General features: G+C 39.6%; 2 protein-coding genes across 6 annotated transcripts; one reads left to right on the forward strand and one right to left on the reverse strand.

The window, feature by feature from the left end:
* The first annotated feature begins 239 nt into the window (after nucleotides 1-239).
* On the forward strand, nucleotides 240-83008 carry AKAP7 (A-kinase anchoring protein 7). Of its 4 annotated transcripts, none has more exons than XM_077175333.1 (9): nucleotides 241-515; nucleotides 5937-6086; nucleotides 7136-7281; nucleotides 11929-12065; nucleotides 16231-16391; nucleotides 22966-23078; nucleotides 33306-33450; nucleotides 80764-80962; nucleotides 81727-81878. In XM_077175333.1, exons 1-9 carry the CDS (start codon nucleotides 365-367, stop codon nucleotides 81737-81739), a joined length of 1215 nt encoding a protein of 404 aa, XP_077031448.1. In that variant the 5' UTR covers nucleotides 241-364; the 3' UTR covers nucleotides 81740-81878. The 4 variants fall into 4 exon arrangements, 3 of the variants coding, with proteins under 3 accessions (XP_054486355.2, XP_077031448.1, XP_077031449.1); XR_013181364.1 differs by having other exon boundaries at nucleotides 243-515; nucleotides 80764-81484; nucleotides 81727-81865; XM_054630380.2 differs by lacking the exon at nucleotides 80764-80962 and having other exon boundaries at nucleotides 240-515; nucleotides 81727-83008.
* MSH5 (mutS homolog 5) lies at nucleotides 27305-30077 on the reverse strand. 2 transcript variants are annotated; one of them, XM_077176344.1, is made up of 2 exons: nucleotides 27701-30077; nucleotides 27305-27634 (listed from the first exon to the last, which is right to left on the reverse strand). In XM_077176344.1, the coding sequence occupies exons 1-2, from the start codon at nucleotides 29872-29874 to the stop codon at nucleotides 27439-27441; spliced, it is 2370 nt and encodes a 789-aa protein (XP_077032459.1). In that variant the 5' UTR covers nucleotides 29875-30077; the 3' UTR covers nucleotides 27305-27438. The 2 variants fall into 2 exon arrangements, with proteins under 2 accessions (XP_077032459.1, XP_054486354.2); XM_054630379.2 differs by having other exon boundaries at nucleotides 27305-30077.
* Nucleotides 83009-144179: the final 61171 nt, after the last annotated feature.

Consider the following 144179-nt stretch of genomic DNA (forward strand, 5'->3'; position numbering starts at 1 on the left):
ATCGCTTTGCCGCCCTAAACTACAGCCGCTTATTTTGAGGGACGCCATACCCCGCTGGCTGCAGCCCCCCGCGGGGGGCGAGCCCTGGAGCAGCCATTCCTCGTTAAGGTACCGAGTGAAAGCTGCGCTCGAACCGAGGCACTCCGGTTGCAGGCCCCGCCGCACGCCGCCACCGCGGAGCGCACGCCGGGGCAGATGAGGGGCAGGGCCGCCCCATCGCCGCCGCGGAGCGTGCTGGGAGCTGTAGTCCCACGGCCGCACGGCCCCGCTCTCCCGCTGCTTCCCCGAGGGGCGCGGCGGCTTCGCCAGACCCGTTCCGGCCCCGCAGCTTCCCGGCGGGCAGCGCTGCTCGCCCCGGCCGGGTATGCGGCCGCTGCTGCCGCGGCTTCTCCCCGCGCTGTGCTCGGCGGCGGCCCGAGTCCTGCTCGCCCGGCGGGCCGTGCCCATGGCCCTGCGGCCGGCGGAGGGAGCGGCGCGGGCCGGGGGCGATGCCCGGAGCGCGGCCCCGGAGCACGGTGAGAGGCGGCGGGGTGGGGACGGAGGGCAAGCGCTGGCGAGACCCGCGCCCGCCTCCCCCGGGGCTGCGGGCGGGCGCTGGGGCGTGCGGGGCGCGCTGGGGCGTGGGGGAAAACTTTTCAACTTCATTATTAAGTTGTTAATGATGAAGCAGGGCTCTTGTTGGTAGGGCTCTGGCGCTTCCCTCCCTGCCCCGCTCAGTCCCTAGGCTTGCCGACAGTGTATGCATCCAGCCTGACTGAACACTAAATCTGCCTTTCTTTCCCCTAAGTTTACTACTACTCCTTTTCTTTTTAGTTCCCTGTGTATGTGACCTGGCTGAATATTAACCCTACAATTTTTTTCCCCACAATAAATTATTATTATTATTAGTAGTAGTAGTAGTATTTCCTTAGCTATGGTAACTGTAGTGCCAGCACTGGAGGTTGAAAATGTGTTGACATTAAGACTGTCTATTTCTACAGCAGCTCTCAGTTAAACTGTCTCTAAAGGATTCATTTGTTATTAAAAATATGAATAGAAAGTAGTGGGTGGAAGCTCAGCAAGAGTCAAGGAGCCCCAGTCCTCTTGCCATCAGGCAGATGGGGGGGAATGGAAGAAGGGCCCAGCTCAGAGGGGTGGAAGAATCCACTCCTGGCATCCTTTGCCTCCCCAGGTGCCCTTACAAAATAGGTAGGAGGCCCTGGATCTTGAGAGTCAGGCAGACAACAGTGGAGAAGGCTTATCTGGAGGGTGTTCTGGACTAATGAAGTCAACCAGGTGGATCTCAAATACATGTATTAAGAAAAAAACAATGGTAGTCATAGTGGGTGACTTGCCTCTGAGGGAAATTGAGGGCCCTGTATGCTGGTTGGACTCATTCCACAGGAAAGTCTGATGGCTTCCTGTGGCCCAGGTAAGGGATATTACCAAGAGACTCCCTGAGCTAATTCTGCCCACTGGTTACTACCCACTGCTGACTGTCCAGGTTGTCAGGGACAAGGTTGATGAGAAAAGTACCAGGGTAATCAAATAGGACTTTGAGGCACTTAACCACTTAGTTGCTCACAAGTGTATGGATCTGGATGAGATCCATCCTAGGGTGATGAGGAACTGGCAGAAGAGCTCATTACACTGCTGTCCATTATCCATCTATCATCAGTCATGGCTAACCAGGGAGGTCCCAGGAGACTGGAGTGTCGCAGACATCTTTTAATGAAAATCCTTAGGATTTTTTCCTCCTGAGAAGCTGAGAGGCCTCAGAAACAAATTGTAAACAATGGTTATCTGCTGCTGTGGAATGCAACAGGTGGATCTTTGGCCCATCTTGGATGTTTATAATTAATGGCCAATCACAGCCTAGGTGGCTCATACTCTCAGCCTGAGCCACAAACCTTTGTTAGATATTCCATTCTATTCTTAGATTAGCTAGCCTTCTGAGATGAAACCTTTTCTTTTATTCTTTTAGTATAGTTTTAATGTAATATATATAATAAAATAATAAATCAAGCCTTCTGAGAAATGGAGTCAGATCCTTGTCTCTTCCCTCATCCTGGGACCCCTGTGAACACTGTCACACTGGAGGCTGGCCAGTGTGATGCCCATCTACAAGAAATGCTGGAAGGAGGATCTAGGGAACTACAGGTCTGGCAGCCTGACCACAGTGCCTAGCAAAGTGACAGAGGAGATCATCTTAAGTGTGATCATACAGCACAGGCAGGACAACCAAGGGATCAGACTGGGCCAGTGCAAGTTTAGGAAAGGCAGATACTTCCTGACCAACCTGATCTTCTTTTATGACCAGGTGATGCACCTGGTGGATGAGAATAAGGCTGTGGATGTTGTCTACATGGACTTCAGCAAAGTCTTCAACACCATCTCTTATAGCACACTCCTGATAAACCTCTCAGCCCATGGCTTAGGCAGGTGCACTCTTCTCTCACCTAGAGAGAGGTGGTGAATGGTGCCACATCCAGCTGGCAGCTGGTCAGTAGTGGTGTCCCCAGGGATCAGTGTTTGGTCCAGTCCTGTACAAGATCTTTATTGATAATCTGGATGAGGGAATTAAGTATTCCAATAGCAAATTCACAGACAAGATCAAGTTGGGTTGGAGTGTTGATCTGCAAGAGGGTAGGAAGGCTCTGGACAGGCTGGATCAATGGGCTGATTTCAATGATATGAGGTTCAGCAAGACCAAGTCTGGGTCCTGCACTTTGGCCACAACAATCCCCTGCAGCACTACAGGCTGGGCACAGAGTGGCTGGAAAGTGGCCCAGTGGAAAAGGACTGGTGGTACTGGTTTTGACAGTCGAGGAAACATGAGCCAGCAGTTTGCCCGGGTGGCCAAGAAGGCAAATGGCATCCTGGCCTGGATCTGTGATAGTGTGGCCAGCAGGACCAGGGCAGTGATTGTCCCAGTGTTTCTGGCACTGATGAGGCATGCCTCAATTCCTGTGTCCAGTGCAGGGCCCCTCATTTCAGGAAGGACATTGAGTTGCTGGAGCATGTCCAGAGAACGGCAGTGGTGCTGGTGAAGGGTCTGGAGCACAAGTCTGATGAGGAGCAGCTGAGGGAGCTGGGAGTGTTTAGCCAGGAGTAAGAGGCTCAGGGGGATCTTATCTGTCTCTACAGCTACCTGGAAAGAGACTGTAGCCTCCACAGGTGGGGATTGGCCTCTTCTCCAGGCAACCAGCAACAGGACAAGAGGACACAGACTTAAGCTGCACATGGGGAGGTTTCTGTTGGACATTCGGAAGAAATTCTTCATAGAAAGAGTGGTTAGATAGTGGAACGGGCTGTCCAGGGAGGTGTTGGATTCATGTCTCTGGTTCTATTTAAGGAAAGACTAAGGCCATTAGTGCCATGGCCTTGTTGACAATATGGTGTTCAGTCATCAGTTGGACTCAATGATCTCAGAGGTCTTTTCCAACCTAATTGATGCTGTTATAAACCCATTAAACACATTAACATAGTGAACAGGGAATAGTGCCAGAAGATCAGGTCTCACTGTGATCTGTGATACTTATATGTCAAATAATAGAAGATTGTTCTGTCTGAAACAATAATCTGAATATGTAGAGAAGGCAGCTGAGGTCAGGGCACAATCAAATGTGTTTTATTGCTCCTTATTTTTGTGGTCTCTCCTTTATGAGGTATGTGGATCATGATTTTTTTTTTTCTGCTAGAACAGATGACAAATGCTGGTGAAGATCAGCAGTCACTTAAATACAAATAAAGGAATAATGGATGCACCTACTCATAAATGAAATTCAGGCAAATATAATTAAGCATGCAATTAAGAAAAAAGAATGTATCCTATAACAACTTGATGGTCAAGGAGTTCCTATGGGAAGCTGGTTTTGTACTCTAGGTTTCAGATTATCAACATTATGTCAAAAAGTTTGAAAAATCTTGTTTTCGAGTTGTATTAGTCACTAGAATGTAACTCTTAAATTTTGTGGCTGATTTCTTTAATTAGTATTTTCAAAAAAGCAAGGGAGTTTTTTTTGATAGAAGCACAACCTGTAGAATTTAGACACAGTGCCTGCTCAGTTCAGTTTACTGAAGGTACATTGTTAATTACTTTAGCTGTGCCTTTACTATTGTGAACAGGCTGCATTTTGCCAAGTGGCACAAGTGTGTTGCTTTTTGAGCAAACAGAGCAAAGGAAACCTGTAATCTGCAATATACACTCCTCAGGTTTATGTGAGTCCTTGTTCTGTAGCTGATGCTACCTTAACAAACCCCTTTTGCTCTCAGCTGATGATTCTGCACTGCTGAATTTTGAGGTTTTCTGCCTCAGTCTGACCCACTTGTTTGTCAGTTTCATGGACCTCTGTCTTGTCCTTCACTTTGAGATCTCTTTGGATCCAGGGTTGTTTTCTGTATGCTCATGGATACCAGAAGCAATTTGTTTTGTGTGAGTTTTAATTTAAATGTTAAGTAATAATTTTATTATTGCTTTAGCATCTGTTTGTTTTGCATAGTTCTTTAGTGTCTGCGAGGGAACAAGTAACAAATCTAAATACTTTGTTTCCTTTGAATAGCCTGGGGGCATAAAGTAAGGTGTCAGACTACAACCACAGAGTGATTTATGCTTCCCTACTTTAGCCGGGAGTGAATTAGCATTTAATCAGGTTGTTCTTTTATTTATCTTCCCTAGAATAAAGTGATATGTGTCAGAAACATTCCAAAGGGTGATAATCACCCACACTGGGTCTGTAATATTGATTTTATACATGTGTAGCCTTGCATGCCTTAAGAACATAGTGTACACTTTTGCTGCTGAATTTTCCTCTTAGGCTAGATTTGGGCCATCCACACTGGGCCTGAGAGGAGCTTTGAAAGTGTGTTGTCTGTAGTAATGAGCTGACCTGGGATAAACTGCAATTCTAACACACAGCTCCTTCCACTACAGTAATCCCATTGTGGAGTTGTCCCAAAAGAATATTGCTGGCTGCCTGATTATATGCCCATTTTTTGCTGCTAGAGAAAATTTTGCTTCTTCTTCTTTATTTTTTAAGGTATGACTTAAGGTTTAAGGTTCTTTAAGGTTTTTTTTAAGGTATGACTTAATATGCCAATATTAGAGTTTACTGATGCAGAAGCGTGAAGTAGACATAACGAAATGACTCATGCTCAGTTAGTACTCTTGGGAAAAAGACTTTTTCAAAAACTTGTTCGTGGACATTATTCTGTCCTGTCTAACTTATAATATTCTGTGATTGTGATATTATTCTGAGGTAGAGCTTCATATATATATGAAAACATATCCTGCATGTACAAAGATATATGAAGATATATCTTTGTACATGCAGGATGTGTCTTCATTTACATTGACTTCCTTCCTTCCTTAAATACTAAAAGTCAGTTTTTAGAAGGAGAAATTCAGATCATTGCTGTCTAAAACATGCTATACTGAGTGGGAGATGCAGGAATAGAGTCATCATCTCACTCCTGAATGAAAGAGTCAGCTGAGAACTCTGTTATATGTGGAATGATAGGATTCCCTTCCTGATTTTTCATGCCTCATTTTTAGTGTGTTTACAGTGGAATTAATTTGCCAGTGTTTGTCTGCACTGAATTTCATATGCCATTACTGTTATCTAAAATGAACTTTATGTGATGTCTGAAGGGTATTCCTTTTTATGCTCAGTTCTAAGTATTTTTTGCAGTAATTTCATTTAGTTGGAACCAAACAAGACCCAAGGTTATTAAAATATAGAAAGCAGAACTCTATTTTTTGCTATTTCACATAAAATGTTACAGTATTTTTACTGATCTGTTGACAAAGAAGAACAGGATCCTTGTGGGGTTATGTGTCAATATTTATTTGCTGATAATTAATGAAATGTTTACTTGTTGTGCTGCTTATGTATAATGTCTCTTAGCTGTTTATATAAAAAACTAAGACCCAGTGTGTTATTTTGAATATATTACAGATGGGCTGGAAAATATACAGCAAAAGAAAATCTTTAAAGAGAGTAAGGAAGAAACACAACAGAGTGAAGTGCCATGTGCTGCTGATTCAGTAGATTCTCTAATGGCAGAAATGCCATTTGTGGACACAGATATTGAAGATGAACATGCTAGTAAGTACATTAAACAGAAGAAATGTGAAAGTATAGACACATCATGCACTCAGTTCTTGGTCCTGCCTGTTGGCAAGGACACATGGGCCAGGCACATGGAACAGTCTCCCTGAAAACAGGTTACAGTCCAGAGCTTCTCGTTTCGCTATTCACTCCTGCAGTACTTGAGCATATTAAGAGTTCACCCTTTTATTATCCTGTGGAGCAGTGAGTCACAGAATAAAGACATTTTGAATGTCAATTCACATTACTGTATCTGAGCTTCTCAGGTGATGGATTTTGTGAGCTGTCCTTCAATATGTGTATTCCCAGCATGATGCTGGAAGTACACTTTTAGTTGGACAGTGGATGTCTGCAGCCTGGTCAGCTTGTGGGCGTGTGTCAGGCCATGTGGTGGGAGAGGGTCTGTAAAGGCACAGGGAAATGAGCTGAGAGAAACACAATTATGTGTGAAGAAAGAACTGAGGGCACACACATTTCTTTCACTATATCAGAAAGTGTCTCTGTGAAAGGAGGAGGTAGAGAGCAGATCTAGCTGGGATGATGTTTTCTTCTGGGCTGGGTTTGGTTCCTATGCTATTGGTTCATTAGTCTTAGTCTACTACAACTTTTAGCTTTAATAATCCTATGTATTGCTGCATTTTATATTTCCAAATGCAGAATGCATGGGATTTCTGAAGTTGGCCCTTCTGCTCTACAGTCATGACCATGATCAAGTGTGGATAATTTGCAGTCCTGTTGTCCTGCTGCATACGTTGGCTTAGGGAGGCTCACTGGTTTGGAAGCCATGTGTCTTGTCTGTGTTAGCAGCTTATAAACATGGCTTAGAGGTGTAGGCTGTGAGTTCAGGTATGGTTACTTCAGTTGTATGGCTGCATTAATTCAGGTCAGAGTTGGATCCCAGTGAGACTGTTCAGAGCATGGGCAGAGCAGGTGAGTGGGAAGACATGCTCCAGTCAGTTGACTCAAGTCCAGCTCCTGTTGCTGTGATATTAAGAGAGTCTTTGTTTAAATGTCTGTGTGCTGAAAGTGACTTTTTTTTTTTTTAGTGCATGCAACTTCTGAACTAAGTATTAAGAAGAAAAGAAAGCGGACTACTGGAAGAGATATTGAAGAAGGCACTGAGAGAAAGAAGAAAAAGAACAAACAGTATCAGCCAAATTATTTCATTTCTCTTCCAATTACTAATCCAAAGGTGATATTCTTTATTATACTAATTTGGTATAACCAGAATTACTTCAACAGCTGCATGTGTTTATAAAAACAGTGTTTGATATTGTGCAAAAAAATTTTTTTTTCAGGTAGTTTTAAAGAAAGATTAGCAGTCTATTCAATGAGTAATGCTATGTTATGTAACAGTTTTTGTGAATAAAATTGCTTTTCTAAAAAAGACTGGAGGAAAAATACTTACATTTTTATTCAGTTTGTCAGTCTTATGGATTTCACTGAAGCTGGCTGAAATTTCCCTTCTGCAGTGTTCAGTATTGCCTATTTTGTTGTTCACATAGTATAAGGAAGAGAGACATTCCTATTTAATGAGAAAAATTCTAGCAATATTTTTAGATTTCTTTATAGATACAAATTTATATTTGGATCTGTTACTGTTTTAACTTGGCAGTTTGTAGTTTAGCATTTTACAGTAAAATGGTTCATCTTATTTAAAATTCAAGAAACTGTTGTTTTAGTGAGATGTTGTTAAGATAAATTCAGGAAATGCAAAGAGCTCTTTAAGAAAATGTATTTCCTTGCAGTTACATGAGTTGTCTCATTTAGGCAGTAAATGAAAATGATTTCTTACATCCTGCAGGTTGTCTCTGGTACACCTTTGATATCTTTTGTGTCTGAAACAAAGAAAGGAGGTGCCTTATGTTTAAAAAGTTGAACCCACCAGTTTAACAGCATTTGCAAATTTAGTTTGTGGGGTTTTTTAATATCAGAAGCTATCTCAGATGAATTTTAACTCATATTAAAAATCATTAACTCACTTTAACTTAAATACATCTCTATTATCAGTTCTCTGAAAAAGTAAAATAAGATTAAGAAAATATGAAATGAGACTAAAATAGGTTTGAAGGTGACACTGCAGTCTTTGAGTCTTCAAAACATATGTGAAGAAGAGATTTTAAAAGCTGGTTTTATAAGATCCAGGATAGCCTGTTACAAATGTTGTAGGATATCTTTTGTGACATCCTATTTTAAAATATCTTCCAGATCTGTTTAACAAGTTCCATGATTTAACAAGTGCAAGAATAATGTAGTGGTTATATAACCTGGTAATTGAGAATTCCTGCTGATGATTGTTACTATGCCCAAGGGTTGGTTAGGAAGATCTTAACTATGCTTGGTTTTTTATATGCCATTATTTAATCATATAGTTTTTTATATGTCATTATTTAGTCATATCATTTACAGAAGTAAAGAAACAACTCTTTAAATTTAATCTCAGAGCATTTGAGAACTCCAGGACTTTGCTAGAAAGTTTTGTTTATACTTGCCTTAGAGTTAGAGTTGTTCTGAAAGTAGAAAATACACTATTGGAATTTTTATAGGCAATATCAGCCAAAATTTAGACACCTGATTTCTTGATAGAGTGAATCTGGTAATTGCTGGTAGTATTTCAGTTGGTAATGAGAGACCTTTATTTTTTGAAGAGCTTATTTTATTCTAGTGGAGTATTTTAAGCATAAGTGTTGTTTATTTGTATTTTATGTATTAATTTAAGCTTTATACAGAGGAAATTTTATAATAAAGGATATTTCTGAAACATTTAATCAGCTGTTCCTCTTGGAAAATGAACAGTTTTCTTGTTTTCATTTTAATTGTTTTGACTCTTTAGAAATGAAAAGTGTTGTTTCATTAATTTTGAATTTATATTGAACTTTGCATTATTACTTGTGCAAAAATAGTTAAATAGATTATGATCATTGTATCTTTTTCTATTTATTCAGGGTTTTTTTTAAGTTATGACTTTCATGATATGCTATTACTTGGTATGTTAGCCTTTCAGGGTTCTCCAGTCTTGACTATAATTGCTATTCATCTGTTAGGTCTCTAAAGCTTTACATTTACTTACTAGTAGTATCTTTGTAATAAGCAGAACAGTGTTATTCTGTTGCTCCTCAGAATAATGTACTTCAAGTAATGGAGAGGAGATCTTGAAATGAGTAGTTGAGGCCTTTTTTTGAACTTGTTTTTAAAAAAAATTCAGAGGGAGGAATTGTTTTGTGTGATCTGCCTTAAAAAAGGTTTTGGACTAAGTTAGGACATGTCAAGTAAAAATAAATAGCATGATCGCAGTTGAAATGTAAGACAACACGTTTTAAGGTAATGTAAATAACAGGTTAAATAGTAATTCAAAATTTTTATTTACGCAGTGGGTCAATGCCTGTTACATAGCATTGAGAGAGTCCTAGTTTGCTTCATTAGAATAGTACACTCCAATGTTAATTGCACCTTAGATTTATTGGAGAAAACAGAACAAATCTGAAATTGTGATATGCATTGTGATGGCACACCTGTTTAACAGCTGTTGTGTTACGCTTTGATTGCATAACCTCAGGGAAAACATCTGAAAAACAAGTTTCTAAAATTCAGAAGAACTTAGTTGAAAAATTTTTTTTCCTTTCCAATTAATTTCGATTGTGTAGACCATTGTCATTTAGCCAGAGAGAGAGGATGTGCTCAGCCTTCTTTTTATTTTACCTGTATCCAAAGGGCAGGATTTTTCATACTTTCTTGATGGATTCAGCAATAACTTTTCTCTGGAACTGATAAGTGGCTGTCTTTGGACTTAATCTTGTTCCAAAGCCATATTATTTGTTAGGTTTTTTAGCTTGGTGTCCTAATAGAGTTTATACAGCTATGAGCCTGTCCATCGGGGTCTTTTGGGTTTTCAACCTGTTGTCCAGTTTTGGACAGAAAAATTGACATCTCAGAGGTATTAATTTCCTACAGTTTTTGTGTCATTGGTGTTTGCATAAAAGAGTGAGCCTTGAAAGAACATGCTTTTGTAGCAATACTACTGAAGGGAACTATAGGGGTATGGGGACATGGGATATTGGCTGCTAAACTAAATACTGAGTAATATTGATCCCTTTCAGAGCTAGGATGCTTTTACCTGCTGTGAAAACACAGTTCCACATCTGTCTTCTGTACTCTGAAGGGCTTGTACACTTAAATTTATATTTTTTCTTTTGCCAGGTCATGGGTGCAAATTAAATTTAGAAGCAATAGTTGAAAATTTAATAGAATTGCAATTAGTATGGCAATTAGTATAGTTATTTAATTTTTGAGTTTTGTTTCTTTTTTTTTTTTTTTTTGCTTTAGCTTATAAACTTAAATAATTATTCAGTCGATACATTGTAATTAGCAGGGATCACATTTACCAGTTCTTTGCTTAAATATGCATTAAATTCCTCCTGTATCTGAGACAATGAAACTGTTATTTATCCAGGATAAGATCAGTTCTGACATATGAAGGAAGATGATCTTATTGCAATCTTATGATTTATGATAAAATGTTGGTGGAATTTTCTTCATATGTCCTACACTACTTAAGACACTTGTGGTTTTGTAAATGCCATATCCCCTTTACTGGCTAGTAGCTCTTACCTTCCATCCTTCTCCCTACCCTTGCTACCATCAGTTCATTTGGGTTATGATTTAGTTATATTTATATGACACTACTAGATATCTATGGCTCATTAGGTAAAACTTCTGCATGGCAAAACTCATCTTTAGAAATTCAGTCAGAAAAATACTGAACACTCCCATTAGATTGTGGGGTTTTTTTTCCCCAGGAAATTTATATGTTCCTTATGATTAACAGAGCTACCAAAATATATCAATGTTTTTTTATACCTAAGAGCTACTTGTGCTTATTTTATAAAAGTCAAGTCTGTACAGTACACTTGTGAAGTGTTCACTACTGATTTTCAAATAAATAAATAACAAAAAAAGTGAGATTGGAGTTTTCAACATCCTTCTTTTAGATTTTATACACCAAAGATGATTTGTCTGTAATGTCTTTGTTCACTGTGCTTTAAGAAGTAATTCATTTTGTCAGATGGTCAGGTTTATTTGACTTGATCTAATTTTCACTAACATACTCAAGAATTATTGCAGGTTTTTGGTGTTTTGTTTTTTAAATTGCTACAATACAAGGAGCATAATATCAAGCACAGTAAACATTTTGTATACAATATATAGAGAATGTATAACCAAATAAATAATTTTAAATTTTAAAAAAGTAATTCCAGTGTTTTTAAAGAGAAGGACTGATGAAGTTAGAACTCTATACCTGTTGCAAGGAAATTTGTCTAAATACATTTGAAGGGAGTAGATACATTATATCTGTCTATTGGACAATATAATCAGAATTGCAAATTAGATATCTCTACAAATTAATTACTGAATATTCTGGTTTTGTATGTGCCCAGTCCTGCAAAGATCAGGTTTTCTTCAGTCACTTACCTGTGCATAGCAAGATAGACATTTAGCAGAGTGGGCAGAGCAATTCCTTGAAGAAGCTTTTTGTTGGTATTACTGGCAGTGTAAAACTGGATGATCTTAACCTGCTTCAGGAGGTTATGATACTTATGGAAGGAGGCTCCTATTAAGATGTGATGGGGCGTGTCCAGTGATTTATTAATCACTCTATTTGTACCCAGTTTGGGTTCGCTCGGGTCAATTAGCACAGCTTTGTCAGTGGGTAAAACTTTCTTCTGCTAGAATGGTTTTTACATGAATGTTTGTTTTTAGTTTGAGTGCTTTCTTGTTCACTTGCATGATGGGATACAGTAATTGTAGTGGCTAACTGTTGTTTCTGTGTCTTTCTTCCCAGATTACTGGCAGTATTCAGGCTGTCCAAGCTGCAATAGTACAAAAGGATCAAAGGCTTTCCAAAGCAATGGTTCGCTCTGGCTCATTGCATGTCACCATGTTAGTGATGCATTTATCCAGTGAAGAAGAAATTAGCATGTAGGTATTTAGTGTAAATTAAGTATATACTAGTATTTTTGCTTAATTGAGTATATACTAGTATTAAGTGTTCATAAAGAGACTAGCAGGGTTAACAGACACTTTTTAGTGCCATACACAGCCCTAATTTACTAGGGTTATTGAGCATTTAATTAATTTTGTTTTTAAAATGCTACTCTTAATATTAGCTATTTTCATAACTTATATGTCATAAACTCTGAACAAAGTATGTGTTTATCCACTGTGTTTTTCCTACTGTGTCCTGAACTTGCACCCACAGATTTCATGTTTGCTAAAATAATTCTTTAAAAATAATGTTTTGATATAGGGGATAGGGGAATTAAAAATCTGTTGAAGTGCAGATTGCTCATAAGAAAGAGAGAATCCAAGGTAGAATGTAGGAACCATTTGGTAGTCAAGGGCATGCTTCTAATAAGGAGAAGTATTTTGGCTGAAAGCATTTGACACACCTAAAAATAATGAATGATCAGTATATCTAAATCAGTTGCCTTGTTTTTACATGCTTGTTTTCTTTGAATGCTATATCCTTGAGATCTCTATACTCCTACCTGTCTTCACATCTCTGAAGATGCAAATTTGTCAGCATCAACAGTCTGATCTAAGGCAAGAGAAGCAGCCAGGAAGGAGAATTAAAAGGCAAGCAAAGGATACTAGATTTGGTCAATATCCTCCCCTCTCCATGTGCCTGGTTAATGAGTAAACTGTGATAGCATCTGAAAATTGGTGAGAACAACCACCAGCTGTTTATGTGAGATTTTTTTTTTTTTAAGGGTTTGAAGCAAACTTTTAATAAAAGGAGCATGGAATAGTACCTCAAACCACATGTGCCTCTTCATGAGTATTTTTTAAGAGTCCAAAACTGTATACCAAAACAAATGTTCTCCAATTCAGGATATTCTGCTACTCTGTGAGTCCCTTCTCAGCTTTCACTGTCTGAATGCCACTGAAGCACTGACTTACAGAGTTGTTCTCTGCCTCTCCCAGCAGAACTCTACAGTCCAGGTACTCAGAACTGTCCTCTAGTCAGCAGCAGCTTCCTCAGAGATTGACCCCTTCCCTGGCCAGATGCCTCCTATAGGTTTCTAGCTCAGCTATCCTCAGGTATTCTAGATTGCATGTTCTTTTAAATGAGATTTTTTAAAAAAAAATCATAACTGATGTTTTTTGTTTAATCTTCTGGGAGATCTGAAAGACTAAAATGCTGATTTTGCCCTCTTCTTGCTTCACCAATTTTTGATACCAGGTTAATGGAAAGAAAGCAAGATCCAGGCTGGCAAACAAACCTGTGTGTAATGTAGGGGAAAAGGGATCTCTCAAACAAAGTGCAGCTAGTCAACTGGGCATCTGAGAGTTCACAGATCCTTAGGTTTGGATCCATTGAGTTACTTAGATATCTACAGTTTTTCAACTGTGTTTGCACAATAGTGCCTCTGTCTATACAGAAATGAAATGTGTTGAATGCTATTTGAAGTCAAATGCGTGATAAGAATGTGCTAAACATAACATTCAATTCAGCACAAAGCCCTTTGTATGCTATTTTAGTACATACAGCTTTCACCCTGAAAATGGAACATCTGTATTCTAGGCTGCTCTTTCTAAGGGAATCCAGACCTGCAATTCCCATGTGAGTTTCCTAACTGACTGTGGTCTAGCCTTCATGAATACACTATACATCTCTTTTTGTAGGACTGTATGAAATCAAGAGTGTGAAATTTTGAAACTAGAAAGAAAGCAAGCAATCAAGACTCCTGACAGCACTCCCTTCAAGTCAGGAAGTTCTACTCTATGCTAACTGTGCATAGTCATGGGATCAGGTGCTAGAAATCAGGATGCCTGCCTTTGCAGTAAATGCCTAATTATGAGATTATAGGGTCAAGGTTTTCTTGCTCATTTCCTGTCAAAGACTCTGTGAATCTCACCTTTGCATTACAAGTAACAGGAATGGCAGAATTGAGTTCGGCTTTTTTTGCGAGATTGCTTTTTCGAACAAGTGATCAAAATTGAAACTCAGAAATTTCTAAAAAGAAACTTTGTGAATTTTAAGGACTACAATATTTATATTACAACAACACAGAAAGAAAACAGGCATTGCTTCTATAATTCTAGCTTGTGTTCACTTAGAATATGCTGGTTTAATTATTTTTTAATTTCCTTTTTGACTTTAGATCAAAGTGCTTGTAAACTTTTTGGGTATCTCTGTGGATTAGTTGCACTGAGTGTAATTACCAGTTGGCATTGTAAATACTATTTGGTATGGAATAACAAGAAAATACCACTGTTGTGTTTTTAGCTATTGACTCAGTGGAAATGTTTGTCCTTGGGCATTATTCTTACAAAGCCATTGTTAGATGTTATGAAGTGGTTGATAGAATACAAAGGCAAGATAGCTAGAGTGAGATGACAGCTATTTTTCTACATATTTTAGTGTTTGCAAGATTATAAATAAAAGAAAAAGTAGAACTAGATCTTCAGTGCCACAGTGCTAAACTGAAAGCACAGTGCACTGTGTGGGTTGACCTTACATGGAACTCATTGGGTGGACTTGGGCTGGTCAGTGAGTTCTGCAGCAGACCCTACAGTATGGAAATATAAATCTTTGTTCAGCTAAAGAACAGAGCTTTCCATGGACTTTCTTTGGACTAGTTCTCACATGTAAAAACTCCAGAGATGGATTTTAGATACATTCATGAATCAATACTTAAAAGCCCTCTGCAAGCTTCAAATTAATTTGACTCAGTGTATTTGAAATATCTGTACTTGTTTTGGACCAATTTTTAGGTTCATGTTGGTAAATAAATCTATGCCTGCTTACATATGAAGTAATCTGACAGGTAGAACCAGTATTAGATGGTGTTTTTGAAAGATCTTGAAGTACAGCACATAAGGAAGACACAGGAACAGGCTTGTTTAACAGTGATAGGAGGGTAGGTAAGTGACAGAGACTACACTTACAGTAAAATATCTTTTACAAGGAACAAGGAACGTTTGCGTTTAAAATGGTTATAAAGGAGCTAAAGTACTTCTAGCTTATAGATTAAAACCCTCTGAAAAGACTACAAGGGGACTCTATCAGTGAAGGAAATTCTGTCATGTAATCAACCTTCATGTGTTTCTTAACTTACCCTAGGTTCCAGTTTTGCACAGTTCACATCGAGTCCACCTTGTTAAACACAATGAAAATGTGTAGAGATTCTTGGAATTGTACAGGCTTCAATGAAATAATTTAACCTACCCTAGAAATCGGTGATTGCTTTCATCCAGCTAGGACGGAAAAAGTAAACATACCTCTTTTGAGCATTTTTAACCTATTACTGCCATCTAGCGTTTATAAAGTCTGCATCGATTTGGGGAAAAGATTACATTCAGGTTAATTGAATAGAATTAAAACGGTGAGATGTGAGAAATCTTTTAGAAAACACTAAAATGTTTATGTGGTTTTTGTTTAGAATTTAAATCACTTTTAGTGCAGGTCAAAACAATTATTTCATGTAATTGTACATGCACTTGATGTGGCTAATTAAGATGATTATTAAAGTGCATGTAATTGTACATGCACTTGATGTGGCTAATTAAGATGATTATACTTCTTTTAATAACAATTCTCCATGAGCTTAATTGTAATTTCCATATAATTTTATCATTATATATATAATGTCAGATATTATATATATAATATCTGTTTATAATTTAACTAACACTTTTGTAACTTTGAATGAAGAAGAATCTTAGTTCGATTGACATATCAGGACAGGAAAAAAATTAATTTAAGAATGGAAAACAAAATGCTTCTAAATAATCATCTTTTTTAAATGGGATTCACAAAGTAATAGGGACACTGTCATGTTAATATCTGGATACCTTGAGGACTGAGATAAACCCTTTTGAGGAATTGCACCCACTGCTAAGTCTGCCTTTATTATTTGTTTGGTTTTACAGCACAGTGTATGAACCACTTTACCTTTATAAAATGGTGGTAATAATAATAATAACAACAACTGTATTGATAGAAATTAGTGCAAAAGTACCGCAGTAGATAATAAATTGGTACTAAAAATATCTTTGCTACATTTATTGATATAATGATTAATAGCAATATTAACAGCAGAAATGTATTTGACATTGGTCTTTTATTTCCTCTCAACAGAGCAGTTGGTGCTCTTTCAGACAGCAAGGTTTTTGTAGATGATCTCCTGAAAGGAAAAAGAGTGGATTTGTCTTTTCAAGGAATTGATCACTTCAGAAATCAAGTTGGATTTGCAAATTTGGCAGAAAATGATCATACAGCACTACTTAAGGAAATAGCAGGTACAACTTGTCAATCTAGTTTAAGTGTTTTAAAGACTTCTCAACAACCTAAATGAGAATTTAGTCAATATTAATTTACCTTTAACAACTGTAAATGCTACATAATTAATTTCCTAGCCTACTTTGCATATTTCAAAATTATGTTAATGAATTGCAGACAGTACTGTTCTCTGATAGCTTTTTATTCAGTATATGTAAAAAACATAGTGCAAATTTGTAAATGGGATGTAAAGACTCCATGCTACCTTGTTTTGGTCCCATTTTTATCTGCCTATGAGTCTATACTTAAACTATGTTGTTTACAGATATTTAATAAAAATTCTCAAAGAACAGTACTGTCTGTAATTCATTGGTGTCCTTTAAAACTATCCCAGCAATTCCAACTATTCCTTGGAAAGATTCTTTAAAAGAGTTTTTCAGTATTGATGAATTATCTTTTGTGTTCTGAGGAATGTGAGGTCACACCATTTTTTAATAGAGCAATAACCCATTTTGCAGAGTAGCAAGGACTGCTGCTGTCACACTACCTCTTTGCAGTCCAGTACAGAGGGAAAAATTGAAAAAGTCTTTATTAATACAGTGTTTCTCTAGCAATTCATTAGTTTCATTTCTGAAGTGCAGCTGGTTTGACCTTTTACAAAGACCTCAGCTGAATTTATTAAGGAATCACTGTTTTGCTGCTTCCAAGATTATGTATGGCTTCTGCTATGTTCTAAGGTGAAGTTTGATTTAATGTTGTTACTTTGTGTTGTACATTAATGAAGGAGAAATGTTGAAAACATAGTCAATAGAAAATAGATGAAGTTAAATTAGCTTTCAAATGGTAGGAAACCATTTAGTTCCATAAATTATATAAGAGAAATTGTTTGATAATAACATCTGAACGTGGTCATTGCATGTCTGCTAATACCAGTGTAGACGTAGGTTTGCCAGAGATGGAAGTCCAGGAAAAACAGAGCTAATGTGAATCTTCTGTTCTAATTTCCTAGTTACTTCCCAAAAATCCATTAAAAGACATTAGCATCATTTAATTATCTACCAGGAATAATGCTAAACAGTTCTGACAGAGGTTTGAGGAGTATTTTAATAACTCTTTGTCCAAGTCTTTTTAGAAATTGTGTGCTTACAGTGACATATACAATTACAGGACATTTTGAAAAACTTTCTTTTTTCTGCTTTGCTGCACCACAGAATATTTGAACGACTGTTGAGGGTTAGTCCCAGCTGGCAGCTCAGTCTCTCACAGCCACTCGCTCACTCTTCCCCAGCCATTTTGGGGGAGAGAGTCAGAAGAGTAAAAGTGAGAAGACTTGTGGGTTGACATAAAGACAGTTTAATAGGGAAAGCGAACACCATGCACTCAATAGAGCAAAACAAGGAATTCATTCACCATTTCCCATGGGCAGGCACATATTCAGCCCTTCAGCGATTCAACATGGCTCCATCACTAAGAGTGATTTGGGAAGACAAATGCCATCCTCCTTCCTTCTTCTTTCCCCGGCACTATATATGCTAAGGGTGATACCATACAGAATAGAATATCTCTGTGGTCAGTTGGGCTCAGCTGTCCCAGCTGCGTCCCCTCCCAGCTCCTTGTGCACCTCCAGCCGCTTGCCGGAGAGGTGGGCTGAGAAACTGGAAAGGTCTTGGCTCTGTGCAAGTGCTGCTCAGTAGTAACCAAGACATCCCTGAACTAACAAACCTCTGTTCAGCATAAATCCAAAAAATAACCCTATACTAGGTACTATGAAGAAAAGTACCCAGCCAAAACCAGCACAAATACTAAGCGAATTTGGAAAGAGTAATGAAGTGCTTGGTTTTTATTTTGATAACTACATTGTAAATGCTGCTTGAAGCTGATGAAAGTGAATAAGTGAATCCTGGTTTTTTACCTACAGGATTTGCAGATGTTGATTTTATGGATTAATGATGCGTGTTATGGTCTGACCATGAGAGGGAGCTTGTATTTCACAAACTGAAAAATTACTCTTCTGTTTATACATACAAATATTTCATTTGCTTTTGGTCCTTTGTTTTTAAGAAATGTTGATTAGTTGTCTTAAGTATTTTAATTCAGTTAGGACTGCACTGTATTACAACAGTCAGTTAGGCTGACATGCAGTACAACTGACTCAGTAATTTTCTTTAACTTTAGTTGTGTATAAATGGCATTTAGGCTAATCTCTTTGAATTGATTTCCTAGCAGTCCGCACTAGAGAGTAAGAGAAATGGAAAGTGAGTCATACTGTCCATCTTCTTCTCTAAAAACATTACAGCTTTACTTGAGCATAAACTTACATTGCCACCATACGAAAGCAATCTTACCCCTTTGTGCAGCCACGTGGAGAATTTAGCTGTGGAAAAATTAACATTTTAACCTTTGCCAGCTAATTTTTAGCCTATTTAGCTTGCCCATGAAGTTTACTGAATAGCTACATAACTGTTGGCAGGAAAGATAGGAGCAATGGCAGGCATGGGGCTAGAGAGAAACAGTCTATTCTGACAAGGATGATAGTTTAAAGCTCATCAAGGATGAGCTTCTTTAAAAATTGTGAATCCACACATTTAGCATCCATTTGAGGGTGAATTGCATTGCCCTCCCTTCAGGCAGCCAAGGGAAATAGTTTAATTCAGTTAATTTAGTTCACTTTAGTTACAGATGGCTGAAGCTATGATAAATGAATTTTGCCTCTTGTCAGTTGTTCTTAGGTCATTTCACATGATGAAAAAATTGGGAACTCAGAGGTATTGTAATTTTCCATTAGAACAACTGATTTGTACAAAGTGAGGAAAAAGGTGACAGTCCAAATGCTGTTGTTTAGTTAGGTGGGACTGGAAGCATTCTCTGAAATGATGAAATTATTCTCTGAAATCATACTGAAAACGAGGACAGCAAATGCTTTTAGATTTTAATCTACATTCTTTTTCATATTGTGCTGCCTAACACTGAATTACAATAGCTCTGAGAAATAGCTCACTAAAATGAAGCAATATGCTTACTGTGATTTAAAAGAAGGTACCATCATTCCCCTCTTTTTGTGGTCATAACAAACTTATAGAAAGTATTAGAATGGCTTGAAGCCAGTATAAGCAGAAAGTTTTATTAGGAAGTTCTACTTATGTTTCTTTTTCAGTTCAGGACTTTACCTTCACATTGTCACTGTCTTGTAAGGCTTAGCTTATGTACTGACATTGCTAGGCCCAGCTGCTCCATGGATACTACTTTATGAATGAGCTTATCTTTCTTATGTATATGTGTGTGGTGATGGAGAGAAACAGAACAACCCATGCATACTCCTGATGAGTGCTTGAAGTAACAGTATAGCTTGCTGATACATGGCAGTGGTCTGGGACAGTGACAGCTCATTGCAGAAAAGTCAAACTAATACACAACCAAGGGGCAGTGGAGGAACTACTGGAAAACTCGCTTGACTCTGGCTTATCTTTTGGCCCATCTCTTAAAAAGCTCTAAGAATTTAATAATTTTAGCAGGGCTTAACATTATAGTTCTAATGGTAAGTTATCTATGGTCAGCTTTTCTTCATTTCCAAGTGTAAAGTCAAAAAAAATCAATAAAAAGACAGAATACTCTTTCTAAATTATAAACATTTTAGTTGAAGGAACATGGTTCTGAGACAAGCAGAAATTATTAGTCTGGAAGTAAACCTGCATCTGTAGCATGTTTCTGTATCTAATGAAGTCTTTGGAAAGAAGATGGCCATTTGTATTATAGAATATGGCTCAATAAGCAATTTTATTATGAATTGTTCTGTATTGATCTAGCTGTTGGATTTTTGAGCTTTTCCCATGTAAAGTGGCTCTGAGTAAGCTTCATATATCACATTTCCATTCTAATTATAGGGAAAGAGTTGTCTAATGGATTCAGCTGCATCCAGTGTAAGAGGCAGATGACATTCAGTAATTTTGACATTATAAAAATGAGGTACAAAATGATATTACAGAGTACTTCAAACTGTATGAAAGGCAGTCTAAAAGCTGTCCAAAAATTTGTTCCAGGAAGTCATTGAGCTTGTAAAAATAGCTTTAACATTTCTAGGGTATACTTTGAAGCTGCAAACATCAGTCAGCCTGAGGCTAATAAAGGAAAACATAGATTTTGTTTGATTTTTCAGTCTAAGTAGTAATGATAACGTCTGGAGGAAAGATGGAGAATACTCATTTGTCAAGATGCCTGGGCACTGTCTGTCTATTTTTCTCATCACTGGCCTCTAATTTCTTTTAGTTTAGGTAGTCTCCATCATTAAAGTAAAAACTTTAACTTTTGTGTATTTGCCAGTCAACAAATCCACTTTTATGCTGTCTCACAAGCCTAGAACTTTCTCTTGCCCACAGCATCCATGTGTCCTTTCCAGTTTCTTCTAAATCCCTTTTTGTAGCCACTTCTTCAAAGAGCTTCATGGATATTAATAGCATTACATTATCTTGTAACCTTCCTGTACTCTCAGGAAAACATTTCTCTTTATTTCTTTTTTTTTCCCCTCCACTTAGTCAGATTTCATTCTATTTTTCATTATTTTTGAAGAAGGAAACCTTGTGTTAATTATGTTCATAAGTTACCTTAACCAGTAAAATGTTGCAGTTCTTGTACATGTTAAATTCCACAAAACTGGGGCTATCTGTAGTCCCAGCAAGCCCAATGTCTTGAGCCTGTGATGTTTAATATGTCTGTGCCATGACAAACTGTGTGAGAAATATGATGCCCCTGAGAACATGTGTAGACACACACCTACACATAGATAAATCTGTTACGTTAAAACTGCAGACTTTCTCTCTTCTTGCCTTTCTCTTCTGACCAGGGTTTTCATTGTTTTTTCTTGATTGGAATTGCCAGGTATGAAAGAGGATTTTGGAGATACATTGAACAGCTACTGAACAAAGCTATTTTGCACAGAACAGAGACAGGCAGGCCGGTGGTTCTGTTTAGCAGGGTAAAGTGCAGGTGCCCAGCTGTCCCACCCAATTCCCACACAGTCACAGCACTGTGTGATTGGTCTGCCCTGCTGACATCCCTGGGTTCAGACCTGGATCAGAGGCACATTGGCAAACCTCTGCTCTGATACTAAGCTCTTCCCAGAGTTAGGAGGGGACATTTGGAGAGGTGCAAATCTTCATCAGCACAGATCCTCATTGCAGAGTGTCAGATAAGACTGCATGGCCTAAGATGTGATGGCAGAAAAAAAATGGAGTTTTCAGAGGAGGGAAAAAAAGACTGCTATGCACAAGACTGAGTCAGAACATCACATGGTAATGTAAACCTGGTTCTGATAAGATTTACCTTTGCTGGAACATCAAAGTCAGTGGGTCCCCAAATTGTGCTGTTCAGAGAATAGATACAGGAGCCAGAAAGCTCAGTGGGGATTTAGTGTAAATTTAGACATGTCTCCGACAGATAAAATTTAAAATAATACAAGTAGGTCAGCTGTACTTGTGTTGTTTGCTTCCCGATGTGATTCTGTTTCTTCCAGGTATCAGAAAAAGGACTGTTGAACTATCAGGCAAAAAAATAATATATTTAAATGAACATACATTGTTTTGTTAGGGGCTGATTAAATCTATGTGATAAGATTGATAGTTTTCCCCCTATTTTGATTTTAGTTTGATTGTATGAGTGAGCTAGACCGACACCTGGTGAAAAATTGGAAGTTGTACTTGCAAAGAAATAAAAAGCTTAAGATTTTGCAGTTTTTCTGTTTTTCAGCAATAGAAATACTCTATTTCCCAGTATTATTTTTACCATAGATTTTTTTCAATTTTATCTAAACCTTTTGTCAACCAGAAATTTTTCATGTTGAAAGTATTTAATCTAAATAAAACCATGGAACATAATTCAGAAGTTGCACTGAAATTTATTTCCAAGACATTAAACATTACATTGGGCAGATGAGTTGAAAAACAGTAAACTAGGTCAATATTGTTGAGTTGTTTTCGCCTAGACTTTAAACAGATAAAAGTAGGAAAAAGTACATTAAAAGAAGGAAATTAGCTCAGAAGGCAACAGTGAAACTTTAAAAACCAAGCAAAAATCATCAGCACACCTAGTATGTTCTCTAATGCTGGCATGTAAATCCGGTGCCGAAACTTAGAGCTTTTACTTCTGAATTTCCTTTGGTCTGAGTGGGAGATTACACAAATAGAGATAATAGAATTACCACAGAATACTGGTTTTGAGTTGAGAATTCTGTTACACACGCAGAGTTTTCCTTAAGTTTCCCACACTTCTAGTGAGAGTGACTCCTGAACAGTGCTAATGTTGAGTTTCTATTTTGATAGCAAAATCAGACAGCATGAACAGCTTTCTAATTGCCATTATTTAACTGATAGTAACTGCAGATATTTCACATGAAATATTATATCCATGTTCACATGAAATAATATAAAGCTCTGAAGAAATAACATGTACCTTTAAAATGAAGTAGAAGTCTTCCTGCCTTTTAGTACTCATCATCTTGTTTCTTTCACATAAAGGACCCGTGACTAAAATTACATTTGAAAGCACATTTTAAGCATTATATTATGTAATTTATGTATTTATGCAATTTTCTCCTCCTGTCAGAAACTATGAAAAAGATATTTCAAGAAAAGGGGATCATGACAGGAGAAGAAAGAGCTTTTAAACCACATCTGACCTTCATGAAGTTGTCAAAATCAACAGAGCTACGTAAGCAGGTGAGCTCACATTTCACGTAACTCAGCAGCAATCTAGAAAGTTTAATTTGGAGATGGACAGAGTTCTTAATGCTGTAGCATCATATTTGCTACTTTGTAACCAGCTGAAGAGGTAAGACTTTTATGCTTTATAGAAATAATTAATGTATCTACTGTAGAAGCAGTCCTGTACTTAATTTATTGCCCTTGATATTCTCGGTGCAGTAATATCATGGTCTGTTTTCTGTTGGGAAATTAGGCAAGACCAAAGGATAAAAGTACTTGTTCAGAGTTGCAGAACTCCCATTAGGTGGTAGATTGTATGCAGGCAGTGTGTTTGCTGAGTTTTGTTACTGTATAGGAGAAAATGAGCAAATAAGCAGTAGAATTTCTGTTTGGATATGCATAGTAGGCAGTTAGTTCTCCACTGAATATGCTTTAGTGAATTTCAGAGTAATGAGGAAAAACTGTATATCATGTAATTTAATATATCTTCTATATTCTCTCTTGCAGGCAGTTATTTCTTGCCTATTTATTATGGGGTTTTTTTACAAAATACACAAATACATGAAAATAGGATATGACTGTGATTAAAGTACATAGAAGCAGTACTAGTGTATCTTTTTTTTTTAATTTCATATTAATTTAACTGTAGTACTGTATTATTTAACAAAAGGTATATGTCCGTACATTTTTTTACTGACATTGTATAGAATGTTTTATGTGATTCTTTAACATTGACTAGGGAAATAATTTTCAGAAAAAGTATTTTAAATAAGAATTAAAGTACATAAAACTAATCTTTTAAGTTGATTTTTTGTTAATAGTGGGTTGAAGTTAATAATTAAACTTTAAAGTTTAATTAGAAGTATCTCTAAAAATGCTGAAGGTGCATGTTTTAATTAAGTAGTGTTTTGAAATAAGTAGAAAGAAGGTAGTGAGATTTGAGATACATCAAGAAAATTTGAGGGTATGTGTACTTGTTCTAAAATAGAAATAAAGACTTAGCCAAAGGATGCAGGTGGTATATGATAGATACTAAATTTTTAAACTCACAGAAGGCTTTTGCTTGAAATGACAGTTGGGTTTTTAAAATGCTAATTTTAAAAATCCACAGATCTTCTAGAATATCAGCTGTTCAGTGATTTAACTGGTTAAAAGATCTGAGACAATCAGGGTGGGATTTTTGCTATTCTGTGTTTTTTCTGTTTTTTGGCTGGTTGGTTGTTTCATTTACATTTATCTACCTTCCATGAAATATTAGCCAGGATACATCCTTTCTGTGTTCTGATATTCACTGCTGCTGACAGAACCAGGTCAATGTCATTCCAAATCATCTTCCTGAGCCTTCCATAATGCTGGATAATGCATATGATCTACTGCATAGAAGGATACTATGTATTAAAAATCTGTACATTTTTCTCTGTCAATTCAGTGTGAGGCATAAGCATCAGTCTTTACTATAATTTTTTCTTTCATTGTATTCCTGCACTTAGTTAGATAGTTTAATGCATTTACAGAAAACAGTAAATAAAAATATGTATCACAAAAGGAATAATTATTTGTCAGTGCATTTAAATACGATGTCTAATTGCATTTTCAGATCTTAGAACAATATGAAAAAGAAGAAAAGGGAAGTGGATGAAGGTTACATGAGCAAGCATATAAAAGAGCAAATAGTACTGAAGTGGTTGAGTATAGTTCTCAGCCGTAGCTTTATATAACTATATTAATTTATTTTTTAAATGTAAGCTTCCTTATTTGCAACAATATTTTGTTAAGTCACCCTCCTCTCAATGACATCCAAATTCCAACAAAGTTTTTTTTTGGGGGGAAAAATATCTGGTTTTTAAACCTTAATATAACTGTAGTAATTTTGAAATGTATATATTCTGTAGAGATTTTAACTTTTCCAGAGTTAAAAATTGTATTTACAAAGCAAAGAGTTTGAGAATTCAGAACTAGTAAAGATCTCAAGAAATCAGGTTTTCACTTTGAAGGCACATCATTAAGCTAACAATGGTAAATCTAAAACACTTGGAAACAGATATTAATAAAGGATGGAAGTGTGAAATAAAGTGGATTAGGAAAGAACTATGTGGTTTACTGTATCCCCTTCAGCTTCTCAAATTAAAGGACTTATTTACCTACTCAGAAGTGGGACCAACTTGTTATTCATGCATAGTTGGACATTTCTCAGATTAGATGTGCCACTGAACACTTCCCCAAAAAGAGGAGGTATAGTGTGCTCCTAGGTGTCCTTGTGGAAGGAGACAAAGGGATATAATTTACTTGCTCATGTTCAGCTATTTCCAGAATTATTTGAATGAGAAGAATCCTGGGTTAGTATCGTTATCTTCTATGCAAAGAACCTAATGAAGCACAATAAAAGAAGCAACTGGAGTTTTGTATTTGAAGATAATGTTTCTGTTCCTGCTTCCCTCACTCACCTCCTAAGTTGCCACCAGTCAGTCATAAGCCCTGTGTTTTCCATTTGTCCAGATTCCTATTTATTTCAGGGTGTGTTGTGAGGCACTTCATAAATGCTCTATGATGTTTGAAGGTCCTTTGATACCCAGTACTGCCAGAACCACAAATGCTGTGAAATGAATTTCATAGGTAGAAGATGACTGACAGCTAAATTGCTCTGATGGTATCTGCTTAATTAGTGCAGAGTATATCCCTAGCCTAGACAGTGGTTGACAGCAAAAAATGCTGAACTTATAAATCATGAATCTTTTGTATATTATATTCCTTTGTACAGTGTATCTTTACAATGCTGAATGTATAGTCAGTAAAAGAGAATATATTATTGAGAAAAATATTTGTATTTGCAACACTTCTGAGTATTGTTCAAGGCCTGATTCACTGTTGCCATTCACTTCAATGGTAACATCATAATGATACCAGATATTATGCAGACAGTATTATTATGATTGCACTGGAAATAGCATTAAATGCACAATTCAGTAATTTGTTTTTGTATTTTTTAATGTAAAGTATGTTAAACTTCTGTCACTTTCCAGTTTCATACAGAAATAGCATAAGGTACTTTATTTGGTAATAGTTTCCTTTATCATCAAGGAGGAAATTCCACACTGAAACAAACCCAAAGCAGTGTCTCAAATTTCAGATCTTTTGATGTACGCTGATATTCATCTTTTTGCTATCTTCAGCCAGATAACCAGATTACATGTTCAATACTTATAATTATGAAGTGATTTAATTTTTTTAAAATGTAAATTTTCTCTCAGTTTATGTGACATTAATATTTTTGGCTTCTTGTAATGACATATAGATGAGAGATGTAGTATGTCTTTTATTTGCCATAATGTAAGTGGTTAGAGCAAGTTTTGGCAGACAATAAGCTATCTAATGTCTCCTCTGTCTTATTTACATGAGGAATCTCAGGCACTTGCCTGGCTGCAGGAAAGGTTATTGCTTTGATAGTGTTTAGATATGGCTCTTGCATCATTAATTTTTAATGAATTTTTCTTGCATATGCATACATAAAATACTGTGTTCAGTAAAGATCCTTTACATGACAAGAGAAGTAAAAGGGAATCCTCCCTTTGTGGTATTAATCCTCAAATGTTAATAATTGAAAATAGAATAGAATATGTGAAGTTCTCTCTTCAATTCCTAGAATTGTAATTTTGCCTTTATACCCATGAGGCACAGACACATAATATGCATGATACAACTGTATCATACAGAACCTTAAAGAAGAGAACAGTTCTCAGTAAAACTAAGGTACTGCTATTTATCAGTCCCCACTGAATCTGACCACCAGCATTCTTTTTATAACTAACCCCTGGGATCTCTGCCATTTGGACAGAAAAGCTGGTATAAGAAAAGCCACAAAGCCATTAAATCCCTCTGCATTGCCACTTATGCCAGCCTCTGTATCAGTGGTTTGTATTGGGACTACTGTTAATTGTTGGCACAAGAGTCTGAGCCACATATTTATTTGGAATCTTTTATGGTGATACTAAAATGGCTGAAACCATCACTTTGGCCCAATATGAAACAATAAATACGTTCCTTTAATAGACCAGTAGAAATGTGTTGTGATTTTTCTGCAGCATATTTTTTAATCTGAGGTTCCAGTAACAGGGACAGAAAATGCAAACTGAGTGACCCAACAGCTATAAGAGGTTCTTAAAATTCTTCCTCTTCATACACTCATATGATGCACCATATTGCAGGGATATGTAAGTACTTGGTTTAAGCAAGAAGAAGGAGAAGGAAGGACGTAAGTACAGACAGTTTGTTACAAGCTAAATGTCCTGGGAGGTGTCATGTCATAGTGATCATTCTTTAAAGTCCCAGACTCTCCATGGTAGGTATGATGCAGTCTACGTATTTAGACATACCCTGGCTACAGGACTGAGGCTGCAGAAGGCAACACCTCTTTAGACATGAACTCTTCCAAGTCCACCTGGGGATCGTCAAGGTCTATGCAAAGAAACTTTTCCACAACAGACTTGCATTTTTCCATCCTATCACATTTTGAAGGATGATCAAGACGTTTGATAGGTTTTCCGTTGCGTATCAGTTCTGATACTTCCACTCCTCTTTCAATAATTTTGGCTGGCATTCCTGCTAATGCAGCAATATTGGCAGCATGACTAACGGTGGACATGCCCTGTTTGATCTGGTAGAAAAATATCAACTCCTCTCCATCCTGATGGGTCTCCATGGTCAGGTACTCCAGAAGAGGTGTGTCAGGCAGGAGTTCTAGCTGCATTAAACTATGAAAATTAGTGGAGACAAAGACCTGTGGACACTGTGTTCCTTGTCTGATCCAGTACCTCAGGACAGCAGCCAGAAGGGACAGGCCATCCAGTGTGTTGGTGCCTTTACCAAACTCATCAATAAGTACCAGGGACCTCTCTGTGGCATTGTTTACAGCCTTGGCAACCTGGTTAAGATCAATCATGAATGTGGAGAGCCCTACAGAAACTGATTCCCTACTGTGGATTCTTGTATAAATCCCATCAATTACTCCAATCTCTGCCTCTGCTGCAGGGACGTAACTGCCGATGAAAGCCATGTACACTATAAGACCTACCTGCTTTAAGTAAACACTCTTTCCAGAGGAGTTGGGCCCTGTGATGATCTTTATTCGTCTAGTAGCCTCACCGCTGTCCACAGGATTGGCCACAAAAGTCTTTGCACATAGTTCCATGAGTGGATGTCTCCCATCCTTGATGTGGAAGCCGTGGCGGTGAGTAAAGCGGGGTCGGCAATAGCCGTTCTCCCGGGCTGTCGCTGCCAAGGCTAGCAGCACATCCAGGTGTGCAGTGTACTCAATCACGCTGTAAAGTACTTCAGACTTCTCCAGGATCCTTGTCTGCAGCTGGTGCATGATGAGTGTTTCCTGGTCTCTGATCTCACAGTGCAAGTCACCCAGCAGGCTGTCTAGCTCCTTGGTCCGGGCACTTCTGTAGTGCAGTTTATCCTCTGACAAGAACATGAAGTCCAAGCCTTCAATTTCGAAGTCAGTCTTATCCATCATATTTGGGAGGCGTGGAATGGAGAGAAGGAACCCAATCAAAGGAATGTAGATGACAGCACAGGAGGGAATCTGATTGTCCAAAGTCTCCAGTTCTTTTCGTGCCACTTCTGTAAGGAAGTCTGACAGTCCTATCAGCTTTCGTTTCTTCTCATCAATCGTGGCATCTACATTGGGTCTAACAGTGAAGCGATTCTCAGAGAGGCTGCCTTCAAAGTCTACCACTTTGCTGATCAGGTTAGCAATGTAGTGCAGATCATCAGTGAAGACACGTGAAATAGTCTGAAAAAGTTCAATAGTGTTGGGCAGAGAACGACATGTGTCTCTAAGGCACACTGCATTGTAAGCTGTCTTATACAGTGCTTGCCAGTCACTAACTTTTGTGTTGGAAAGAGTCATTCTCTTTAAAATAAGAGGCACATTTTTAATATTCTTGAGGCAGTTTTGAAGAGTGAGGACTGTTTCATGGTTCTGAGCTAGCAGGAAGAAGTTGATAACATCCAGCCGTTTGTTCAGCTCTGTCAGGTTCCGGGTAGGTCGTGTGAGCCACAACCTCAGCAGTTTTTCTCCCCATTTGCATCTGCAACGGTTTAAAATTCCAAATAAGCTAAATCCTTCTTTTAGTCCACTGGATAGCTTGTACACAGAAGGATGGATATCACTTTTAAATATCTGAAGGACACAGTAAGTGTCTTGGTCCATATTCACAGTATCTGACAGCACAAATTTTTTAAAGGCCAAAATAGGAACTGCTATACTGCTGTCTTCGAGTTCAACTCCAACCCTTCTTCTGTCTAGAAACTTAAGGAGCCCCCCTAAGGCTCGTATCATGAGTGGACTCTCAAAAGGGATGATTGAGGACAAATAGAGAATTTTCTCTGTGGCAGTCATATGAGATGGAATAAATGGAAATTGCCTCGACAGGATCCGTTGCTTGCTGACTTCTAGACCAAAATCTATGTTGGGAAACAGGACAATTTCTGGTTTTCCTATGTCTTTATCACCAGCAGTAGCTGTTAGGTTGGCCAGGAATTTAGCAATATTCTGGTCCTGTTTTGCACTGGTCACTATGCATTGAGGGTTAAGTTCCCCAATCACTTTTTGCAGTAGCTTGAGGTCTTCATTATCAGGTATGTCAGGCATGAAGTAGACTGAGCAATCTTCTGTATCATAGTAAGTAATTGCCAGCTGCCCTGCATACCACAGAACAGACATATGTGTCTCTGAGCTCTCTTGCTCCTCTTGCTCAGGCCCAAGTGCTGGTGGCAAGACACAGCTCGTGGCTGACGTGGCACTCATCTTTTGGCAAGAGGTATTTTTTATTCATAACTCATCCAAAAGGTCCTGAGAAGTAACTTTAATTGACAACAGGAAGTTAACAGATAGTCACTCTTCCAACCCTGGAGAATCTAAGATGCTACTAGGAATTAACTATACATGTTCAAGTAACACAGCCAGTAACTACAGCCACTTCGAAGGCTTCCAAGGAAGGAGTAACAGAGCTAACTACCAGCAATAGTTTTACAGTTTAACTACAGCCACTTCGAAGGCTTCCAAGGAAGGAGTAACAGAGCTAACTACCAGCAATAGTTTTACAGTTTTTCTTTGTATCCTTTATTTTTTTTAAGTCTATGTGGACCCAAGTACCCATAAATACAGTAACATGGACAGGCACGTATATCCATGCACAAAATCATCCCCCCTCAGAGGTTCGTGACACACACCTGCGCTGACCGTGGCTTCTCTCAGCAGTGCAGCCCCACAGCCTGGCCATCATTTCAGGGTCGCAGCCCCATATTTATGCTGCAGCATCACGCAGCACCAGTTTCTATAGACGTACATAAGGGATGGGACATACCAATAATCCCTGTCAGCACCTCACTTTCAATCCTCTCCCACTTCTCAGCTCGCTTCTTACCCTCCTCACCACGGACGGGCAGCTCGTCTCAGCTGCTGCGCCTCCCTGCAGCCCAAAGCTTTTGTGCTGTTCCCTTTCCCTTCTTCTGCGGGCGGGAGCTCGGCGCTCCGTCGGGAGGGCCTGTCAGGGGCCCGGACCCGCCTCTGCAGCCGGGCCGCGCCCACAGCGGCCCTGTCCCGGCCCTGTCCCGGCCGCCGGGGCGGCCGCGCCGCAGGGAGCGACCCTCGGGCAGCCGGCGGGCCCCGCTTGGAGGAGCACCTGGTGCTGTGCTGGGTTGTGGGCTCTGGCACACGGAGCCCAGAGCTGCTTGCCTCTCTGCTACCTGCGCTGTCACCACTGGAGCCTTCCTGCCCCTGGTCCCAAGGCTGACTGTGGCAGTAGCTACCAGGGCTGCATGGGGTTCAACTGCTGGGATAGCTTGCTGTACCTTTCCAGCGACACGGGCAGGAAAACCAGACATTGTAGGGCTGCCAAAAGCATTCTCCTGGTGCTCTGGCGGTCCTGCAAGAGCTCCTCGTGCCCTGCCTCTCCAGGCCCGTGTTATTCGGCCGTGTCTTTTACAGGCATCATCCATTACAGTGCTTCCTCGAGAGGCAGATGTCTTCCTCCTCCCCTTCCAGCACCAAATGCTTCGAGTACTCTTGTTTCTCACCCTCCCCCATAACAGCTTATCTTATTATCAGCATCTGTATTATTCCCATGTGGTAACAACTTTTCACTTGCATCTCTACTGCTCCAGACCCTTTCAGTTAAGAAATGAGCCATGACCTTCCCATGCGCCTGCATTCCTTCATCCTTTCACATCTCACTGCAAGCTGCACTCCAGGAATTGTTCCAGTTACTAAAAATATCATAGTTTTCCCATGGCTGCTTTTCCAAATACCTTTCAGTAGTGCATCACGAGCACGACTCAATTCCTGAGCATTCAACATTTGATTCACACCTTAGCAACTTGTCTTGGACAAGCAACATCCCAATCTCTTGTAAATGTTATTTTTTTATTGGAGCATGAAGTTGTGATTTTTACCTTTTCTTCATTTCATTCCAGAAGAACTCAAGGCTTCACATTTTGACAAGTGTTCTCCTGGCTGAAAAGGTCTTTTTTATTACTAATTGATGTCTAACTGTATTTCCTAGAACTGTCAGCCAAAAAGCAAGGAATGATGATTTAATGTCAGAATAACCTTAGTACATAAGGACTAGTGTAGCCATAGAACAAAAATAGATTAAGTAATTACTGTGAGGATGGAATAAATGTAGACTCCCACAGAGATTTAGACTCTGAAATTTCCATTTCTTGAAATGAAAAGCATCCACCACTAGATGTCATCATTTCAGAGATTTAGGAAATGAAAAGACATTTGACCTTCTCTAAAGTAGATTTTACTTTTCACACTGATGAGCTGCCGAGAAACCACCGGCAAACTGGGACTTTGCAGCCATTGGGGATGTAAAGCCAAGGGTCCAGGATGTTGGCAGGTTGACTGTGCACATACATGGGGGGGTGCGCAGGGAGAGAGGTTGGGGAAGAACACAAACGAGGAGTGGATGGTGCAGGCTGCAAAATGGGCCAGTCCTGTTTTTAAAGTGAGGCTGGTGGGTGCACCTTTCCAACTGATTGCCAGGGGCAAATGTCTGTATCCTCCCCAAACTGTGTGTGGGAGTGCAGGTGCTCACTGCCAAACCTCAAGCTGGGCCAGCAGCAAGTGGGAGACCTGTGGGCTCAGTAAGAGGCTGGCAATCTGTGCAAGGGTGTTGGGGGACAGAGGGGCCATGACAGTGCTTCAGGAATGCACAGACATGAACATGGAGAGAAAGTCCTTCTGTCCCTGCGAGGAACGACCTGCACTTGTGTGTCCTGTGAGCCCCGTGTGCAGGTGCTGGTGAAGGCAATGGTATTCCATGTAGCCAGCTGTGTCCTTGTCCTTTGAGCATGGGTATGTGTCTCTAGGAGGTGAAAGCAGCAGGTACATCCATCAAAGACTGAGGCTTCCACACCCTGGACTCGTCTCCAGCAGCCAGGCAGTAGGGAACACACCAATAGGGGCTGTAACTGCTAGAGTTGGAACTGCTAATATTCCTTAGCATAGAATAATGATATTTAAATAGCAAACAGCATTATTGGGAGGTAGATTGAAGGAGAAAATACTGAATTTCTACAGAGATCATATATTTTTATTGATGATGCAATGGAATGAGGACCCCATAACTCTTAAAATAACTACTGAAATAATGTTTTCTGAAAATAGCCTAATAGAATATTTATTATGTTCCACTTCATATATGCAAAACTGCATAATGATTCCAATATTATAAATCCCAACAAGTTTTTAGATATACTGCGATAAAAAGTTCTAGTGCTAGTGAAATACAGCCATTTTTTCCTGTGGGCTGATTTTAATGACTCAGAAAACTGCCCTTGATGACCATTTGAGATTCTTCCTAGTAGCAGCATGCCTAGTAATAACAGCAAGAATAATTTCCAGTTACACATTCCATGAACACTGTTGCAAACCATTGGAAGTTAAAGCAGTTGTAGCCTTGTTATGCCTATTTGTTTCCTACAAGACTGAAAAGGAAGTGGTGAAAGGAGGACTAATGACACTTTTATTTTATTGTTATTTTCTGCAGTAGACATTGCTTCCATATAACAGAAGATTTGGCATATGATTATTTCTGTATTCCTTTTGCATCTTGAAGTACTTTTCCATACTAACTATACTAATGGTTAAAATGCAAACTATAGGAATTAAATATGAAAATTCAGTGTCTGAGTAGAATGCCTAACTGAATTTTATATTGCTTTTTAAAGGTGAAAAAAATTGACTCTAGTCTGTATGAAGATTTCAAAAACCATTATTTTGGAGATGAGATCTTGCACCGCTTTGATCTTTGCTCCATGTTGAAAAAAAAGCAGCCAAATGGTTACTACTACTGTGAGTCCTCCATTGTTTTTGGTAAGTACATCATCATTTTCTTCTGGTCAATTGCATCTCTGAGTTATATATGTGCAGAGAGCCATTTTTTCTGGAGTGTGTGTTAGGAAATTCTTGTAAGATCCATGGAGTCTGACAGAAATCTCTCCCTCAGCCTTGGCTCTGCAGGAATTCTGTGCTGTGGTTTTCACTGACAGCTAAAGTTTATGTTCAATTATCCATCTCCAGAATCCCGTTCCATTTCTCATCCTAAAATGAGTGTTTAAGATAAGTGAGATGTATCACTCCCCAGAGCTGCTCATCTCTCTGTTGACTTTAAAGACAGACTGTGTGACTAAGTCAGATTAGACACAGTACTTATAGATGATTAAAGCTAAGTGAAATGTCTCTGGTATTGCAGAGAGGTGACCTTACTTGGACTACATTCATGTAGTGAGAGAATTGCAGTGGTACCACAGATTTGAAAATAAGTCTTCAGAATACTGTTAGACTTTAAACATTTTACTGACACCTTGCTAGATTATTACAATGCTAGAAGTCAGAGTTGTGTCTTCCTGCTTTGTCTGAACAGAAATACCACTGTTAGAAGTTAGTGCTGGTTCAGGACTACATGTAGGGCTTTGGTGACGATTTGGTTTTTCCCTTGTGGAGACTTCTTTGTGCTGCAGCATTGTATTAAATACTTAAACATGCCAGGCACCTCACAAATTCTAGTTGTTGTTAATGTTTTGTTTGTGCTTAGGGTCACCTTTTTTAGTTTAGCTAAATTGTTGCCAAAAAAATCAAAAGCAGTTCAGAGGAAAAAAGTATAGGATGTGGCAAAACTATTGCAAAATCCAGATCAGTCAAAATCAAAATTAGATACATTTATACATATTTATTTATCTATAGATTTGTCTTATCATATTTATTACCTTGTGTAATGTATGTCTCATAGTTATGTTTATCTTTGTGTATGTAGCTATATATATAATGTCTTCTGTATGTGTTTGTGCATTTAAATATTATTTATATGCATCCAAATGATTGAGAAGGAGAAATTACGGGATCATTTAACATGGTATAAAATTTTTGATTTGGGTGAAATTGAGGCCCCACTATTTACAAATATTCTTCAGAGTATTCTGGAATATGCTGGAATTTGGTATATAACTCATTACAAAAAAAGAATCTGCTTAGTAGTATATTTGGTAGATATGTTTTTCCCAAACAATTGTTTAAATCTGTCTTCTTGAACTTGTCTTGTTACTGACATCTCAGATTGCTAAAATGAGACAGTCTTTCAGCGGCATTTTGAATGTGAGTCCCATTAAATGGTTTACAACAGCAGTCAATCAACCAGTACTCAAAGCAAGAATCAGATGCTTGTTTGGCTTTAACTCAATCCCAGTATGGCCATGCGTAAAGAATTTATGTGTCATTTTCACAGTCCAAACAGAACTCTGCTTTGAATTATTTTTACATGAGCACCACATCTGACTTTCTCTAGCAATAGAGAGAATGGATGTCCTTCACTAATATTAGATTAAGAAAGGGCACTGTTATTATCCCCATTTTTCCCAGTTCTATATGGATTTAGATGCATCTTGGTGAAATATGTGCATTTAGTTTCTTGGTTTTGTACATGTTAATATGTATTTATTTAAAACCAACAAATGAAGGAAAACACTATATTGGAATGGAGTTAAAATTACTTACTTTTTAATTTCAAAGAAGAAGAAATTTTATTTTAATGAATTTATAAAAATTCCTTTTGATGTGTTTTGAAATGTGATTTGGATGGGGTTTTTTGTAATTATAGGTAGCTAGAACATTAAAATAAGGGATGTAATGTAGTTCTATTAATACATCAAAAATAGTGAATTTTGAAAACTGCTTAATACAGACAAAACACTGTATCCAGGTCTAGTTCTTCCTACATGTACATGTACTCAAGCACTTATCTTTTCCTTGAAGTACACAGAAATTACAGAAACAGAATTTACTTATTACCTAGAGTTTGGTCATGGTTGAGTGTTTTGCATTTAATAAGATGAAAAGACCTGAAAGGGGATCAGAATTAATGTCAGAAATCCATTCACAATGGAGATTTGCTTACTACCACGTTCTGGCAGTCAGGATGGCCAAACGTGTCCTGTGGTGCATCAGGTTCAGCATGGCCAGCCAGGCAAGGGAGGGGATTGTCCCGCTCTGCTCTGCACTTGGACAGCCTCACCTCACGTGCTGGGGGCAGTTTTGTGTGCCACAATGTAAAAAAGACATTAAAGTATTAGGGAGTGTCCAAAGGAGGGCAACAAAGATGATGAAGGGCCTTGAGGGGCAGCCATCTGAGGAGCAGCTCAGGTCACTTGGTCAGTTCAGCCTGGAGAAGAGGAGACTGAGGGGAGACCCCACTGCAGTTACAACTTCCTTGAGAGGGGAAGCAGAGGGTCAGCAACTGATCTTTTCTCTCTAGTGACCAGGGACAGGACTTGGGGAAAAGGCAAAAAGCTGAGGTGAGGGAGGTTGAGTACCAGAAAAGGTTCGTCACCCAGAGAGTGGTTGGGCACTGGAACAGGCTCCCAAGGGAAGTGGTCACAGCCTGACAGAGTTCAAGAAGCATTTGGACAATGCTCTCAGGTGCATGGTGTGACTCTTGGGCTGTCCTGTACAGGGCCAGGAGTTGGACTGGATGATCTCGATGGGTCCCTTCCAGTTCAGCGTGTTCTATGGTTCTATGGCTAATAAGTGTCACAACACATCTCAGCTGCACATTTATTTTAAAGTGGGGGAACCAAAAGATATTGATATGAATAAAAGGCAGCAGTACAATACTTGCTGAACTGCAGCAGTATACACCGCAGGTAATCAGGCTTGGACAGGGTGTTACAGAGCAGCATCATCTAACTTTAGCAGAGCCTACATCTGCACCAGAAGCTTTCTCTGTCTGTGTGCTAGCCCCACAGGGTATGTGTTCAGGAGTTAAAAATTGATGTGATAGTGATGGTAATGTTGAAGCTTCATCTTCAAAGTAGAGTTCAGTTTGATGTTTAAGGCAAACAAAACAGCAAGGCAACAAAGTGTCCTTCTTTGGGCCACCCATCTCATGGCAGCTGTTATATGCCACCTCAAATCCCAAAGAAGGTCAGTGGCTTTCAATCCGACAAATGAATGCTGGAATGAGTTGAGCTTTTCAATATATACTCCTTCATCTCAACAATTGGTCAGTTTTTGATATTGTGGTAAAGATGTTCAATAGATCTTATTGTCAGGAGGAGCATTATCTAAATCTTATGTCAAATATACCTTTAGCATTAAGTATCTCACTTAAATATTTTCAGGATCCATTAATAAAGATTTTTGTAGACTCATTTCAAAGAAAATTGGTTTGTTGTATTGTAATGTAAAATGAGATAATACACATTAAAGAAAGTTATCACATGCCAACCTGTTTTTTGTGATGTTTCTTCTGAGTGGCTTGTAAGAAGTTTATACATCAGACTTCTCCTGTGCTATCTCTGAGGTGGAGGAACTTCAAGAAGTCTGTTGGTTATTGTTACTTTCTGCACAGCCAAAATTCATATTTCTGGAATGTGGACCAACCTGGCGGTTAAAGTACTCTTACAGTTCCCCCTTAATCCTTGCAATGTACCAGTAGCAATATGGAAAATAAAATATCAGACTACAAACATCTGGTTTATCTGCATAAAATCATAATCATATGGTAAAAGGTAATGCTTCTTTCTGCTGTTGTAATAACTCAAAGAGATGCCTTTTTAAGTAGCAGAACACCAGTGAGTCGATTTGCTTTTCAGTGGATCTATGTACAAGTTTGGTTTCCAGTCTGACCTTGTCAACAAGGTCATTCTGCAGTCTCTCTGAGATGGGAGACACCTGCAGGAATTTGCTCTTCCGATTCTAAATGGAGTGTCTAAGGCAGGATCTAAACAGGGTCTGTGATAGCCAAGCTGTGAGCATAAGATGCACTGCTTGAGCAGTTGTTAATATTTGTTAATTAGCTTCCTTGCTAATTCCATATATGTGTATATAAACAGATGCAAGTTTTCAACTAAATAGCAAAAAGTTGCATTATATTTGTAATCTTTAAGTTTCTGAGGGAGATCAAGAACATTGTGCACAGAACATCTTACAAAAAAAAACCAATTCTGCCAATTGCTGGTGTTAGGTAGGCTATTTAAACCATTTAAGTAACATTTTTGTTCCTTTAATAAACCTGACTAGGCTTTCATGGTGCAGTTTATGCTTCCACCTTACATTGTACAGTGCTAGCCAGGCAGTTGCTCAACACCCATGTCTCAAACAAAGATTAAGATACTTCTGATAATAAGTTTCATATGAGCCCTCCAGACTGAACACGAGTTTGTCAGCAATAGGTTTGGGAATACTCACATGGAAGAAAGAATTATGGAAGAAAGAACAGAAGAAAGACTCATCTGTACCTGAAACAGAAAATAGATATGATATTGTCACTCTATGAACTCTGAATAATACTGTGAAGAAACAGAAGACTGAAAATAAAGGAATTGGAAACCAATTGATAGTTGGATAGATTGTCAACATCCCTCAGTCTGCTCTTGATAAAAATGCACTTACAGTGTCAAGCAAAAAGTACAGTAGCATTTCACCTTCATCATCAAGGACAAAGATGTTTCAAATACAGTATGCAGTATGAAGTTTTGGCAGTTTGTCTGAAAGCTTTTTATAGTGGCACTATCTTAAATGAAAAAATATTTCCATTTGTCTCCTGTGGATGCTCTTCTGCTTCTCTGTTTACTGCTGGTTTGACCTCAATGTTGTTGATTTTATTTGTATGGTAATTGAGCATTTTCTCTCATTGGGAACAGCAATGGTAAGCAGGTAAATGCTGCTTTAATTGTCCAGATTCTACACCCAGCAAGACTACACATATTATGTGTTGGTTTCTTTTCACCTTCCTTCTTAATTGCATGACAGTGAATCCCTGTCTGTAAAATAATGATACATTCTTTAGTTGTACCTGTTACTTGCCCTTCTTTCCTCTTTGTAATTTCAAAATACCCTTAGGCTTTTTTCTTTCACTTCTTAATTTTCTTTTCTTGATAGTATATTTGTAGCCTAGCTTCTACTTTCTCCACCCTATTAGGTTTTGAGTAACTGTTGTTGAGATTCTTGCATATCTCTGGCACTTCTACCGAATTTTAATTAATTATATGGTAGTCATGGTGCTTCTGGATAAAAATGTCTTGGGTGGTTTCCCAGGGGCTGTTTCTTAACATTAGGAATTAGTAATTAAATCACTGTTTGTGTTGAGTTTATCCAGAACTGCTGCAATCTTGTGCATGCAGTGTGCTGAATAAGTATTTGCCTAAATAAAAAGCAACAGGTATTACATGCTAATCAGTAAAGTCTTTCCCTAAAGCACTGTTTCTCAGCTGAGTCATGTGGTGGAATATTGACTTATAAAAATGGTTCTTTTAAACATGGCAGAGAAAAATTCATATATTGGTTATTAACCTAGAAGCCAGGCTCTTTATGGACACTAACTAGAAAGTAGCAATCCAGGGGTTTCTTACACACATCAAATATTTTTTTTATTTACTAATGACAATAGAGTAGTGCCATATTGATTCCTTTTCACTACTTCTGCATTAGAACTTGATGGATGGGCTCTAGCAATGTATTTCATCTTGTATTGCTACACTGGGCAGTTGCTTCTGTATTTGTTAATTTTCTGCTATTGATCACTAGTATCACATTTTTCATAATGAGATAGTGTTTTTGTATTAGTTTTGTAATAGCAGGTATGACCTAAAAGCTGTACGGTTACTTACTGTGTTTGGATAAGGAGAAGAAGCTAATTAAGAGGGAGGTAACCAAAATGGTTTGAAAACTGAAGTTTTCATTTCAGAATAATATTTAATTGTTCTGAGGAAAATCCTAATATTTGAGCTTTAATGTTGGCAAGTATATGGCAAACTTTTCATGAGACTATGACAGGGAGCTTCAAAGGCAGGAACATGATGTTTAGAATTCAATCATTCATCTCCTAGTACTGAAAAGAGGCAAAAAACCTTCTCATCACTTTCTGTGATAATGAGATTTATTTTTTGTATTTGATTATGAGATTTACTTTATTGTACAGGATCATTTTTGCTACACTCTTTTTAAAATATCATAATGCAATTCTGTTCAAAAGACTATTTTCCTTTGTTTTTCAACAAAAGAGTATTTGAAGTAGTGATGTGTTTTTATGCCAGAGCTGTTATCTGTCGCAGACATCTTTTCACTAAAAATCCTTTCTTTAGGATTTTTCCTTCTGAGAAGCTGAGAGACCTCAGAGACAGAATGTAAACAATGGTTGTCTGCTGCTGTAGAATGCAACAGGTCTACCTGTGATTGGCCCATTTTAGATGTGTATAATTAATGGCCAATCAAAGACCGAGCTACCTCAGACAGAGTCCGGGAGAGTTGCCTTTGTTATCATTCTTTTCTTTTCTATTCTTAGCTTAGCCACCTTCTGAGGAAACCTTTCCCTTCCTTTTTTTTTAGTATAGTTGTAATATATAATATTATGTATAATATGTAATATATATATATCATAAAATAATAAATCAAGCCTTCTTATCATGAAGTCAACATTCTCGTCTCTTCCTTCACCTGAAAACCCCTGTGACCATAGTCACAGTTATCAGTAGTTGAAAATAAGTTAAAATAAGATTTTCCGAAATGGTTTTCAAAAATATGTTCAAACAATGGGATTAAACTGATAAAGTAAATCTAACAGGAGAGCACAAGGTCTTACTTGACCTCAGTAAGATTGTGATTCATAGCTGAAAATTTAGTTGAGTATATGAAAAAGGCAGAATTGACTTTTCACAACAGAACATAGTGTGCTATAAAAAAATAATTTAATAACATCCAGCAGGTTTTTAGTGTCTTAAGTATTAATGCTTTAAAGATATTTTCCTCAGCAGACTTTGGTGTTCAAACAACAAATTTATTTCTAAATTTAATATATTAAAAATTCTTTGAAAATGTGTAAAACATTGATTTCAATATTAATTGCAAAAAAGTAAACAGACCACTTAGGTGGTGTGGAGTAAACAAAATATGTAATATTCTTTATGGAACGGATCAGTAAATATATAAAATTCTTTCATTGAATGGATCAGTAGAAGATAATTAATTTATATTCTTAAAATTTTGCTAGCTAGAAAGGTGCTTTTGTTGATACAGATTACTTGTATAGTGTTGACATCAAATAAAAGGTATGTTTGTTTTACCATAATCAAATTACTCTCTTTCTGCAATTTCTGAGTCTTTTTCAGTAGTTTGAAGGTCCTTGAATGAAAGGACAACCAGTTTTCCACTGTTCAAATGTCACCATTTTTTAGTTGTTTCTGGTTAGTGTAGAACTCCAACCCAATGTGAGGCATGGTTCCACAGTCTGTAGGCTTCCTACCTAATCCTTATGAGGTATTCTAAAATAAGATATGGTTGCAGATCGGTAGAGGTCTGTAGCTCAGGGATTATGACAAATGCTGACATAAAAATGCAGGTGTTGGGGAAAAGGGCTTGTTTTGAGTTATACCACAAGTTGAATTTCTCTTTCATGACAGTCCTCAGCAATTTATCAAAACAGGTATTTCTAGGATAGAAACAATAGTTTTCTTATTCTGACTGTGCATTAAATATTTTTGAGGCCCCTAGTATTTCCAAACGTAGATTCTTTTAGTGAAAATAATTTCAAGATAAATTGTGACATATTTTAAAGATGCATTGTTAATGTGGCTTGTACTGTCATTTCATTTCCAGCAAGACCACAATGTGCTGTTTCTCATGGAAGCAGTAGAATCTAAGACAAAGATTACATCAACCACAAGCTAAAACATGACATCATTGTTTTAACAGTAGCCTTCCAAGTTACTTGGTTTTGATCTGTTCTTAAACACAACAGAGAGTGTTGTCAGAGTATCTGCTGAATACATAGTATGTGATCTTCTATTTTTCAATGAAGATAAGATATTTAAGGTCTACATTAATATTTGATGACAGCTAATAGACCTGAACCACCCATGGCATAAGTTTTGTGGCATTACTCCAGTGTTTGATCTACCTCGCTCACTTGTGCTGTGGAAGTGACAGTGAGAACTTGGGATCACGTGGAGATGACAATGCTAAATGCAGCTGTTCTTCCTGCTTCTCAAGTGTGGGTGCCACCACTAGGCTGATGCTATAATCTTTAGCTGTGTACTAATTTCTATACCAGCAGCAGCTCAGGAGGTTTACATGGCCAAAGCTGTGGTACCCAGGCGTAGATTGAACATACAAACATACTGATAATTACCAGGTATACTTATAAACATCTGAAGGTAGGGTTCCAATATTTTAACTTTCTAAACATGTGTACTGTTTATTTTCTGAGACAGTGTGGGTTCACGCTGCTTGCATTCTGGGCCAATATTCGGGGATATGTGGCTGCCAGAGTGCTGAGCTTGTCAGTTTCAGTTGGCAGCACAGATTTCTATTCACCTGAATTTGGATCAGCTATTGGTACAGCAAGGATGTCCTCCCTAGACTACATGGTTTTACTTTAGGTAAATAGTTTACTTTCTGAAGTCCAAAGACATTACAGTCGACCCATACTTTTAAAAACCTCTGCTGTTACTTCATGTTTTGCAAAGAGCAGGTTTGACTTACAGAATTCTGAGTAGCCATCCATAGCCTAGGGATTATACCAGAAAGTAATTGCTGACTGAAGACTGTTTGAAAAACCTTTTGCCTTTTAAATCATTTATTTAGAGAAGCAGTGAAAATGCCACAAATGAATTTTAATACCTAGGCTGTCATAGCTTTTTTTTTTTAATGTTTAAGATGTTTTGAACCAGAAACCTTAGATACTGAACTTTATTGTTTTAATCAGGAGAACAAACAAAAGCCTTTTTTACACATATAAATGCTCCTAATTAAATGCTTTTGGAAAGTGGGTCAAGCTGAACAGGAACAAAGCACTCTCTTATTCCAAAATAAGAGTGTTCACATATGGAATCATTCAGAAACAGCTCTTAGTACTTTAAAATTCCCAGGCAATGCTAATCTGTCTTATCTTTTAAATGCAGGCAAGCTCTATAGTTTTCCTTCCCCATTCCTATCATATTGCAGATTCAAAACATGTTGGATGTTAAAATTTTTCATCACTTGATTAGGTTGTTACACCATGTCTGGAAGAAGGGCAGATTTGTTAGTGTGTCTTTAATATTAGAAATGTTATTTTCACATGAAAGCAAGTAAAAGCAATCATTATTTTGCATGGGATGTACTCTTTCAGATGATTATGTTGAATTCTTTATCATCTTTTTTATTGGTGAATTCAGCTTTCTATACATGGTAATTTCCTTTCCCGATGTCTGCAATATCTCAAATAGCATATCATCCACAATCCAGATTATAGTTACACTATTTCCTTTTTCCAGTTGTCTTGCAGTTAACTAGTCAGAGTCTCTATTTTAATTTTTTTTTATTCCCAGAAATATGCAGAATATCTGGTTTAACTCTATTCATCTTTCATTACTTGGGCTGGTTTGAATGTACTTAATGGTTATCTCTAGTCTTGGGATAGCTTTTCTTAATTTCTGAGAACACAAAACACATGAAGGTATTCTATGTCTCCAAATGGAGTTTGAAATGTTGTAGTACAACTCTTTCTATATAGGCATAAAACTGTATGCATTTCAGAGCAGACCAAAATCTATGATTTGAAATACAGATGTGTAAACCCTAATGTCCTAGTTATTTGAGAACTATTGCAAATATTTCCCAGATAAAGAGTCATCTGTATTTTTACTTCTTCTCTGTATCATGGTGCCTTTTATTGGCTTATATGACCAACTTGAACAATGTTGTCGTGTTAATTCAGGTGCTTATGAGGAACAAGGACTAAGGTTTTCAAGATTTAGTAATTTCTTACTGCTCTTTCTGCATGTTCAGTTTTAAACTCTCCACTTACTTTCAATCCTTTTCTTCACTTCTTTATCTGTTTGGAACTTAAGTAGTACAGGGCCAGTGGTGGTGGGGTTCACCTAATGAGATTCTAAGGAAAAGAAAATTATCTTGGGAGAATATTGGTTTTTGTTAGTAGATTTGAAAGGTGAGAATTATTAAGTAGAATGCAATAGCTGAATACAAAATTTTTTTGATTGTTTGGATATATTTGAACTATTTAGCATCCCTTTGTTTAGAGGAAGGATCTTGTCTAAATAAGTTGTGCTGCACAAATATGTGGAATTAGTCAGCTGCATATACCTGATAAGTTTCTCTTCTGTACCAGTAGCTATTCTGATTGTTCAACTTTTATTTGAATATTTTTGTCTTTATGGTTTATTTATATAGAGGAAGAATCTGTAAGGGTTTGTGTTTTGTCACATACATACATTTTTTCAATGTCAATTTACATTTGTGCAAATCCAAGTGTGATGGTCTGGCAGTGCAGTTATATTAATAACATTGTACTCATAGGGCAAATACAATAAGAAATCTATAGATCTTCAGACTCTCTTTTAAGGGCTGTTTTCCCAAACAAATTTTGGTCTACAGTGCTGGCCCACAATCTCTTGCACTGTGAAGTACAACATGTACTGAATGTATGTTATCTACTAGCTAAAAAGTGCATTTTATAGGTGTATTATGTTGAAAAGTCCTTCTGTTTCTTATTAGAGGAGGGGATTGTTACATATCCTTGTGTATAAATAAAATTTAGAAGTCAAAAAAAGATTTTAGATTAATATCTTTTGTAGGAATTTGTCCCCAAAATGAGATGCCTCCATTTCCAGTTGTGTGGAGTCCAGTATCTCAGAGTAGAGTCAAGCAAGGCTGAACTGAATCCTGCATTAAACAAGGCAGGCATCAACACCTCTTTGTCTTACTTTGATTTCTGAGTTAGGCATCTCACCCAACTGGGATCCAAAACCTCTGCTTATGATACATTGGTACTTAAATCAGGTTTCACATTTTATTTTAAAGAAGAAATACATTTTACATACATAGTTTGCTTGCAAATGAAATTGGACATTTGGACATTTTCTTCTCTCATCTTGGGAAAATTCAAGCCCCCAAAGACTAGCAAAGCCACAAATGGTGGCTTAGTGTGGAAGCTTAATGATGCAGCAGTGTTCTTCAAGGAGCTTCACCAGAGCAGCAGAGAATTCAGACATCACAGAGTCAAAGAATGAGCCCCACCACTGCCCCAAATCAGACTCTGTAATCCTGTGATTATTTCCTGGAGTGTCTAGTCTTACAGAGGTCAGAAGCACAATGCTAAAATGCTCACTGAACTCTTAATCTTTTGACTGATTTAGAAAAGGGAGTGTCCAGTTTCTGGATCCTAAGCCCAGGCTGTTCAATCTGAGCCAGTTCTGAACATGACTATTTCTGCCACTGGACAGCAGGAGAATATGTGGGGTTTATTCAGTTTCTGGATGCAGATGCATCACTGCTGGCAAAATGCTCAGTTTGGTGCTTGTCTTTTTTTGGTTTTCATTAGAAACAAATTATCAATATATAGGATTCATACATACATGCATACATATTATATTTATGTCCCTGTGTGTGTGTTTGCATACTTGCATATAGTGCACATGCATGCATGTTTACAGTTAGGTGATGTAAAACACTGCTTTTAAGTAGCTCTTTTCTTGCTGAAATCCTTGCAATCAATTCTGCCACAGCAGTGGGTGATGTTTGTTTGCATGGAGGAAGTTAAAAAAAGCACAGCAGAAAAGCATTGAATAAATGTGGGTTTGGACAGCCTTTGCCTATGGGACTTGTATGATACCTTGACATATATCCAAGCTGCTTCCTTCCAGTTGCACAGTAGATGAAACATGTACTATTGTTAGTACATGTTTCATTGAAGTGTTCCTTTTCTTTGGAGACAGTTCAGAGAATCTTATACATGAATGTCCAGCATCTTTTCTGACTGTTGCATGTTGTTATCTTTTGTATGTGAGCTTATTTTTCAAGCTGTGCTAGCTGTTGAATTCTTATGTAAGAGGTTCCTTAGCACTTAAAAAATTAATGTTTAACATCGTAATCAAAATACATAGAAAAGTCCTGTTTTATCAATTAGTATAAAATAGCAATTTTGAAATCAGAACAGATACTGGCAATATTACCAGTGATTTCTCCTCTCTCCAAAAATATTTATCATTGCTAAGGATAAAAACAATGTCTTTTTCCCTTCTCAAGGAGTTGTACAGTACACAGAAATTTTATGGAAATAATCAGAATGAGAACAAACAAAAGAAACTGCTTTACTTCATCTGATGCCTGCTTACATGAGTAAATTTTGTAAAGAAATACTTTTCAATACCTTGAGGTAAAGAGAAAGATTTTGTTATTTCACTTATTTGATTTTGTATCCTCTTGTTCACAGAGCAAATGCAGAATCACATTCCCTTTTTTATGACCTTTATAAATACCACTGTGTCCTTGGAGTATAGAAATATGTGGGAATGCCTACTCAGTTAATTACATTTTACTCAGTTAATATAATAAGTATCTCAGTCTCCCAATTCTTAAATTCGTTTTTAAGAATGAAAATATTTTTCTGAAAATGGCACTGTTTTGTACAAATAGGTAATAGGTGTTCATATATGAAACTAAAATTCCAGAACACACTTCCGTCATATTTATAAATCTTAAATACTGAGATTGGAAGACAATAAACATATTTCTAGGTGAAGATACAAGAAGGTCTTTGAGCTGTAATCCTAACTCATTTATTTATGAGAACCTTCCAGTAAATTGCTTCTAGTGTTAGATCACTTTGGACTCCATAGTTTTCTAGGACTTTGAGATTATGCACTTTCAGAGTTCCATATCTTATATTACGTAGATATCACTTTTATATCTTTTTATAGAGATATGATGGAAAATCACAATGCATAATCTTTGCTTCACTTGTTCTTACTTTACGTTTTTCTTCTTCCAAGTATGCATAACATTCAGATTAACTGTTGCCAGTAATCTTACGTGATCTACAAAGAAACGTATCAATTTATTTAAAAATACATATCTTTTAAATCTGTAATCCTATTCTGTTAATGTCTGAGTCTCTTGGGTAAGTCCTGTAATTACATCTACATTATTTTAGTTAGCTCCAATATTTTATCTCATCTGTAATTAGAGGTCAGTGAAAAACTGGCAGAACTATTTGTTTAAATCAAAATTAGGAGGCAGTTGATCTGTAGCAGAAGAATGGCTGGGTTCTAGATTAAGTCTCTGTTAACTTTAGGACAGGACTTGATTCTCTTGTTACTTAGGGGGTTTAGAGAAGAATGTATGAAAGGAATAACAAGAATCTGTGTATGAGTAACCAAAGTGAGTTCACAGTCATCTGAGAAAGCAAAAGCTGGCTGGCATTCCCAGTTCTCCTTTTCTTTCCATTTAGAATGAGTTTTCTGCTTCGGCCTCAGGAAAATCTTGGAGCAGAATAGCGAAAGGAATGAGTCAGTGTTACTGCCTGTCCTGATCCTTTAGCAGAGTCTCTCTGGCACTTCTCTTTGTGATGATAAATCTGGTAGATTCACACATAGGCAGTCATGGCAGTGTAATGCCTTTTAGTTAAAATTACACCAGCAGTTACCCAGCTTTCAAACTGTTGGTGTGTTTGTGATGTGTTGATAGACCATATGCTAAGGGGTCAACTGGAAGTGATAAATGCAGATTATTCACTGCACTTACTGCAGAGATATATTAATAATGAATGCATTTTTTGTGCCTGTTTTTGAGATGAACATTTCAAATTCCATGGTCTTTCCCCCTTTCCTTTCATAGTGTAAATTTAAACAGTGATAAGAAAAAGGCAAAAGGAAAGAAGCAGCTTTTTAAAATTACAGTCAGTAAATGATTGCTGGACTAAATGTTCACAATATTCAAGAATATGTGAACTAGATCCTGAAATATTTTCCAATTTCCAATTTTTGTCTTTTTAGGAAGGAGTGAGAGCAAAATTTTCCTGAAATAAGTTTTATTTTAACTTGTATACTCAGAAGAGAGCATTAACAGTTTAGTGCATTTGTTGTTTGCAAAAGATTGTTCTTTGTTTATCAGTTTTAGCTGAACATAGATTTGAGCTTCACCTGGCATGTGCTGCTTTAAGTAGCATTGTGCATATCAGATGAAAGCCACGGTGCTGCACATTAATCAGATAAAACAATTCAAACAAGAGGGTAGCATGAAGGATTCATACTTGGTTTCTATTTGAAACTCAAGGTAGTGAGCTCTTTGCTGAGGTGAATGGGTTTAGATAGCCCAAAAAGATTATATTCCTGAGGAATCTCACAGATGTGTGGTGCAAGTGTGGGATGGGAATATTTTGCCTGCTGCCAGTGGCCAAAACATGAGCACTGGGGGAGAATTAACTGCTTGGCAGACTAAGCTGTTTTCTCATCTCATTGGCATGGAGGAAACTAGAATTCTCTGGGCATTGACTTTGGCCTGACTCCTTGCCGATTTTAGGAGGAGTCAATCTCTTAAAATTGAGGATTGATTAGGACTGAACATGATCACTGGTCAGAGCATCCTTCTTCCTCCTTGCTCCTTTTACAGACCTTCTTTCCACTGTGGCTGATCTTTTTGAAGGAATGTTGGCTGTGGAAGAAAAGGCTGTATTTAAGAATTTATTCAAACCTAGAAATTAATTTTCTGAAAGGTTTTGAGGTGAAATTTGTGATTTCAAAGGAAATCATTAATCCTTTTCTTTCAGAATATTTATTTTCTTTATAATCTGACCAAAGAGATTGGTTAAGCTGTGTTCCATGTACAGTTTACTAATGCAAACAGCCCTTGCCACTGCCACATCTTACTCTTGTTTACTTTTTATACAGCACATGAACAGATTTCAGTGAACTAATTAAGGTGCAGACTAGCTGATGACATCAAAACCTTCCTTATTAATTGTGGTTTTTAAATACAAGTTGTACATGGATTCCTTTACTGACTTTATGCTACTTTACCCCCGCCTCAATCATTAAAAGCCTTTGATACAGCCTCAAAAACATAGATGTAACACAGTAATCAGTATTGGTGCCTATATTTCTGTTCTTTAATTCTAAGCACTTGTTTGCACAGTACCAAATATACCAAATACCTCATTTTCACTGGCATTCAGGAATAATATGGCAAAAAGTTGAAGAATTACATAAAATACAGGGTATTTGTTCTCACTAGAAAGTCAGGGAAAAAAGCCCTTTTTCTACTAATTTCCAGAATTTCAAATAGCATCGGGCATCTGTCTATTCAATATTTAATTTTTCCTCAGACTGTAGAAATACATATTTAAGGAGCTTTCTGCGGTTGTACCATCAAGTACTTCTAAAATAAATGAAAACTTTTACAGAAAGGACCGCCTTAAATATTAATTTTTATTTTGACTTGCATTCTTTCCAGAAGTTTTAACAAGCAGGGGAAAAGGAACTTTGTAATTTCTCAGAAAATTAACAAATGGGCATCGGAGTACCAGATGTAGGAGATCAGGGAAAAGCTGCAATACTGAGGGGTTGTTGCAACAGGAGTGAGAAGGGGACTGCAATAAGGACCTCCCTGGGCAACCTTATGCCAGCTAAATTTTGGGCACATTCAGTGAGTTATTTATGTATTTAAGTATTCCAAACCCGAGAAGAATTTCAGTAAAGAATGGTAATGAAGAACAATACGTCAGCAATAAAATACTGACTAGGGTCAGTGGCGGTAGCAGATTGGATACACAGAACTGTGGTACAGTGTCAGTGCATTTCAGTGACTTTCATGACAGTCTTTGATGGGAAAAAATATTAGTAGTCACAATTAATTGTAATTTCTTTTTTTCCTTTTGGAAAAAAGTGTATTCAATTTGCTTGTTCTTGGTGGAGAACTCCTTTCAGGTTTTTTAACAAGAATTGTTCTTCTAGTCTATGCACAACAGCACTTCAGAAAGAAAATTTTAATGTAACGTGATCAAAAATATATGCTCATTACAAAAAATATCTTACTATGCTGTGTGCATAAATGTAAAAATTTGTCATGTTTGAATGAAGAACAAAGGAACGATGTACAAGAATAGATCTCTTAACTTCTTTTTCTTGGTAGCAGGGTTTCCCAGATCTTCAAAATAATAATTTAGAAACACTACATGTAATCAGGAAAATAAAATACTCAAAACAACATTTGGAGAAAAAACCGAAAGTCCTCTTAAAACAAGGCAAACTGTATAGTGATAATTTGTTGGAAATTAAGATCTAGCAATGTAGATGTCAGAACATAGTCATTAAACCCTTGCTACTGCCACATCGTACTCTTGTTTAATTTTTATACACATAGGAAAAACACCTATCATTATTTTGCTATAGTAAATAATCTGAAAGTTAAATGAATCTTTTATATTCTCCTTAAAATTTCTTTGGTGCTCTAACAGTCAGGTTGATTCTCAGTAAACCATCACTGGGCAATAATAGCTGGCTGTAACTACTGACCACTGCGTAGAATTGAGAGACAGCATGCTAGGAACAGAACTCTTGTCAAGCTTATTATCTCAGCTGCTCAGTTTCCTTATTTCAGAAGGAAAAATATGTAAGTACCAAAAATTTTCCCTTGACTTATGTTTCAGTTTTTTGCACACATGGCATTTAATAATTCATATTAAGATAAGAGAGTCAGGATTTTAAAGGGCGTTTCCCTCACAATAATGAAAGTGTCCTTCAGTTTCTGTTCCTCATATTTATTTATATCCTTAATCTTTCTTTTTCACAGAAACAGCAGGAACTACTTGAATATTGAATGAAATGAATTCTTAGGAGGTCTCAGAGGCTTAGGCTTGTAAACTGAGCCTTGGCAAGACCCTGAAGTATGAGGAGGACCTTGCCCTGGTTTTCCACATTGTCATTGTCATGGGACTTATCTACAAGTCTTTGTATGTCAAAGGGGATGCATTCTTGTACTGGCAGTCCAGTATGAAAGTCCCTCTCACACACATCCTCTCAGTGAGGCCAAATCACTTCAGGAATAGATGGGCTACCTTGGGAGGTATACACTATAGGTGGTCACTCTGCAAAGCAGGGGGCCATGACATGTTTGTGGTTTGCACCCAGAAGTGCTGTATGGCTTATTCTAAATGTGGTTCTGAATGCATTCCTGAGGGTAACAACTAGTACTGTTTGCAGATTTGGTCGTGAGCCTTGCCCTCAGGTTGCACTTAAAATAGAAGGCAGGCTCATTGGTGGCTGGCATCCCAGCCTTTCCTGAAAGGTACAGTGTGTTCCAGAAATGGAACTCACAGGAATAGTGATTTGCAGTGAGTAGGAGCAAGATTCTCTCTCTAGAAGGCAGTGTTGTAAAACACATATTAGTGGTGAGAGTTCCCTGGAGGATTTTAATGTGGTTTTAAAAAGCATAGCTCAAATATGCACTCCTGTTTTATAATGCAAATGCCAACTCATTATCTCCTTTTTTTTTCTTTTCTTTTTTTTTTTTTTTTTGTATAATGCATATTTCTAGGAATATTCTTAAGATATTGAAAGAAAATAAAATACATTAAATTTAATTTAGGCTCATCATTTAAGCTTTTTCTCCAGAAAAATAGAATTGGAACTGTTTTCAGAAAGACACAACTGAAAAATTGTTAAAATTATACAATGCATTACAAACCAAGTAAGAGTGGGAGCATAGTCTGCACTGTCAAACACAGTAGAAAAATGTTTGCATATTGGCAAGTCCAACAGATCATTTATTTATCCCTGTTTTATCTTCTAAATGGGGATTGTAATTCTGATTTGGTAGATGCTCCCAAAACAAAACTTACAGTGATATACTGCCTTCTGCACCTCTGTGTGTGTGTATGTGTGTTTTTATACATAAGCTTGGGAACAGCTTAGGTTCTGAGTGCAGAAATACTTTTAAATTGAAATGCAGATCAGCTTTTCCTCCTCACCCACTTTTTACATAATTTGCACCACAAGCATCATCTAAAAAAAGCTAGGTTCCTTCTGATCAGCTGAACAGTATTCAAGAGCATTAAGAAGGCTGAAATTGCCTCTGCTTAAAATGAATATGTTTTAGTTTCTCTTAGTCCTTATCTGCTGTAAGGAGAGAGACTTTCCAAGATTCAAAACCATAATTTCTGCTCAGGGAGGCTGATAATTCTGTTTGCTGGTGTTGTTTCCATCACTTTGTTTTGGGTAATCTGAACAGCCATCCTTGATAAAGGATGGTACCTTGCCATTCTTTACCTGGCAAAATTTTACTGCTCTGTTTCAATCCCAAGGTGTCCTTCAGTTTCTCTGCCTCCCAACAAAATATATACCAGTATCTTTTGGGGCCTATTCATTTTTAATTATGCTTTGGCTGTTTAGGCCTCATGTGGCTAAGTTATTATAATTCTATATCCAGTCACATGTGCCTGATACAGCTGAAAGCTTTGCTGCTCTGCTGTAACTTCTGTCAAAAATGTACTTTGTATATCTCACCAAATTTCAAGAGATGTCCAAACAGAACAAATGGCAGGCCTTGAGCTAGCAAAGCACTGAAAATGTGATCAGACCCACTTTTGTTACTGAATATCGTATTTGAAATATTTAAGATGGACCCTTTCCAGCTCTGGAGGTTTCAATGGACTTGATGGTCCCTACCCTCATTCCAGAAGTTAGAATGCATGTAGAATGATGGGGCCAGTGTTAAAAAGCCAGATCCCTCCTTGAATCCTCTGTTTCTTCCTTGTACCCACAGTAGTGCTTTTGTATTTTGTTAGTTTTGGCTTAGAAATGGTTTATAGATGGATGAAAGTGGTCTATCACTGATTGTGACTATTCCAGAATTGCTTAATAGATTATTGTCATCCTGACATCCATGGATTGCCAGGACTGCTTAGAAAGTGATCAGTAAGAACTGTGATTATTGCATGTTTTAACAGAAGGATTCTTGGGTTTAAGTACAAGAGTACTTTGTGCTTCTTGATACTGCTTGGTTAAACATACTTGTGGAAAGATGAGAGCACCAGGAGCTCTGTATTCATTTAGGTGCTATATAGATGTGATATGTGTATATAGAAGGAGATTATGCTTACAGAAAACTTAAAAATATATGTTAATGTTTGTTTTATTACTTGAACATTTTTGATTGCTTGGGTTTTTTCTCTTTTTTAAGTTTTTTTGGTTGAGAATATTTGGGGGGTTTGCCTAAACTGTTGTCTGTCTTGTTTTGATCCTGAACTGAATGGAAGATATTGCTCACTCTTAGAAATACTTTCCCTATACTTAGATAACTGTGTTCACTTATGCCCTCTAGTATTCATGTTTAATTCATTTATGTTGTAGAATATGGGTCATGTTCTTTTCTTTTTGCTCTGGGTTAGGCTGACAGCATCTCCTCAAGTGAGGCAACTACATAGCTCAAAGGAATTTCATTGAATACAGAATGTAAAAATTGTTATAGTTACTTAAAAAACTTGTATACTGTCCTGATTTTTTATTTCTGCTACTGGAAGATAAAATTCTTTAAACAGTAGATGATCTAATCATTGTTAATAACAGAGTAGTAATGGAAAAGAATAAAAATTACCACCTACCAGCCTTATACATTTAGTTTTTTAATATTATGTAGCTTAAAGGCAATTCTAATTTTATGAAAAAGCATGCTTTACTAGTATGCTAAATATATTACACTTGTTCTTCTGAGATAAGCTGATTTATCTCTGTAAAAATAAGAAATATTCATAGGATTTTCCTGTCTGAGATTCTTACTTTTGGGAAAACAAGATATAATTTCTTGAATCAAATAGTAGTCTGAATGTGAAGCAGTAGACATTTTTGTGAAGAACTTCTGCCACTGGTTAAATTATTTGCTTTATGGAAAGCATGTAATATGAACTAGAGCATTTAAAAAGAGCATTTAATGAACTAGAGCATTTAATGGTAGCAGAATTCATACCTTCACCTGTGTGGTAACTGGATTCTTTTCTCATGTAAGTATTAGTCTTTATAATGGAAACAAGAATATTAAAAAAGTGATCTGAGCCTTATGTTTTATTTCATCAATGTGATAAGGAAAAACTTGCATGCTTTAGCATCCTTCATATTAATATCAAATGTTAAGAACCACTGCTGTCACAGGCTGTCTGTAATGGTGCTCAAGTGTTAGTGACTGCACCAAAGGAGATATTAGATGCAAGATTAGGGCTTTAAATGGAAAGTAATTGTGGATTTGGTTTCTTCTGATTTATTTTTACTTTCTGAATGTAGAAAAAAATACTTTCAAAAGCAAATTGACTGGAGTCATGAAAGGCTGGTTTCTCAAGTGCACATGGATGATCTCTCAGTGAAACACCGTGGTTTTCCTGGATCTCCTGGACAGGAAATTCTGTTGTGGTTTAACCCCAGCCAGCAACTAAGTACCCACACAGCTACTCACTCACTGCCTGTCCACCCCCACCCATGGTGAGATGGGGAGAAGAAACAGAAAAAAAATTAAAAGCTGTGGGTTGAGATAGGAACAGTTCAATAACAGAAATAAAATCGTTGTTGATGATGATGATAATAATAAATAATAATAATACAAAAGGAGAATAATAAAACCCACTGACAAATGGGTTGTCAGCCTGTTCCCAAGCAGCTATTGGTGCCTCCCAGCCAACTCCCCCTGCTTCAGATACAGGGCACAACATTCTACAGTCTGCAGTATCTCTTTGGCCAGTTCAGGTCAGCTGTCCTGGCTGTGCTCCCTCCCAGCTTCTTGTGCACCTGCTCGCTGGTAAAGCATAGGAAACTGAAAAGTCCTTGACTTAGAGTGAACACTGCTCAGCAACAACTACAACATCAGTGTGTTACCAACATTGTTCTCATCCTAAATCCAAAACACAGCACTGTACCAGCTACAGGGAAGAAAATGGAATTCTATTCCACGACAGTGTGCAGACTTTCTACTCTGTAATCCCACAATTTCTATGTACACCTGCATTCCTTCATTATTAGCCAAGTTATAGAAGATCTGTGGGATCACGTTTTGCTTATGTGTATGTATGGGTGTTATCTGCCCATTACAACATTAACTTTAAAAGTTGTTGGCAAGTTTCTGGTAAACTAATCAGATGTAGAAATCTTGAAGTATTAAACATCTACATGTTGGCAGAAATACACATCCAGATAGAAGAGAGAGAAATTATATTAATTCCCACAATGAAGCAAAAATTGCAGTATGACCTTGAGTTTTAAGAGCCACAGGGCATCAGAGAATTTTGCCATTATGAATGGCTGACCATGGGTCAGGCTTCATACAAGTTTATTGGACACTAGAGAGCTACTTCTCAGCCATGTGTCATGTACATTCCCTGTTGTTTAACAGAACAGCTTGTGCTGACAGCTAATTGCAGCAAAATCTGGGATATTCACATAGACTTACCCTGCAAAGATGCTTTGATAGTCAATAGCATGATCACCCCAATAATGTTTGATTCCTTTAAATTAAAGGAACCACAGGACAAAATAAGTAGAAAGCTGGGTGGTTTTGGTTCTGGTGAGTGGAAGAATACTTAAACAAAATGTATGTCTTTTCATTTGTTTTTACTGACTGACATAGTTTGGCAGAAGAGACTCAGTTTGCCAAAGCTGTACAGGCTGTGCTCATTTACTGTCCTTTCTCACGGTGTATGCCAAACTTTCACTCTTAGGGGTTTTATCATTTATTTACTCTCAAGTTAATAATGACTGTGTTGAGTAATGTTAGGACTAATACTAATCCTTGTAGGACTGCCTTTGATTCTTTTTTATCTTTAATCACTAACTGATTGCATGTTGTTAGCTTTTTATTACCTTAGAAAATCCTAGGTTTAACACATCCACCAGGTGACCTTCATCACCCACGCTTGCAGTACACACCGTGTAGAGAAAGGAGGACTAGTAACTTGGAGTGAAGGTGCTCGGCTCTATTCCTTCTGAAGTCGGCGGCAAATCCCCACCACACCCAGAGCCATGATCCCCGTTTGTTTCTTAGCATCTCATGCTAGGGCTGCTGTGCCAGCTCCTCCAGCTGCTTGAGCAGCTTTCTTCCTTCCTTCCTTCCTTAATCTTGTAACTTCATTCTTCCTTATGGGGGGAAAGAAAGAGAGCCCATATATTAACCATAAATACTAATATATATAGACATAATATGTCCTTAACTATATTTTCTCCCGTTTCTCGGCACTCGGCTGTGGGGCGGAGGGGCGCAGTGGTGGCAGGGGCACTCAGCCCCGCCGGCCGGTGCCGTATTTAAGGCAGCCAGGCGGCTGCCTGTATTTTCTAGCGCCCATCCCTCCCGTAACGTCAGGACGGGAAATCTGTCTTTAAGCAAATTGGATGTCGGGGAGACAGGTGCAGGATGCCAGTGATCCCCTGGCATCCCCCGCGGGCTGGGGTGGGGCTGGGATTTGGGCTGGGGCTTAGATTTTGACTGGGGCTGGAGCTGGCGCTGGTGCTGGAATTTGGGCTGGGGCTTGGATTTGGGCTGGGGCTGGGGCTGGTGCTGGTGCTGGGCGGGGGCTGGCGGTGCCGTGCCGGGGGCGGGGCGGGGCGGGGCCGCCGCTCGGTCCCCGTCTCCCGCTCGCTTCCAGGGCGGAATAAGCAGTTTCTGCACGGACCGCCGCCCGACTTGCAGGCTTTGCTTAAGGTGCAAGCAGAGAGGACGAGGGAGAGGCTGAGGCGGCCGGTGCCATGGGCCAGCTCTGCTGCTTTCCCTTCTCCAGAGGGGAGGAGAAGATCAGTAAGTGCGCGGCGCTGGCTGCCGCCGCCGCGGGGAGGGAGCTGCGGGAGCATTCCTGCGGGGTTTTGCCTTCTGGAAAATTAACTGATTGCTTTTTAGAGAAGGGGTTGAGAAAAATGAAGCAGTATTTTCACCAAGTAGATGAAGATTTCTTTCTAACGGTGATAAGCGATCAGGTCTAATTTTGTCTATGAGCATTCTGTCAGTCCATTTCTGCAAGCAAATGTAGCCGAAGTGAGTGTTTTGATTTTCCTTTTTGGCAAGTGCAGTTTAGAGTGAGGGATGAGAAGGTTTTGATGTTGTAAGCATGTGCATGTTGATGGTAAAGCTCATTAGTGAAAGAATGGAGATTTTGTTGATATCAATGTTGACAGATGACAAAGGATTTCCATTTGGGTGTTGGTTGGATGTGTAGTTTTTAGATGACCAAGTGAAGGAACAGTCACACTTTATGTATGGATCTGGTAGTGTCTGGTTTTGCTTTCAGTTGAGTAAATGTAAGTTGAATCAGAGGGAGCAGTTCTGATCTCTTTATCCTTTGGTGTACTGAGTCAAGCTAGTTAATTTGACCGGAATGTTGTTTCTGTTAAATTCTGTGCTGAAAATGATGTTTGTCCTAAATTTGGTTACACAATAAAATATTTACTCTCGACTTCTTGCTCAGTGAAATACTTTCAACCTTTCTCCTAGAAGATGCAGCCAAATTTCTGTCACATTATGTCTGAAATCAGTTTTAAGTAAATTCACATAATTCATTAGCTGTAGGCTAGAAAATCCAGTTTTCTAATCTGGTTTATATTCCATTCTTGTTTCTCAGGAAGCTGTCTAGGCATAAATAAAGTGGGAGTTTGTACCATCAATTAAACAATAAATGTGTCTACCATTAGTGCAAGAATCTAGAAAACAGCCTCAAGAAGATGAGTTGGCAGTTATTTTAAAATGTTTTTCCTTCCCAGGTCATGGTATGAAGGTAAATGTTACAAATTTTGCACTGGGGAAATGACTAGGAACATTTTATATTTTGAAACTATTTTTTCATCTAGCCAGTACAGAATGTCTTTATATGAAGAGCAGTAAGTAGCAGATCTCACTTCTAATATAGATTTGGTGAGGACAGACAACAAATACAAATTGAGTTTTTTTAATTGTTCTGTTGACAGAAAACAAGAGAAAAACACTATATTCTGCATCCTGCTTCTCTCAGTCCCTTCACTTCACTGCTTTTTAACTTTTCTTTTGACATCACCTGTCATGCACCAGCTTTCTTTCTGTGTGCTCTTGTGAGTGACGAGAACATACACTCAATATAATGTTTAGCACAGCATGACCTCAAACTACGTGTAATCAAAAAAATCATTCAGGAGATGTTATAATGTATGTGCAAAGTCACGAAGGCTTTTGAAAGATGTCTGCTTTTGGCACGTAGCAACTGAAAGGTGTGGCATAGCCCCTTGAGAATGTGGAAAGGAAGAAATAGATAGTTATAGGATGAGGGGAATCTGAAGCAAGGAGATCTGGCTATGGGTGAGGTAAGAAGCTGGTGTCTGAAATAAGGAGAAAAAAGTAGATGTGGCACTAGTTCATGGGGGACTAACATTACTGAGAGATCTTAAAAAGGGAAAGAGAGAGGAAGTATAGGATGAGCATGGTGAATGTGACTGGTTTTTCCCTTCATTCAGTACTGACTGAAGAAAACAGAGAGAAGGGAAATTGCTTTTCTTTCATCTGGCCTCCCTCCCTCTCTTCTGCCACATCTGTTTCTCCCTCTGTGTGCTGGGAGGAAGCACTGCTGGGCATCTAGCATGGCCCCAGCCAGAGAGGTGGCTTGAAGCTGGCCACGAGGAACAGGCAGAAGGGAATGTGTCTCACATCCGTTTTTCCTCTTCTTATAATATTATCATGGTGACCTCTAAACTAATTGTGTTTAGAAATTAACCTAGGCTTTTTATTACTAAATTATCCTGGTTAGGAAACATGCAGGTGCAAATCACAATCATGTGGCTGTGGTACATGAGAAACAAAAAGTACTTTATAAAGGTGCAAGCATGTGCCATAAACAGCAGCTCAACTGTGCTACTTGACTCATTTCATTTGCAGTGAAAATGAAAATGTATGAACTTCATTATGGTTTTCCTATAAGTTTTGTTTTAGCTGAGGTGCCTCAAGTGAACTCAGACAGTTATTGAATTGCTGAAGGTTTGTTCCTTATGCAGTAAGGAAATTTTTTCATTTCATGTAAAGCATAATTTCAACAAGTGTTGTAATTGTATTGTCTGGTACTGTTGCATTGTACATCTTTGCGTTGAGTGAGGTGAAAGCTCAGTGCTTTCATGGTGTGCTTTTTAAAATTTGAGCTTAGATCTATTTCACAGCAAGTGTGAATTGAATTTAGCTTCAACTCAATCTACATTGTTAAAAAAAAATTAACCTGTTTTACCTTAGAAATTAATAGGTGCTTATGACTGAAACACACCAAAGTGCTGACAAGTGGAAGCTGAGTTGTATTATTAAGTTTTAGCAGCCACTTGCTTACATCTTGTATCCGCACATAGTTAGGTATTTCACAGCTCTTTCTATTCTATTCAAATTTAGGTATAGCCATGTAAAACATTTTTTGGTTATGGTAAAAACCATAACCAAACAAGTTTTATGGTTATGGTAAGATCATAAGAGTGGTTGTCTGGACCAGATTTAGGATCTGTCTTCCTAACACATGCCTAACATATGTTAAAGCCATTAAAAAAGGGCAGGTGTGTAAGAAGGTGTTCCTCAAAACTAAGTTCTAATACTGCTGCACTTCAAGATTTATGGACTTTGTGAAGTAGGGTGACATCCTTGATAATCATGAGTCTTTAATTATTTTTTTCCAGTCTCCTCTTGAATCCATAGAAAATTGTAATATCTGTACTATCTTCTGGCAAGAGGCTTTATGGCTTAAATACGTTTTTTGTAAAGAATCTTACTAGCCATGCCTACCAATACAATTTCATTTTCTGAATATTATCTTAGGAAAAAGTTTTTCTGCTACACTTGGTAGAAAATTCCCAGATCTGAGTAGATCTAAGGTATTCTGCAATGAAGGAAAGGAAAAAAAGTATAGTATCTCTTCTCACCACTGATTGTGGGATAGGCACAAGTAAAGCGTGAGTAGAAACTGTTAAAACTTAGACATGTAGGACCTTCACAACCTGTTCTTTCTGTTGTGTTAGTGAATGGTCATATAACCACTGTAAGGCTGAGAAAGCTTTCTACAAGGATAGATACACTCAATTTATCATGTTGAGTTCCAGTGAAGTTGGTTGGAGTTTCAAAACTTGGCTCGCTGTGTTCAAGGAGGAGCTTTTCAAATAAAGATTAGTGTTTGGTCTAACAGTTAATTCTTTATATTTCTGAGATCATGAAGGAATTGCCTGCATGATAAGCCTGTAGTTAGACCTTGTATTGATTTGCTTGTATCAATGCTCAATAAGTGCTTTTTCATTTTGGAAATGGTCTCAAATGATTTTTAACTGCTTTTTGCAATCATCTAATTGTAAGTTCATTTCTGGTCTAAAGTTGTTTGTTTTAACTTCACAGCATGACACTTTTTAATCTGACATAAAAGAAAGCACTTTACAAAATAAACTTTGTTATATGTCATTATAGCTATATACGTGGAAGCCCATTTGCTACTTGATGGGAAACCAAGGAACAGGTTGTACTGGCCAGAAATTGTTTAAAAAGGCTGTTAAATATTGAATGCCTACAAAATTCCCATATTATACAATTACTGATGTGAAATAAGGCTGGTCATAAAATCAAAATAGAATATGAGACTTATTTGCATTCTAAAAAATGTGATTCTCAACTTAAAAGGGCAGAGGATAACAGTGTGAGCAGTTTTGCATGTTTTAATTTAATGAGATTTAACAATTTGTTGTTTGATGCTATTATAAACAGAATGAGAGCAGCCCTGCTGAGAAGGGTATGCTTGGGTATGCTGGTGGGTGAGAGGCTGGACATGACCCAGCAATGTGCACTCAGCCCAGAAATCCAGTTGTATCCTGGGCTGCATCCAAAGCAGTGTGGGCAGCAGGGTGAGGGAGGGAATTCTGTCCCTCTGCTCTGGTGAGAGCCCACCTGCAGTGCTGCATCCAGCTCTGGGCTCCCAGCACAGGAAGGACATGGACCTGCTGGAATGAGTCCAGAGGAGGCCACCAAGATGATGAGAGGGATGGAACCTGTCCTGTGAGGAAAGGCTGAGAGAATGGGGGTTCAGCCTGGAGAAGAGATATCTTTGGTGTGAACTTATTGCAGCCTTCTGGTACCTGAAGGGCCCTGCAAGAAAGATAGAGAGAAATCTTTTACAAGGACATGTAGTGCCAGAACTAGAGGGAATGGCTTCATCTGAAAGAACATAGGTTTAGATCAGATATTAAGAAGAAATTCTTTATTGTGGCAGGGGTGGGGCATTGGTACACATTGCCCAGAGTAACTAGGGATGCTCATTCCCTGGAAATGTTCAAGGCCAGTTTGGATGGGGCTTTGAACAACCTAGTCTAATGAAAGGTGTCCCTGTCCATGGCAGGAACTAGATGATTTTTAAGGCCTCTTCCAACCCAAACCATTATATGATTTTATTATTATATGTTAATATTCATAGTGCATATTGAACATAGAGTGGGTAAATAGTTGTGGAAATGAGTAAATAAGCACAGGGCCTGGGGCTCTGTAGCCTGTACAGAGGAACCAAGCAAGCTGGCAAGTTCCAACATACAGCCAGGCCAGTAATATGCAGTCCAGATCTTTAAGGCCTGACCAAAAATTACTCAGCTGTATCAAATTAGAAATTGGTTTTTCAGAATAAAGCAAAGTTCAATGAACAGAATGCAACTACTTTATTGAAGTCTTAAATTGATTTTGAAAATACTGAAAGTTGCATTTGCAAATCGATGACTTGGTCAAATTTGCAGTTTGGTGTAAGTTATGATTTGTTTTGCATTTACATAGCTGTAGTACAAAAGTTGCATTGTCTGGCTTTCTGTCATGAGAGACAGGACAGGTTTGCCTACCACAAATAGTAAGTCAATCCCTGTTGTTAAGCAGGCCTTGTATATTTGCCAGGTTATCCAATACTGATTGCTCCCTGTCCTGCAGGTTGTGTCCTTCTCACTTCTGTTTTGTGAGGTTTTAACTCTTGCTTGCTCATAGTGATACCTGCTGGGGCCCTATAAAGACACTATTCTTTTCCCTTCTTCTTTCTGAAATGTGAAAATGCACTCATCAGCTGAGGTTGGTGAGTCCTATTTATACTCATTCTCCAGTGCTTATATTCTGTCTTGCCAATCTCCCTGTGTGATGTTGTTTCTTCACTCCTACAGGTTCATTCACACAAGATACACACAAAGAGGTGCATGATGTGGGTGAAAAAAACAAACAATTTGAAGGAAAGGTGCATTCCTCGAAATGACATTTTGAATAACAACTAGGTGTTGTTTGTCTTTTTCCCTCATAGAAATTCACAGTGCCTGTGATTGGATTGCTAAAATTGTCTCCATTCTCTATGGGAAGAAAAGAAAGAAAATTTAAAATTTAACAGTCTAAACCAAAACTAAGTATTCAATACTTACCATGTCAAAGTTGAAAGTTACAGAAGTCTTCATCCTCCTGCAACCAGCATTAGGTTTGATGACCAAGGCAGTAAGCCCAACCAGGGCCTGAAGACTGCCATTAATGTCAGTAGAATCATGAGTATCTTACATGTTTGTCCATTCTTGGGTCTGACAGTGGCTGTCAAATATAATCTCTCAGTAATGCAGCTAGATTGCTAAGAGAACACTTATTATCTTCACACTAGTGAAGATAAAGAGAGATTTTTTTAAAAATCTAGGAGAGAAAATAAGGTGTTAAGTTCACTTTCCCTGCAAAGAGGTTTGAAGGGGGTGGATTTATTGAAGGACAGGCTCTTAAATCAGAGGAATGATATTTAAGAAAGCCATCAGAAGTGGATGCCTTTTTCTGGCCTCAAGAATGAAGAATCTAGTCATCTTGAAGTAAAGAGGATAAAAATACTAGTGACTGTGCAATTGGGAAGTTTTGAAAATTGTGTTGGATGTTTCCATATGTCTTAGGCAATCCTCCTCGAAATTAAAATGACTCAACATATTTGGGGTTGTTGGTTGGATTTTTTTTTTTTAATTAATAACTACATTTAGAAAATAGTCCTACATTATATGAACACATATTTCTGAATTTTCTTCTGTGTCTGATCTATAGTAATTTTAGGTGGCATTTGATTTTAACTGAAAAGTAGAATTTAATTTTTTTTTCCTCCCTTTGTGTTTGATACAAACATATGTAAGCCCAAATTCAAACCCCACCAGCATATGTGGACTGTGTAAAACCATTAAATTATTGAATTTAATTTTTATACCAGTTTTTATTAGGGTATAAGGAATTTTGAAACATAGAATTGCAATTTTTTTTCAAATAGGCTATGTTTTACTATTTCACAAGTATGCAGAAGACTGTCTTGCTCTATAATCTATCACACTGCAAAAGCTGGGCTCCCTTCCACCTTCCTGACAGGATGTTTTGTGTAAAATAAATTGCAACTAGAAATTCTGGAGATGGATCAAGTCAAATGTGATTGCCTTGTGATTAGATTATGTTACTGATGGTGGGAAAAAGCAGCAGTGTTTATTACATAATTTATTTAGGGATAGGACAGAACTGCTTCTTTTCCTGAAAGGAAACATGAGCAAAGTCAGGGAGTTCTGGAGTTCATAAGCAAAAAATCTTGAGGGTAATTTGTAGCTGTTCTAAAATACTGAACATTGTAAATTCCACTAAAAGTCTAATCCTTGTATAATATACACTTATGTATGAAATGAAGATATATGTGGGGCTGAAGGCCTTATTTGGAGTGCTGTTGGCCACAGTGATCCTAACTACACTATGCTGAGAAACTTCAGGAAAAGTCTTAACTAAACCTGTTTGTATTAAAGGAATTGACTAACAACTCATGATAAGATAGGAGGAGATTTCATTTCAGCTGTAGCAAGCAGAAGATCAGGATTAGCTAGATGAGACAGGTACCAACACTTCTCTTGATCCCAGTAAGAGATGAAAAAGGAAAAAAAAATTACTAGAGTTCAGAAGACCCTGATGAGAGACTTTGAAATGGAGATGAGGTCACTACAATTGGCTCCATGTTGATGGATTTGGAACTTTAATGAACTTTAATGATCACTTTTCATAAAAAGTGTATCAGGAGAGAACCAGTCTCCAGTGAATTGTGACTGTCTAGCAGGATGAAAACTGCCCAGGTTACTGTGCAGCCATTCTCATTATAATACTCTGTTTCCTGTCTTCCACTGATGCCAGTGGGAGAAAATGTCTGGTTACGATCTTCTTTCAGCTTCCATCTAGGATGTTTTTGTGGGCACTGTGCCACTGTGTGTTGTATGTAGACTGTCCGTTAGCTTAGGTGTCCAAGGGCTGTCTTACCTTCAGCTTAATTGCCAAACCATCACTCTGCATAGGTGGAAAAAATAAGTACCTTTTTGGCTATCATGTGACACATCATATTGTGCATAAGTATTTACATAGATTCCTCCTATGTTATTGAAATTGTATTTATTTTCTACATTGAGGCCAAGTGCTCTGTCTTCCATTCACATGCTACTATTACTTTACTGTCAATACCTCTGGAACTGTATTAGGTCCCGAGCATATTGGGAGGGAGTGTCTTTGATATCAGTTTAATGACTGGCAGAGAAGGACATACAGAATGTAGCTGGTTTTTGCTTTCACCCTCGCTATGTCTCAGTCCTCCTTACCCTGATGGGGGAGTAGTGTGATCTTTGGATAAGACTACCAAGGTGAAAACTGGCCACACTTTATAACTCTGCCTGTAGTTTGTGGGAGGTTGCTACAAGCTGCCATCTTTCATAGTGAGTTCTAGCAAGAAATATGTGATCACATGCAGTCCTGGCTAACCTGGCTTCTTACAGATAGATGTTGATAGAAACAAAGATAAGCAAAACAGTAATGGCTCAATGACCATGAGACCCTATCCTCTTCTAGATTAAAAAGTACTGACAGAAGAAGTTGCAGACCCCATGGAATCATTGCTGCCACCATCCCTGCTTGTGTGCACTGTGCACTTGTGATCTGTGCTGTGTAGACTGATCCATTGCAGAGCAGGTTTTATGTGAGCAGTCCTTTAATAAAGGCAAAAACGCCACTGTGAGGTTAAGTGCTTCTCCATCATTAGCTGACTAACCTGGGTAATTTTGTTTTAAGTGAATTAAGGAATTCTTACAAACCCTGGAGCAGCTAATGGTAAAGGTCACATAGCCACAGTAGCTTCTTCCATTGTGTGACTGGATCTAGTGAAGAGTAATACACAAGAGAAATACACAGGTTTAATTTTGCAAAGTGCTAAGCAGCTTTGATACCTTGTGAACATGTGCACACATGGAGATGCTTCCTATTGCCAGCAGATCATGCTGGAGTGGCAAGGAGCTGAAGTTTCTGATGCATGTGGAAAGGACTAACAGAGTGGGAAGAGGAGGCATTGACCAGAAAAACTGATTATGATGTCTTTCTCAAACAGAGGATACTGCTCACTTGGTGTAATGAAAGAGTTTTTACTATGTTTAAAGTAATAAGTTCTGCCTCTGTGCAGATTGATCCATTGGTACATGTGGATCAAATATTAAATTATGTAACCATTGAACCAACATCAAACATTAAACCATGTCAGATGGGTCAGGCTTCCTGCTAAGTGTAGCAGTCTCAGGATAGTGAAATGGTGTCTCTCTACCTACCCTGGACTCAGATGAAGAAAACAAGGAAGCCCTGCCTGGTTGTAGCCGAGTGCTTTTCAGAAACTCCAGCAAAAAAAACCAGTTGGAAGGGCAAAGCTCTGAGAGGTGTATGGACTCTGTATCTCCCTTCTGCCACTCCTCCCAGTTGTATTGCCTCGTATGGCTGCTGTTCTGCAGGGTAAAGTCCTGTACTTCTTATTGGTTGGCCAACTTCCAAGGTCCTGTAGCATTTATCATGCTTGTATTTCACAGGAAGGTTATCTTCATATTTGTGTGCTTTCCTATCCTTTTCTGATCTGCAAAGCTATAATTCAGAAATTAGTTTATTGACAAAGAAATGATTGTTAGTTAATGCTGGTCAGAAAATATTAAGACATGAAACAAAATTTAAAAACTGATGCAAGTTTTTTCTGCTGTGAAGGGCATTGTATGAGCCATATGTGGATTTTTTAGTTCTGTTCATCACTGTTTAGTCCTGTTAGTACTGCAGTGGATAACACTGTTGTGGGACATTTCATTGAGCAAAGATGAGTGACAGCATTAAAACTGTTTTGTTTAAAGCTGAAGGCTTCTTTGCTGATACGGGAAGCAAGCCTGTGATCCCAATGAGTCCATACAAAGGTCACCACTGCTGGAACTAGTCAGCACACTTGTCAGGCTGACAGAGGCTGCTGCTTCAGGGGATTGTGGTTGCATTATTAGTTATACTATGGTTATGCAGTTTTCTGAGTGGAAATAAAACACAGTAAGAGGTGATGATGAGTACCATGCAGTATTGCTGCTGTTGCATGTATGGTACTGTAAAGGAAAGAAAAAATAATCCTCTGTCAAGGAAAGGGACCTTCCTTAAAATCTTTATTTTACTGCACATTCATGCAATTAATTATTTCTGTGATTTGTTTTCTTGATTTTGCTCTCTATTTCAAAATTTATGGCCAAATAACATTTTAGTACACTTGGCTACGAGGTCAGACAATCTATGTAGAGAAGTAATCCACTGGAAAGTTGTTTATGTGGAGAAGTTTCTAACCATGACATTAGCCAGACATTTTGTTCATTGTTTCTGGAAAGTATTTCATTCAAAAAAACACATGAATAAAACCAGCAGATTCCAAAGGAACAGTAGTATTTTCTTAAACTTCTTACTGAGCACACTGATGCTACATCAGTTAAATTGATTGACAAAAGTTTGGGTAGACAGAAGGCTTCAATAGATGCAGAATTGAGTCTTGTATTTCTTAGGATATATAGATATCAGTTAAAATTCCATGCACCATAGGTAATTTAATTTCCTTGCCCTGTAAGGGGAGGCAGGAAAGCACAAAAATATATCCGAACATTCCATTGGTAGTTGGAAAAAAGAAGCTTTATGATGATCTGGAATATGAGCAAATTCTGCTGCAATCACACTCAAACAGCCCTTAGCATTACTGTGGGCCACCAGCTGCAGTGGCAGATTACAGCTGAAAGTTGCATTTAAAATTCCAAATTGTGCTGCTTCTTGGTTCAAAAAGCCAAACAGACCAAAGAGTAGTGAATGCAATTTCTCATGGGGCTAAATCTTTCAAATGCAATTAGTTTGTTTTGTAAATCTCCAGCATAAAGTTAGACAAAAAGCTGGAATAGAAATTAATAACTCTTTTAAAATATACTGTTATGATTAATTGCTTTTCATATTTTATAAATGGGTAATAACTGACAGTTAACTATTGTCTAACAATTTGCAATTTAACAAATAAGAATACATGTTGCTTTTGCCCAAAACATTTATTTCTGTGTAATAAAAATAACTATGCAGGTAATTTTTCTGGTAGTGGTAAAATCTCAGAAAAATTTCTAATGTCTAGTAACAGAATTGTTAATTTTAATAATTTTATATTAATTTTAAATAATTTCAATAATAATACACCATTTGGTACTGCAATGCTTGAAAGCTGTCTAAAAGGATGCTTCATTTGGAATAGTCAATTAGAAATGAACTAAGAGTGTTTAAGGATTTTTGCTAAACATGGAAGTAAAACCATGAAAGTGAAACATTAACTGGGGCATGAATCAAGTGGTACTGAAAATGTCAAGTGAAACCCTTAGCAGCAGAGAGCAGGAATAGTGCTGATTTATACCAACCAAGGACCTGGCCTGCCAAGTGTCATGGCTGTGACAGTCCACTGGCAGCCCCTGGAGTCCAGAGCTGCAGTGAGATGGATGAGAGTATCAGCCAGCCCATTTAAAAGCAGACCTTCTATAAATAATATCAGAAAGGTTGGTTCAGATGGCAAGCCAACAAATTGCCTACTCCATCTAGAATCCTCTTTCTAAGTACATACGTAGCAAGGGAAGGAGCCTGGGTAAAATGCTGCTTGTGCATTAAAAATGAGACTGGTAATCTGCTCTCTTGGCTCTTGCAGGAGATTTCCAACACGATTTCTTTAAAAAGAGTGAGCCTGGAAAGAAATTAAGATCACTTTTAAATTGCACTTACACTAGATTTCCAAGCAATATGTCTGCTCCCATGCCATATTCTTTTTGGGTTTAAAAGGGAAAATAAAGGCCAAAAGGAGAAAGTAAACATACACAAATATGTAATGGGTGAATTGAAAAGTGTAATTTCCCTGATGGTCCTGTATGCAGATGTTCAACTTAAGAAGAGAAAGTGTAATGGATTTCTCATACTTTTATAAGTATTCAGATTAAACATTATTGCTAATTAGTGGAAAATATGTTTGGTATCCACCACATATATACCTGGATATGAGATATTCAGTCTTTTAAGCTGTTAAAATGATTTGAAGGTTATCTTAGTAACACCATTGCTACAGCAGAAGGAAGACTGGATTCTCAGGGGAGCTCTGTTTGCTTTACTCTAGATATATTTGAATAAGCAAAGGCTACAGCATTATGTTTTTATTGATTTTCAGAGGGTAAATTACAGGTCATTGCTATCAGATAATATTAAAGGCTGCCCTGTATTCCCAGTGAACAATATCCAAATACCTTATTCTGCATTATGGAAGTACTATTTCTCTCATTCATTATTGCATGCTCCTGTCTTAGTTTACTGAGATTTGTGTGTACTCTGGCACAGTGCCTCTGTCTATTCACTATACAGATTGCGCCACTCTTTACACACCAAACAGTAGAAGGAGCTGCTTGGTTTTCTGAAGTGCTGTAAGGCCTGCCCTGGAAAGTAAAAAGCATTGGAAGGTCTAAATGTTTAGATTTATGAATTTTGCTTTTCCATTTCCTTACTTCTGCAGGTAAAATCAGACCTACAGCAGTCAGATTTCATTGTAGTAAAAGAGAAAATGGAAATTCTGTTGTTCCCACAGCTTTACTGGAGTCAGGAGCCAAATCCTGTCCTCTGGCATACATGTTACTCTAGCTACTACTGCATTACTCTCTGAAACTGTTCTTAGTTCATACTTCTGTTTTCATTTGTGCTGGGCTGCTTTGGAGTTACGATTCAAAACCTCTGCCAGGAGAAATCCACAGAAGTAACTGTTCCACAAATGCAGAATTTGGCTCAATGTACTTCCCAGCTTTGCTACCTACAGACACAGCCCAGCTCTGTGACTGCTCTGGGTGCCTTGGACTCCAGTGCCCTGCATGCCAGGGTGTCTGGGGCCACACCTGGACATTGGGACTGCCTTGCCCATGCCACCACCCTGGCATAGTTCTGGGCCTGGCAAACATGCTGCAGAAGCTCATGGGCACTGGTTAGGAGTTAACACCGACCCAAGTCCTTTGCCAGCAGGCAGTTTGGATACAGCCACAGCACTTCAGAGGCTTGCAGAGCTGGATGGGATGGACCAGAGTTGCTCTGTGCTAACTGGCCTTAGAGCCATCAAGTACTGGCATTTTAGAGCTCACTTGTGTAAACATAGGGCAGGTGCCTCTGCATGAAACACCAAGTTTCAGAGAAGCTTTTCATGGTACTGTGAGAACAGGTGTTAGTCTAATGTCAACAGAGAACCCAAGCTGAATTTTCCTTCTCTGTTCAAAAGTGATCCACAAGCAAATCCATATTACAGCCAAATAGAAAGTGCAACATGCTAAAGATGAAGTACCATTCTCTGTTAGTGTATATGAACAGCTACCCCTTCAATTTAGAAACTCATTTGCTTCCACCTATTGTCTTGCTAGACAAGTCCTACCATTACTTAATCCCTGTGAGCTTACAGTGGAGCCACTCACAAGGTAGAAATTGTAGCATATGGATAAAACATGTATTACTGAAATAGAATAGCCACACTTGAGAGTGGGAAAGTGTTTGTTACACAACCAAAACGTGGTAGTTGTCTACTTCTTCCTAAGCTGATATTTTAAATGTACTTTTTTCCTTTTGTACTGTCTGATTTGTGATGCTTAATGCTAGGTAATTGAGGGCTTTGTTTGTTAATGGAGAGTGGTATTCCTGGAAGCAGACAGGCATGTTCTAACCTCAATTCTAGAAACCATTAAAAAATGATTTTTTTAAAAAAAATTACAAAATTTTTTTGTGTGCACAGCCTCCATTAAAGATGCCATATAATTAAGAAAGAAAAAAAATTAGTTCCTTTGTTTCATTAAAACTAAAGAAATGTTTTCATTAAAACATTTCTCTAGAAACTAGAATATGGACTAATAATCAGATTCTCAATTTTGACATTTCTATACTGACTGGGAATAATCAGGAAGCTGTACTTGGTCCTCTTTCAAAAAGGGGTGAAAATAGATTTCATCTGTGGAAAAGTTCACTTCTGGGAAGGAAAAAAAATCCCCAAAATCTACCTCTTTTCCCCTTCAGCAAGGTTGTGTGCCACCAGCCCTATAACCTTTTAGCAGAAATGGTATGCATGCAGTGCTGGCTAAATCTGCCCTGGGAAGAGCAGAGTAACTTTTGTCCTAGAAGCTCAAGAAGCTCATGGAGCAGAGGAAATAGATGTTTGGAGGAAGTACTGTGTTTCCAAAAGAATATAATGCTTGAAACGTGAAGTAGGAGCCCAGGCTGTGCTTCAGAAAATGCCTGGGAAACTGTGGAACTACATCTTGGGGAGCTCTGAGAGCAGGAGCTAGCTAATTTTGAAAAAAAAAATTAAAAAAATAAAAAAATAAAAAAAGGCAGCTATAAAGCCAGAAGGCAGGAGGAGGAACTGGTTAACATGATTAAGCAACTGTTAGGATAGCATGGGATTACTTCTATTGCATCATGTGAAATAAGAACAAGAGAGAACATTTTGTATATATTTCAGGGAAAGCTTCCTGTCAGTGACAGATGCTGGGCTGCAGAGAGTCTACATTTTGCAATGTTGTGACCAAGATTTTGAGATTAAGGCAGACAAACAAAGAAGGCAAGACAACAGGTCCTTGGTTGAGTGAGGGGTTGTCCTTTAGATGACATTGGTTTGTTATTATTTGTGAAATTATTGTAGGCAAAGTGGAAAATAAGATAACGTGAAAAGTATCATAGCTAGGCGACTGATGCCTTGTTCAGCAGCTGATTACTGATGGTTTAATAATGTTTTATGTCAAATCATTTTGCCATTCCTAAAACTTCAGTGGTCCTGTTTCCATCAGTGTTGAGAAGCTGGAGAACTGACAGAAGAGATTGGAATTTAGAGGAATTTGAGGTATATGGTTGTATGTGCTATGTAAGTTAGCATGATGACCCTGCCCATGGCAGAAGGCTTAGAACTAGATGATCTTTTAAGGTCTCTTCCAGCCCTAACTATTCTGTAATTCTGTGGAGCATGAGGTTGGATATTTGTCTTATTTAAATTGACTGGGTGCAGGCTGTCCTTGAGCCCTAGAGCTAGAAATATGCTATACCAATGACCAATTTGGCACTGCCACTTGTACAGTAGTCAGTACTTTTAGACTTGTAGTTCTGATGTTAGCATACACAGCCGAACTTTTGTCAGGTTCTTGACCCTGCCTGAATTGTTGTCCTAAATTGGTGTAAGGAAAATTCACTTCTTACTAGGTATTCCTTCTGGATCCCCATCCCTAAATCTCAGAATACACCATTAACTTTATCTTTTCTGCTGATGGCTTAATCCCTTTGAATATCTGCCAATCTCAGGTGAATTTGAGCTGGCCACTTGCTAAGTTTCCTGTGAGTTATAATCCTCAGGCATGGATAATTCATTTCCCTCACCAGAGAGATTGTATCCTTTTGCTAAGAGGCAAATTGTCTTACCTTACGGTCTATTATTGTGTTATTCTGTTTTACATCCTAGCAATAATTTTTAAATGACGTTTTATTCAATCTTTCATTTTACTACAAAGCAAAAGGATTGAACAAAAACATATTAAGACAGCCATGTTTTCTGTATCACTTACTGTGGCTGAGTAGTCAGCAAATGTAGGTTTTCTCTGTCTTAAAAATCCATTACCATCTCGTATAGCCTAATGCAGTCAAAAAGGTTTTCCTTTCTTTCTCTCTCGCATCCTCCTTTGCTTTTCACATACACCTCATTAATACAATGTGAGAGGTTTTCTAGCACAAAATGATGAGTTTTCTCTTGCAGTTCTACAAACTGTAACCTGTGATGAAGTGTCATAGGGATTGAACCCCCTTTTAAAGTCAGAGTTTACCTTTCTCTGTTAAAATGAAATTTGCTGTAGTGTTTTTGTGTTTTGAAGCACAGTTGATCCTCCAATTTAATGACATAAATGTTAATTTATGTTGACCCCTGACCTGTGTGCCATATTCATACATTGCGTGTGTGTTCTCTGCCACAATTGATCTGAAACATTTGGAAGAAGGGCCATGTGTAATACAGCCTGGATCTTGGAGTCACTGCCTGTAATGCTTGCTTCAGCACAAGTGAATAATAGTAAGTCCATTCCAAAATAAGTGCATCATTTTACTTTGAAAGATCCATTTTATTCCCTTTGCCTTTTTTTAACCATAACCTTTAAAGAAGGCATTAAATAAGAAAATAGTACAGGACTAGACTTTAGATAAAAACTTTATATATGTTATAGTCTGTCCAAGTTTAATCTTCTCCATCAGCAGCAGAATGTGTTTTCATACAGAACTTTTCTGTATGGAAAACATAAAGGCAAAGCAAACTAAAGTACCAGCTCTTCACCACACAATTGGGTCTGAATAGAGAGAAAAGAAATGCAAAAACTGGTTATGGCGTGAATATCCACCCTTTATTCTTTTACTCTTGAATTGAGGAAAGGCTGAGAACAATACTGCTTTAAAATAAGAGGACAAAGAAAATATATGAAACTCCAAATTAGAACTGTTTAGCCTGATAGAAATAAAGGCCCAAAAGACCAGCTGGCATGAATAAGCAGTTTTCTACGGATGTTATGGGACAGATTTAGAATTATTGGGATGCTAAAGAGGAAGGTGTGGAAGTCTGTATACAATGTAGGTAGAGAGAAAATTTGCAAATGGAAAAAGGAATATAAAGAGATGAGAACCATCAGTTTTAAGGCATGGTAATGAGCAATCCATTATGGTACAGAGTAAATTGGTAAAAATTATGATGATTAGTTCAGTTTTTGGCATAACAGACATATTTTTCTGGATTGATTTCACTGAAGTGTTGCTAGAACAGTTTTTGACTCACTGAGTTTGAGGAAGTAGAAATATGGGGGAAGAAAGGGAGGGGGAGTTATTATTTTCGTAGAATGCAGTGTTAGAGCTGTAGGGATTTACTCTCATCAAAGAAGTGTTGTAATAGGTAGGGAAGTGGGGTTTTTAAGGAGTTTTATGTTGTTTCAGAAAGAAAATGCTTTTATAACTGTTTGACATTTAACATCGGAAGGATATCGAAGTAAGGTCCAGTGGTTTAAAAACAGTAATTAGGACTCAGTCTTGATTTTTAATGGTGAAACAGACTCAAGAATAATGTTAATTTTGATTATTAGGTGCATGTTCAGTAAATGAAGTTATTTGCTCTATTCATAAAGAACATAGGATGGGAAAAAATTAGTACTGCTCTCTCATATTCTTTCAATTTTTTCTTGCCCTAGATTATAAAGCCTGTTTTTTCATGTGAAGGATTGATTGCCTTCAATTTAGTTCTGTGGCATGGTAGTGTTTCAGGATTTTTTTCACCCACAGATTTTGTTCTGCCATTCTCTAGCAACAATTCTTAAATTTCTGTGAATTAGATTAAGCGAGCTGTAATCATACCTTCAGCATTCTTAACTCTTTATCTACAGCTATTCTGATTTCATGTCTGAGGTCATCAAAACTCCCATGACACGGAGCAATTTGTTATGACTAAGCACATGCCTGAATTTGTTGCTTATCTTTACTTTGGAATATTTTTCTTTAAAATCAAGAGGAACTTTTTTCAAGGTCATGTGGTGAAAGGACAATGGATGGTTAAACTGAAAAAGGGTGATGATTTCAGAGAAGTTGTGGATGCCGAATCAGTGGAAGTGTTCAATGCCAAGTTGGATGGGGTTCTGGGCAACCTGGTCTAGTAAAAGCTGTTCCTTTCAGGGGTAGGACTAGATGAGTTTTAAGGTTCCTTCCAAACTAAATCATTCTGTGATTTGATGTTCTTGAAAGTGGGTATATTTGGGCTTTTAGAGAGCAATAAAAGTCGAGGAAGAGCTTGTCCTGAAGAAGATCCCAAACACTGGTTTTATGGGTTCAAGGCCATAGCATTTAAAGAGAGGCCTAAACTTCTATGTACTAGTACTCTCCAAGTATCAAAAGTCAGCTTCATGTTTACAGACTTTTGTGTGGTAGAGCAGTGAACATTTATACAGCTACATTTCACAATATCAGTTTAAAAACTTGATATCAAATTCCAGCTCTTCCATTTAAAGTGGAAGTTAGGTGGCAAACAAAAGGGAGGGAAGAAGGAACAAAACTAAATACATTATTTAAGGCAAAATCTATGATAGATAAAGGGGATTCAGATAGGAAAGGTCATGATAAGTACTTAATGGAAGGGGGTGTTTTTAAATGCAATTCAAATTGATTTAAGGGTGTCTTGTTAGTTTTCCCAAGGCTGTTAGCAAATTTGGTCAGATTCTATAGACTTGATCCATGAAAGGAAAAACAGCAACAATCCTACTAATATGTTCAAAAAAACACATAACTTCATGGTTTACATAAGAAGCTTATGAAGTGAGCTCAGTTCCTTCAAGAGGAGGATTCTGGAGGAAAAGGATTAGACCCATCTATTTTGTCTGCCTTTGGATGCAGTTTTGTTACCAGTTCAAACCTATCTAAGATGCTCATACCAAGAGAGGGGACTCTAACCTTCTTCCATTAGATTCAGAATCTAATTAAGCATGGTTACAGAGATGTTAAAAGCACCTTGCAGATAACATTTTTTTTTCATTATAATGATATAGTATTTAAAATTAGTAAATAAAATTAAAATTTTATGGACACTGTTGGACATACTCTCGAATTGCAATTATATCTTTTTTTTTTGCAAGATTTCATCTTCCTTTTGCAGTTCAAACAGTATGCAGCTGTGTTTGACAACTCATGCTTCTGCAACTTAAATAATTAAATGAAAATGGATGTTGATTAAAATTTGACTTTTCTGTCCATAACTTACAAGTACATTCATAATTGCTTTCCCCAGGGAAAGAGATGTACTATGTGAGAGACTGTGATGAGTTTGTATGGAGCCTTTTTCTGAGCTCAGGAGGAACAACAATGCAGGTTCAGCTTGTTAAGATTCACTTATTAACACTTGTTTAACAATCTGTCTTAGGCCAAAAAAGATTCCTTGTTTTAGTATACTTGACAGCAGCATGGAAAAGTCACAGCCAAAATAGCATCCCTTTGGAAGCTGTATAGTAACAAATGAATCCTAAAGACATGACAGTGAAGTTCCCATGACTATGGGAAGGATAAGGAAATGGTAACAAGAAGTGAATGTTTATTAAATGTCTTGCCTTGGCATGCTGGTGAGTAAACATTTGATTTTCATGGCTGACAGGTCCATAAGCAGGGACTTTAAGGTTTTGCCAAAATATTTGGACTGTGGCAATTAAAATCCTTGTATGCACCATTTTTGTTAGCTGCTGTGTTTTTTGGGCCTACACCTCCCTCAGCTTGGTGACCTAGCAGGGTCTAGGTCTTTGTGCCTTCAAGACCATCCAGCTCTGTCTGTGGTCACTGGTGATTGAGGTTGATGGGGAAGCAGCCTACATGTCACCCATAGTGTGTTACATTCTCAGTATTATTTCTGGAAGACCACTGAAGGTAAGGCACTGACGTGTCTGTCCTGTTCCAGAGTTCAGCTTTTCCCTGGGAAAACTGGGAAGCCTGATCTCTCTCCCTCTTAGGCTCTGAAAACAGCAGGAGGCTTCCCCCTTGGCACCATCCTAGAGAGCAGAGCAACTCTTCTGCTCTCCTTGATCAGCCTGCTGACCTAAGCTGCCCTATTCCCTGTTCCTGAGAGCTGCTGGCACCAGGCAGCACAAAAGGGAGTGAATAATGTTGCCTGGATATTTGCTATCACAATCTGCCTCAACCCTTTGGTTCTCCCATTGCCATCTTGCACAGTGGATGTTACTGTGGCTATGTAAAACCACTTCTGTAACTTGTCCTGGTTTTCTCTACTGGAGTGTTGGTAGGAAAAATCAAGTAAAACTCACAGCTTTTTAAGCCATCTTGTTTCCTTTGGCCACTTTGCTATCTTTCCTGCCTGTTGCACTAGACTTCTTATAAATTAGTTCAATTTAAACATGAAACTACATTAAAGGAGCTGGGGAATTTCTCTGTCAACAAGTCTCTTTTAATAGAAAAATAAACCCAAGATATTTAGCAGAACTCCCTGTATGCACAGGAGTATGCATACAGAACTCCCTGTACGCACAGGACTAGAGTCTTACGTAACTTTTTAAATTTTGTTTGTTCTGGAGGCTCTTGTCTGTGGCATCATATGCCGTAGTGCTTGCAGAGGGATGAGTAGGTTTAGCAGATCACATCCTCTTTCTTCATTTAGAGGTGGTCAGAAAATTTATATCAGAGCTTCACAAGGGTTTGTGTGAAACCAAACAAACTTTTGCCATGTTTGCCAAGTCTGCAGCTCAAAGGGACCTGCAGGTATTCCTGTTGTCTTTACTGAATCTGGCAAGAGCACCACTTTCCCTGAATAGCTGCAACACCCTTAATTTCCTCTTTAGTAGAAATTCCTACTTTATCAGGTTTGTTCCATGGTGTACCAAATTAAATTAAAAAACCTTTCCAGTAAACTAGAAACCATGTATTCAGCATGAAGGACAGATTGGTATTGCTTTGTAAGACGGTCCTGTATTTACAGAGCAATATATGTAAACCTAAAGAAGTTTGTTAGATGTCCCACATCAGGTGGGAACATCCAGCAACAGAAATGCAGAAATGTCATCACCCTCCTGTCCTAATGAGATTATAATTTCATCTTCCTCCCAGTGCCTTATTTGTGTCAATTTCATAAGTGACCACTTAAGAGACTTTTCATGCAAGTCCTTCTTAATTAACAAGGAAATGTTCAGAGTTGTGACTTTCCTGTCTCTGCTTACTGTGTTGATTAGATATGGGCACGTGCTCATATTTGTGTTCATAGAGTTTGTAAAAACTGTATTAGAATTAATTATTAGAATAACCCAAAAGGTAGACAGAGGCATGTCTGTTACCACAGCCCTCCCTAGGTCCCAGAGCAGAACCTCTGCCACCAAATTTCTCAGTGGGTCTCAGTCACCTATTCAAAATACCAAGGGTCTCTTTTATAATGCTCCCATGTTATCATTGTTTTGTTGCCAAGAAAGGTTGTTGGAAGGAAGAACAAAGCCCAGTGTGCTGAGGCCACAAGGGAAGGATTGCAGAACATTGTCTTGGAGCATAGCTGGTAAAAGGATGTAAAACTGGCTTTTCCTATAAAAGGGATCCCCCATTGCTTCCTTCAATTAAATCTGTTACAAAAAAATCACAATCCATGGGCTAATCATATGAACAATAGAGAGATTCAAACTGTCCTGCCTCTCTCCAAATCTGAGATACCTACATGCCCCCTAAACAGGCTGTGTCAGGGCCATGAAAGTGCTGTACCAGGACCATGATATCTGATTTGTTCCAATACAGTATTTCAAAATTCAGCTCACAATCTTGTAATGTGTAGGGGGGTGTAAACTTGGAGAGTAAACCTAGTCCAGTAGAAAGATAGAGCAGTGAATTTGAATCCAAACTTGGCTGTGGTTGCAGGCATCTGGTTCATGTCCATAACTGCTAGCAGTGGGATGTAGGATCATAAAGCCTCTTTTGAATAATTCTGTGGAGCTGATAGTTCCCTTTGTAAAAAATTATGGTCATTTGAGGACAACTTGTATGCCTCAGTTTTAGTGATAAAAAACGCTGCTCAGCATGAATGCATTGAGGTACATTCACAAAGTATGAATTGGTTTTCATGTCTTGAAAATTATAGAAGAGAATTCTGGAATAAACAAAATGAAAGATTTTTTCATTTTTATTCTGAACAACATTGAGGAGAAGACAGTGGAATTTTTTTATTCACAGGCACAGAAATAAAGTAGTGTCACAATATCAATGCAAATATAGTGCTGTGGTGTATCTGCTCCCTTTTCAGAACAGAGATTACAAACAGAGCAAATGTGAATTTTTAAACCACCTTTTTGAATCTAAAACATTCATATCTGCAGTGACTTCTACAGATATTCCAATAATTCCAATAATGTTAGACAGTGCACTCAAAGAAGCATTTGCCTGCTGCAAAGGAATTGTATTCATCAAAGAAGCAAGCAAGCAGCAGCTGCAGCATGGGAGGAAAGATGTAAACAGGACAGATGTGTGTTCAATTGTCAAGTAGATACAGATGCTCAATACTTCTTTCTATTACATGACCTGTTTCATTTTATCAACAGTCATGAATAGGATCTATACAATGGTACCAAGCTACCTTGCCAGCCAGCTGTTGGCATTGCAGACACTCCCTCAACTGCTATTTTGGGAGTATGAGAATAGAAACAGAGCATCAGGGAATCATACAGGTCCATGTGCCTGTTCACCAGGGTGGCTGCATTGATAAATCCAAGCACAATCTTCATGCAAGGATGTGCATGTATTTGCATTCACACGTCAGTCAGATGTCTTTCCAGTGGGAGCGCAGAGCTCTCTTAGGAGGTGCTACAGTCTTCACCCCAGACTTTTGATGAGCCTCAAATATCTCAAAAATATTAAAAATAAACAAACAAACCCCACAAATCCATTCTTCTGTAGCTATATAAACTGTACTTATAAAAGTACAGTTTTATAAAAATCTAATGTTTTTAATGCTTGAGAAAGTACTGATAAGTGAGCTATGTGTTTATTTTGAAATAATAAACACAATAGTAGCTATATGGATTTTATACATACATGTGTAAATGAAAACTCTTCTGCAGAAAGTATTCATGGGAGAAGAGCTCTGGCCTTTCTCAGACCATAATGCATGATGTACTACAACTAAAATTACACTGTGAGTAAAATAATCAGTACTGTTGTGTGGTATCTGGAGGCCTCTGTGACTGATTAGTCATATTCTGCATATTAAGCACTGCAGGGTCAAGTGTGAGAGTGGCTGAGCACCATATTTCCCAGATTTCATTTTGTTTATCCCAGAATTGATTTTTTTTTCTGAGTTGCATGGATAGATCATTAGCACTGTGTAAGTAACGATTTCTGTGACCTATGAGCAATTCTGAAAAACAAGAAATTCTGCAACTGGAAAGCAGTTTTATTTTAAATAATCATTAAGTATTTTAATTAATTTTTCTAGTGACTAAATAGACCAGGGCAACCAACACATTTTTGAGCATCCTCACTAGAAGCAAAGGAAATCCGCAATCTAAGGGCTTCGTTCAAAGGAGTGTGTGGGATCAATTCAGAAAAGCTGTGAGGAGATGCTGCTCATAAATACCTTGGGTGCCCTGAGAGAGAAGAGTGTGAATTAAGTCCCTCCTTCCTGTAAGTTAAAGGATAAAGTTAGACCCAGGATTTAGAGATAGTGATATATAAGCAGTGATTCAGAGAATGTGGAGTATGTAGCTGTTTGGTTTTGGGAATAGTGCCTCCGCCTCTGTTGCATGGTAGCCTGAAATATTTCTCCTTGGAAATGATAATTGTTTTTAATATATTCTTATATTTACATTCTTATAATACATTCTTATGATGTATTCTTATATTTGATTTTAACCAAAACTATTCCCCTAGATATTCTTTTTAATATCTTTAGAATATTTATCTATGCTTTCTCCAAAATGTAAAGAAGTGCTTTCCCAAGATGTAGTCTGATTATTCTTCAGGGGGAGAGCACAGTTCTTCCTTGTCTGTACTAACAGTGCTGTGGAGGCCCAGAACTGGAAGAGCTACTGTTCCAGAGCAGAATGTTCAGATTAACAGCTAATAAAAGTGCTACCTCTGAATATGAAGAGCTTTGTTTGCTTCTCTCTCTCCTCCTTGAATCCCCATATGAATTATGCTTTATCAGTGAAATCACTCCCAGGTTGTGCAGTACGCTAGGAAGACTAATAAAAGTCTTTCATAACTGTTATCTAAATGTGCTGGAATACTTTAATAAATTTACATGTATGAAAAATGACAAATTTAGGTAATTGAACAGTACAAAGCTTTGTGCTGAGAGCATACAATAATATCTCTTTCACCAGATGTGTGTGACTAAGCAGCCTCTTATTATTGGTCACAGAATGCAAATGCCTAAAGAGGACATGAAATGTATGACCTTTAAATACAGATGGAGGGAAACAGTTTTTATTTACCATTTACCTAGTGCAGGGGACTGTGAAATAGCAAATGGCATGACCAAAGAGAATTGGACAATAAAATTTGCTTTTCCTGCAACAAATTCTTCATGAAAGGAGGATTCTGCAGTAGGGTTTATAGTTTATTAGGAAAATGTTTCATGGAAAAGTACCATTTCAAATTACATGTAATGATGTATGAGAATCCTTACTATGCATATAGTTGTTTGTTGTATATGTTATTCATATTAAGTTTTAGCAAAACAGGGAAATTTCAGCTTCTTGTTTTTATTTGCAGATATTTAAGAATGGACTGCTGGAACTTGAAATCCTTTGATGTTAGAGCTTTAAGATAGAAGACAGAAGAGAGGCAGGGAGGGACTATATGTTTTTTGTTAGTTTTGTGCTTTGTTTAGAAAAATATTTGTAGCCTGTGCTTTGAGTGTTTTAGTAATTTTTCCTGTGAGAAACTCCTGAATTACAAGCAATGAATAAATAGATTTAGATTTATTAAGCAAAATCAGAAAATGGTGGCACCTAAATTTAGGAATGCTGCTGAAGTGTAAATATGCCTTATGCTATATTTGACCCTGAGATTGGCTCTGTTGGTCAGAGCATGGGGCTCATAATGCCAAGATTGTGAGTTTGATTGCCTTAATGGCCATTTACTCAAGAGTTGGATTTGATGATTCTTATGGGGCCTTTCCAACTCAGACTATTCTATGATTCTATGATCTTTGCTCAGATGTCACTGGTGATCATTGGCCAGAAAAAAATTAAATTTGCACACTTACTCTTCTATGCTGAATGAGGACTTATAACGTTAGCCAGTGGCTTTTGCTGGAGTGTTATAAGAAACACGAGCAGTGAAATATCTTTGATCTAATATGCTGTACACATCTTTATGGAACACTTTGATTTAGAGCTTGAGGTGGGGAAAAATGATTTTGTACAATCAGAAAGAGGCTAATAACTTAGAATCTAGCTCAAATCAGAAGCTTCTGATACAATCACAGCTACTGTCTTTGCATGGCAATGAATTCCTTCTCTTGTCTGTTGTGATGCATAGGTGAAAAGCAAGCAGCAGAGCCAGACGATGCAGAGCTGGTGAGCCTTAGCAAAAGGCTGGTGGAGAACGCAGTGCTGAAGGCTGTGCAGCAATATTTAGAAGAAACACAAAACAAAAGCAGGCAGACTGATGGGAGCCCTGCAAAAACTGAGGAAGCAGCGAGCGGCAGCAAGAATGAGAGCGACAATGATAACAGCAAGTGAGCACTGTGCAAAAAGCCTGGGAGCAAATATCCCACCAAGAATAACTACAAAAACGTGTTCCGCTCCCTGCTGAAATTTGCAAAGTGGTGCTGGGTGTTAGGCACTCTGCTTTGTGAGTCTCTTATCAAAAGTTTGTTCTGAACTGAAGGACACTGTCTACTGGTTTAATAAGTGCTTGCACTGCTGAAAATCTGCTGAATGCTGGGAGGGATGCACGGTGGAAAAAAGACAAGAGTGGTGAAGCAGGCGGCTCCAGTCTTCACTTGCTCTTGATACCAAGAGTCCCTTTCTTGCTTTTGAGGAGAAACTGAACATTTTGCATTTGTCATTTGAATTGTCGTGGATGACTGTGGATGAAGCCTTGCCATAAGTGGAAGCGGTGCCCTGCACCCGAGGGTTTGGCAGCGCTGCAGGGCTGCTTGCTCCATGTGAGAGCACGTGCTGTTTCCTAGTCAACAGCAGTCAATACCAAGCTAAAAATTACCACTGCAGATACTCATCGCAGATACTATTACACAGTATGTAATAAGGCAGGAGTTCCCCTTAAATGTGATGCTGTACTGTTCTTTACATTTTGGTAGCATTTCTTGATGTAAATTATATTTTTTGATGAAATACCTTTTTATAAAAAATGAGTATGGGCAAAACACTGAGCACTTACTACTGTCCAAGCCAGACATGATCTCTTTATCTCTGAACATTAATGATTCTAAATCACATTCATTGTTATAAAATGTATTATATTGTTGTTTTCCTCTAGGAAAGAGCCATGAAGCAGACTTAGTAAAGGAAGCTTTATGCAGAGAAACGCAGGCCCTGTTACCCAGACTGAATCAGATAAAGGAGCTGTTAACGAGTCCTGAGATCCGCACAAAAATTAGCAAAGAACTCTTTGAAGACAGGCACAACTCTAACAGTAAATGGAAAAGTTGTATTGACTCTGAGTCTCCAAATGCATGACTGTAAATTGCCATTGTGGAATATCTCATCAGGTTGTTTAAAGACAAAATATTGTGGCAAGAAATTTTTCAGGTTGGTTTGTTTGGGTTTTTTTAACTGAAAATGTGAATGGGTATAAATGGCTCATGAGGAATCATGCTGAAATACTTGCACAGAAGGGTTGTATTTCATAATAATGAAGTATAGCCACTTCTCAACACTGCATCGAAACCTGTTTGAGTTTGCAGGTATATGTCATGACTCCAAAGTAGAAAATACTGGTTTCAAATAGATCTGAGCAAACACTGTGCCCTTCCTTTATAATTGTAAATAATTCAGTTTTTTTCTCATATACTCCTTCCCTAACAATGATGTACAAGTAATAAAAAATTGGTGGTTTTAAATACTTCAAAATGTATATTTGGGGAAAAAAATCCTCTTTTAATTATCTGTCTTTTGTATATGTACTGGCATTTTGGGTTAGCATTGTATGTTTTTTATTGTTTTTTTAAACAGCACTTGAATACTTGTATAGATGCTGACATTTAGTTTCTGCTGATGTTTACACTAAAGCAAGAATGTTTTAAATTTCAGTATGAAATTCAGGCTCCACTGATCTCAATGGCATACTCTCATTGGCTTTAATGGAGTCAGGATGCTGCAATTAAGATTTCTCGTGCAAATAATAATATTCCTTGGGATAATATTTGCCTTTTTACTTTTGTAGAACAGTGTTTTTGTCTTTTGTTTTTGATGTTTCTCCATCTCTACCTTCTGCTGCCTGAGGTGGGGTGTCAGTTTGCTCTCATTGTTCCCTCCACACACCTGCAAGATTCACTGAAGATTTGGATGATGGACAACAATGCGGGAGTAGGTCCAATATTTGCAATTTTTATAAGCATTGTCATAAAAGCTATATAATATATTGTGATTTGTATCAGAATTGTGCTGTTAGAACAGCTGTGTGCATGTTCTTCATTTGTCTCAAGCACTGTTCATTTATCTCACGTCAGAGCTTTTTTTTCCTCATTTGATATATAACAGTATATTCTGAAACGCATCTTTTACATGCCATGTTCACAATAAAATATTTTTCCTTTGCACTCTGTGTACACTTTCACCTGTTTCCAAGTGGACTTGAATAAAATTAAGTGCTTGGAAGTAACAGGGTTACAGGAGAGAAATAGTGCTCCTGTGAATCACACCATTAAGTTGACTACAGGGTGTTGTGCCAACATACTGCTCTGGAGTTTGGCTGCTGAAATCATGCAGATAAACTAGGCCCAAGTCATTATTGTTTTCAAGGAAAAATCTTTGAAACTCTTGGGATTAATTTATGGTCTGGGCAGGACAGGTTTAGAAATAAATACTGGTTACAATTTCCTAGAGGTCCGCTCTTGAAGTGTGAGTTAAAGGAGTAGTCTCAAAATGCTCTAGAATGGTAGATAAAAAAAATCTCAATCTGAAATCATCCCTGGAGATTATTGGGAGGTAGCTTTTTATCAGCTATCAAGCAATTTAAATCCAACTTGCACATAAGAACACAAAACCACTCAGCTGTGAAAACAGGAAAACAATTTATTGTATTATATCTGAATCATGGATTGTCATATCCCATTCCTCTATACAAGTCATTTCCATGATTAAGGGCCTTTTTATATAATTTAGCTTGTAACAGTCATTGTTCTCATGTTTCAAGTAAAACTGTGGAATTTATGTCCAGGCACTTTGATAGGTGACCTCATTATTCAAGAGCCTGCTCATTCAGTTCCTATGGATGGCATCAAGAATTGCAGCTCTGAAAAATGTTTGGGAGGGTTGAGGGCCTGAGCAAAGGCATCATCTGAGACGTACTGGAGTGTGTCTGCCAGATATGGCACAAACCATAAAGGGGACGTTCTACTGGATCAGGAACTGTGGGATAGGGGACACCCCAGAGCCTCTAAAAAGACTCTGGATACATGTGTTTAAGCAAACCAAATCTATCTTTAATTTTTAGATATTTTGAGAGAGGAAAATCAACAGGGCTTTTGTTTCTGAACCATTCATGTTCTCTTAAAAAAGCCTTTACTTCTGGTTTTGACAAGAACAACTGTTAATTTACTCAAAAAATAGGGGGGAAAACCCTTGCATCTGGATTCATTTTCTTACCCTTCTTGCTTTCTCAAAGTTTTTTTTTTCCACTGGCAGTGAAGCCTGGCTGCCAAACTGAAGGATAAATGTCTTGTATGGAGCTGTGAGATGAGCACTGAAGAATGCTGATACATAAAGACTGAACCTAATATAGGCAGGTGTGAAGCTCAGAGCTGCACCCACCAGAACAAATATGTTGCCTTTCTCACACTTACAAATCATTTTCAGACAACAATTCTGTTTCTTAAATAAGCTCTGAGGAATGTCTTAAGGTAGTGATGCACAGGTTATTCTAGGAAAGTATTGGCATTTCAAAGCAGAAGGAGCTAGTTTGTCCATGTTTTGTTTTCAGTTCTACCTTCCAGCTTGCTCATACTCAGAGTATTTCTACAGTGCTGATTGTAGAGCTGTCTGTGACAGATTTAAAAGCAGTAGCTCAGCTTCCAGGACTAATCTAGCTGGAACTGCCTATGACTTACTGAGAAACTTCTTAACATCTAGGCTTGGTCCAGGCATAGACCAAAAGAATTGAGGAAGGCATGCACTGGATATCTGAGCAACCCATGCCATAAATTCCCTACACTGTTGGGCTGTGCATGAGAGCTGTTTAAGAGTTGACAGAGTAACCAGAGGGACAGTAAATCCATGTAAGTCCTGACTAACAGACCCCAATTCTCTGATGAAGGAAGGGAGACTGTTGTGGAAATCCACATCTCCAAGCACATGTGCACGTGGCATAAGGATGCTCAGTCTGGTAGCTGAGGGGTAATGCACCAGCTGAATGTGCATCAAGGCCTTTGTGAGAATGAAGCTAAATGCTGTTTCTGAGTTGACCTAAGGTGACCTAAAGCTGAAATGGATTGGAGCTTAAGGTCAGATTTGAATGCTGTATCCAGATACACAGATATTGAGACCCATCCATAATGCCCTATGTCTATTGATGGTCCTACTGAATTGTTTGGTAAAATACTACTTCTTGGCAAGGTTATACAGTCTGTAAGTTAGGATTCAAGAAGCTTCATATTACATATTTATAGAAGTTTCTGATTATAACTGTGCACACTTCTGTGTGTGCTATTTTAGCCTAAAGACCATGTGAGCGTGTCATGGATCAGAGTGTGAGCCATGCTTCATTATGGTGACAAGAATGATACTGTTTCATTTTTATGTCACTCTAGACATGACTCACATATTCTTCTTAGAATTCTGACTTTTTAAAAGTCTTGAGAGATATCCTATGGATTTATGTAGTCAGCAAGCAGAAGAGCAGGGCCACTGCCCTCAGTGTAGCTTTTAAGTTGAAATTTAGTAAAAACACACATTTAATTTTTTTTCCATTTATTTCCAAGAATGTGCTTGTAAAATGAGGTGTAAACTGAAACTTTTTCACTGCAGATGAAATACTAGCTGCAGAGCAGGCTGCAGCCCAGTGGAAGGCAGGAGGAAATCTTCCTCAGGTGGAGCCTGGTAGCCAAACACCTGAGGGTTGCTTCACTCTGCTTTTAGCCTCAGACTTGGTTTTTCAATCTTTTTCAAAACGATATTTTATCAGTGAACCCCCTTTGCCTCTGTTCAGCTGTTAGTATATATTGTCTTGGCGTGGAAAAATGAGGGGCTGAACTGCTACTGTGGGTTTCAGCTGTTTCCATGCCTTTGGAGGAGGGCAGAAATTGTTTCTGAAATCCCAGAGAGATTGGTGTCTTTGCAGAGACACCTCTGGTCTCGCTCAACAGAGGTCGAAGGAGGCTTTACATGACTGTTCACTCAAGTCTTCATCTGGCAGTGACTACTGTCTGACCCGGCCCAAAACCTCCGGACAAAAGCAGCTTCCAGAAATGACATGGTGAGTGGGTCAACTGCGTGATTAGTGAGCAGTTGGATAAAAGTAAGTGGTGTTTTAGCTTCATGACAATTGTGTCAAGTCATGGTCATGTAATAATTTAATTTGTGAAAACCTTTTGGAATTTCAATTCTTATGTAAGTGTTCACATAGTGACAGGGGGTAATCTCTGAGACTGATGAAGGTGCACATGCTTTCAAAGAGCTCTTTAGTGCCGTACCATAATCTTCTACAGAAATGCTTTGCACTTTTTTTTTTCAGTTAAACAAAGTTTTTCCTGGCCTGGTTTCAGAGGCAAGGAGTCACACTATTCTTATGGGAATGAAAACTGTTTGAACCGTGGAAGTAGGAGCACGTTAATGCTGACATGTGTTTTACTCTGCTGTTCCTTTGATCAATAGTTTCTGTATAAGCAACTTCTTAGCATGCACTCATCTTCTCATTTATATTCTCCTCATGTTAAGCCTTTATAATGAGAACATTTGTACTGAATGAAAATCAGTCCCAAGAGACGGCTGGGCTGAGGAATAAAACACACTCATAGTGGAGCAATAATTAGAACAGTACAAGGGAAAACAAAAAGCGATATGCCTGCCATTCCTAGCATAGCAAAAAGGGCACTCTGGCATTGATAAGCAAATAATTCTGCAGCAAGAGACTGGAGTTTGACTGCTGGTTTGTGGTCTCTGGTCCCACTGCTGTTTATGTTCTTTGTTTAGTGACTCTTGGATGAAAAATGCATTAGCAGAGACTGGGATGTGGAACTGTTTCTTCAAGGAACTCTCCTCATTGCTGGAAAATAAAGCCCCTTTTTGCTCATGGTGATTAAGGATTAAACCAATCCAAAATGCAGAATTATAGTAGTTAAGAGAAGATAATTAAAAAGTTACACATGGGGATTTCAGTAGAAGCTTATCTGAAATAAAAGTTGGTTTTCTTTCATATAAGAAAGGCAGAGATGATTTGAGGTCAAGATTGACTCTAGAGATTCTGATGGGATTTTTTTAGCAAAATTGCAATTTGAATTAAAACTCAGAGAAAACATTGCATTTCCAGAATACATTTTACTTCAATATTTTTTTCCTTTTCTTAGCCATACAGAGAACTTCAGGCACTGAAACACTCAGAAGATAAAAAGAAAACATGCTGATATGACTTAACTTCAGTCATAACTCAGAAAAACATAACAGAAAAATGAAACAAAGAAGAAATACCAGCAACTAATGACAAAATTCAAAGGTAGCTGCTAGTGTGAAAAAAAACCAAACTAGTAAATCCAAATGTTTAGAAGAATAGAGGATGCCATGAGATAAATCATTTGACTGACCAGACTGTATCTGGTCAGTAAAATAATGAACACTTGTGTCTGTCACTTTGCTGTACTGTACAGGCAAATGTCCCATTTCCCAGGCACATTTTCCAACCAAATACATCCAAGGAAGAGGGCTGAATGAGCATATGGTCATTTTAGCAGAATGCTGAAGGGTTTTAAGGAATATTGCAGGATAGAGGCTAAGTCAAGGTAAAGTCAAGGGAGAGCTCAGGGAGATGATCTCTAGAGGAGCAGGAAGAAGCAAAGGAACAAAGTGTGCATTTGAAGCTCCATTTATCACTGTGTAGGTCCTCTGAACCTTCATCACTTTCAGAAGTTACCCCTAGTCACTATGTGAAAACTTACAGAAGAATCAAAATTTCAAAAGGTTTTCACAAATTAAACTATTACATGACCATGACTTGGAACAATTTTCATGAAGCTAAAACACCACTTACATTATCCAACTTGTGTCAAAGTGGAATAAGTAGTCAAATCCTTAAATGTGCAGAGAGCTACAGGAAATTAATTGCAAATGATCTTAAATTCTGAGGCATTCCTCCTGCTAGCCAGCAGAGCAGAGTGGGCAACAAACCTCCCTCCTCCAGAAACAAATGGATGACTGAATGTTTGCAAATAGCTTGAGGTGATGGCTGTAACACCAAGCCTTGTTCTTGCTAAGTACAGGAAATTGGAATAGAAACCTCAGCAAACTTATTTAGATTATTTAACAAAAAGAGTCCACAGCAAAACCAGGCAGAATCATTAAGTAAATATAATAACTTGATAAATTAAAACCTTCTTTACCATGTGCTCTAAAATGAGATGTATCACTGGGCTGGGATGGATCCTATTGTTTGTAGAATGATTGCTAACAAAGGGAATATGCGTAGAATGGTGAAAGCAACATCCTAAATAAATAATTCTACAGAGGTAAGGAAGGTGTTTCAAAAGTGAAGGTGCAAAAAGGAAAAAACAGATTAAATTGTTAATAAATCCAGATATTCTTAATTTCACCCATCCATCCATCCATCCATCCATCCATCCATCCATCCATCCATCCATCCATCCATCCATCCCAGTAAAACTTCCAGTGCAGGGACAAGTCTAACCTTTATAGTTCCATTGCACTTAAAGCACGTATTAATCAAGGAAACATAACTAAAACTGCTTTTGGTGGTAGATGTAGAAAACACAAAAAAACAGATTCATTGCTCATTGAGCTAACATTGCCAGTGACCTGTCTGTTGCATGTTTATTCTACAATTTTCCAGGTAGACATGGTAATACTTTTTCTAGAGATATAGGAAAGGCACCAAAAGACATAGAACCCACTCTTAATTTGTACCTTAAGATTATAAAAAAGGAAATGAAGTAATGCATTTTTTGAGAGACTGGAAATTAACTTTCTTAGTTATATACTAGACAGCTTTTGTACTTTCAGTATAAAGGGGTGCACTACTTTGAAAATAACATGGACATTATGGAACATCACTGGATTTAGTGATGGATTTAGTTACAGAAAAGATGAGTACAGAGAAGCCACAGATCAATTTGTCTTGTTTTGTCTTGTTGCCATCCTCTAACCTCAGACTCTTGGAAGACCACTTTTCTTCTCTCATAACTGCAGAGATGCTCCTTCATAGTTACTTACTAAGTCTCTGGTTTTTTAACTGCTGTAGTGTTTCTGGATCATCCACATGAATTAATAATTTATATACATTCATAATTTACACTAGTGAGAGTGATGGAGTAACAGAGGCTGGAGGCTGTGGGATCAAAGGGAAGGGATCTTCTCTGTAGTCAGTGAAGTCACCAGGGTCATGAAGAGAGGCTAAAAGACTCTGTATGGAGAGCCTGATCTCTGTGTAGAGCAATGTGCTCTACCAAACTGGGGCAGCAGCCTACACCAGCACATGAAAACCTGGGCTGGGAAAGTGAACATGATCAGTTCTTGGCTCAAAATGTGTTATGACCTCTCTTTCAGCTCAATTTGTTTGGGCATCTTTAACCAGTCATAAAGAGACTCCACAAACTGGACATGCACAACTCAAAAGCATAAAATGACCATTTATCACCTAACACATTAAAAAATGGGCTCTTACAAACTACTAAGCTAAGCTTTAATATGATCCCCACCCCAAAATCTCTCTGCTGGTTGGGTGGCCATGAGTTAGGAGGAGAGAAGTCAGTCTCCATAGTTCCCTGGACCAAAGTCTCTGTGGTGCTGAGCTGCCACCTGCCACCCCCTCCAGCAGTGCTGGTCCACCAGCTGTGTGAGCCAGTGATTCCTGCATTGCTGACCTCCTGCCACCCCATCTCACATCCTTCATCCAGCCCCTGTCAGAGCTGCACGGGGCAGCTGTCAACATGAGACCTTGTTCTCAGGCTGAGAGACATACAACGTGCCCAGCAGCCTCACCACATCCACATCTGTCACGTGGGCTGCTCTCCACACCAGCAGACATTTCCATCCAAAAGCTACATTAGCTTATGCATGGGTGGATTAATGTTACTATTGGTATTCCAGACTCAAACTGGTCCTTGCAAGAAATAGATTAAGGAGGTTTCAGAGAAATGTTAGCTAACATTGTTAATCATTATTCTTGAATGTAATCTCAGAGCCCTTGGCTCTGCCAAAATATTGGACATTTTCCTCACACTGTCTCCTTCCCTCACTCCAGAGAAATCCAAAGAGAAGCTTGCTTTAGCCACAGCTGGCCCCAGAGGATTAGTCACAGAGGCACAGGAAGCCTAGGGACAAAATCAAATGGAACCCTGTGGCAATGGACACTGAACACACAGATAAAATCTTCATATTGCACATAGTCTTCTCCTTCCTCTGGTTTACTTGGAAGCCATTCTGCAGTGCTTCTTTGGTGGGAGCTATGCCACATGGGAATGCTCAGTTCAGCTGTTTATGAAATTCATCCTTCACTAACCATGTTATTTAGATTTGGAGGTTTTTGTGAGTCCAGTTTAAAAATAAACACAAGCCCAACACAGACCTAGCACAGTCTGGTGTGAACATGTTGCAGCACCTGTGTTAAACTCTCCTGATATTACAGAAACTTCATAATCCTTTCAACACTTAGCCTGGAAATCACACAAACATATTAAGAAGCTTTCAAAAGAAATTAGAGTGGATTTAGCTGCTATCTCAAAGTTTTATTAATTGTACAAGCAGACACAGCAGGTTATGCACAAAGCACTTGCATGCACTTTGTTCTGCTGCTGCAGAAGTCTATGCCATGTAAGTTACATGACAAGAAGAGTTTTGCTCATTCATGTGAACACCATCAGGCACTTCATCGGAGAGAAAAAGAGGCTTGGAGTGGCAGCACACCCAGGAGCTGAGCAAACCTGGGCTAGGAGACACCAGATCTAGAGAATCTGATTTCAAACCAAAGTAATCATCATGAGGGTCTTTCATCACCCAGGTTTCTCCATTGAAAGGACAGAGAAAGAAGTAGAATCCCAAAACTGAACCAGTAAATATTTATTAGGCAGTTGTTTATAGAGTGGGCTGCTGGCATGATGTCTAAAATAGCCTGTTTTTAATCAGACTACTTTAGAGTGTGTTTAAAAATGGAAAATGCCCTTGCTACCCAAGTGAGGTAAATTTCCCCAGCAGTTTATGGGAAAAATATAACCAGGGTGTCACATTTGCATTAACAGAAATGAAAGTATACTAAGGCCAATACTGAATGGCTTTAGAAATCTTGTTCTGAGCCTCTGGGATAAACACTGTTAAATAATGGCAAAATAAACCTGCAAGCATACTTACAAATTCATTCCACAAGTCACAGTGTTGCTTTTTATGGGATCAAAAATCATGCAAAAAATTATGCAAGGATATTCAGCCAAGTTTTTCATGACAAAAAAAAACATCAGAGAAACTCAACATTTTTTGTCTGTTTTTGACTGTTTCCCTTATGGGCCCCCTCCAACTCAGAATATTCTGTGGTTCCAGAGCAAAATGAGAATAGGGAACCTGTCTCCTGTCTTAACAGGTAGTACACATAGCTGTAGTTTACATGCATTAACATATTACTTCAACCTAAAAATTTCCCCCCTCTGCTTTACCCATGTGGCTGTAAGAACTCAGATAGCACAAAGAGCCATGTTCCCGCTTGCAGGAGCAGTGCCTGCTTCAGCTGAGTGCTTCTTTCCCTGGCACATCCTCCCAGTTTCCAGCAATCAACCCTTAAGGGACTTTGAGTGGGAAGTTGCATCTGGAACTGGAGGCTGTGATTACTAGCCTGATTAGCAAAAATGAAAATTGTTTCCAAAAAGAAGAGACATAAGATGATAATAAAAGACAGTTGAAGTTGTAAGCGAATTAGTGAGCAAAAGAAAAACTCAGTCCTATTTCACAACAATACTTTGAATGCTATTTGGTATATACCAGCTCTCACAGAAGCAGAGCTGGGCTGCAAAATGTGGCAGGGCTTGGGTTGCTCTTATGCCCTGCTAGGCCATGAATCAGTACCAGATTGTGCACAGAAAATGGCCAGGCTCATACTACCCTGTGGTTCTTAGCATCCTGTAGTAAGCCTTCCTCAAAGAGACAAGCTCTTTGATACTCACACTGACAGCTGTCCTTGTCTTGCTGTGCCAAATCTGAAATGTTTGGCTGCCAAGGTCAGGGAGATGTGCCCAGAAACAGGTTGGTGGGGAGCTCTGTTTTTGGGACAGGACATGGCAAATCCTCACCCCCTGGGATGATCTGCCTCCAGCTGAGGTGCCATGGCCTCCAACTGAAGAACAGCCATGTGCTGTGCCTGTGCCTGGCATAGATGGGGTGCCTTGGGCAGGATCACCTCTTCACAGGCAGGCAATCTGGGTAATTTACACCCTCCCAGGGCAAATGTGTTTCAACTAGACCAGAGAGTCAAATGCAATACTTTGGACCAAATGATAGATTGTGATTGCAGAAAACAGAGTTATTTTGAAAGAAAAGCTCTTTAGTGTGCTATCAGATCAGGATGAAATGTTGCCTGAATAATAATTACAATTGAAATCACACTTTTTTTTTTCACTTTGGGGTTTGGGGGTGAAGTAACATTGCCAGAGCTAGGAGACAGTCTGGCTCTTTTTAGTGCACCAAAGCTGCAAACTGGAGAGAATGCATCATTCATATTGCTTTTCTGTTATGCTCCTCTCCTATTTATCTTTTATTAAATTATGGTCCTTCTTGAAGGCATGCCAGCAGGCTGGGTCTGTGTTATTACTCGGTGCTTCAACAGCCTGCATCCCTTCAAAATATTGTGTTGCAATAAGGGACATTAGAGGAAGCTGGCAGGGCACAAACAGAAGAAGGGTTTAGCATACAGTAGATAATCAACCTGTGGAACCTACTGCAGAAAGATTTTGTTGGTGGAAAATCTACATGGCTTGGTGCATGAATGGGTGACAGGAAATCCACTGCAGGTTGATACCGAAACCACAGCCACTTTAGGAAAGCCCCAGCTGTAAAGCTTTCTGTCTTTTAACATATGAACTTTTATAAATGTTTCATTTGGCCAGTTTGCAAAACATGTGACCTTTGTTATCCTTACTCCTTGGGCTTTGGAAAATTGCTGTACTATTCATTTGATCATATACAGGAAAAGCATTGTTATCAGGCTGAGGTCAGATTACCAACAAAAATACGATCATGGGCTTGGTAAATTCACAAGAGCCTACTGAAGGTGATAATATGTGCAGATTGCTCTTTTAAAGCCCAAGGGGATTTTCATGCTTCAGCAGTATCCTTCCCACCCCTAGCACAGGGAATTATTCTCATCCCTTGCACCTTACCTGAATTTAGAACTCCTTACTAACGGAGAAACCCACTTGCTATTTCTCTTCTATTTGAGAGCATATTTTCTTCTCATATGGGAATCATTTTATATTTATGTATTTTTATCTTTGCTGGCCATTGTTACACCTCTTGTGCCCTAGGATAGACCTTCTGGACTGATGTGACTAGAACTGAAGACAATGCTGTCATTCCAGGGTCATATATAGTCTGACATGATGATGTTTTCTTTTATATTTTCTATTTCTTTCCCAATAATTCATAACATTCAGTTTAGCTGTTTGATCATTGCCCTGAACTAAGGTGAAATTTACAGAGAAATACAATGATTGCAAGATCTTTCCCCTGGGTAGCAATAGCTCATTGACAGACCATTACTGTGAATGTGTAATTAAGGTAGGTTTTGCATTGATTTCTATTTATCAGTATTAAATTTATTCAGCCATTGCATTATTTATTGATATTCTCACAAAATATTTTTACAGGTCTTGGTAGACTTAGCTTTGACTACTGTGATCAATTCAATATTATCAGCAAAAAGTGTCTCCTAAGTCTTCACATTATTTTCATGATAATTTACAAACATCTATGGAATTCTGCATTTCCTATTATATTTCCAATTACAACCATAATTGCTTAATTGCTTTAATGCACTTTATGAAGACATTGTTAAAATGATTTGATGATTAGCTCATCCTTAATTGTATGTTTGTTAGTATCTTCAAATAGCTCCAACAGCTTTTACTCTAAAAGCCATGTTGATTCATTCCATATATGACATATTTATCTATTTTCTGACGTTTTCCCATTAATCTGCTCAGTGTATAAGGCACATTTTTCTCCTTGTAATTCTCAAAATTTCCCCTGGTGTTTCATTAAATATTGATGCCACACTTACCACTTTCAAGTCCTTGGGATCGGAACTAATTTTAAGCAGTGGTGTACAGCATGGTCATTTCAAACCATCCTGGAACTGAGTCATGCAGAAATTACTCATGTTCTGGTAGCCAGACTTCACCATGTTTGTGGTGCTGCATTGCTTCATTTTGGAGGAAAAGCAGTGCAGACTTAGCACCTCATCCACCTTTCATTTGTATCTGTTGCTTCCTACTCCAGGACTTTTGGACTGGCCATACTGCTTATAATGTCACGGCAGGAAGTAGTAAGGACAAGCATCTGCTGCCCGTGATCTTAGTGGACTGTAGAGTGCCCTTTCAGCTGGAAGATTTTAGTGGTCCCTGTGCCAAAATGTACTGTGAAAACTGTGCTAGATCCTTTATCAATACAAGTATAATAAATCTGGCATGGATAAGCTGTTTTCCTATATGAGAAACTCAAAGAGTTGAGTTCACGTGCAACTGCAGACTTCTCAATTCAATGGGTACCAGAAGAAACTTGGACCATACAAAGCCCCGCAACCAAAAAGAAAAAGGGTCCTTCTTCTCTTTCAGGTGAACAATTTGGATAATGAATACTCCCAAGAGTGGGCTCACCTCAGAAGAGAAAACAGAGATCCCAGTGGAGGTGAAATAGCATAGCTCTCTCCTTTCATACTTCTGCCAAGGCTCACGCAGGAGAAATTACTGCACAAACCCAGACAGCCATTCAACATAGGAAGGAGGTGATGGGAAAACTTCCAAGTATTACAACAGTTCTTTACTCTTTACTGTATTTAGATTTGATCAATTTGAGGGGCAGGAAATAAGGTTCAGAGAGAGAAATGATTTAACAAAAAAAAAAAAAAAACCCTGCACGCTGAAGGTAATAATATTTTATACAAGAAACGTTGTTTCTTACCTTCAAAAAGAAAGATGCTTTCAATTTCCTGTAATGCTAAATCCATTTTGCACCAACTGGACTTATGTTCCAGTTTTCAAGCAGGAAATTTTTTCATTCCTGTGTAACCTTCATATCTTAGTTGCAGTGATCTCTAAAATTCAGTTACAGTTATGATATTTTGTAAAATAGACTAAATCTCAAGCATCAAGTACCAGATTGATTTTCTCTTCAGAGGTTCCATTTCTTTAATGCGCAAGTTATTTTGTCCTTCAAGGAGTCTGTTACAGCACTTTCCCTTCTGCTGTTGATGGAAACAGAACCCTGTTCAACCCATGGCTTAAGCCCAAACCTGCTAAGTATTGGCAATGCTACCTGTGATTTTAGCACTATGGAAAGCAGACTTGAAAGACTCAAAGACCCATCAGCCTTCTAAGGGTTGTGGTAAGAGTAACAGATTCAAGAATCCAATTTGTCTTCATTTTCAAATGTAGAACTCAGCACTGGGGAAGATCTTTGGGATATACCAATGTAGTTTTATTGACTTGAGTTTATTCTACATCAGGACAAACCTACCTGAAAATTTACTTTTAGGATCATGTTTTCCACCATGACAAACAGATTTATCCAGACAAAAAATTTTCTTGTATATTTAGACACAGTCCACAGCACAAAACTCATTTGCAAGAGTACAAATGCTTAAACTTCAGTTCACAGAATCTGTCATCTTAATATTTAAAGTAAATTCAGAGCAAATGCAACAGTTTCATGCCTGCAGTTATCTCAACTGCCAGCAGTAAGTAATCCTGGCAAATCCACTTAGAGATATCAGTAGGTGTTTAGATACACAACTGAAAAACCATGTTAACCTTGTGCCTAGGTCAGAACAAAGTTTTCCTTATGATTACTTGGATTTCCTGCTTCCGTTTGGGCTGAAACTACTTTGGGAACAATTTAACTCAACTATGCAGCAGTTTCAGTTGTAGCAGCACCTGTGAAACAGAGAACAAAATATGAAAAAGAAAAATTAGCAAGTCCTTAAAATCCCATAATATTTGCTTGGCATTAAATGTTATTTTGAAATTAAAATCTGAAGCAGAAACTTTCCTTTAAGGAGAAGCTGCTCATACCTTTTTTTTCTTGGAAAATAAAGCATTTTTCTTCCCTCAGGAAAATGCTGAAAATACCAAGAAACAAACATGCAATCTCTAAGTTTTTCCATCTGGGCAGCTTTGTTCAGCTAAAACATTCTTAATCTCTTAAGCATGATCTGATGCCACTTCTTTGCAGGCTCCATGAGTCCTCTTCTGACCTTGTAAATTGAGTTTATATGTATCTTCATCCACAGCTGTCCTGCCGTTTGCAATGCCAGAGGCAATCCAATTGTTTGGTACTTTCATTAGTCCCCTATTGATCAGTTCCTCTTCCTCCCTGCTGTGCACAGAAAGGCACGTTTCCTGTTGCTATTTGCTGTTTAACAAAACCCCCTTAGTGTTTTTGGCATTTTGATGGTATTTGATACTAATCTTACCTGATTGTTCTTAAAGCAGCATTTAAATTTAATATTTTATTTAAAGCAATCTTTGAAGCCACTTTATCTGACCCTGAAAGTTCTACTCTGAATGCTTAGTCAATCACTTCTCCTCCCTCCCAGCATCTGTAAAACTGAGTACGGAGCTGAGAAGTGGGAGGCTTTCCTCACCTACCCAAAGGCATTCCTGACAAATACTGAAGCATGCCCTCTAAGGCTGCTGTCCAGCATATGCTGGGAAGCACAACACCCTCACACACTGTGGGTGTCATTAGCTGGGACCTCTGAGGTGTCACAGAAGAGCCTGCCATTGCCAGGTGACCTCACTGGAGTCAGGGGAGAGAGCAGCCATGGGAAAAACCCTGACCTGCCTTGTTCTAGTCAGGGGTGTTACACAAGATCACTATGATATAGTAATTTTAAACAAGCTTTCTTTTATGCTGTAAAGCCACAGCAGACCCATCCCATTTGTCCAGCTGGTACCTTCTGTCCAAGGACATTTGCTGACCCATGGGAAGAGGGATCCTCCTCTGGTTCACATCCTCTGGAGGCAGCTGGGATTGCCATGGGGGGATGCCTCTACCTTGTGTTTTGCTCCCATTCTGCAGTCATCAGAGAGCAGGACTTTCTGTTTCCAGTTCTCAAATTAAAAATCTCATTCACTTCAATATTTTTATTACATTGATTTTGTTTTATTGGGGTTTTCAACTTTTGAAACAGCTTGGAGATCTATAGGTCTAGAAGAACATGTTTAAATGCTCACTAGCACAGAGGAAAAAATAAAAAAACATCTTTCACTTTTTTTTCTTTTTACAGTAAATCCTAGCAAATTCATGCCATGTCTTTTAAATGCATGATTTTTAAATCATTCATGGTTGCATTGAAGGGTCTTGAGGTGAGTTACTGGAGCCATGACCAGGTGTGAGGTCTCACAACACATAATTTGAGAAGGGCACTAAACCTTAGGGGCAGAGGCCAGCTGAATTTGCTAGTCAAGAAAAACTACACTAAATTTCCAGGTCTGTGTGTTTTCATGTTCCCCAGCCTACACAGAACAGGACTAAAGTCATTGGAAGTGGCAGCATGCCACTTCATCAGTGCTGAATCCTTCTGCCAGAATGACTCAGCCATGTGATGTGTAAGTAAAAATAGGAATAACGCATGGGCATTGATTTATGGTATGAAAGACCAGATATTGAAAGTTCAATTGTTACAAACTTTCTTTTAATCTGCAAAGTAATAGGACAGATGTGAAAAAGCTCTGATAGTGAAGTTATCCATTGCAAAGGCCTTTCTTGATGATACTGGAAAATGTCAGCTGGATTTCTGACTCAGTCTCCAACAGGGAAATCCTCCTGCCAAAGTCTCATGACCCAGCATGGAAACCCCAAGTGTCATGTAATATAGCCTTGCAGGTAAATATCAATATGGAAAGTGTCAATCTTTTTTTGTTTGTTTGTTTCTGGCTGTTGCCCACCGCTTCCCAGAACTTCACATTTGTCCATGAAGTTCATTTCCATGGACTTCTTTTTCCTCAGTCCTAACACCTGTTGTGGTTCAGGCAGAGCTGTGCTTTGTCCACCTGTGAGCACATGCAGGGGCCCCAAGCACCTTCCTGCCACAGAAAAAACCCTCTCCCTGCTGCCATCAGTGGCAAAGCCTGGGACAAACTGTGTGGCACGAGCTACAGCATCCTGCTGCATCTCAGACAGTATTGAGGCCTGAGCACTTGGTGGGGAAAAGGAAGAAGAGTTTCCAGAGCAAGGTTAGAAACAGTGAAAGCCTGAGGGAAGGGACCCCAACACCTGCCCCTTTTGGTTCAGCTTTGCCCCAGTGACACAAGAGGGCAGCCTGGGGTGCTTGGGGATGTCCTTATCCTGAACCCAGCACTGATGGAAATCTCCTTTTCCTGCCCACACACTGGGGTTTGACCACCATGTTGGGAGGGCAGCAGGCTTCCTGGAGGCAGGAGACCCTTCCCCCTGGCTGGGACACCCCCATTTTGATCCAGACTTGGCCAGAAATAGCTTAATATGGTGCAAAGCTCTTGCCTGTGGGGACAAAGTCACTGAGCTGGTCTTGGGACAAATTCTTCATCTTCCTTCAGGGAAGTTGAGTATCTCATGAGCCACAGCAATTCCTGAGCTGGCTGAGGGCCCTCCAGCCCTGCCCCTTGTTGCAGACTCACTACCTCCCTGCAGAACCCCTTTGTGCCATCTGTCATTTAAAATGACCTTCCAGTAGTACCCAAGAACTCAAGTACTTGGTGGTCTCTGGGGGTTGCTCCTAGGCATACTTAAAGGCATCCAGATGATGGCAGCAAAAAGGACAGGGTATAGCTACACAATCCTCTGCACTTCCAATCTTTAGAGCAAATACAATTCTCTCTACTCCAGCTTGCACAAATGAGGAAGATTTAATTACATCCTGAGAAAAAAACAGCATGATCCTTGCTTCTTTGAGAGTTCAGGTTTCTGCAGAACAAACCCTTTCCTTCAATTCCCCTGCCCAAACTGGGCTGCTCAGGGCTCCTGGGCTTTCTTTTGTCCTCACTTCACTCTACAAAACAAGTGCTCAAATCCCCTGTGGATGAGGGCTGGCCAAGGCAACATGGCTCCTGGTTTGCCATGTACCTGGTGCTGAACATGACAAGGGTTTAGTGTCTCATGGTGGGTTTGGGAAGGAGCAAACTGAGCAGAAAAAATCACCACAGCTCACTTGGCATGGGATGAACCCCTGGACTCTGGGATAAGGTGCCATTGGACACCCAGGAGCTACAGATTGTGCAAATTGTGCTTTCCCACTTCCATCCAGTGCACATGGCTGCCTGTTGGAAGTGGGATGACAAAACCTGAACTAAACAAGCAAAGAACCCAAATCATCACATTTTGAGCAGCCAGAGCTAAAAGGCAGCTTGGAAATGAAGTGTTTTCACACAGGCTGAAACAACAGTGACAACACAATGCTGCAGTTACTGCATACAAGCACTGGCTTTGCAGGAGTGCTGAACTGAGGCAGATCAGCTTGCACACAGCTAATAGATGGATAAAAAGGACACTTACAGAAGCCATTCCCAACAAATTGTAGCAGATTTAAAACCTACTGCAAGAGATCAAAGCCAGCAAGTACTATGTGCTGGAGAGAAAAGCAGAGAATCGTAGGCATTGCCCAGGTTTCAGAGTCACTGCATTAAGTCAAACCCCTGGACAATTACCAAAATGGATCATAATCAAGTGAAAACAAACCCAGAATATTCAGTGCATTCAGTCCTGCCTCACAGACATGCTGGAAGGATCACCCAGACAAAACCAGTCCAGTTTTGCATGGACAGCTGGGGTTTGTGAATCTGGCACGTGCGCAGTTGTAGGTGACAGCAGTACCAGGATGACCATGTCCTGCCTTTGGGTACACAGCCCCTGAAAAAAGGGAAATTGTTTATCTGAAGCAGGCTGCAGATCACCAAAATAGCACCTGTCAGACATCTCAAAGCTTTTACATTTAAGCCACCACCGCCTGGTCTGAAGTACCTATGCTGAAAGGCAGCAGATCAGATTTCAGGGAGCAGTGATTTTCCTCTCTCCAGAGAGTGGAGGGGTCTTGCCTCTGCCCAGCAGTGTGGTGTGACAGGGCTGCTGTCACTGGCTCTGTCTCCCTGCCCCATGCAGTCACACTCATTTTGCATGGCCAGCATGCACTGTGGGTTCCTGCCCTGTTTTCCTACAAACACATTCAGCTTTCTCTGGAAAACAAGAGATTTCTTCATTTCTGTAAGCAGCTTGTCCCACTAAGTGCTCTTGGTGGTAAGAATATGATCCTAATTGCTGATTGGATTTCTCTGGATTTGCATTCCAGGAAGGTTTTTTTCCCTTTCTTTTTTTCTCTAATAGCTTAAGGAAGCTCTTTATATCTTTTATTTTCCCCTTGGAAAGATACATTCATGCTGCAATCATGCCACTATTAGTACCACAATTATCACCTGGTAACTGAAATGAACTGAACAAATCCTATCACAAGTGATTCTCCATTTTTATTTTTAATTATTACTTTTCCTAGGATTTGTGGCAGGCTGTTCTATATATATTGCATTGCATTATTCACAACGATATTATTTTTAAAACTATTGGCACTATGTTATCACCGTTCCACAGCATCTGAAACTTCTGCTCTCTTAATACAGAAACACCTTCTCAACAAACTCTTTTGGGATGTGGATTATAGCTGCTGTTTTTAATTTATTCCCTGAATTTTCTTAACTTCCTTAGGAGTTACTAGTGACATCCTTATAGGATACAGGCAGCTTGAAATATTTCAAATACAGAACAGAACATGGAATAAACACGCAGGATTTTTAAATTATTCACAGAAATTAAACAGTTGATTAGTTGTCAATGGGATTCACAGGAATCTGCACCCACTTTTTTTAGTAAGTCCCTCTAGTTTTTGGAATGAGGTGGAAACATCAACAACAGACAGAAATTTTAAGATCACTCATTGTGTGCCATCATTGGCATTTGTGTCACTTTGAGCCAGTGTATGGTAGACCAAGCAGAAGTGATGCTACTACTATTTATCATCCGTTTTCTTTTAAAGCAAAAGATACTTTAAAAATAGTAAGATTATTTATAGCTAATGGATACCACCCACCAGAGCACACAGGGAAGTGTGTGCTTACAGACACAGACCACTCTGAGGACTTCAGCTTAACTGAATGTGAGGCAGGTCCAGCACAGCCTGTAAACAAATTTCATCTTATGGCTCATTTGTTCAGTCACAGAGATTGTTTGTGTCCTACCAGCCCAGAACATGCACAGAAGATATATTCATCCATTAACACAAACTCTCAGTATACTGTCTCAGTTTTGTTTCAGTCTCTGCTCTGGACTGATGTTGAGGGGATTTTTGCTTTAATGCAGAGATCTAAACCAGAATGTGTTATTTCATTATTCATTAATTCAGCCTATTTATTTGATAATAAGAAATTTGGCCCAATGTGAGGGCTGATAAAATTAAGAGATCCTATTGGTAGTAAAAGTCAATCAGGCATTTTACAACTCAATTGATATATTTTGAGGACATTTTTCCTCTCAACTTCAAAGGGGAAACAGATCTTTGAACATGCACATCTCTGTTACACCAAACCATCGCTTCAGGCATTGGAAGAAAAATATTGCAAGCACAATTAAGTTACCGGGACACTGTGTAAATGTATTCCTTTGGATTTGTTTCCCCAGTCTATTTTACATATTAGAAAATCTATGCAAGGCTTGCCCAATGACCACATAATTGTACAGCTGAGTAGCACATGCAACTGTCTTAAAGAGTGTATATTCAGGAAGGGAAGCTTTTTCAGTTGTTATGAGTAAAACACAATATAAAGACACAGTAGTCATATTTTTGTAAATATTCACTAACATGTTCCTATCCTGAATGTGAAAGGAAAATGCATTTTGCCAGGAGTGCCCCCAACTCTTTTTGTGAGCAGCTGACACTAAGGGCAGAGAAAATTCTTGGAACTTCCTCAGAGAAATCCTACTATTGGGGATCTCCAACCATGCTGTCCATTCTTCCAGGTAAATAGATTTTGCACCTCTGAAAAGTGTAAGGTTCAAAGGCTGGAGAAGAGACATGCCAGAGTCCCTGTATCCAGCAGGTAGGGCAGAACTGTCCTGGTAAGTGAAGAGGGGGTGCCAGGAACAGGAGCAAAAAGCCAGATCCAGCATCCCTGTTAGAAGCTGGGGGTGGGGGGAAGAGATGCAGAAACCTCTGATGGTTCATTAGACTACTCCCACAGCACAATTAGATCAGTTGGGTCAGTTTTCTAAAAGCTCCATATGATTGAATTAGTCAAGGATAGGTCAGATTATTTCTGCCTTACTGCCGTCATTACAGTGCCATAAACATATCAATTAAAAGAGTTTGCTCTGACAGGATTCCTGCTGTTACTAATTCAGTGGCTCCTATTGTAACAAAAACCAATCTTGGTGGTAGCCCTGAGGAGGTTGTGGCAGCTGAGTCTGTTGGAATACCTCAGCTTGGGGGCCCCAAGCATCTCTCTTTTTCCTGGGAAGAGTACACATGACCGGCTGTGATGTGAAGGAAGCAGTGATATGGGGCCAAGACCCCAGGTTTAAGTGGCAAACCTTTCATCTACCCAAGAAAGAAAATTATTTGTGCTTGCTGTTGAAAATTTTGGGGGCATTATCCACCACCATGGGCTTGTTACCCCCAGTTAATTAAGTCCCAATGCCATGTCACCCTCCCAGATAGGAGATACCTCTTCCCTGGACACTCTGGGAATGTCTTGCAAAGATGCAGTCATACCACAACCACACCACTTTTAAGACTTAAACACAAAGACCATTTGGTCTTCTCATCAAATACTTTGCAGAACAAAAAATTAAATCTTCAGAATGAAAAAGTCTCATCCATTCTTCCTCAAAGCAGTAACAAGAAGTAACAGTGGTGTGGGAGAGCATTGCAGTTGAGACAGCTGTGATACAAAGAGCATCAGCATACAATTTCAGAAAGCTTCAATCCATACAGAGTAGCACCATACCTCATCAGAAGGCTTCACATGTCTGCCCATACAGACTAACATCACTTTAGAAGACCGCAAGCATCTGCTCTTTCTTGTTCTTTAGCCCAACCTTTTATACCCCTCATGTTCATGCATTGCACCTGTGTGCCCTCTGTTCCCTTTGGTGGTTGGTCAGTGCACCTGGGCACTCCAGGACTCATTGCTGTCAATGCTGCTCACCTGCTTTTCACAGCTGGAGCCCATTGGGGATGAGACTCAGCCACAGCCCCACTCCCAATTAGCACAAAATGCCTACAGGACAGCAGTACTAGCACAAAAATAATGTATCAAGCATCCTGATCTGAATAATCATGGGTGAGCCAACAGCTCACTGATCACAGAATCATAGAATTGCTAAGTTTGGAAAGGACCTCTAAAATTATTGAATCCAAGCATTAACCCAGCACTGCCAAGTCCACCACTGAATCATGTCCCCAAATGCCACATCTAAATGTCTTTTAAATATATCTGGGGATGGTGACTCAACCACTTCCCTGGGCAGTTTTTCCAATGCCTGACCTCCCTTTCAGTGAAGAAATTTTGCCTAATGTCTAATCTAAACCTTCCCTGCACAACTTGAGGCCATTTCCTGTTGTCCTGTCACTTATTACTAATTAAGGTTCCCAAAAACTGGAGGACACTTCCCAATATTGCTTTCTGAAGACTTGTAGTTAAAACACAGACATGTGCTCTAACCTGGGGATTATGAGATCCTAAAGCTTTCCCATCAGTCACCCATATTCATATATCAGGAATATTTTGTTATGCATATTAGTTATGATTTCGCAAAACCAAATGGTGTGTGGGACTCTGAATATGCCATTTATTTGCATTAAATACATACTTCTTGCAAAGCACACTAGTTTTCTGACAGACCCTGCTGAATAGGTGGATCTTTCTTTCTAATGCCTGAAAACTGTTAAATTCACAAAGCAGTACTCAGATTGTATTTATTAGCATTACAGGCTGATCACCTGAGCAAAGAATGTAGAAAGAGCCCTTTTATGAGAGGGTGGCTGCTGGAGCCAGGGGTGGTCTGGCCTTGCTATCACAGACTGACTCCAGCTGATGCCTTGCCAGTTCATTGATGCAGCACAGGAAAGCACTGCTGCACAGCTCTGGCCATCTGGGTTGAAATCATCACTACTTGTACATCTTGGCTACAAGGCTGGTCACATTTATCACTCAAAGAGTGCTCCTATCCATCATATTGTCCTCCTTTTCAAAGCTTCCTCTGTGCTTGCTCATTCTCCCTGTGCCCAGAACCAGTGTGCTTTTATATCAGATATTTCTGTCACTTTTCTCAGTGCACTCTGCCAAGGCATTGCTGGAACATGAACCCAAGGTTGTGTTTCCCAGGACAGACCTGTCTGATTGTGTTACCCCTGTTCCTCTGCACACTGCAGGCTTGGGGCTCTCAGCTGCACCAACCCCTTGTGTCACTGCATCTCTTCATCCTCCCCCATGGCCCGTGGTGGCACAGGGGAAGCCTGAGCTACAGCATTGCTTTTTCTCTAGCACTGGCTGTGGTGGGACCAGCAGCAGCAGCTGCCCAGCACTTGCAGTGCCATTACTGCTGGGTAGTGCAACCTTTGCTGCCCTTTAACAGCAGAAATGCCCAAGAGAGAAGAGCATGTACTGAGCAGGAATTTGGAACATCCAGGTATGCTAGAAGAGGACACTGATAGCGGGAGTAGCAGGGAAGGAATCACAACTGTGCCTGAGACAGAAAAACTATCTTCTTACTTACGGGACAAAGGTCATTTCTTCACAAGCTGCAGGTTTCCAGGGCACCACAGGAAAATGATCATACAAAAAAACCCCAAAAACCAAACACAAAAATCCCCCAACACCCCCCCCTCCTCAAAACCCTAATTCATATACACTTTCAGAGAAAAGGCAGGAATATCTCTTATCAGGCATCTCCAGCTATGTTAACCGGTTCATTTCTACTGGAGCATGAATCAGGATTACTCATATTCACCAGATTACTCTTGCCTTTATTATGATCAAAGAAAAATATATGGCTCAGGCCAACCTGAAAATCTTAACCAAAAGCTCTTTTAAAACCTTTCACTTTAAATTTGAGTTTTCAGTACAGAGAATTAACAATTGTCAAGTCACATCTACAGCTTTCAGAGGCCTTTTTGCTTGAGGATGTCTGCTACAGTTTTACATTTTCCCACATCTTCAGGAATTTTGCTCACCATCAAGGTGGCTGGAGACAGCTGTGAATGAGAAGGACAAGGGGGTAGAAAGAGAGCAGGGCCCCAGGGGGAGCTGCCATAGCTGGAAAGCTCCATCTCCTCAACAAGGACAGGGGACACAGCTGTAAATTCTGACAAGAAGAAAGTCCTTGTCAGGCCCTTGAGAGGCAGCCTCTGTGGTGTGCCCTCTCCCTGAAGGGAAGGCACAGCAGCCCATGTGGTAAGGATGCTGTGTGCCCCAGAAGAGCCACCTGCCACAGCACTTGGGGACCAGGTTGGGTGTGCAGTGTGCTACACAGCTAATTAGGGACTGTTGAGGAATGTAAACCTACAGAGTCTAATTACTGCTCATTTATTACATCAACCATTTAAAATCAAAGAGCTAAAGCAGAAAAAATATTTTTTTCAGAGAGTGAAAAGCATTGAATTAAGCAGATTAAATCTCTCACCACCACTCTCTAATCACAGTGTTGTTCTCTTATTGCAAAAGTTCCATACCTTAGCAATTTCTCATGAGCAGCTCCTCACAGCACTGACTCCTTCTTCTTCACAGCCCATCTAACAAACCCCAGCCTTCTCCTCACCCAGCTAACCCACTCTTTTATAGCATTCATCCTTATTGGACACAGCTGTGGCCTGTTAAGGGCAGGCCTGTTCCTAATCCTTGGTGATTAGTACAGCTGCAACTCCTCAGGGGTGAGATTGCCTTCTGCACTATCTTTATTTTCTTACATTCTATCCCCCCATATGGTGTTGCTCCTGCATCTACTTTGTAGGTTTAGCTGGAAGCGTTTTCTAGAGACAGGAAGACAATTAGACAAGTACCTGTGAAAAATGTTGGTGTTGGTTGGTTTTGGGGTTTTTGGCCTGTGTCAGGTGGAGAACACTGCCAACAAGCTATGGGAAAAATATGGAATTCTAGAATTCTTTAGGTTGGAAAAGACCTTTAAGATTGTCAAATCCAACTGTTAACCCAGCACTGCCAAGTCCAACACTAAACCATGTCCCCAGGTGCCAAAACTACACACCTTTTAGATACCTCCAAGGCTGGTGACTCAACCCTTCCCTAGGTAGCTTGTCCCAGTGCTTAACAACCCTTTCAGTGGTGATATTTTTGTAATACACAATCCACACCCACCCCCCCACCCCAGCACAGTTTGAGGCCATTTCTTCTCATACTATCGCCTGCTTTTTGGGAAAAGAGGCAGACCCCCACCTGGATACAACCTCCTTTCAGGGAGTTGTAGAAAGTGATAGAGTCTCCCTTCAGCCTCCTTATCTCCAGTCCCAACAACCCAAACTCCCTCAGAAGCTCTTCATCAGACCTGTGCTCCAGACCCTTCTTCAGAAGCTTTTTTACTTTTTCCCTGCTACTAACTGGGAGTGTGACATGGAACAAAGTGCCAATGATCTTTCTCTTCTTTCACATATGGCACTGGAAATATTAAAGAGCATTCACTTATTCCAGACAGCCCTCGCCACTGAAGTGGGATCAGGTGGTGGGGGCCATTGGTTTTTTTTGTCTTGCTTGCTCTCCTTTGGAAACATAAAATTTCATTCTCATTTGAAGATGCATCTCATTGCTTTCACCGGTGACAGCAGACCTTTCTTTCCCTCTTGCCATGTCACTGCATTTCACAGCAAGCAGCTGAGAAAAAAATGCCTGAATGGCTCCTGGTCCATGGGCAGGCCCTGCTGTGCTGGAGTGGCAGTGCTATAAAAGTGCTAATTGCAGATAGGACCCCTGCTGAGTTACATACGCTGAACATGGGGCTAATTTCTCCTGCCTTTCCCTCAGACTCCCTTGCTGCAGTGCCTGCCTAGCCTATTCCAGCAGTGCTAATAGAGATTTTTGTGAAGGGACAGATGGGGTGGGGGCAAGGGTCTCTCTGTGCCCAAACTCTGTAGTGAAGGTTTCCCTTCAGTGAAGTACTTTCCCTTTGTTTGCTCAGGTCAGGCTGCTTGGCTGGACAACCTGCCTTTTGGCTAAATACCACATTTTAAATACAAGATCCCCAAATGTGCAGATCAAGGGTATCCTGAATTCTCAATAGACCTTCCCACACAGAAAGTAATTTGAATTTCAATCAGGGTATAAAATGTAGTGTATACTCAACAAAGCAACTGAAGGCAGGCTGAGAAAACATAAATGAGCTTCATTTTAGTTGCTTTCAAGTTCCTTCTGTATAATCTTTTCAGTTCTTATTTACTGTAATCAACATCCATCTCATGGCAATTTGTAGGCAATTGTGCACTACAGTTTGTTCAACATTCAGAGAAAAACTGCATGTCTCTGAAACCTGAGGTAAACTCTACAAATGCTTAGAACTCTGGATAGAAGATGAAAAGGCCTCATAACAGGACACATTGTTCTACTCCAGAAAAAGGTATTGGGAAGAACAAAGGAGTACCAGTGTCTCCAAGGAGTTTTTTTACATCAAGATTATTCCAAAACCAAAAATTTTCAAAACCGATTCAGTTCTTCAACAATTGTGAGCTGTGGCAGGCTAAGTCACCTGGATTCAACACCTCCCATTGGAGAGGTTTTCTACTGAGCCTCTTCCTCTTGCTCTTCTCAGGGCTTGGGGGTTGGTGATGGAGAAACATATTCTGCTGTGAGTGCAGGTGTGGTGTGAGCAGAGCAGGTAGCACTGGTGAATTGGGTCTCCTGATGAACTGAAGCAACACAAGAATTTTGACCAATTTGCTCAGCTGTAAATGCAGTGCAAACTCCATCTCTTGTCCACACTGCTTTCACTTCTTGTGCGGCCTCCTTCATGCAAAGCTAGGTTTTATTGTAGGAAGAATAGCAGAGGTGGAAAATACCTGGTGTTTAATGCTCTGTTATTTTGACTTCATGATTGCTATTTCAATTGTTGAACGAGCTCTTATTGCTGCCAATACCAGGTGAGAGAGGCATTAGTTTGAGCTCTGCCAGGCTGAGATCAATAAACTCCCCCGCATCCTTACACTTCTAACTGATCACAGTTGAATAGCTCATTAGCCTTGTTCCAGCTATTATCCTGGCACAGCACTTTTTAAGCTGATATGGTCCTTCCTTGTAACAGTAACGATGTGTTTATGTTTGTAAGGTGTCGGCACAATTATAGGTCCTGCCTCAGTCGTGAGCAATAATGAATGTACCAAAGGTCAGCGCGGCCGCCAGGCTCCGTGTGGCTGTAAGTAGCAGGCTTGGTATGAAAAAGCTATTGCAGTTATACACAGATAACCTGATCCTCTCAGGTAAATCCAGTGAGATGCTATCCCGGGGAGAAAATGGAGCAGCCAGTGTGAAACTGCAATTTATAGGGACTGAACAGCATGTGCTCATCTTAAGCGGTGGCTGCAATTCAAGAAGGGCATTTTCCCTGCGGGTCTTGGCATTACGGAAGATTTTCAGGCACTGAACTGGTTTAATATCTTGAGACAGGCTGCGATCTAATTGTTCTCTGCCTCCGTGTAAAAGGTACTTAGTTTCTATGCATAGTCTTTTTCCCAGAGCATAAGATAACTTTGAATTTATGATGTGATCAGGGAGAGCACTCTTTGTGGTAAGCCTGAAGTGTGACAGATCTAATTTTGAATAAACCATTCTTATCAGATGGATCATCTATTGCTTCTGCCAGGGGCCGACAACCAGGTCCTTTTGCTTTGCAGCCAATAATGTTTTAAATCTTCTCTAACACCCCAAATGCCTAGATCCTTGCATAAACAAACCCACAAAGCTAGTTTGTGAGAAGTCAAATTCTCCATGGAGGTCTAAACACTCTGCAGCTGAGAGACACATATGAAAGCTGCTTTGGAATAGCTAAACCCATTTAAATCCATTTAAAACCTCACAATTAAATTTGCATGCAGCCAGCTACTGCTCTGTCTCTCCTGAGTCACAGTGGACTTAGCAGGCTGGAGAAAAGCAGGGCCACTTTTTCACCAGCACGATCCCAGATGGTTTTCTTCCCCACTTTTACCCAGATGAGCTATGGGAAAAAAGCACCATTGCCAAAGTGCCTTGGTGGGAAAATGATGGGGATGATTCAAAACAAGCAATATACAAACAGACCCAAAATAAAGTGATGTGAGCTCAGTAACCTCTCCCTGAAAGGATGTACCACTGAGCAAGGGATGTCAAGGGCCAGGTGTGCCTCCATGACGAGGCACAGGGGTGGATGGAGGCAGCATGCCCATGGAGGGGCTGCAGGATGCCATAGAGCTCCTGGGTGCCTGGCAGCACAGGCAGCACAGTGCTGATGGAGTGAGAGTGTTTCTGGGGTAGTCAGCACGAACAAATGGAGAAGGCAGCAGGTAGTACCAAAGAACAAAGTGTTGCTGGTGAGCAAAGCTGCTGGTTTGGGGACAGAAGAGGCCATGTGTTAACTGGACTCCCAAACACTTCCAGCAATCACTGCCTCTCATTAAAAAGCTGCTGACAGCAGAGTGTTACTTGGCAGCTCTTTGTCTTAGGAGACAGAGAGGAAATATTATCTTTGCCATGCAGATTTAGGGTCCCACCTGTCCTTGGGTGCAAATGGTCCTTATTGAAACAGATGGCCGCTGTGGATTGATAAACTGCCAGGGGCTTGTCTGCCTGTGTTAGAAAAAGAACATCTTCCTGCAGCCACGCAGAAATCCTGGGGTTGGTTAAACAGGCATTTCTGTCTGCTTTCAGATATGGGCCAGCGCCATGTGTGACGGCAGCTGTGTGTTCCCAAAACATTTCCGTGCAATTAGGTTGCAAGGAGACAAAAGCAGCCAGCCAGACTGGTTTCTCCCTTACTCTGCTCCAGCCTCAGGGACTTTTCCTGACACCAGCCTCAGCAGAGATGCTGCCTGTGAGGCTTTAGTGTTTTCTAACCCAACCTTACTTTCTAACTCCTGGAGCAAGGGAGGCATCCATGTCCCTGTATCTCTCACCCTTTTCCTGCCAGCTTCCACAGAAAGTTGATCAGGAGGTCACTGAGCATGTTTTTGTGATTTTCTTTCCTAGTTATCAGGAACATTCTTAGCAGGTTATTCTGGGTTTCACTCAGAAAGGAGAAAGCAAGACAAGACACTGTTTCAGTCTGAAAAACACAATAAGGAAAGCACGAGTGACAGTTTGCATTCTGAAAACCCTGTGAATTTAAAAAGTTGTTTTTACAAGATCAAAATGTAACAAGGCATCTTTTTGAGAAACAAGACTAACCCCACCTTGACCTATCCTTTATGTGTCAGAAAGTATTTTATGCTTTTATCCAAGGACATCAAAGTGCTCCTGTGCTCCATACAATACTCTGTATTTCCTTCAGTCTCCCAAATGCCCTTTGTCCCCCTGCATTGCAAGTCCTGCTGCTCCAAGGGGATGCGGAGGTGGCTGCTGAATATGTGCTTTGCTAGATGTGTGCCTGTATTATTATCATATTGAAAAATATGTGCCTATCTGTCAGTAATCTAGATCAATGACTATTAATCCTTCAGCTGTTCAGAAATACTGTCAGAACAAGCAGTTTCAGCAGAAGAGAGCAAAGAAGGTGTGTGCTTGCACGTGTATTTGCTATGTTGCTCCTTCATATTCTCCAGGCATGAAATCATTACATGTCTAATTAAGTGGCAATTACAAAAGCAACACTCTGTATTAGTCCCTTTGGCACAAGGGATCTCTCTAAATGTTTTTGATCTCACCTTTCACAGATTCCACTGAAATCCAGGGTGAATTTCTGAACTTTTTTTTGCCAAACTTCAAAGGAATCAGAGTTGCCTCCAGTGGCGCTATGGCGGGGATGAATTCTCCAGGCAGGGATGAATTCTCCAGGCCACTGCAGGAGAGGCTCAGTGTTTAACTGTCTAGTAGTAGTGGTAGCAACACAGCCACTGTGGATTCAATTTGTGGAATATATTACAATGGCAGTGTGAAAAAATTACTCTTAGGTTTTTCAAATTGATTCACTAGAGCTTTAAACTAGGATAGGGAGGGGCCAATTTACACTTCAAAACCCAAACGGTGCCCTCGGATATATTTGCCAAGCTCCATCAGAAATTAATAAGGACTGTGAAATCAAAGAAGATACAATTTAGCTTAACTATTTAGATGGCTAATCCATTTGACTGTGGCTATTTTACATCTTCCACAACCCAGTTTTTCAACTGAGTTTCTGAATGTTCAAGCTGAGGGATCTTAAGTAGACAAGGCTGTTTGAAGGCTTGTCCAACAGAAGTCTCCTAAAATAATAGATATCAACAAATTGAATAATCTTCAAATCTCCATGTTCTTCAGAGAAGAGGGTCTATGTGCCCAAAGCCTCATTTCTTTTCCAGCTAAACTGCTTCATTCAGTAAAATGGTCAAGTCTGCATATAAACCTTGCCTTATCAACATACCTAAGAGTCATATCACTCTTTGAAATGTTCCTGATTGAAAATCTCCAGTTTTCTGTGGAGTGAGGTTTTTCCTCTGTGTGTTCCTACTTCCTCCTTTTTTATATCAGTATTTTGACTGATATAAAAAGCAACTCTTTTTTGTTAATAGACTGGCAAGATTTTCTAACATAAATACAATTCTAACATAAGCTTGATATTTTAATTCACCTTCTCATACCACTAAAAAGAGCAGTAGAAAAGGACGAGTGAAGAATTATATTTTTCATTTAAACCCATTCCATACAAGGAAGTGACTTAGAGCTGGTCTCAGATATTTCAACTCCTGTGTTTTTGTGGCAGGTTGTGCCTAGCGGTGAAACAGACAGAAATTGATTTCAGTGTAGGATTTTCTAAAGTGGTATAAAGTGACATAAAGTGAGAGAGCAGGAAGGTGTCAGAGCATAAACACAGTGTCACCTTTCTCTGTCCTGCCTTGCTCTAGAAACAGGTATGTGCAACTCTGGCACAAGCACCGTGGTGGTTTCTCTAATGCTTGGAGGGCCTAGAGTGAGGCAGAATTAAGAGCAGAATGTCAGTTCCCATTAATTTTGTTTAAAAATCTGACCAAACATTTTTTAAAGCAACTTTTGGTTTTGCTGTTGTTTTCTTTTAGATATTTTTACTGTGCTGATAATGCACCACTTATTCCTCTCCTTTCCCTCTGCCTTTCTCTGCCTTGGTTTTTGGGAGTCTAAGAAGCTGCTGCTGCCACAGATCTTTCAATGAAAAAGATGCAAAATTAGTCTGAGGGCCTTCCACATGGCATAGGAAAGCAGGAAGAGACAAGCATGGCATTCAAAGCTACAGCTGGAACGGTATGAATAGTTCTATACTATAACTGTAATGCACTTCTGCAGGGTTTGAATGCTCGAGCCAGGATGTGTCCTGGCTGCCACAGCTTCCCATCAGTGCTGCTGGAAGCTGAGCTGTCACTGCTGCCTTTTGGCTTCTCATTCCCCTTACAGGCAAGGGCCACACTGTCACTGCTCACCTGTGTCCTCTCACACTACAGCCCTCTCTGCTTGGAAGCTCTGTGATGCTGAGGATCAGAGGGAGATTTTGAGTACAGCTCCAACTGATTTTGCCTTGCATTTTAAAGGTTAAGACAAATGACTATGATAGCAATTCTGAGGTTAGAATTTTGGAGGGGGGGAGGCATTCTTGGTGCCAGAAGAGAGAAATAAAATAAAACATTTTCAGCTTCTCCACTTCTAAAGAAACTCCAATCATTTGATTTATTCCAGGGCAGGAGAAACAAAAATCAATAAAGAAAGATATGAGATTTCTGGATATTAAAGTTTTTTCAACCTTAATACTTTAATACCACGAACCAAACAGGAGAGGAAGTGTGGGGTTTTTTTTTGTTTTTTTTTAAGGCAGGCATGACTTTCTCTTGTTGACATGAGAAATCACCAGAGAGATGTACTATACTGAAGTTGATGTGCAAATATCTTAGGTGGAAAAAATATTACTCTTATATACAAAGATACTTGATAATAGCTTATCTGAGTTTGAGAAGCAGCAATAGGTCCTGTTCTAGGTCTTTGCTACCCAGGGCCTGTTCCTACACATCAGTGCCCAAAGTCATTGGGTCCAGCAGTGCAGCTTGCCAGCTTAGCCCATGACCATGCAATTGACTCACAGTGGTTTTTCTCTGTGCTAAGCCAATAAAAAATCTTTAACTCCACAAAGACCCCAAGGCTAAAGGTACATGCATATACTAAAAGAGGAGGATTAGGAGCAGATGGAAGATTTAAGGTTTATAACACAACCTTTGACACTTAACAACAAAGCACTTCAGGAATCCCCTGGAGCTTGATGCTACTAGACTGTAGCCAAGCTGTGAACTGTCCTTAGCAGCACAGCAAGAAAACGTGACTTTTTTTGTCAAAACAAGTGAAAAAGTTTAGTCAGTTCACATCTGTTGATTAATTAGACTCAGCAAAGCTTTTGCTTTCTCTCTAAGAAAAGAGTTTTCCAGCAAATTCAAATGCTAAGATCACTCATTTGCTATTGCCTTGCTAAAATACTAATTTACATTTACTTAATCTAATGTCATAGTAGCCAGTACTGGATCTCAGTGAAGAGCCATGAAATATGTACACAGATCAGTGTGAAGAAAAGCTTATTCTCTCAGTCAATTATACTGTACAGGATACATCTTATTAAAGTGCTGCACTGAGAAGCTGTCATTTTTATGGTGCTGCAAATTGACATCTCCTTTCTGGAAGTAGGAGCACTGTCACCTTTCAGGGTTCACATCAGTATTTATTACCATAGAGACCATAGCAATGTCTCCTTACATATGTTTTGAGTAGCTTTTCCTGCTAGCTACTTATTTTCCTGAGCTATTGGGTTATAAAATAATTTAAGATGGAAGGAGTCCCTGGGGCAGCATGACTTAGATCATGTTGTCCAGAGCCTTCTGTAGCCTATTTGTGAATATCTTCAAGGATGAGGAGTCCACAACGCTTCTCATCAGCAGGTTAATTGATGATTTGAATCTAAAGAAGACTAGGCAAAATTCTGTGTTGTCATTTATCATTTGCCTGCAGCTGCACCCTGCCTACTTTCATGGCTTTGTCCATGTGCAGCATTAAATTAGTGTGTCTTACCTTTCCCCTGTGGTCTTGTAGTCCAGGGCTTGGACAAGCTGCTGGATGATGCTGACATCCACAGCATATTCCATGTTCCCTGTCCTCCTTCTCAGCCTGATGGCACCTACACCCCAGAGCTGAGGCACTGCAGTGCCCAGGAGCCGCTGGGCACCCAGACCTGTCCCTGTGCCTTTCCTCCTCCTGTTCCTGTGCTGGCCTGAGCCACTTCAGCTGGCACATTCCACATGAAGGGAGGCCCACAGTGATTGGTTTGATCCAGGCCATGAGAAACATGAGTTAGTTTTTAATTTCTTAATGTCAGAATCTGCTTCTCAGCCTTGCTGAACTGCAGGCTGCGGTTCTGAGATGCCCTTTGCACTCCAGATAGGAGGAATAGATCCTCCTCAGAAACATTATTATGTATTGCTCTCAACATTTGACAGCTGTAGGAAAGAAATCTATTGTTGCTGCAAAATATTTGCTTCCTGAATAGAGTGGCAATAGATATAAGGAATCCCACTGAGCTTTAATAATCCCATGGTTCTGAAAAGCCACCTGGATCTGGTGATTAAAATACTGATGAGCTTGGTGAATTAATGCAGTAATGGTACAGCATTGCCATGCAACATTTAACCTGACTGCTGTGTCTGGTGTATTTACAGTGGGCTAATCCCCAGATTTACAAATGAAACTGGATTCCCTGGGGCACTGTGTGTGATTTTTTTTGTTTTTTAATGGGAGATGTTGAATTGATGACAACATTCAGCTGTACCTATAGGCTGGGGAGGCCACAATGCTTTTATTTATTCTCCAGGTGTGACAAGCTTGCAGCCAACATGGCCAGCAGGGTCCTTGATAAGCAAAATCCCTCAGTGTCTGTTATAAATACAACAGTGGAAGAAATTTCATTACATTCAGAATGAGCCCACAACACTCTGAAGCCTGTGTTGGTGTAACTGCTACCACAAAGCTGAGTTCCTGGGGGAGAGCTGGACCTCTTCCAAGAAAGCCTTCAATAACATGGGAAATGGAAGGCAGGATGAGAAATGCAACAATTGAGAGCAGACTGCAGAAGATGGATCATCAGACAGTATAAATTCTGCTGGCACCATGGATGTTAATGACTCATCAGGCCCTTTTCTTCCTCCAGGCCCAGTTTGAGTAGAATATTGATTGCTTTACAGCAAGTTCTTGTTTACTGCAGCTAGATTCAAACACAAAGCTGCAAGATAGTAGAATTGGAAGTTTTCTAGAAAAAAAACCAACATATTTTACTTAGGCTCCAATTCCATACAGTTAGCCCTTAAACTGCCCTGTTTTTAAAGCATAGGCAAGAGCAAAGAAGAGAAAAAAACCCCCAAAAGTGATCAGAAAAACCACTGAAATTTCTGGTACTTCTGTCTGCATGTACTGTCACAAAAATAACCCAAAACCCCATTACTTTAAAAGCTCCAGGGATAGAGCTGTAACTGGAGGAGCAGGACTACAGAGCTGGCATTGTGTCACACATGTCAGATGGTTGAAAATGCATCAGGCTGAGTGGCTGGCAGCACGTGGCAGCTGTCAAAACCAGGACAATGTTTGTGTGCCTACAAGCTGTCTTCTCCATTTGCCTTTTTGACTCCTGGAGGGGTGAGCAGAAACTGGAATTCAGAGCAGGAGACTTGAGGCAAGGCCTCTGATTCCTCCATTTCCCCACCTTTATGTGCAGGTAGTGCTGTAAGAGCTGAAGCACATGAAGTATTTGTGCATTTCTGGATGTAAAGTGCCATTGAGAACACATCTCTTGACAGAATTCACAGTCAGCATTCATCCTTTTTTCTGATGACAGGCCTCTGCATAGTGGAAATAGTCCCAAAACATAATTGATAGCAAAACAGACTCTACTGTGTACTACCTGTACTGCCTGCTGGTCCAGGCATATTTTGTGCACCTGAGAAATGCTATGCCATGAGTTTGTTATTTCTGTTTTCTCCCTCCTGAATTTTCAGTGGACTCGGGGCAATTCAGGTCATACAAACAAGAGGTTATGCTTTGCATCAGGAATTTCTGAACCTCAACTTCCAACAGAACACATGGGTAAGCTAATGAAAACAGGGAAATAAAAGGCTTTAGAGAGGTCAATAAGCGGCTTTTATGCAGGAAGTAGTAGAATTTTAACCATAATTATTTTTTCACCTTGAATTATTAACATATGCCATAAAAATGTTATAAACAGAGGACAAACAGGACATTCTGTTAGAATTTCAGAGTTTGATATTTTCATCTAAAACATATTCTCTTTAATGATACAGCCATTAAAACAGGGGTATCCATAAAAACTGTTAAACATAAGGGATTTTACTCTCTTATAGCTACTTTAAAATCCAAAGAGATTGAATCTTGCCTGTTCTTTATGTAATAATGACAAAGTTTACCATTTTATCTTTGTGACCAAGAAATTAAGCTCACTGCTTAAGAAAGTAGTCAGACAAACTGGAGTGTTACCTGAGTGTCTTCTACTGAAACTATACTTCTGAGATAATGAATGAATATAGCTCTGCCAAAGACAAGCATTTTTCTTTTTACAAATTTAACTCCTGTCATAAATACTTCTCAAGAAGAGAAAATAAAACCTTTCCTGGAAAATAATTTCTAGGCATATGTTCTGAACCTTAGCATCAACAGCAGCAGTCTTGCTTTGCCTTGTTCATTTCTAATAGCCTGAGCAACACAGCCATTAGCTTTGCCTTGGTACAAAAGTTGCTTTAAGGAGGTCGTAGAGAGGACTTCATTGTTCTGCAATGATTCCAGGTTTGCCTGACTGCAGGGAAAAACATAAATAACTCCAACACTAACCTGGAATAAATAAGGAGGGAACTAGTCCTTGCTCCAGCAGACAGGGGATTCTGATTCCCACAATTAGAATGAGGAATCTTCCCCTGGCCAGCCCCAACCAGGAGGAATCTGCCTTCCCAGGCATGCAGGCTTCTGAACTTCCAGTTAGAAGAAATCCTAACCTGGCCTGAGTAACACACTGAGGAAGAGCAAGAAAGGAAAAGAACAAAGCCTTGACTAATGCTTTCAGCCCCTTTCCTTCTCTAGACTGCAATTTATATAAATGCCAACAATGACTTTCATTCCTGAGGCTATTGATTTCCCAGCACCCTGCCTTTAAATCCATCCAGGCAGAGAATTACACATGAGAAAAGAGAGAAAAGATGGGCTGTAATTGAAAGCAGCCACTTTCATAACCTCTCAGCTGCTACAGACCAGAGCAAATAGCCTCAGTTTGTTATTGGATTTTAGAGGATATCAGCAGCTATGAGGATTGCAGGTGTGGATATTTGGTGAGGCCATTAGTCCCCTTTCCCCATGGGGTTGAACCCTAAATTTGTGATCACCTTACAGAGCATCCCTGAGGTACATCACAGCACTCAAACTGCAAAAAGGTGAGAAAAGGCTTTTGACACAAGTCATCCCAGCCTTCTTCCTAGCTCAGCCTCCTGCAGAATGAGGTCTCCAGAGGGGGGTTTGAAAGCTTTGGTTTGCTTGATTCAAACACCCAATAAAGTCCTAGCCCCCATCTGAATGACAGTCCAAAAGCTCAGTCAAAGGTGCAGGCAATAAACCCCCTCAGTGATCACCATTAGCCACAGTCCTGGTGGTGGTCAAACCCTGCTAAATGCATGAAAAACTTCTGGGCTTTGCAAGAATTTTTTTATAGCCCTCACAGAAACCATAATTTGGCACAAAATCTCCTGAGAAAGAAATTAAAAATCTTAGCTCCTGAGGATAGCCAGACACTTCTCACCCACTGGATCCTGAAACTATGGTGAGGGCTGCCTCCTCCAGAGCTGAGTGGGTGAGGGACAGCCCTGGCACAGAGCAGAGCCAAGCACCTTTAGCATTTGCAGAGGGAATACCCATAATTTGATTTCCCATGGAGCTTACACAAAACAATACCCCTAAAAGCAAAGACAAGGGTGAATGATGCTGCAAGTTCTGCCCAGGCTGTCACTGAGGTTCTGTTTGGTCCTAGGATTAGGGTAGGCAGACAGAAGAACAGCAGAAGGCTGCAAAGTGATGTAAGAAGAAAGCTGGGATTGATGAGAGCCAAAGGCTTTGCCCCTTGTGAAGGACAGGACCTGATCCCTGAACAGGAAGATGCTCAGACCAATTTCCTCTTAGGTCTGGAGAGGCTGGAGCAGGTACATGAATGTGTTAGCCTGGGCTTTTTCTGTTGCTTGGTTTTGTGGAAGGTGTCTGCACATTTTGTGGAGCTATGACCAGTGGTGGCTTTAGGCTTAGAGCAGAATGTGGAAAATATTTCCAGAAAAGAGGTGGGGTCTAATTCATCTACAGGATAAAGTGAATGATGGAGATGTCTGGCAAAGTTCAGTGCCTAGAAGTCTAGTTGTACAAAAATTCAAAAAAGTATACTTTGATACTTTGCACTGACTCCAGTGCTTTAGAATAATTTGAACAGATGTGTGTATGGAGCAGAAAAATAACACATCTGTGTGCTGTGCAGGCTGAACACGACATGGATGTAATTGCAACTCTGCACCTGCTGTTTAAGTGATTGTGTCAGTCTGATATGAGTGGCATTAGAGCAGTTAACAGAGGTGCCCAAGGCACAGAATTTCAAAAGGTGATGGCAGCTCTGCCCTGACCCAAGTGGGTGGGGAGGAGAAGGTGTCCAAATGCAGGGCAAACACCCATGGCCTCCTGTGGGGAAGGGGGAGACATTGCTTTCCAGGGAGGCACAAGGAGTGTGGGAGCTCCCTAAACTGGTGCTCTCCAAAGCAGGGTGTGCACACATCAAGGCTGCACAATACAAGCCATGAGGGGACAGAAAAAAAAATATTTGTGCATTAATTAATTAAATTTAAAAATTTAAAAAAAATCTTTATCTCATCCTAATTTTATTTCTATTGTTGTGATATTATTACAGTCCTACATTTATTTATACATAAATAAATAAATCAATAAATAAATACTGGGGAAAGGTGCTCAAAATTCTTTTACTGCCCAAGCAAATTAGTTTTGGCCTCACTGGCCTAATTTCCCATGAACAAATGTTAGGGGAAGGAGGGCCTAAAATCCTGCTTCTCACTTAACTTCAGCCACACACTAACACCTTACATGAGACAAAACCCCATGTTTTTATTTGGGTCACAGCTTGCTGCTCTGGCTACAGACACCACTTCTTGTCAAATGGCCTCTGTTCTACTGCATGTGGAAATTTGCAAAAGACTTAAAGAGAGGACATAACTTTCTGTCCCCTTTGGTTTCCCCATGTTGCTTTCCTGCTTTTTGGTGCAGCCACAGGTGGGAGCTACTGGCTGGCTGCTGTGCTCTCACTCATAAACAACCCTGACACCAAAAATAAAATGTGATGGCATGGCCAGCATCTGTTATTTTACAACAAACATTACAGGAATAGGTATGTGACCTGCTGCTGACAAATCCATGATACCCATAACTGGCATTGCACTGGGCCACTGTTTCCATGATTTACACCTTCTGAAAGCTCTGCAGCAAGTGCTGCAGAGAGCCAAGGGACTTTCTGCCTTTGTGACAGAAACAGAGGGAAGACAACAACAAAAAACACATGTGAAAACTAAAAAGACATTTGAGAAAAATTATAGCTAACACTGGAGATTAAAAATTGACAAATGTATCATGGGGGGAGCAGGGCTTTTTTGTGTTGGATGGATTTATACTGACTGCAGCCACTGGAGCTGCAGCAGGGAAAGCCCTGCTGGGACCATGAGCCATGGCCAGAGCCTTTGCAAATGCACAGAGACAGTGCAAAAACAATCAACTTGGCTTTTTATTGTACAGATAACCATGGCCATAGGGCTGCATAATGAAGTGCTTCTTGCAGCGTTGCAGCATTTTGTCTTGCCAGCCCTCTCACCATTGTTAGCAATTGCTACATCTTTTCCCACAGGGATGTTGCAGGGATTAAATCAGTTGTCTGTGGTGTGTCAGTCTGTGTCAGTAATTCCCTGCAATTGAGAAAAACTATCTACAGTCTTCTCTTTTTTCTTTTCCATGCATGTCAGCCCAATATCTAAGTCTGCAAAATACATCTTACTCTGTTTTGATGCAAGCTCTTTACTTTTCTGCTCTTCAGCAGGGAGAAAATACAAGCACAATTCCAGCAACTTCAGTGAAAGTAAGCCAGCTATGACTAGTTCAGGAGCTAGCTATGCATTTTTGTACTCCACATTGCATTCCTCATCTCACAACTGCTGCTGCCATGCAAGCATCTCATTTATAATTTTGTTATTAGATGAATCTCCACAAGGAATCTTTCTCATTCTCCCTTTCCCAGCAGATGAAATGCAGACAAACTGCAGTACCTGATTTATAAATTTTATTCTCTCTATGGAGCCAGAAAGCAGTAGTCACACATATGAATCTCAAGATGATTCCTGTCTAGAAAAATTAAATTAAAGCTTTTCAGTTGAAGATGCTTACAGTACAGAAATAGACTGTTTCTAGTCAGCGGGATTAAAGGAAAGAAAAGCTCAGCAAGAATGAAGTTGCATTGCAGTTATCTCTATCTAGGCAGCAGACTGTAATTTCCATAAACTAAAGAAGAAATTCCCTTCTTGTCACTGCTTTTCAGGTCAAAGACCCATTTTTAAATTCCCTTATCTTCTCTTTCTTTTCCTTAATTCCCTCCCTGTCTTCTCTTTTGTGCTTTATTTGAGAATCAAAGGACAGTAAAGTGTAGAAAAACCAAGTCAATGATTTTATGGTACATTTAGTTGTTTATTTAATAGCGTATTTTGGAATTGCAAATTTAACAGAGAGGGGGAAATGCCCTTTAACAATACTAGCAATTGCAAGCCATGCTCTGAAAGGGTGTTATTTTTTCTTGGTCTCTTAAAATCAGCACATAAGCTGTTTTTGACTAAACTGGTTTTCCTGTAGACCTCATTGGCTTCTCCTTACTCTCTTTAATTCCTCCTTTGACCCAGCCCTTCCTCTGTGCTGCCAGCAGCTGGAAATTAAGCTGTCACTGGCAGATACAGAAGTCAAGTTCAGCTTTGAGGCAGATAAACTGTGGGATCCAGCTCATTGCACGGCCATGCGAACACTGGTACCGGTTGGAGGGACACCACAACAATGTGGGGCCAGTGGCAGGCTGAAAGGTGACTGAGGGAAGATGGAACCATCTCTTTTGACACTAGTCCACTCTTAAATCAGCTTTCAGGGATGGCAGAGCAGAACCTTGAGCCAAGCAATGGGAGTGCAGTCCCCTGCTCCCCTGTTGAAGCACAGCTTGTCCTGGGTTGTTTTCTATTGCATGTTGTATCAGGTGTCTGAGCTATCACAGGCAGTCAATTGTCCTGAATGTAGCAAGAGAAGAAACCACCATTAATGAAACACTGAAACTGTAAAAAAGAAGTGCCATTCTAGTCTCTGATTCAAAGTATCAAGATGAGGAAAACTAAAAATAAGGAGTCAAATCCTGGATCTCTTACCAAAGGAGGTACCAAGGCAGAGTCAGGTTTACGCTCCTGAAGTCATGATATGAACATGGACAATGTAGGGTATGAAACACATGACTTTTCAAAAACCCACTGAGATTAACCAAAAAATGTAGCAGATTAATTTTTTTCCCCCTAAAGTCACAGGAGGAAGTCCTGGCAAACCAGACTGTCACTGTCTCCCTTCTCTTTGCAGAGCAGCCATACAACAGGGTATGTTGTCCCCTGGCAGTGAGATACAGCACCCTCCATCACACTGCAGGGGATCCCCAAGACGCCCTGCATTATTTGTTAAAATTATTATTTTTGCTGGTTTTATCATTATTTTTTACCACTACTATTGCTTTTACTGTGATGATGCTATATTTAAAACATCTCAGTTCTCAGTAAGTAATTAAATAACATCTTTGACAATTTCTGAATTTCATTATCACAGTTCAAAACAATAAATACAGGAAATGTCCAGTTTTTATTTTCCCATGATAAAAAACAATCTTAAGAAATTGTATACATACCTTCAAGAACAACACCATTGGTAAGGTTATCCAAGTACAGAAAAATGCAGAATACCTACAGTACATGCATACTCAAAAACTATTTGTATTCCTATATTTTATCCCAAATGTATCTGCATGTGAACAAATACCAAAATATGTAAGATATTAATTGCAATATATGCACATCTCTATGCAGAAGGAAGGAGAAATACATATGCTTATTTTATGCATATTTTTATTATGCATATTTTCTAAATACTTGCTCAGTAGTAAATCTATTTATCCACATGCCTTGATATCCCAATAACTTATTCAATTAAAATATCATTGGTTTGTCAAGCTGGCACATTTTCAACTAAGTGAATAGCAGAGTTTTCAGGCTCATCCTCATTAATCTATTTAGGGATGGTACTTTGCACCAAGGAAAAGCAAAAAAGGAGAAAATGATCCAAGCAGCCTGCAAGGCTGTGTGCTTCTGAGTGCCTTTGGCTACAGACCAGGGTAACCACCACACAGCCTCCTAACCCAGCTCCAGAGCAGCCAAGCTGGGGGCTGCCTCTCTGCCTGCCTCATTCAGGAAGCTGGCAGAGCAAGTCTTTTTCCTTGCACAGCTTTCCATCATATGGATGAAGGCATCCTCTAAGTTAATGCCATCCCATTTTTGTCATGACATGATTTTGCACATCTCTCTTTACTATGGGAGGCGTCAGGGCAGCCCGGGAGTAGCTGTGGCCCCGGGAATTGGGGTGAGCAGCACCCACAGGGACAGGGGAGACCATGGGGACTGTCACTCTCATGTACCCACATGCCAGGTCTCAGGGGCTGCATTCATTGCAAGCCCTTGGGAAAGCAAGACTGGTTTTGCTGACACTGGTGTTCTGTTCAGCTAGAAGAAATGAAAATAGAAAAGCAAAATATTACTGTCATGGCAGGAGAAAACATAACCATATTTTATACTAATGAATGCTGGCTGGGAAACCCCTTTGCATTTACCAGCAGTTTTTAAACATGTCAGATATTGTATTTCTGTATACTACCTGAACTTCTGCACAATTTTCACACAGTGCCTGTAATGAAATTTTGACAAGGTTATCTGGGACTTTCTATGCATAATCAGTGGTGATTGACTCTCAGCTTCTGGGAGTCTAGAAAAACATGGCAGGTTTTGTAGCTCTTCACTTTAAGCACAGTTACAGACATCTCTGTATGTTTGTATCAGTATGGCTGAAAATGAATGCAAAAAATAATTTATTCTTATGCTAGATCTTGCCACTGCAAAGACATCACACACTGCACTGTAAAGACATCACACAATGTAGTTCTGCAATGAAAAGCAGGACTACATGGCATATTTGTAGGTTAAGCTCTGAGCAAAAAGCCTGTTTGATAGAGCTTTGCACATAGCTGTTGTAAATTCTGTTTTATCCTTGCTAATTTTGTCTCTGCTTTTGACTAAATAATAAATCCCCATTGAGTATCTGAATCCTTAAATGCTGGCAGAACTTGTTGAGTGGAATACCTACCAGTGTTGTCCATGCTGCCAAAGTGAAAAGCAACTCCTTTATGCTGTACAGCTCAAATCCAATCAAAGCCTCTTCTCCAAAGCCTTTCTGAGATCAATTACAGGTATTTGTCAAGCTCAAGCTAATGAAATTTAACAAGGCCACATTGTTAATAAATGCAAATTTGGGCAGAGCTCAGAGAGATCTGGTCCTATCCCTCACTAATACACATCTCAGGGCAGAAGGAGATGTGTCCTTTGGGCTGTCCATGGGGAGGCATGATTGCTTTCTAAGCAAGTCTTCCCTTCTCTGCTCTCTGCAATTCACATAGAGCCTGATGCCAGCCCAGCTGTGAGCAATGGGCAAACCCATGGCCTTTTCCCTTCCACACACCAGTTTTTCTTGGCCAACAGCCTTGATCAGGGAGCCCTGGAGTGTCAGCCTAGGGTCAGATTTAGTGCCTTTTAACCAGCAGAGAAAATCTGGCTTCAGCTTCCTCCCCGCCACCCCCGTCTTCAATTCATCACTGACTTCTAAAGAGCAGCTGGTATTTACTGGTGGAGAACATGTTGGCATTGGTCAGGGAAGGCAGAACAGGCTCATAAAGAAAAGAAACACAGGAGGCAGGCAGCATAGATGGAAGAGTAAAGGTTAGGACCATAAGGAGGAAGATATGAAGGAAGTTAGTGTGATGTTTAACTCTGTAATACGATTGATTGACTGTGTTGATTCAGGTAGACATACTGCTATTAAAAGATTTCTAGTGTTTAGAGGTGTCTCCTGCAGAGCTTTTTTCTTCCCTCAACAAGCATTGTGAACATCTTCTTCTCCATGCACAAAAAATGTATCTTATGCTTACTAGGCTGACATGAAGCCTTTGGAGCTGCAGTTTTCTCAGGAAGAGTCAGCAACACCTTCAGTTTTGTGTCTGCAGAGGGGTAGCCTGACAGAAGAAGCAGCAGCAGGAGAGGTATCCACAAGTTTTTTGTAAGCTATCTGCTGGGTCCTGCTTTGTAGGCTGATGAGTTTTTGAAACAAGGCTGGGTTGTACTGTGGCTCTGGGGTGTCACACAAACAACAGAGCGACGAAGGCTTTGCACCAAGAGGGAGAATTTGGGCTGCACCCCAAGTTCATCCCAAAGGTCCCAGCAGCCTGCAGATGCCTGTGCTAGTGGGCCTGAGTTGGTTCCTCCAGAGACTTGGAGAAACTGTCCTACCTACCAGGGCCCTGTGAACTTCCTGTGTTTCAAGTGCAATAGACAATTTTTTGCAATGTTCCTAATTCCTATTCATTTGTGTACATTTATAGGAAAAAATATATTCAAGAAAATAGGTCACACAAAACTATCCAGCCACTCTTCAATGCTCAGCTGGTTTTTTGCTCAAGACCTGGCAATAAGAGCTACCTTATCAGCAGGGGTGCTACACTGTGCAAAAATGGACATTTAATGTCTTAGCCTGAGCCTGAGTTGATACCTTTCTGCACTGGGCTCATCCTGAACTAACCTCTCCAGGACTGCATTTCTGGAGCAGTGACTGGGCAGCTGGGGTGTACATGGCTTTCCTTCATGGAGCCCTGCAAGACTGGGTTACAAAGTGCAGGAGTGTAGGTGCCACCATGAATTCAGAAGCAGCAATACCGGCACTGTCCAGTTTTTTTCCATCATTGTCTATGGCATCAGAGGACAGTGTTGAATTCCCATGTGTGGCTCAAGTTGGGAGATCAGGTGGAGAAGAAAAACTACTCAAAACTACAATTTCCTCATTTTATATATGGAAAATACATGAGGTAACATATTGCTCCAACGCCAGGCTTTTGGATGGCTGTAAACAGCCTGAGCATCCAAGTCACACCTGTGTACTCAAGTAAAGCCAGTCTGTCACTGCACCTATGGCGGCCCCAGCACCCTCAATTCCATTTACTGAACGCTTTTCTGAAAAGGAAATGGAATAAATCTGTCAGTGACAGTCTTAAACTACCTCTCACTGTTCTGAGTGAGTGCTGGATGCTGTTTCCTGGTGAGAAGGCTGTGCAAACTGACACTTTGCCTCTCTTGAAGGAGTCTGGCTGTGGAGCACCCAGAGGGCCAACTCCTCACCAACCCACCCCACAGCCCCAGCACCCAGGGTGCTTCCTTCCTCCTCTGCAGACTGCTTTCCAGGAGAAATATTCAGGATAAATGAAGTGCACTAGGGAGAATTGCTTGCTTACTGTATGAACCTCTGGTAGGACATGCCCCTTTGATGCTGAAAGGTGTGACTGCAGGTCCTGTAGTTACACCTTAGTGCTAAATGGGGCAGCTCAAAGACTGGTGTCACTGAAGCACCTGTTCACCTGGGCTCACTGCCTGGGGGCTGAGAATCACATTTGCTTGCAGATTTGGCTGACAGTGCTGCAGCACAAGTGTTTCATGCCTGGCTCAAACCTCCTTTACATCCTGGATTCTCAACACTGTGCTCTTTCCCTTGTATCACCTCCTCTCTAGTGCTGGCACTGTCTTAGTTTTTAAGAGTCAAATGGTCAGAGATTCAGAAACAGTGAGGCCAGAAAGGCTTACCACAGATATCTACTTTGATCTTCTATAATAGACAGACCACAGGAGTGCTCTGATTCAGTCTTTGCTACACTCAGGCTTTTAGAAAAATCTATTATGAGCCAAATGCATCACAAACTGGCAAATAGAGTGTGTGTGTGTGTGTGTGTGTGTGTGAACACTGACCAGCTGGTGCCTGTGCCAGACACCATGACACACAATCACAGCTGCCCTCCTCTGAGTAAGGACACGACTCTGCCCCATTGCTGGGTGTCAGGATACTTATGGACTTGTCATATCTTTGAGACTTCTACTTTCCCACTGCCTCACCCCAGTAACACTGGCTTTAACTGGACAAACAAACTGGACAAACAAATAAAGATATTTTGAATATGCCTGAGTGGAACTGAAAGATGCATAAACTTTGCTATCCCTAGGAAAGAATGTGAAAAATACCTTGTGTTTGGCCAGCTCAATTTTCCTTCTTTTGTACTTGTTTTTCAGTGTGAAGACTAACTATCATATCTCTCTTCCCCATGTTTAAAAAGCAAACAGCTCCCTGCCCAACATATATCTGAGTAAACTAAATAGGTTCAATCCCTTGTTTTCTTTGTTGAGAGATGTGACCATGGTCACAAGGGTTTTCAGGATGAAGAAGAGATGAGAATGTTGACTCCATGATCAGAAGGCTTGATTTATTATTTTATGATATATGTTACATTAAGACTATACTAAAAAGAAATAGAAAGGAAAAGGTTTCTTCAGAAGCTAGCTAAGCTAAGAATAAACAAGAATGAATAACAAAGATCTGTGTCTCAGACAGAGAGCAAGAACCAGCTCTGCCATGAGTGGTCAGTAAATCCAAACATCTACAGGAGACCAATCACAGGTCTACCTGTTGCATTCCACAGCAGCAGATAACCATTGTTTACTTTTGGTTGCTGAAACTGCAGCTTCTCACAAGGAAAAATCCTAAGAAAGGATTTTTCATGAAAGATGTCTGCGACAGAGAGATGTTTTTCAGTCCCTCAGTAATTTCTGTGGTCCCTTCCCAAATCTTCTCCAGTTTCATCAACATCTTCCTTGAATTTGTAAGCATCAGATGAGTCAAAAATTTCAGCAGCAGCCTTCCTGTGGGTATGACACAAACCTCTCAGTTCCTTTTGCTTTGCACTGCTATAATCAGGATATAGGAAGGATGAGAGCAAGTGTCTTTGCCATCATCATTCTGAAGCTCATGTTGAGCAGGTGATGTGCCAGGACCTCCAGCCTCCACTACAGCCTTCCCCAGAGCTCAGCTTGCAGTCGTCGTAGAGACATATTTCCATTATGGGCCACACTCAAATATGTACTGTATACTTGTATCTTATTTACTGACAGGTTCATACTGCTCTGTTTCAGTGACCTGTTTTCTTCATAATTGATTAGTGCACCTTTTATTTCTTTTAACATTTACAGATGACTCCATTTCTCCAGGTTGTTACTGAAGAGTTTTAAACGGCATAATATTAAAAAATTATCTCTGTGGGAAACACTAGAAATGTAACCATGAAAACAAAAGTCCCCATTACATTTTGAGACCTACCAGCAAATTTTTAATCCACTCTGCCTCTTAATCAAAATGCCATGCTGTGGCACATCATACACCCTGCAGAGTCTGTTACAACAACCTCAGCTGCATTTTGCAATCAGTCTTGCAGTATTATCAACAGATAACAAGCTACTTTTTCATAATTGCACTTTGTTCAGCATTAAATATACCACTTTAAACAAAATTTTATTAGCTGACTCTTGGATCAGTTATAAAGTATTTTAGCTGGATTCATTTCAGGCTATTGAACTTATAATTTATGGACTCTTTTGTTTTTCTGTCCAAGGAAGATTGGCAAGACATAGCCAATAAATATAAGATATAGCCAATATATATATAAAATATAGCTGATTACCTGGGATTTTTTCCACAAGTGCAGCAATACATGTTTATCCAAGATGTAATGTGACCTTGGCTGGACTGGTATGTGGAGACATCTGGCTGTGGACACACCTCATCTGGGAAGCTGCTGTGTTTGGTCCACTGCACAGGTCCTTTACTTTTCCTGGGCTGAAAACTTTAGAAACCAAACATTTTGATCTCCAAGGTCAGACAAGATTTATCCAGAGGGAAAGGAATGGAGAGAACTTCAGGCCTGATACCAGGAGAGCAGGAGAAGAATATGCAGGGAGTCTGTGATGCTGCTTAAAGAATGGCTGGGGGCCCCACACTGGCAGCATCACTTTTGGGGTGCCTGTGCAGGACCCAAATTCCTTCCATCATGCTCATCACTGCTCCTTCCCTGAGCACCTGTTCTCTGTGCTGCCAACATTTTTGTGGGGGTGTAAAAGTCCTGAGTGTATCTCTTCTACACTTTGTTCCTTTTTGGCCCACTTTAGTTCCTCATTAACAAGTGCTGGAAGGGATAGAAACTACAGCTTGTTGTCCTTCCATTTCTTACTCTGGTTCAAGAAAAAAGATCTTAACTCTACTGAAGAGTTCAAGTTCTGCTGAGATTTCCTGAAAAAACAAACTTTCTCTACCTGAAGGTCACGGATAGAGGCTGTTGCCTGCCTGAGATTTGTCTGCAAAAACAACAACGTTGCTCTTCTATTTTTACCTTTGGTTTCCTCAAAAGGGATTTGACATACAGCACAATTGCAGAAGGGAGGGGATTCCTAGCTAGAGCCTGAAGCCAAGCACAACAGTTTTGGTGAAGCTGTGAGCCTGTATTTATTTTCATTAACAGAGTGTGGAGTAGAGCTGAAGCTGGTATGTGTGTCTTCAATGGACCTGTCCCTGCCAACATCTCTTGTGGCTCTGGTGCTGAAATGAAGGGCATGCTATACAAACACATAGGGGCGTGATTATTTTTTCTGATGAATCCAAAATAAATGGAGAATGGGGTTGGTCCTTTATATAGAAAGAATCAAATAAAGTAGCTGAGATAACAAATGTGCCCTTTAGCCCTTCACAGGCATGTAGAAAGTAAACTCAGCTCTTTCATTAAAACAATTTGGCAGTAGAACTGGATTTGTTGGGTCCTTGTAGTCATGCCTAAGACCTTGTCCCAGTTTCTGCCTTTCCCCTTCTACCTGCTCCTTTAGTAGCTGCCTGAATAGTTGTACAACAAAGACAGGGCTGAAAATCAGATGCATTTTTTTTCTAAATAAAGCAGCAATTTAAAATCCCCTACGTGAATAAATAATCCATATGTTGCCTGAATCTTTTATGACATGAATTCCAAAAACCAACTTAAAAAGCTTTCTCTGTTGTTTTGGAACTGGGTCAGAAAACTCGCTCAGGGAATTTTTAATGAGCTAGGCAGCCTCCCAGCTCTGGGTTACTGGTTCAAGCTTGAATCAGGTTAGTAGGCAGCAGAATTTGTCACTGCAGCTGAAGAAGCCAGACACACTCCTCACCCTAGACACCCATGTTGCCATGGGCAATAGTGGCACGATGAGCACAAAAGCACAGGGAAAAATGGAAAAGGGTCTAAAATATGAGAGCTGCTGAATCTCCTTTCATTCAACACCTGCCCTTTAACCTATGCCTCAGCTTGGACATTGCCCTCCTGTGTCCTTCGTTTCTTCCAGAACTTTCTCCCCTACCTCCAGCTGTAAAGGGACCATTAACCTCAGCTGGCTCACAGATAATGAAATAACTGCTTTTGTCAAGGGAGACCTTAGTACACATAAATGGGTATCAGTTAACAAAAGTTGAACATATAATTTTTTCTGGAGCTGTGAATCTTCCCTGTTGACAAAATTACTAGACTTGTTGTCTTGACCAGTACAGACAGCCTATTTTTGACCATTTATCATTGCTCTGTAGAACTTGTATAGACTGTGCCCAAGTTTTTTAGTGTTTTTCTCAATAATTTTACTATGATTGATTCTTTCATGATTTTTTCTTCCTTTCTTTACTGTGCTTACTCTGTCCTTTTAATTAGCCAGCTTTTCCTTCCTAATTTTCCGAATTCTCAAAGGAAGACAGTGCTGCTAGGGTCACATTTCTCTCACCAATTCTGACTATAGCAACTCTTGCTTTCATTCCAGGCTCTCCCGTCAAACTGCTCAAACACTTCTGTTTCCTTCCCAGATTTCAGACATTGAATGCAACCAGTCCCACTGATTATCATTCCACAATTCACCCCCAACGTTTTGATTGATAAATATCTCAGATATCTCGTCTTTATGTTCGCAGGCTGGGTCCCACTGCCTTCATGTCCCACATGGATGCAGTCAAGGGACCATGGAAAGGACATGGAGATATGAGGAACTACCCAAGGCAAAGCTCTTTAGCAGCTTCCTAGTACCCTGGCTTCCCTGGTTGACTTCCCATCTCAATTCCATCCTCCTTTTTTTCTGGAAAGTTGGCTTCTGGCAAAGGCTGCAATATGCTGGAATCTGTTGCAATATGGAGCCTGTGGACTGGGCAGTATTTGAGTCACACTGTTGTGATATGCTTTTTCCTATTTCTCCTACATTCCAGGCATGTACGTGTCCTGGTAAAAGCAGAAGGGGAGCTCAGGTACTGCATGGGGCTCTGTCATCAAACAAGTGGCCTGCATGGGCTGTGAATCCTCCTTAAATGCTTCCTCCAGCCCTGGCCCTGCTCTGGCAATTAGGAAAGCAAAGGCTCAGACAGGAATACCTATTTTATCCAGTTACACCTTTTCATTATGAAGGATTTATAAGTATGTAAAATATATCTTTCACAAGTTAGAGGAAAATAATTAAGAATTAAGCTGCAGACACAAAATGGCATTTATTTTGTATGTTCCACAAAATGATAAAAAACTCTATGGAATCACAGATGCTGCTTCACCAGCATGACCCACAGAAGAGCCTTAAGGGGAAAAAAAAAATAAAAGAACAGAAAGAAGGGAATAGTGGAAATGCATTTGATGAGATCTGTACTTTTTGGTATTTTTAGACATATCTGCAAATAGGTAGAAAGCAGCTTTTAGTGCTGTACCTCATGCTATCTGACCAAGACACTAATTTTACAGAATCCTAAAAAAATCAATAGTAAAACTTTCAGACTGTGCTAAACAGGATGGCTATCTGCTCACAAATCTCATTTTCCAGTTGTCCAGCTGCTGGGAATGAGAAGATCACCAAACAAAACAGTTTCTGTCAGGTTTAAATACTTCCCTTAGCTGTACTTGTGGAGCTAAGATAATAGAACCAGTTAGCATAGTGGGAAAGTAAAGAAATTCTTTTTTCCAGGATTGTAAAAAAGGTAAGGTGTCTTTCAGACACGGCAACCAGAGGTGTTGCTGCCTCTGAGAGCTAACCCAGTCATTAGAAATCACACTCTTCATGCACATTTCACTGGAAACCATGATTATGCCCTAAATATCCAAACACAGCATTTTTCCTATGCTGAAAGAAGGCTGTGAATTACACTGGAACAATGTTTAAAAAGAAAACTATTAATAAGAAATAGAATAGAAATAAGTACAGACAATAACTGGCAGTTTATTTTACTTCTTTCTTCTGTCACATGGAGAGCAAAAAAAAGGTATTTACTGAAAAGATTATTTTCTGAACACTGGAAATAATGCCAAAATATGCACTACTAATACAGTGACCTGTTTTTATTAAGACATATGAGTGTTAGTTAGGGTGAAATAAGAAGAGTAAATGTCTTCTCACTCCCAGCTAAATCAGTCAGGCATTTAGGATCTTTTGGTGTACCTGAAAAGAGAAAAGCCAAGGTTAGGGTAGGGTGAATTACTCAGAAAATGCCATTTCTGGAGGGAGGAAGGAAGGAAGGGAGGAAGCCCTGAGGAGAAAAGCCCTAAGGACACTTAAACATAAAGGTAGAGGAAGGCTGTGAAGCCTTGACTCCACTTACTTTAGGGAACTGGTTACACTAAATAAGCTATACACCCAGAAGAACAAAATGTTATTTGGACAGGGTCTGGGTATAAACAGATTATTTCTGAAGCTCAACAAGGAACATATTTGACTGAACTGTCCCTGTGAGGGCCCTTTGGCACTAGACTCAGTGTTATTAAAACTCAGGGGGAAATAACTCATAATAGCTTATTTAGAGATGCAGAAGATGGTTAGTAACAATCAAAAGGCTGTTTGAAGAGACTTGGAAATAATACAAGACTGAAGGCAAGGTCACTGAACCACAGATCTCAGCAATTGCATCAGGTGATCCTTTTCTTAAGTGCTTTGTTTCAAGCCTGGTTGGGTTCAGGACTAATACAAGTGTTGGTCATTCCCTATCAGGTGATTTAAATAAGGGACAAGCATTTACACAGATTACATATATTTGATTTCTATCTCTGTCACAGTTTGACATGTGTTTGGCATGCATTTTGAAGTATGTGTCATCAACATTATGATGTGTTGATGACACATGCTGAAATGCTTGAGGGAAAGAAACTTCCTGGGGAGTAACTACCCACAAACAGTCCTTTGGCAATTTCTCAGGGGAATATGGTGCCATAGAGGACATTGAACTAGTCTTGTATCAATTTTTTAGTTCACATCTGCTTTTCTAACAGAGAGAAATATAAAGATTAGTATCTCAGGTAAATATTTAATGATAAGAAAGTGGTTTTCCTCTGGTCCGGATCTCTGGATGTGTCTCACAATAGCTCTGTAATACTTAGTTACACAAATGAGCAACTGATGAAACACCATGACTCAGAGGTGGACATATCTCACTGCATTTTGGGTTGCCTGACTTGCTCTTACTTTGAGGGGTTTTTCTTCAGCTTTCTGCAAACTCCAAATTTCTGTTCCCAGAAAGGACCTTGCAATCTGATAAGTATGAGCGATTTGTTCCAGCACTGATCAGGCTAAATGCATGCATGTTTTGTTGTTTATGTTTCAACAATGGAGGCTTTGTGGTAGGGCATGGCTCCCTGCCACCCAGGAAAGAAAGGACAGAGCGAGCCCAGTGCAGCCGGTGCAGCCGTGCGGGTGAGTGCCGCGTCCGGCCGCGCTTTCCGGGCACTCCCTGTGCCAGGCATCCATACCTGCTGCACCACCGAATCCATAAATGTCACCTACTGCTGCCCTGCAAGCAGTACTTGAAACTCCTGGGGTTTCAACAAATAGGAGTGGGATAGGAGGAAACTGCATTGACTTCCTCACAGCAAAATTTTTGTTTAAGGAATTATGGGTGATGTCTGGGAAACTGTCTGACACTGCCATTGTCACCACTGCTTCCAGTTGCTCTGCATTCCTTCAGAGGAGGAGAGCAGGCTTCAAAACAGGAAGGTAGCTACACTGAGGGACTACATTTACAGCCAAAGTTGGGGGAGATTAGTCCTGAAGACACTTCTGTGACCATTCTTCACAGATAATTTTTAGCAGGTGTTTGCAGGAGAAAAAGACCTTCCTTCTTGGAGGAGAAGAATGGCTTTAGCCATGTAAACTCAGGGTTTTTTTTCTTTCTTTCTTTCTTTCTTTCTTTTTATTTTTTTTGTGGAGATTTTCTGGGGGGAGACAAAGAAAAAGATAACTGGTCCCAAAGTTTCTTTGAAACATTTTGAGACTGAAACACAAAAATATCAAAAGTCAAATCTTTTAGACTGAAACACCAAAAAGCAATTGCACTGAGATACAGCCCATTAAGTCTGTTCTTCATCTCTCTGTTTGCTGTCCATTTTCTAACTTGCCTCAACCCTGGTGTACTCTTGCCCTTCTCCAAGGTGTATAATTACACAAGGATCTTCCTGGGCCTTCCTGGGGTGCAGCTTCTGCTGCTACTGTACAATGCCCACCTCAAAGTATTCAAGTACCATCTTTAACAGCAATTTTGAGTTTTATCCCTCACTACTGTGCAGGAATTCAGAGCAGCACTTCGCAGCTTGGATGCTTAGATGCTTTGACCTAGATTCAAGGTAATAGTTATAGATGGCTGGTTCCTATCTGTATATTCTTGTGACAACACCATCCTCCAGCTTTAGTAACCCCTTTCATGGCTGTATCATGTTGGTATCTCATGGCCACAAGTAGCGAATGCACCAAGGTCTTGGTTAATGATAACATGCAGTGAAAATGTATTGTCATCTTTAAATGTCTGTAGCTGTATAGTAGGAGGGACATTTAGGTACTAAGGAATGACTGTGCTGTCAATGCTTTGGGGGTGAGATATCTTAAAATAGACACAAGTATCTTAAAATACCATATGGTATCTTACAGTGTTATGCTCTACTGTATTAAGATTCCTCCACCTGAGAATGAGCATTTTTCTCTTCTTTATTTTCATGTCTTCTTCCAATCTGATGATTTCACCTTTTCCTTTTCTTTTTTTCCCCTTTGTATTTCCTCTATCCTTGTGTTCTTGTGGTAGAAGACAATGAGGAGGTGCCCTTCCAAAATCTCCTTACCAGAACCAAGAGCAACAGCTAAGCTAAAGATTAACAAGCAGCAGATGCAGAGAAGAAGGCAGATGGAGAATGTATGTAGCAGGAAGGAAATCCAAAAGATCTCTTCAGAGATCGTTAACACAGAGAAACCTATTAAACTTTCATGGAAAATCCCAAAAAGAAATAACAGCAACTAAACAAAAAACCCCCAAACATACAAAAACCCCCACCACCACCACAAAAAAAAAAAAAAAAACCAAAAAACCAAAAAACCAAAAAAACCCAAATACACATAAAAACCCCCCAACAACAACAACAAAAGAACACATGACATCAAAAAAACCCCCAAAATAAAACAAAAACCCCATGAATAAAATGTCTGTGCCAAGGAAATAAGGACTCTGGGTTAGCTATGCAAAAGCTGTGTGTTCCATTGAGGTTTCCAGTATTTCACTTAAAAGATGGCATTAATTAGCAGTTGTACTCATTAGAAAATGCAAGCAGAACTTGTGCCTAAACCCCCATGCTGCTAATCATCAACAATTCATAGTGAACTCCCCTCTTTTCTGATGCAGAATTGTACACTGAAGATCAAATCAAACACTGGTTGAGAATGTGAAATATAAGTAACTCCAACATGTACTAAAGAGGTTCTCTTGCCCCACAACCCATCATCTTAGCTACAATGAGGCAGAAATTTAAAATTGTACCATGACATACATTGCATTACCTTGGGGGGGACAGGGGTGTTGCAATCTAGCAGAAATGGTGATCAGGGGACTCCTTTGGCTTTGAAGTCCATCACTGTTGTCTCCTTTACTCTGGCTCCAATCCTTCTGGTTTAGGAACTTGTCATGAGAGATCAGAGTTAAAGACATCTTTGCATGAAAACCTCCATGGATTTCATCTGAGTGAGAAGTATAAAACTGATTATCGCTTCACAGTCTTTGAAGATGGGTGGGCTCTATTGTTTTGCTTTTTTTGTCCCTTCATGACCATTACGCATGTGTCACAGATTTGCAAATAAAGTCAGACTGGACCTGACTGAGTAAAAAATCATTTTGACATAAATGGGAATTTTTTTCCCCCTTGAATCAGTGCTGCAGGATTGGCCTGACATCTGGATTTGTGGGATTCCAGATAGCACACTTATCTATCCTGCCTTCTTGACAGCTATTTATACCATTTTCTCTTTCTGAAGGATCAGCAGTTTAACTTAGTAGAGTATGGGACTGGATTCTGCAAGATGAGCATAAGTCAAAGGATATCAAAAAGAAACCAACCCAAACCCAAACCACAAATGAAAGAACCTGAATTCAAAAGCAGTCTCTATATCATCCAAACCAGTCACAAGTACAAAGCTTCTCTGGGATATTCTGAAACAGTATACCTTTCTGTGGAAAAGTTATAAATCCTTCTTGACCAAAGCCTATCCTTCCTAGGCTTCAAATTGTAAACTCAGAGAGCTGAAAAGTTTTCTTACTCTGAATTCAAAGGGAATATAACATTACACAGATTTCAGCTTCTGCTCTGACAGTGCCTTAAGAAACATTTTTAGGATTAAATATTACATAAGAAAACAATCCCTGTACCTGTCAGTGTAACACCATCCATGAGTGACATGCTGCTGACTTCTTTCCCAGAGGAAAGCAAATAGCCTATTTATTTAGAGATCTGTTATATGACTCAGTCAATAACTCCTCTGTCTTGTTCCCTTGACTATTCATTAGTTCTAATTAGAAATAAAAGACTGGAAGATCAAACTGGCTCTGCTCAGTTAGTTTATTGATTATAAAATTTAAGATAATAATCAATAAAGACATAAATTCCTTTCATTTCTAGAGACCTAAGGCACTTCATTGCTCCTAAGGGCCGGTGCTCTTTATAGCTGTTCCATGCTCCAGACTCAGAGAACTCTATTCCAAAATGCTAAATATCCTCCACTTCCTATTACTGGGAGTAATTAAAGGTTGGAGTAGCCCAAATGATGGTAAAATCAGTGTGCCATGTGTGGCAAGGACAGCAAAGCAGCACCTGACAGCATCTCCTGACTCACCGTGGTGCAGTGAGGACTTATCCCAGTGAGGGATGGGATCACCTCCTGGTCCCTGCACACAGGCTGGCTGAGGGAGCAGCAGGGTCACATCTGTGTCCTCTCTGGGGCACTGGGATGTTTTGGGCAACTCACTCCAGGGCTCAGATTTGTCAGTGGCTGACATTTGAGTGGTGCTGGCAGAACATTCTCCACTTTTTCCTCCCAGCCAAGCTACTGGTCTCAGTTCAGTGAAAGTTTGACATAAATAAAAGAAGCAATCCAGGATCCTGACCCACAGTGACAGTGTTTAGTCTAAGTGTGAGAGAATGGGTAGCCTTCTGTACATATCCAGGGAATTCAGAGAAAATAGGGCTGGATTATTGAAGGCCCCAATAAAGACTATGTGAAAGACAAGTGTGAAAAATACACAGCATGGGTATGTCAATCTCTTAATTCAAACAAAATGTTCAGCCAGATTCATGTAATACTGACAAGTCAGGAATTTGGGTGGGAAGAGGAAGTGCATCTTTGAGTATGTCCCTTGTAAATAATTTATCCAGCTAAAAATAACATTAATGATGATGATGTTTTGTCTTGAAAGCCTGACTATCAGGAGAAGATTTCAACTTCAAGTAGCCTGGAAATAGTATATTCAGAACCAGGAGTGATGAAAGAAGAGTTCTACACATGAAGCCTTATGTATTATTGGATTAGAGTTTGCTTAAACCAGAGAAATGAAATTTTATGCATTTTAAGTAAGTTGTCTTAGCTTTTGATGTTAGCCACCTAAAACATTAGAAAGGGCATCAGTCACATGGTCTGTGGGGGTGACCATAATCCAGAAATGTCTATTGGTACCGTAACGTCTGCCTTTGGTGGCTGAAAACATATTTTTAAATTGTGTTTTATTAAAAACATGAAGCCCTTCTACTCTCAGTGTAGACACTGCCCTTGACAGGAAATTATACCTTTTCAGACAGCAGGTTTTCTGTGCAAGAAGCACATATATATTCTGGTGAGTAACTATAACAGCAAGTAGGACAAAAAAAGCCTTAAGCCAGAAATAAATTGTCAGGGCAACAAATTAGTCTGCTTTGGGTTTGAGGCCTTGAACACAGAGCAATGCAGATGGACATCCGCAGTATTTTTACCAGGACCACTTTAGCTGGAGTATGGAGTCTAAAACCAAGGAGCTGCAAGTTAGAAGATACAAATCATAGGTTAACAAAAATGTAGGCCTGAACCACCAAGCCTTCTTCTTTCATCAGAGATATAAATTCCTCCCTAGTGATAAAATTTTACAAATCTTGACAGAGCAAGCAATATTGAAATAAGGTAGCCTAGTTTGATGCACATTTGTTAAAAAGGAAAACCCACAGTGTTTTCCATATTGACTACTCCTTCACTGTAAGAAACCAGAAAAGAAGGGAATAAACCATGTCTGTTTATATGAGCATGATTTTAATCACCTTATTCCTAAATCTATGCAAAATCTGAAGTATCTGCAGAAGCTCAAGTAATTTCAAGCAATCTTGTCCTAAGTTTGTCAGATAGCTTTCAATGATGTCATGAAAGCATGTATGGGAATATTGGAATTAAATACCAATCTTGCCGGATGGAACGTGCCCGGGCTCGTCTGGCCTTGCTGCTTGACCAGAGGCAGCAGCTGTGGTGGTTTCACCTCAGAGACACCTTTGGCTGGCTGGATATTGCAGCTGGGCACTTGGGACAAGTCCAGGCATGCAGGAGCTCAGGTTTACCTCTGGCGGAAAGGCTTTAGGCAAAGTGAAGGAAAAAGGAGTCAGGTTCTGCTGGAGGGTTTCGATCCAGAGCTTTATTCCTGGCACACGGGCCTCTGAATCCAGCAACAGCTCCAACAGAACCACCAAACCACGTGGTTGCTGTGTCTTTTAACCCCAGGGAGAGGGGGAGGGAAGGGGTAGGGATCCCACCAACCAGGTAAAGGGGGGGAAGTCTCAGAGGACAAATGACACCTGGATGGCCCAATGTCCCCAGGGCTGAGAGGCATCTTTTGAACTTTGCCAATCACACGATGCCCTTTCTGGAATGCCAAGATTGATGGACAGCTCTCAGCAAGGGGGCAAGGGAGGGGAAGGGAGAGGTTGTTGGCACACCTGGGGAAGGAACTGGGATACCTGAAAAAGGCTATTACATCGCACCGCAACATGGGAAAACCACATGTGCCCTTTTTTATTCTTCTGCAAAATACGTTCACTTGCAAAGCACAAAGAAGTCCTGCGGGGACAGGAGGTTTCAGGGGAAAAATATGCTGCTACTTCTGCCCTCTTTCCTCTGGCACAGGCATGACTTGGGCTACACACACCTGTACTCCCTGTTTGGCACGTTTGCCAAATGCACTTGCTGACCTACTGCCGCAAGACCAGCTGGGAGAATCTTGGTGGCATCAGGCAAATGGTGGCATCAGCCCTCCCTCCTTTTTTATTCAAACTGACCAGATGCCAACACAGAGCATTTAGATAGCCACTGTGTATGGGGGCTGGCAAAGAGGGAACATGAAATGAAGTGTCCTTTAAAAAGCCACCAAGCAGACCTGCTCTTTTCCTTCATCTCTCAAAGAGGAACCAGTGCCCTTCACCTGCCCAAACGTTTTCTGGTGGTGGTGGGAGCTTGGCTGGTTGATCTTCTCTACATGGAGAGGGGAAGGCTTCCTATGCATGCACTGCCTGGGGTGGGCCTGTGGAGGTGCTGGTAGCAGATCAGAACTAAGGGAGAGCACTTCCAGATGTCCAAGAACCTTTCTGTTGCCAAGGCCTTGAGGTTATTAATCCCTTCACTGTGCACGGGACATGTGCCTGTCCACCTGGTGATGGGACAGCTTGCTAGCCACCCTCACATCCCTCAGCTGCATCAGTCCTCCCTGTCTGGGGCAGGGAGGGAAATAGGACATGAAAGCCAGATACCTGTGGGTGAGTGACCTTCAGGGACCATGTAGGTGGTCCTGGTGCAGCCCTCAGCAAAGGCTCTGCCTGAGGGGGCACCCAGCTGGCAGAATATACACAAATTCAAATGACTGGTCTTCTGAGATGGTTTATGGCGTCTGATTTTTGAACATTTACATAAAAAGACAAGGGAAGGGAAGAAAAACAAGGAAAAACATTTCAATGTCAAGGCTTTTTGATAACACAGATGACATGAGGCCTTGCTGAGTGTTAAGCTCAGGATCAAGAAAATTATTGGTTGCTTGAGTTTTCCTGCTAGAAGGACCAGAACCTTGCAGTGCACGGGGAGCCCTCCCCCACCTGCTGGCTTGCCAGGAGAGGGAACAACAACACAGCAGCATACATACACTTCTCAAAAGGCACTTAATTAAAAAAAAATAAATAAAAGGGATTGTATATTTTATCCACATGACACCAACACATTCATATGTGTCGTATTATATGACACATACTTGGAATATTTACATGACTGATGAGCATAATTATAAACCAGGCTTTGACAGGAAAATATATTTCAAGGGTTAGATTTTTTTGACATAAAGTTCTTCTGTGCTAGAGATAATTAGTGCTGCCTGCTTTCCCCTTGTTCACAGTGGAATTTTTCCCCATATACAGAGATTAGTCAGAGCTTATAAAAACCCTGTTCAGTTAAATCTAACTAGTAAAGAATGGTAGACCACATGTCAAATAGGAGGTAAAGAGAAAATCAAAATAAAAGCTGATTCTTTTAAAAAATCACTTGAAAATCAAGTCTGCATTTTGTTCTCAGTATGAAATAGTACATAATGAATATTGATTTTGATGACTGCTTTTACTATTTTTGCTAGACGAGGAACTGTATTAAATGTTATCCTCTGAATAGGGATGAGCAAACCAGCTTGGTAAAAAATGTGATTGCTACTCCAAGCATTCTCTGAATCCTTCCTCATTTAGAGGATGAACCCTGACTGCATCCAGCCTGAGAGTCTGAACTTCAGCATCCATGGGATCTTCTGGTTTAGTCCTCATATAAACTTAGATCCCCACCTCTTCTTGCATAGTGGCCTTTCCACTAGGAGTGTGCTATGCTACAAGAAAGCTACACCCACTGTCTGTCATCTTCTGGGAGTGATAAGTGTGTAAATATGTTTTTAGAGACTGAGATGGGATAGTTCCAGCTTCAACTGAAGCAGTGATGGAGGCATCCCTCCTTCAGCATTATTTTTCTCTATTGCAGTGTTGTGCAGTGCCTCAAAGACAGAAGAGTTCAATTATCTCATCATTACTTTTTCAATGCAATCACTCCCAAATTATTGCAGTAGATTTTCTGGCTTTTTTCCTCCTGTGCATACTGGAGGGGCCTGCTTTGGGTTGTTCTGCAAACCCCAAAGAGATTGTGACAGAACACAGGTGTGTGTCAGGAACATTTCTGCAACATTTCTGCAAGTCCAGCTGGGAGTAGTTGCTGCTAGCAGAAACTCTGGCAGAAGTCAGCAGCAAGATGGAAAATCCAGTGGGAAGGAAAAAAATTTGTTCCCTCTGAGTAATTTTAAATAAAGTTGACTTTATATATATTTAACTTTCATGAGTATGAGAACCAGTTTAATTTGCCTGCAACACCATTAAAACACGTAGTTAATACTTATTAAACCACCTGTCTTGCTTTATGGTGGTACATCACCATGTGTCATGGAGCAGTACCCTTTACTCCGCCAAAACAGTTTATATTAATCTATATTATACTGACATGAAGATATTTGGGAATATATTTGGGGTTTTTTAAATCAGGCTTGATTCTTCATACTTTATAAACTTTACTTGTGATTTGAACATGAGGAATGCCTTCCTTATAACATGGTGAGGCCATTTTTTTTTTTTAATGAACAGCCAGCAGTATTTGCTCACAGCTGAAGTGTCTCGTTAGCATTTTATATATTTACAGCTATTTTCAATTTCTATGACAGGATCTTCTTCCAGCTACATCCTATGCAATGTCTTCTTGAAGGAAAAACCAAGGTCTACTACTGAAGTTGGCATCAGCCCTGACTGATCTTTCTCCTTTCCCTGATGCACAACAGTTCCAGCTTCATGAAATTCACTGGTGGATCTCATTGCATCTATGAGTAGGACAACCAAGTAAATGAAGCCAGGCCCAACCTGCAAACAAGCAAAGTAATTCAGGTTCACTCTTCTTCATGTAGGGCTCATCCCCAGCCCAAATGCAAGTCTCCAAGCTCTTCCTGCTCCAGAGGGGAGCAAATGAACACATCGCTCATGTACACATTTCTCTGAGTATCTCCTGATTCTTCAAAGCAGACTGAAATAAAATCAATCTGAAATAAAATAACAACAGTAATTTTTAATCTTTCAGGATTGCTTCTGCTTTTAAAGCAAACTGTAATGTAACAGGGAATTGTGCTATCACAGGACAATTGGGCTGGAAGGGACCACAGGAGGTCTTTGGCCCATTCTCTGAGCAACCTGCACCCCTGCATGACTGTCCTTATGGTGAAAACCGTTTCCAGCATAAGTCCATATTTTCTCAAGCTTCTTAAACCTCATCACTCAGATCATCTCCAGCTTGAGCATGAGATGTATGCTCCTCTATGCCTTCAGCATTTCTACCAAATCCAAATCAAGGACGTGGCAGGAACACCTATTGTTATTTTTTCTATCCTATGAACAAAGGTACAGCATAGCAGGTGGAGGCTGGATCATGCCCAGTTCTTTCTCCAGCACAGGTTAGGAATAAGGTTGATCAGTACATGTGCACTCACCCTTTGGACTTTCTGGAGTCCACCAGTGTAGATATAAGTCCTGAAAAGACAGAGAGCTGAGAAAAGTCTGTGTTGGTGCCTGAGTGGGAGAGATATTTCAGAACAATGCTGTATCCAAGTGGAAAACCAGTAGGTCCACTTCTGGAGAGATACCAAGTCCATTCACCAGGCACATATTGTTTCTTTCCTGGGGACTGACAGTAAAATGTTGATAGACACAAGCCTCATATATTGTCATCTTGTCCTTGTCAGGTGAGAAAATAAATTAAGTAAACAGAATAAATCTGACTTGGCACAGGGGTTAACAGTCTTGGCAAACATACAGCAAGGAGTGGTGGCATAAAGGATAGAAGAACTGTAGACCTAAATCACTTCTGAAGTGAGACACCTAATTCATCAGCAACATGAGCCATAACTCCAGGAGAAGGGAAGAGCACCATCTACTGAATGACAAAGGCAGTTATTGCTTTTCCAACTCTTCCATGGGATCATTGGAAAAGACCACTAAGACCACTGAGATCAACCATTAACCCAGCACTGCCAAGCCCACTACTAAACCATGTCCCCAAATGCCACATCTATTCTTCTTTTAAATACCACCAGGGATGGTGACTCAACCTTCCCAGGCAGCCTTTTCCAATGCCTGACAACGCTTCAAGACATCTTTTCTTATATCCAATCAAAGCCTCCCCCAGTGCAATTTGACACCATTTCCTCTTGTCCTGTCACTTGTCACCTGGGAGAGGAGATTGACCCTCACCACAGATTGACCCTCACCCTTCTTTCAGGCAGTTGTAGAGAATGAGATGATCTCCCCCGAGGCTCCTTTTCTCCAAGCTAAACAACCCCAGCTCCCTCAGTGACTCCTCATCAGACTTGTCCTCCAGATTTTTTAGCAGCCCCACTGCCCTTCTCTGGACTTGCTCCAGCACCTGTCTTGTATGGAGGGACACAAAGCTGGACACTTTCAGTAGAGGTTGCTCATTCACAGACAAACCAGCAGGTACTGGAGACTGTATGGGGAAGTTACTTAATCTGTAACTAATAAAGAGAATAATTTCTACTCTACAATTTGCTGGATTATATTAGGGAGAAGAAAGGATTACATCCCTCTCAAATCTTTAAGACATTCCTAGAACTCTGACACTCTCAGTAGCCATGTCTGAATACTGTCTTCCCTCTGCTGTCTTTTACCAAAATCACAGAATATTCTGTGTTGGAAGTGACCCAGAAGGATTATCAAGTCCAACTCTTAAGTGAATGGCCCATACAGGGGTCCAACCTGTATGGGCCAACACCAGTAACTGGTGTTATTAGCACCATGCTCTAAGCAACTGAGCTAATCTTTAGATAGGTTAACTCATTAAACTTTTAAAATATTTTAAAATAATAAAAGGCCAAAAAGGGATTTAGTTAAAGATCAATCAATAATACTATTAATGTAAATGGATTGTGAGTCAGCCAAGAAATCACTCATCTGGGTTGACCTTTCCTACTATTGTAGTAGTGTGCTCTTCCACCTATCATCAGTCCTTTGCTCTCCACTTAAAAATGCTCTTAGAATAAAATAAGCCTCAGATTTATATTTCTAGATTTTTTTTGATCATGAGTTTAAGTTATTTCATAGTTTGGCTTTTTAAAGCACTTGCTAAATTCGCCTGTAATATGAAGCTACAGTAATCCACCATCCTCCCACACTGCAGTCTGTTCTAGCCTACACCACATAAAGACTCCTTTGCTGTCACGGGGTGGGAACTGTGCACTGAAGCACCTAAAATAGATTCAAGAGGAAAAGAAGAGCTACACAGAAAAATTAGAAGACACTCTGAGTGTTCTGTTCTGTACACGGCACAAACTGCATGTTCACATCACCATGTCTTTTGAAAAAATTGGCCATTTTCAAGGAAATTCAGGATAATCTCACCATTTTGATTCC

The sequence above is a fragment of the Agelaius phoeniceus genome, chromosome 3 (assembly GCF_051311805.1).
Source record: "Agelaius phoeniceus isolate bAgePho1 chromosome 3, bAgePho1.hap1, whole genome shotgun sequence".
In the NCBI taxonomy this organism is placed as follows: domain Eukaryota; kingdom Metazoa; phylum Chordata; class Aves; order Passeriformes; family Icteridae; genus Agelaius; species Agelaius phoeniceus.

Coding starts and splice junctions, on each gene's coding strand:
- AKAP7 (XM_077175333.1), top strand. CDS start 365: ATGCGGCCGCTGCTGCCGCGGCTTCTCCCCGCGCTGTGCTCGGCGGCG. Junction 516..5,936: donor GAGCGCGGCCCCGGAGCACG/GTGAGAGGCGGC, acceptor AATATATTACAG/ATGGGCTGGAAAATATACAG. Junction 12,066..16,230: donor AGTGAAGAAGAAATTAGCAT/GTAGGTATTTAG, acceptor TCCTCTCAACAG/AGCAGTTGGTGCTCTTTCAG.
- MSH5 (XM_054630379.2), bottom strand. CDS start 29,874: ATGAGTGCCACGTCAGCCACGAGCTGTGTCTTGCCACCAGCACTTGGG.